This window comes from Cydia amplana, chromosome 12 (genome assembly GCF_948474715.1).
Source record: "Cydia amplana chromosome 12, ilCydAmpl1.1, whole genome shotgun sequence".
In the NCBI taxonomy this organism is placed as follows: domain Eukaryota; kingdom Metazoa; phylum Arthropoda; class Insecta; order Lepidoptera; family Tortricidae; genus Cydia; species Cydia amplana.
This window is the reverse complement of record NC_086080.1, coordinates 7,986,747-8,130,925: the sequence shown is the minus strand read 5'-3', so window position 1 is coordinate 8,130,925 and position 144,179 is coordinate 7,986,747. Positions and strand designations below refer to the sequence as shown.

Sequence of the window (144,179 nt, the reverse complement as noted above, 5' to 3'; positions counted from 1 at the left end):
TGATCAAAGTTTGATATTTCTTCGAGTGCTTATTTTGAGTCCCGTGCAAGCGAAAGATTCTATAATAGATTCACGAGCGTAGCGAGTGAATCTAATTTAGAATCTTGAGCGTAGTAAGGGACTGAAAAGCGCACGAGATGTAAATAACTTTGATCTCGTGTAGTACACAACATTTTTCACCTCAGCACAGTGAGAACATACCTATTAGACAACTTGAAAAATGTAATCCTTCTTCATCACTTAATACCTGCACTCATGTTTTCTTAAGATATACAAACAACTAGCTGTTGCCCGCGACTTCGTACGCGTGAATTTGTATATTGGTGGTTATATATTCTACATTAGCTTAGAACATTATGCAGCAAAAGATCGCAGTAGGATGGTTAATCATTTGTTAATTATTAATATTATACAACGCATGAGACTTGTCTTCAACAACCTACGAAGTTTCAAGCCCCTAACTGAATAAAATTGTTCTCGATATAATTCTCTCAACCTCTCTCAAGTTTCAAGTTTGTAGCTTTAAATAAAATGTGAACCCTTTACAAACTTTAAACCCCCTTTCGACCCTTTAAGTCTTAAGAGATGAATTTTAAAAACGCTGAATTTACTTTTCTCGTATTTTAGTAATATGCCATTTTACAAAGATTCAAGCCACAAAAATGTTTGATCTCCATACAAACTTTTTACCCTTTTTCACCACCTTGAGGGATGAATTTTCAAAAACGCTGAATTAAGTTTTCTTCTCTTTTAATAATATACCTTTTTACGAAGTCTCGAGTTCCTAGCTTAAAATAAAATTTGAACCCCATACAAACTTTCAACCCCTTTTTAACCCTTTTAAGATGAATTTTTAAAAACGCTGAAATTACTTTTCTTCTATTCTAATAATATGCCTTTGTACAAAAATTCTAGCCCCGCACTCACAAAAATGTTTGATCTCCATACAAACTTTCAACCCCCTTTTCACCACCTTGAGATATGAATTTTCAGAAACGCTGAAATTAGTGTTTTACCGTTTTAAAATAATACTTTTTGACGAAGTGTCAAGTTCCTAGCTTAAAATAAAATTTGAACCCCATACAAACTTTCAACCCCTTTTTTACCCTGTTAGAGGATGAATTTTACAAAACGCTAAAATTACTTTTCCTGTCTTCTAATAATATCCCCAAATCCAAAGATTCCAGTCCCGCGCTCGAAAAAAATGTTTGATATCCATACAAACTTTCAACCCCTTTTTCATCACCTTAGAGGAAGAATTTTCAAAAACACTGAAATTAATTTTCTTGTATTTGAATTTAATATCTTTTTACAAAGTTTCAAGTTCCTAGCTTAAAATAAAATTTGAGCCCTATACGAAGTTTCAACCCCTTTTTAACCCTGTAGGGGATGAATTTTACAAAACGCTGAAATTACTTTTCCTGTCTTCTAATAATATCCCCAAATACAAAGATTTTAGTCCCGCGCTCACAAAAATGTTTGATCTCCATACAAACTTTCAACCCCTTTTTCACCACCTTCTCAATTTTCAAAAACGCTGAAATTAGTGTTTTTCCGTTTTAAAATAATACTTTTTGACGAAGTGTCAAGTTCCTAGCTTAAAATAAAATTTGAACCCCATACAAATTTTCAACCCCTTTTTAACCCTGTTAGGGGATGAATTTTACAAAACGCTGAAATTACTTTTCCTGTCTTCTAATAATATCCCCAAATACAAAGATTCAAGTCCTGCGCTCGAAAAAATGTTTCATATCCATACAAACTTTCAACCCCTTTTTCACCACCTTAGGGGATAAATTTTCAAAACCGCTGAAATTAGTTTTCTTGTATTGTAATAATATGCTTCTGTACAAAAATTTAAGCCCCGTACTCACAAAAATGTTTGATCTCCATACAAACTTTCAACCCCCTTTTCACCACCTTGAGATATGAATTTTCAAAAACAGTTTTTTGTTGCTTTAAAATAATACCTTTATACGAAGTTTCAAGTTCCTAGCTTAAAATAAAATCGGAACCCCATACAAATTTTCAACCCCTTTTAAACCATGTTAGGGGATGAATTTTACAAAACGCTAAAATTACTTTTCCTGTCTTCTAATAATATCCCCAAATCCAAAGATTCAAGTCCCGCGCTCGTAAAAATGTTTGACATCCATACAAACTTTCAACCCCTTTTTCACCACCTTAGGGGTGAATTTTCAAAAACGCTGAAATTAGTTTTCTTGTATTTTAATTTAATATCTTTTTGCAAAGTTTCAAGTTCCTAGCTTAAAATAAAATTTGAACCCTATACGAACTTTCAACCCCTTTTTAACCCTGTTAGGGGATGAATTTTACAAAACGCTGAAATTACTTTTCCCGTCTTCTAATAATATCCTCAAATACAAAGTATCAAGTCTCGCGCTCGAAAAAAATGTTGGATATCCATACAAACTTACAACCCCTTTTTCACCACCTTAGGGGATGAATTTTCAAAAACGCTGAAATTAGTTTTCTTGTACTTTAATTTAATATCTTTTTGCAAAGTTTCAAGTTCCTAGCTTAAAATAAAATTTGAGCCCTATACGAAGTTTCAACCCCTTTTTAACCCTGTAGGGGATGAATTTTACAAAACGCTGAAATTACTTTTCCTGTCTTCTAATAATATCCCCAAATACAAAGATTTTAGTCCCGCGCTCGAAAAAAATGTTTGATATCCATACAAACTTTCAACCCCTTTTTCACCACCTTAGGGGATGAATATTCAAAAACGCTGAAATTAGTTTTCTTGTATTTTAATTTAATACCTTTTTGCAAAGTTTCAAGTTCCTAGATTAAAATAAAATTTGCACCCCGAGACGAACTTTCATCCCCTTTTTAACCCCCTTAGGGGTAGAATTTCTAAAAACTTTGCAATTACTTTTTTTTGTAATCGGCTATTATGCCTTTCTAAGAAGTTTCAAAGCATCTGTAATGGATTCAAACTTTCAACCCCTTTTAAAACCTGTTAGGGGATGAATTTTCAAAAACGCTGAAATTACTTTTCCTGTCTTATAATAATATCCTCGTGTACAAAGTTTCAAGTCCCACACTCGCAAAAATATTAGATCTCCATACAAACTTTCAACCCCTTTTTCACCACCTTGGGGGATGAATTTACAAAAACGCTGAAATTAGTTTTCTTGTTTTTTAATATAATACATTTTTACAAAGTTTCAAATTCCTAGCTTAAAATAAAACTTGTACCCCATACAACCTTTCATCCCCTTTTTAACCCCCTTAGGGGTTGAATTTTTCAAAATCGCTTCTTATCTCTTGTACACTTTATAAATTCAACCTAGTGTGCAAATTTCAACTTTCTATCTTTTGTAGTTTCGGCTCTGCGTTGATGAATCAGTCAGTCAGTCAGTCAGTCAGGACACTTGCATTTATATATATAGATTAAGTTTAATTACCGCAATGGAACACAAAAACAAAACGTAATAATAAATTCCAGTAAAATAATATAGAAATAACAAACATTAACTGACACTTCAATCGCCAACTTTGACAACAAAAAAAATCTTTGTAAGATACGGTCCGAATTGCGGATACGTACTATTTGTCAACTATGGTAAAAATTCTTAAAAGTAAAATAATTAATTTTGCGTGATGATCTGTGTATTTTTTGAGTTCGTTATTTTAATTGTACAATAAAATACCTAAAATATAGTATTTTATCAGTTTTTATGAAATCTTAAACTTTATTTTTATTTATTAATTATTAAGAATTCATACTCGTACGTGGTTTGGAACGATGCGGTCTGAAGTTTTTCGGGGGTCTATTATAAACCGTGAATATATACTGTTGAATGTCGTTTTAACTTTTTTTGTCTGTTTCTTTTTGCTAACAGTGTGAAAGGGACAGAGATAATAGAACCCAAGTATTTCGAACTTTTATTAGACCCCGCATGTTGAAATGACATTTGACTATAAAGGTCACTTGAATGTCATTTTGTCTCACTCAGTGAGCAAAATCGCATTTTGCTCACTGTTTTTAAGAATCAAAGTACCCTTGTTCGAGCTGCTGAGGTGAAAAATAAATCTTTAGGTAGGTAAATATGTTACGATAACATTAAGCCTGGAAACGTGTTTTCTTGAGACGCATATTTGGCAATACGGATTTACTCGCCTGTCTCCTTACTCTCCTTAGTTTTACTCTCCTTTTTATCTTCACCAAAACTCACCCACGACTTAGCAGACGAGCGCCGCGACAGTATCTCGCCCGCGAGATACTACCCATCCCTCTCTAGGAGTAAAGGGACGCTACGCACCTTTTTCCACGCCCGATTTCCAGCAACGCACCGATTGCAACACATTAAGGATTATCTTCGGCCAAAGGAATGCAGACGCCCATAATAGGATAAAAAAACGCATATGCACTCTCAACAAGTGCAGGCGTCTGCAACTCGTCGCCTATTTTATGGCGGTTGTTAATGCCGTTCCCATGAACCCCGGAGCGATCCTTCGTTATCTTAATGGCTTCGACAGCACAAACACTCCAGAAACTTCTCGTGGCCTACGTGACTCAAGACCACGCATCCCCATATCATTCCCACGCTTTCGGGATGAAGCAACCCAGACCGGCGGAATGCAGTTCTCATCCAACAACGATTCAGAGACACGGTTACACGTGAGCTCCGAATCGTTCGATCGTGTACTTTATAGACTATATTAAATCCCACCAAAAACATTTTCATGTAAAATGTTGCCAAGACGAAACCATAAGGCTCGCACTGACAAAAAGTTATCAGATATCTTGTAGAGCCAAGCTTCTAACTCTACAGGCCCTACCTTCACAGACTCTACACCTTAGTCAAAATATGTGGCTTGACCGCTTCGTCACATGAGCGTAAGGTGAAATATGTATTTACTATTCATTATTTTTTAGTATAAAATAGTTCTTGTAATAATAAAACGGCCAAGCCACATATTTTGACTAAGGTGTAGAGTCTGTGAAGGTAGGGCCTGTAGAGTTAGAAGCTTGGCTCTACAAGATATCTGATAACTTTTTGTCAGTGCGAGCCTTATGGTTTCGTCTTGGCAACATTTTACATGAAAATGTTTTTGGTGGTATTTCACATCTTTTTGTAAGTTGCTTATGATAATCTTCTGATTTAAAGGGTTGCGGGTGATTTACTATTAAAAATCCTGAAATACGTACTTGGGGGGCATCTTTTATATACAATCTGCTTTTTACTGATTCCCCATACAAACTTCAACCCCCTTTTTCCCCTAACGCCTTTTTCCACCCCTTTTCACCTTTTCTTTTGGGGTTGAAACTATTTTATATCCTTTCCCATAACAATAACTATCTTTATACCAAATTTCAACGAAATCGGTTCCGCGGTTATCGATTTCCCATACAAAATTCCACCCCCCTTTTCACCCCCTTAGGGGCTAATAATTTCAAGTTTTTGAATTGTTTTGTTGTTTGTGGACTAATACTATCTCACATACCAAATTTCAGCTTCCTAGGACTTCAGGAAGTACCCTAGAGGTTTTGATGATCAACAGTGAGTGAATGAGTCAGTGACGAAATCGGAGTTTTTTAGACATTAATAAAATCCAAAGTATAAGAGCTATGCAATTGAAATTTTTTATGCTTAATAAGTCCACTATTGACATCATATCCCGAGAGTTTTGTTTATCTGGTATAATCCAAACCCAAGTTAAGAGGGTTCAATAAATTCGGCCGAAACCCTCCTACAATTATACTTACAATAATTCTGGTCAACTTTACTGCCCCACCTGCGATAGAGTTTTTAAAAGTAAGTTCGGCTTTGCCAGCCATATCAGAGCTCACGCTCGTAATTAGCTAGGGTCGCCGTTGCCGATTACGGCATGGATAACTATATATATATAAGGGTCGTTCTACCGTTTCGTGCCGATTTGGCACTTTTTTGGAGATTTTTTTTATTTTGAAGTTACAGTGTAGAGTTTGATATTGTGAATGTGTATACGTATTGTGTATATTATTTTAAGAAAGGCACCTATGTACTAGTTATACTTTTGGAAAACAAATAAGGAATGTAATGAAGGCACAGATGGAAATGAAAAAGCAAGGGAAGGTAATGAAACACGAATAGAAGGAAATGAAATTAGATTAAATATAAATTAACTTTATTGCTCAAAATCAAAGTGATAATATTTTAAACGATGGAACCATAAATATCTTGGCTTTTTAAAAGTATATCTACCCTGTTGACCTGTTTAATATAATAACCTACTTTTTAACAATACTTTTTACGATATTTCAGTATTCGTTTTCGGTCTCATTATTTGTCAGAACTAGAAATATATAATAATGAGATTTGTAATGTAAAAAACTGCTTACATAAATGAAATTAAAAAAGCTTAAATTATCTACAATTTTTTATAAAAAACAATCGTTATTTATGATAAAATATATTATTCGGGAAAGAACTGAGGTATAATTTTAAAGTATCCAGTATCGATGTAGGTAATGTGACTTAGCCGTCTTTGTAAAGGGCAGATGCTGTTTTTTTTAAATAATGAAGTGGGCCAGAATATTATATTTCGGACACGACCATGATAAGCCGTTTCAAAGGGAACGGCGGGCCGAGGTAAAGCTGCAGGACAGCAGAGCTGGAGACCAACAAATAGTTGTGTATTAAAACTAGCGGACCGCAAACACGATGTTGAGCTCTAAAGCCATTGGAGGTCGAAGAGCGTACTCTACGAAACACAAAACCCTGTGTAAATAGAGGCCAAAGGCCGAGTACGCCCCAATAATCAAAATACTTATTATAAATAACAAACTCCATAGGGTTGTAGACTCAACAAGTCGCACTTTCGAGGAAAAATGCAAAGGTCAAGCCGCAGGAGGGTCCGAGATCACATTGGTTAAATTTCAAGCTCTCTTAGTTCTCAAGTTAGGTCTTCTATGGAAGCGCAACGTGATCAGACGGACTGGGCCTTCAGCGTTTATGCGGACCTCGGCCTTTGGCCTCACTTAGCAAAGTTCTGCTCTCTTGCAGATTGATATTTGGCCTTGCACGGAAATGTGCCCCTATCTGAAGCTCCCCCGGGCCTTCGGCCTTGCTTTTATTAAAATGTATTAACATTCGGCTATTCGTTCTTGTTTGAGGTCCATTGAAGCTCAGTCTTTGACCTCGCACGATTGTGCCCGCTGCTAATAGTTAAAAGAAATTTTTAACACCTTTTGCGGAGCCCGGCTTTCGGCATCGGTTGCATTTGGGCATTGAAACAATTTAAGGTCTACTCTCCTGCGAAAGCTCGGCTTTCAGCCTCGCAGGAAACACAATCGGACGCTCCGAGCTGCTTGCTCTTTCTTTGCGGAACTCGCAGAAAGGGGTGGGAATGGGACGCTCCTCTCCAGTTCTAGATGGTGTTGGACCATTGTTTCATGAACGTTCTAGATTTTTCTAAAGCTTGGCCTTTAGACGGTTACAAAGTTACAAGAAATTTCCCTGATACGGCCAACCTGTATTTTTAACTTAGCACAAAAAGAGGCTCCCGGGAGCAGATCTTTGTGAGACCCTCCTCATAAATATCTGGCGTCGGAGGACTCGCTCTTGAGCTTTATTCAAGAACTATCAAATTAGCATATTTTTTTCATTAATAGGCGTTAGATAAGTTTCAATCGGGTCATCTGTCCAAAATGTTCCGCATTTATAAAATGTTGGAAATATGATGTACGAGGGGTGTTCAAAATATTCTCGGTATGAGAATGAAAACAAACAAGTACGAAAAGTTTGATATTTTTATTTTTCAATATACTCCCCCCCTATGTTCATACACTTAAAAGATCGATCAATTATTTTTTTTAATCCTGCATAAAAATATTTTTTATCATTGGTGTAAAAATGCTCCTCCACTGCCGCCTTCAATGTTTCATCATCGGAAAATTTATTTCCACGCAGATCCTTTTTAAGATTGGGGAACAAAAAGAAGTCGCTGGGGGCTAAGTCCGGACTATACGGTGGGTGAGTAACAGTTTCAAACCCACATTCAACAATAGCTGCCTTGGCAATATGAGCAGTATGGACGGGGGCGTTGTCATGCAGAAGCATAACACCTTTGGTTAACTTTCCTTGCCTCTTTTCTTTGATTGCATCCTTTAATTGACGTAGAATGTTAGCGTAGTACTGTCCTGTGATATTTACACCTTTTTCTTTATAATCGATCAGTAATACTCCTTCACAATCCCAAAATATCGTGGCCATGACCTTGCCAGCTGAAGGGATGACCTTGAACTTCTTGGGATGAGCTGAACCCTTAATGTGCCACTGCATGGACTCTTGTTTACTCTCTGGGTCATAATGATGAACCCAGGTTTCATCTCCAGTAACTATTCTTTGCAGCACCTCATCAGGATTTTCACCGCACAGGTCAATAAAATCGGAACAACAAGCTACACGCATGTCTTTTTGAAGCCGAGTCAGCATTCGCGGAACCCATCTTGCACTTACTTTTGACATATTAAGATGGTCATGGATAATATCATGTACGGTACCAATAGAGAGATTGGTTACTTGTGCTATAGATTTTACCTTCACTCGACCATCTTCCAATATAAGTTTTTCCACTTTATCAATATTTTCTTGTGAAGTAGCTACTACAGGCCGGCCAGGTCTAGGGTCGTCTTCAACACTCTCCCTTCCACGTTTAAACTCGCTTGACCACTTTTGAATGGTAGATAAAGAAGGAGCAGACTCACGGTAAACACAATCCATTTCCTCTTTTATGGTTTTTTGATTTTTACCCTGTTTTGTCAAGAATTTTATCACGCATCGATGTTCTAATTTAGTTAACATTGTCAATTCCCACATGATGTTCATGTTTGTTCAGCAATTGCAGAAAAACAAAAGAACATCTCGGTTCGAATTATACTTTTTTTTAATGTCAATGAATAAACCTTAGCGGCCAGTAACGAAAGAAATTTTAGAAGAGGTTGTAAGATATCAATACCGAGAATATTTTGAACGCCCCTCGTATCTATCCGATATATTTACAATATTTGCCATGACAAAAAAACCTACTTACGCGCCTATCTGCTTATTTATATGCAATATCCACAACCAACAGGATTCCCATGACATACTGTCGGGTATAGATCAGGGATGTTGCGGATGCAGATTTTTTGACATCCGCGGATGCGGATGCGGATGCGGATGCGGATGCGGATATTTAAAGGCTCACATCCGCGGATGCGGATGCGGATGCGGATGTCAAGATTAGGTACTTAGAAAACGTCCAATATTACATTTTTATTAAAAAAAAACGAAACGTTTAGTATTTGAGCAAGAATATAGGTGCGTTATATTTAATAAACAGTAACTTCGCCGACTTTTCTGGATCTAGACGATTTCGTTATAGGTAATGACGAAATTACCTAGCACTTACGCCGCCGCTAAGACGTTCCTGTACCGACTTGTTCGACATCCGCATCCGCATAAGCTCCGCATCGATTTTATGCGGATGCGGATGCGGATGCGGATGTTGAAAATAATGCGGAAGTTCCGCGGTTGCGGATGCGGATGCGGATGTTCGCAACATCCCTGGTATAGATAAGAACCTATACCCTGAAACTCTGTCAAACGGTCTAACGAAGTCGAAAGAATTGGACATATATACGTTTCAAAACATGGGAGTTATGATTTAAGAGCGTATGTGTGTATATAACTCTTGGGCTGTGGGCTAAAAACATAAAAAGGTATCACATCTGTCATACAAAATTATTGTTCATTTCCTTCCAAACTGGTTCATTTCCTTCACCCGACAATATTGGAAGAAATGGAGAGGGATGAATTGGAGTGGAATGAACTTTCGACGGTTTTTTTAAATTTCTTTATAGTCTTTAAGGCTAGAATGTCATCAAGTAAAAGTAATGAAGATATACCAAAATGCTAACAGATTATTAACAAGGTGATTTTTTTGCAATATATATATAGCACCAAATTACTTAATGGATAAAAATGAGTAGTAACCGTGACAAAGTGCCTTTCCGGTGAGGAGAACCTAAATTATTCGTAAATCAAGAGCGCGAAACCTCCTTCGTTGACGTATTGCGGTAGACTAAGGTAGTAAAAACACGTAGCAATCACAGTTATTCGTGAATAAAGGCGCGTTTAGATTTGGCATGAGTGGCAATTTTTTAGAGTGAAAATGAAGTCTTTCGCGTGACAAAATTAAAAAGTGCGTTCTCTCTATGATAATTTAACTTTAAAAATACGTACCATGTACCATTATAATACTGATTATGTGCTTATTTATAAACAATAACGGAAAGTAGGGTTTATCTACAAATAATAGTGTTTTTTAATTTTCGAACCCAATGGTACGCCATTTTAGGTGCGAGGGAAATGAACTTTTCGCATGTTTTTAATTTTTATTTAATAGATCATTAGGTTTAGCTAAATTCCAAAACTGGCGCATTTTTCGTACCACATAAACATACCTTTTAAAAATAACCACAAGTAAAAAAATATAATTTTAACGCTTCATGTGGGCTCGGACACGAAATCGGCACGAAACGGTAGAACGACCCATAAGAGGGTTCAATAAAACGACGAAGCGCTTCGAGAAAAGGTAGGTAGTGCCCTTGCGCTTCGCTTTGCTCGTCTTGGCGGGGGCACTACCGTGCCCCCAGATTACGCACCTAAAGTCCTAAATCATTGTAAAGTCGAATAATATAATATCTTTTTAAAATATCTTTTTTAAAAAAAGGGAACCGCCTTCAAAAAACCAACCCACTGAAAAGTACAAAATAATTTTTATATGGCACCCCTTTACGTGTCCAGTTCCTATCCCGTCGTAAAGCAAATTTTTGCCAAAAAGTAATTAATACCTAGTAATAAGAAAATTAATAATCATCCGGGTAATTACTTAGTTTTTTAAGTCGGCGCCAAACCAAAATTTTTGAGAACCGATATTTTAGACAACGAAGAACTCTGCACTTACTTGCATTATAAAGACATACTTAGTTTACTCATTAATTTAGTTCTTGTAGGTACGTACTCGTATTTTTTTCTGATTGGTAGTAAAGAATGTTTTTGTTGGTTTGGCACCGCCTTCAAAAACTAAGTAATTACCCGGATGATTATTAATTTTCTTATTACTAGTTAAATTACTTTTTGACAAAAATTTGCTTTACGACGGGATAGGAACTGGACACGTAAAGGGGTGCCATATAAAAATTATTTTGTACTTTTCAGTGGGTTGGTTTTTTGAAGGCGGTTCCCTTTTTTTAAAAAAGATATTATATTAAGTTATTTTATTTTGGTTTTATTTTTGTTTATTTTTAATTTTTTTATTTATTTTATTTTATTTTTTACTTTTTAGTGATAGGTAGGTACTTCATTTATTTTAGGTTTTGGGCTAAAATACTAGTTTGTTAGGCTCTCCATTTAATATTGGGCTAGTAACTACCTACTAATGTTGGTGATGGCTTAACTCGACGATAATCACGACAATTTTTTATTTACACAACATAATATGACGTTTTGGTGCTAAACGATTTGTATGTATATTCCTCCCACTCCCACTCCCATTCCCAGTCCGAGTCCGAGTCCGCCTCCCACTCAGCAACTTAAATTTATTGGTAGGTATACGGATAGCATGGCCACCTACGGGGTCCAATTGGTTTTTCAAACCATCCATGTACTGTACACTAAAACCTTCTGCAGAATGTAACACTTCTGAAAACCGCATCAAAATCGGTTCAGCCAAACGCAAGATAATCACGAACAAACATACATACACACATACATACATACATACATACATACATACATACATACGGGTCAAACTGAGAACGTCCTTTTTTTTAAAGGCAGTTAGAAAAAAGTTCATCGACCCACCTAGTGGAACTCTGCAACATAGGCACACGACGACAAGTCGGTTAACCAAAACAAAGTGTGCCTATGATGCATCAAACCTGAGTTCCACTAGGTACAGCAAGGGTTCAGCGTCAGCTTTATCTTGAGTACTGCTCTCCCAAGTGCTCATCAAGATGTGACGGATGACCAAAATAGCGTGGGCCTATGTTGCACCAAACCTGAGTTTCACTAGGTACAGCCAGGGTTCAGCATCAGCTCTATTTCGGGTACTGCTCTCCCAAGTGCTCATCAAGATGTGACGGATGACCTAAATAGCGTGGGCCTATGTTGCACCAACCCTGAGTTCCATTAGGTACAGCCAGGGTTCAGCATCAGCTCTATCTTGGGTACTGCTCTCCCAAGTGCTCATCAAGATGTGACGGAGGACCAAAATAACGTGGGCCTATGTCGCATCAATCCTGAGTTCCACTAGATACAGCCAGGATTCAGCATCAGCTCTATTTCGTGTACTGCTCTCCCAAGTGCTCATCAAGATGTGACGGATGGCCAAAATAGCGTGGGCCTATGTTGAACCAAACCTGAGTTCCACTGGGTACAGCCAGGGTTCAGCATCAGCTCTATTTCGTGTACTGCTTTCCCAAGTGCTCATTAAGATGTGACGGATGGCCAAAATAGCGTGGGCCTATGGTGCACCAAACCTGAGTTCCACTGGGTACAGCCAGGGTTCAGCATCAGCTCTGTCTTGGGTACTGCTCTCTCAAGTGCTGATCAAGATGTGACGGATAACCAAAATCGCGTGGGCCTATGTTGCACCAAACCTGAATTCCACTAGGTACAGCCAGGGTTCAGCATCAGCTCTATCTTGGGTACTGCTCTCCCAAGTGCTCATCAAGGCGTGTCGGATGACCAAAACAGCGTGAGCCTATGTTGCACCAAACCTGAGTTCCACTAGGTACAGCCAGGGTTCAGCATCAGCTCAGATCTATGTATACTAAAACCTTCTCCAGGATGTAAGAAACACTTTTCTGAAAACCGCATCAAAATCGGTTCAGCCAAACGCGAGATAATCGCGAACAAATATACATACATACATACATACATACATACGGGTCAAACTGAGAACCTCCTTTTTTTTGAAGGCGGTTAAAAAAAGGGAACCGCCTTCAAAAAACCAACCCACTGAAAAGTACAAAATAATTTTTATATGGCACCCCTTTACGTGTCCAGTCCCTATCCCACGGCGTAAAGCAAATTTTTGCCAAAAAGTAATTAATACCTAATCATAAGAAAATTAATAATCATCCGGGTAATTACTTAGTTTTTGAAGTCGGTGCCAAACCAAAATTTTTGAGAACCGATATTTTAGACAACGAAGAACGCTGCACTTACGTGCATTATAAAGACATACTTAGTTTACTCATTAATTTAGTTCTTGTAGGTACTAGGTACTCGTATTGTTTTTCTGATTGGTAGTAAAGACTGTTTTTGTTGGTTTGGCACCGCCTTCAAAAACTAAGTAATTACCCGGATGATTATTAATTTTCTTATTATTAGGTATTAATTACTTTTTGGCAAAAATTTGCTTTACGCCGTGGGATAGGGACTGGACACGTAAAGGGGTGCCATATAAAAATTATTTTGTACTTTTCAGTGGGTTGGTTTTTTGAAGGCGGTTCCCTTTTTTTTTAAAAGATATTATATTAAGCTATTTTATTATGGTTTTATTTTTGTTTATTTTTATTTTTTTAATTATTTTTTATTTATTTTATTTTATTTTTTACTTTTTAGTGATAGGCAGGTACTTCATTTATTTTAGGTTTTGGGCTAAAATACTAGTTTGTTAGGCTCTCCATTTAGTTTTGGGCTAGTAACTACCTACTAATGTTGGTGATGGCCTAACTCGATGATAATCGCGACATAACATAATATGACGTTTTGGTGCCAAACGATTTGTATGTATATTGCTCCCACTTCCACTCCCATTCCCAGTCCCAGTCCGAGTCCGACTCCCACTCCCACTATTTTATCTAAATCGGTTTTAGCAACATAAATTTGTTGGTAGGTATACCGATAGCATGGCCACCTACCGGGTCCAATTGGTTTTTCAAACCATCCATGTACTGTACACTAAAACCTTCTCCAGAATGTAACAAACACTTTTCTGAAAACCGCATCAAAATCGGTTCAGCCAAACGCGAGATAATCACGAACAAACATACACACATACATAGGTACATACATACGGGTCAAACTGAGAACGTCCTTTTTTTAAAGGCAGTTAGAAAAAAGTTCATCGACCCACCTAGTGGAACTCTGCAACATAGGCTCACGACGACAAGTCGGTTAACCAAAACAAAGTGTGCCTATGTTGCACCAAAACTAAGTTCCACTAGGTCCAGCAAGGGTTCAGCATCAGCTCTATCTTGGGTACTGCTCTCCCAAGTGCTCATCAAGATGTGACAGATTACCAAAATAGCGTGGGCCTATGTTGCACCAAACCTGAGTTCCACTAGGTACAGCAAGGGTTCAGCATCAGCTCTATCTTGGGTACTGCTCTCCCAAGTGCTCATCAAGATGTGACGGATTACCAAAACGGCGTGTGTCTATGTTGCACCAAACCTGAGTTCCACTAGGTACAGCCAGGGTTCAGCATCAGCTCTATCTTGGGTACTGCTCTCCCAAGTGCTCATCAAGATGTCACGGATTACCAAAACGGCGTGTTTCTATGTTGCACCAAACCTGAGTTCCACTAGGTACAGCCAGGGTTCAGCATCAGCTCTATCTTGGGTACTGCTCTCCCAAGTGCTCATCAAGATGTGACGGATGACCAAAACAGCGTGGGCCTATGTTGCACCAAACCTGAGTTCCACTAGGTACATCCCGAGTTCCACTAGGTACATTCAGGGTTCAGCATCAGCTCTATCTTGGGTACTGCTCTCCCAAGTGCTCATCAAGGCGTGTCGGATGACCAAAACAGCGTGAGCCTATGTTGCACCAAACCTGAGTTCCACTAGGTACAGCCAGGGTTCAGCATCAGCTCAGATCTATGTATACTAAAACCTTCTTCAGAATGTAAGAAACACTTTTCTGAAAACCGCATCAAAATCGGTTCAGCCAAACGCGAGATAATCGCGAACAAATATACATACATACATACATACATACATACGGGTCAAACTGAGAACCTCCTTTTTTTTTTGAAGGCGGTTAAAAAAAGCGGCCAAGTGCGAGTCGGACTCGCCCATGAAGGGTTCCGTATTTAGGCGATTTATGACGTATAAAAAAAAACTACTTACTAGATCTCGTTCAAACTAAATTTAGGTGGAAGTTTACATGGTAATGAACATCATATATTTTTTTTAGTTTTATCATTCTCTTATTTTAGAAGTTACAGGGGGGGGGGGGCACACATTTTACCACTTTGGGAGTGTCTCTCGCGCATTATTCAGTTTAGAAAAAAATGATATTAGAAACCTCAATATCATTTTTGAAGACCTATATCCATAGATACCCCACACGTATGGGTTTGATGCAAAAAAAATGTTTGAGTTTCAGTTCGAAGTATGGGGAACCCCAAAAATTTTTTGTTTTTTTTTATTTTTGTGTGAAAATCTTAATGCGGTTCACAGAATACATCTACTTACCAAGTTTCAACAGTATAGTTCTTATAGTTTCGGAGAAAAGTGGCTGTGACATACGGACGGACAGACAGACGGAGAGACGGACAGACAGACAGACAGACATGACGAATCTATAAGGGTTCCGTTTTTTGCCATTTGGCTACGGAACCCTAAAAAAGACGGGTAGTCTATCTCGCGGGCGAGATACTGCCGCGGCACTCCTCTGAGTGGCTACCGCGAAAACCGAAATTTGCAAATTGCGAGGATCTTTCTCTTTTACTCTAATGAAGGCGTAATTATAGTGACAGAGAAAAATGCCCGCAATTTGCGAACTTCGATTTTCGCGGTTATAGCCCAGTTCATAGCTCAGCGTCTCACTACCGTGAAAAGCTCTTCTTAACTTCTGCATGCCTACGCACACGAATCCGGTGTGTGTGTACAGGCCTTAAGAGGATACACCGCGGCTTTTCATACAAACAAAGTCCTCATTTTCCTCTCTGGATTCTTAAAAATATTTTGACACAGTTTGTTGTAAGTATATTAACCACTGCTATGCCCGTATGTTTGATTTTTAAGTATTATAATAGTTAGACATTGATCGCTCCAGGGAGACTATTTAACACTTATACTAAGTTAGTTTTTATAAAAAATAATTTTTGTTAAAAATGTATTTTTATCTTAAGGAGGGAGGAGTTAAGGAACCCACTACTTCAATAGTGAACCCTAACATCAAAGCAAATATATTACATAGGTTACAACTAATTTGACTAATCCGGCATTCCTGCGTAACAGTCACGTTCTAGTAATAAAAATCTAATAAAACTATGATTTACAATGACTTGTTATGACAAGGTGGCGGATATGCTTATTAGTGATGAAATCCTTAACGCGTTGACGCATGTGCAACAAAGTAACATCAATGTATAAAAGAGGTGCTGCGACACCTGCGACACCTAAGCATATTTCCGGGCTTGCTCCTCTCTCAGTACACTTGTAGAAACTTACTAATATATAAAGTATAACTACTCCGAACTCACCACCACCACCTACTCACCTCATCACCTATAAACTTCTACCTGCGAGTCAACTCAGCGTATTGTGATCGGTTTTAAATTGCATTTTGTAAAATGAGAAATGTGGATTGTTGTAATGATTTGGTACGAGTTTAATTTTTGAATACTCACAGATTTATTTATGTGAGAGATTTTAATTTTATACATGATCTGGATGTAACTTGAAATTCTAATTTCTACTGGATTTGGAGAAAAACCAAGATATGGTAACCCTGATACTGACATGTGATTTATTAAACTGAAGACTTACTATTGGACTGGATTATTTATAAAAAGCCAATTATTGAAGACAAATATACTGAAGACATACTTATTAAATAAATAAATAAATAAATATTATAGGACATTATTACACAAATTGACTAAGCCCCACGGTAAGCTCAAGAAAGCTTGTGTTGTGGGTACTCAGACAACGATATATATAATATACAAATACTTAAATACATAGAAAACAACCATGACTCAGGAACAAATATCTGTGCTCACACAAATAAATGCCCTTACTGGGATTCGAACCCAGGACCGCGGCTTCACAGGCAGGGTCACTACCCACTAGGCCAGACCGGTCGTCGAACTTATTGGATTTGAGTTATGGATTTATAAAAAGGAAGACTATAACTAAAACCGACTTAAGAAATGTAATCTTACCGAAGACGAGGCAGGCCGCGTAGCCAAAGTACCAATCGCTAACGCTCCGTAGCGATCGAAACGCAACTGTCCCTGTCGCACTAATATGGAAGAGTGATAGAGACACACAAAGCGTTTCGTTATCGAAACGATAGCGATTGTAACCTTGGCTAGGCCGGCAGTATGGCCTATGGTCTTAGCCTGTCCAGAAGGACAAATAAAAAAAAAACAAAGTAGTATGTCACTGTCACTTGTCAATAATCTAATGAATACGTCAATTTCGTTTGTGTACACATACACAACAGAATAGCACTCCAGACAATTACGAGGCGTATAATTTATTATACAATAAATAAAACAAACATAGTTGACAGCAATGACGAATTTAGAGAGATCATTTAAATTTACTCATCACGTTCCATCGTGATTAGTCTTTAAAAATGGTAGTGCGCTCGCGAAGTGTCAACACAGTTTCTTGTTTCAAATCTCATTTAGAAGATTTAAGATGTGGTACGCGGCTTTAGTTAGGTTTATCCGAAGAAGGCTCGTCTTAGGCATAATATTTGCATCTTCGCTGACTTACTGCATCGTCAGTTTATGGAGAGAGGTTAGTTTTTGTCAGTAATTGCACATCAGCATATCATCATTTTCTTCACGTTTGTATAGTTGTTGTGTTATGAAGCTACTTTCGTTTTACCGTTATTTTTGTTAACCTCATGCCAGTTTCTTATAAACACTTTAAATTGTTAAGATTTTGTAATGAAGAAAAATACAATACATGATTAAATTGACAACATATTCAATAACCTACTTATAGTGCAATACACTCATGAATTAAGTATTTGAAACCACAATTAAATGGATCCTAATTATCTGCAGGGTGGAAGCAGGAACATGGCATACCAGGACATCATGATTGAGAGGAAGCCGTTTGTGTGGCGAACACTACAGGAGCACAATGATACACTAGATAATATTGTGTGCAGGAACTCCGTACAGGGGAAAACCTTCATAGTTGATGATCGAGGTAAGCATTATATGACAAAATTTACAGTAAACAAATAAGAAAACTTCAATTGTAATTTAAATCCATAAAAGCAAATTATTCTTGGTTGTAAAAAATGCTACCCAATTTTGTTTCTTAGAGATTAAATTTATTCAAATTATGTTGAATGTACAGCATACTTGCAAAATTGCATACCCACTTTATGAATGGAATTATTTTATAAAGTGGGTATGTTCTTTTGTAACTCACTGCACTATCACAATCATAGGAATTTAGATGGTATATTGAACTTTGATTTTACATTGGAAATATTTGGTGAATTCCAGGCTATGTATGCAAAAGGAACCACATGAACAAGAATGGCTGCTGTGACCCAGACGCAGAGTCGACCAGGAGATATGGCTGTGACAGCTGCAAAGAAAACCATTGCTGTGTTATCTACGAGTTCTGTGTCTCGTGTTGCTTAGACCCGGGCAAGGTAATGTGCCTACCAATTAATCCTTTACCAAAGAGATATTTATAATAGGGATGATGACACATGTTGAATTTCATAACAAAACTGTCTTAAATAGGTAGAAAATAAGCCATTTATCATAATAAATTGGACACAAAAATATACAAAAAATTTAGCTTCTAAAAACTAGTTTTTTTTTTAATATATTGACGGTAGGGGTCTTCAACAACCATTTTTGATAAAGTTAATATTTTTCAAAATAATCACTCATATCTTCCGTCGCAAGTTTCGCGGCGCAGCATTTGTTTTATTATCCTCTGATTTTCTGGCCGCCGTCTTAAGGTGATGTAGGTACACAGAGCGGAGTTTTTGCAAAATCGTACCTTTAGATAGTTTAGATTACAAATACAAAACTCTTTATTTCATAAAAAAGCTGTGCAATTTGAGGGATGGTGTTTCCCGGTAAGCAATATATTTGCCTGTGTCGGGAGGCACCACTCTTCCGTGATTATTGAAAACGAACTAATACTAAGCTACAAATTATGGAAAACAGAGCAAAATTGTTAGAAACTTCTCCTAAAACAGCAGAAATTAGAAGAGCCATTACTCAATTAAGTAAAGATTTAAGAACCAATATGCGAAAAGACAGGAAAGACCATAGACTACGGACTTTGGAGATCCTAATAGAAAAAACCGGAGGAACTAAAAAAGCCATGAAATTACTACAAGAAAAGGAGCAATGGATACCTAAACTAAAAAATCCTTCCGGCATAGACAAAACTAAAAGACCAGACATTATAAGTACTGCCACAGATTACTATAGAGACTTATACTCAAAAAGATCATCAACTGAACTAATTGAATTACCTGACTCCGACGAAGTACCATCTATTATGCAAAGCGAAGTCGAAAAAGCAATCAGCACTCAAAAGAGAGACAAAGCATTAGGCCCTGATAATATATCAAATGAAGCGATACTTGAAACAAAAGAGATCATTACACCACTCCTGACTAAAATCTTCAACATTATCCTGGAAACAGAAAAGATACCAAAATCATGGAAAGTATCCTCTATTAATCTATTACACAAAAAGGGCAACAGAGACGACATTGGAAATTATAGGCCTATAAGCCTAATGTCCAATATGTATAAAGTATTTTCGAAAATTATTTTAAACCGTATTACCAAAACTTTAGACGAAAATCAACCGAGAGAACAGGCAGGCTTTAGAAACAACTATTCTACAGTGGATCACATACACGTAGCTAGACAGATAGCAGAAAAATGCAAAGAATATAACATTCACTATCACTGTTGTTTCGTAGACTACTGCAAGGCGTTTGATTCACTCGACCACTCAAAAATCTGGAAAGCTTTGCTAAATCAAGGTGTCGAGCCCAAATACATAAGGATAATTAAGAACATCTACACAGAAACAACAGCAAAAATCAAATTGGAAAAGGAAGGTGGTGACATAAATATACAGAGAGGAGTAAGACAGGGCGACCCTTTATCACCCAAACTATTCACAGCAGTTTTAGAGGAAGTATTTCGGACATTTGATTGGTCGAGTAACGGCTTACATATAAACGGCGAGAAACTAACCCATTTGAGATTCGCGGACGACATAGTGGTCTTCGCCAATACAGCAGAAGAGTTACAGAAAATGCTCGTAGAACTGAATACAGCTAGTAAAGAAGTCGGACTCTCTATGAATCTCCAGAAAACTAAAGCAATGACTAATAGTATGGATGCCAAAGAGATAAAAATAGATGACAACACCATTGAGTATGTAACAGAATATAATATTTAGGTCAATTAATATCCAACCATGACTCAACAACAAAGGAAATAGACAGAAGAATTGGAAACGCGTGGAAGAGATACTGGTCGCTGAAAGAAGTCATGAAAAATAGCCAAATAAGTATGCACATCAAAAGAAAACTCTTCAACACATGTATTCTACCAATCTTCACATATGGCTGCCAGACGTGGGCACTCACCAAAGCACAATGTAAAAGGTTAAGCATAACTCAGAGAGCCATGGAAAGAAGCATCTTAAAGAAAAGAAGAATAGACAAAATAAGTTGCAAGAATTTAAGAGACAAAACAGGGTTTACTGATGTTACATACAAAACAAAACAACTAAAATGGAAGTGGGCTGGACATTAGTATGTCCAGCCCACTTCCATTTTAGTTGTTTTGTTTTTTTGTACAATTTTGCTCCATTTATCTCCTCCTCTAATAGTTTAGAGGAGGAGATAAATGGAGCAAAATTGTAACACTTTGGCACCCTAGAGGGCATAAAAGAAACAGAGGCGGGCAATTTAAAAGATGGTCCGATGAAATTAAAGACATGGCTGGAGGCACAAAAACAAAAACATGGACCAGATTAGTTCATAATAAGGAAGAGTGGAGAAGATTGGGGGAGGCCTTTGCCCGAAGGCACACAGAATCAGTTACCGTAGTAAATTAAGAAAAACTGTAGATATAAAAAAAAAAAAAAAAATGTATTCTGAAATAAGGCTATAAATAAATAAATAAATAAATAAAATACTAAGCTACACTATTTACAAGTCTCTCTCTTTCTCTCTCTCTTTAGCCCTTTTCTACCCTTCGGGTGTAGGCCTCCTTCATTTTACGCCATTCGTCACGGTTCTGTGCAGCCTGGAGCCACCTCATCCCCTCAGTCCTTTTGATGTCATCTTCCCAACGCATATTGGGTCTACTTGGAGGACGTTCTTCCCCCCATGGTCGGCACTCGAATATTCGTTTACTCCACGAGTCGGTCTTTCGTGCCATATGACCAGCCCATTCCCACTTCAAACTGGCTACGCGTTTTACAACATCCGTGACCTTGCTCTGCTGTCTCAGCTAGAGATGCCACGAATATTCGGCAACTATTCGGTATTCGGCCTATTCGGCCACTTTGCCGAATATTCGGTATTCGGACGAATGTTGCCTACTATTCGGCCGAATGTTGCCTACTATTCGGCCGAATACCGAATATCTGTTGCACCTACTTAAAAAGAAAAATTGCATAATAAAAATAACCAAAAACTATGTAGGTATATTTAGAATGTGTTCTTGGAAAGTTGTTAAATACGAAGACCCTTTTTTCAGCATTTGTTGATTAAAAAACATTTTATTTTTTCATGAGTCTGTTTTGTTTGACTCTAGTCATTAATGCTGTTCAACAAAAATATAATATCTTAGCTAACATCATCTAACGTTGAGCTTTGTTAGCGATCAGTTTTCATAATAATTGTGACTCAAAATGTTCGCATGTCATGCCGAATATTCGGTATTCGGCCGAGAGAGGGGCCGAATATTCGGTATTCGGCCAAAACCACTATTCGGGGCATCTCTAGTCTCGTCTCAGCCACTCATTCGTTTTACGGTCTCTCAATGTGATCCCCACCAGTTTTCTCTCCAGCGCCCGCTGGACAACGCTCAGTTTACATTTACAAGTCACAAAACATTCACTAGGTACCTACATTACATTTAGATTACATTTAGATCACAATACTTATGGTTGCTAAAAATTTAATTAGCAATCTTGAAGATTTTCTCTAGTTACTTCATCGATTCGAATCCTGATTTTTAGGGTTCCGTAGCCAAATGGCAAAAAACGGAACCCTTATAGATTCGTCATGTCTGTCTGTCTGTCTGTCCGTCTGTCCGTCTGTCTGTCCGTCCGTATGTCACAGCCACTTTTCTCCGAAACTATAAGAACTATACTGTTGAAACTTGGTAAGTAGATGTATTCTGTGAACCGCATTAAGATTTTCACACAAAAATAGAAAAAAACAATAAATTTTTGGGGTTCCCCATACTTCGAACTGAAACTCAAAAATTTTTTTTTCATCAAACCCATACGTGTGGGGTATCTATGGATAGGTCTTCAAAAATGATATTGAGGTTTCTAATATCATTTTTTTCTAAACTGAATAGTTTGCGCGAGACACTTCCAAAGTGGTAAAATGTGTGTGTCCCCCCCTGTAACTTCTAAAATAAGAGAATGATAAAACTAAAAAAAATATATGATGTACATTACCATGTAAACTTCCACCGAAAATTGGTTTGAACGAGATCTAGTAAGTAGTTTTTTTTTATACGTCTTAAATCGCCTAAATACGGAACCCTTCATGGGCGAGTCCGACTCGCACTTGGCCGCTTTTTGACTTTCGCTCAATACATATAAATCACGAACATAGGTCTAAAACGCACTTTAAAAATTTGTAACAATTTGTAACTAACCACACAAATTATGTTAAATCACATGACACCATTTGTTTGGGTAGTTCTTAGAAAATTATCGTAAAATCATATCTAGTTTTTATACTTATTCACCCCTGTTGACGCTTTGACATTTGACCTTTGATTATATAATGTTCTTTTTTTTTTCAGAGAGACATGTTAGAATTGGTGCTATCAAAACTATCAGCGGAGGAAAATGTACTATTCCGCTCACTCTCAGATGACTACGAGTTGTGCTTGACCAAATGCCGCACCAGCTCGCACAGCGTACAGCACGAGAACTCCTACAAGGACCCGACACACAAGCACTGCTTTGGGGACGAGCCTCCGGGAACTAGAAGCCCTGATTAACAGTTGGTTAGCTTTACAACAGTGGTTCATTTTGCTGTATTTTACTCATGAGGGTTTTTTGGCTGGGCTTTTAATGGCAGTATAAAAAGTTCAATAACACTAAAAGAAGTGTGAAATGAGCTTTGCGTTGTAAGGATGGGGATAAGTCGACCCTCAACCTAGGTGGCAGCACCGAGATGCCTGGTCCTGACATCTGTCAAAGCTGTCAAGTTCTTGAAAACCCTTAGGAGAGGCCTCATGTACTTAGAATCTGCATTTTTTCTTAGGTTCAGCAATATAATGAGCCACAATACTCATATTAGAGTATTTATAGTTACCATTCATCAGAATGTTCATGTCAAAATATGTTGTGTCAGCGCTCGAATTTAGCATAAGATATATTTGCGCTGAAACGTTATATGCATATATATATTTTTACCCATAAGTGGTGCCAATCCAATATACATATAACGACAACGCACATCGCTGCCGGCCGCGCGAACTTATTAGGCAGTACCTCTAAGATCTTTAAATTTTGACTGGACGTTATACCTAATGATACTTGTGCATATCTTTTTACTCAAATTGTAGAATGATACTGCTGCGTTCAGGGCGTAAATATAGGTTAACGCAATTTAATAATAATAATTTTAGTGTTAAGAAAGATAGTTAATAACATTTATCACTTAAATGTCCTTGCCAAAGTTGGACTGCGGGGTGGTTTTCACATGTGAACATGCAGTTTATAATATGAACACATAGTAAATAAGACTTTATTTAATTATTACAGTAAACTGAGACAATTTAACAATAAAGACATTACAATTCTGTACAAACTCGCGGTCTTTGCAATTGTTGTAGATGTTCATTGTTGGCACATGGTTGGCACTTGTAAAGTCGCAAGACAAATTCGTGCTTTGAATTTGACATATTCTAATGTAGATAGGGATAATAATACATATGTACATTACCCGGTACGGTAAAAGTTTACATTTGACATCTGAGGTACCACAGAACATATGGTGCCGTTGGCATAGCTCCACCTTCTTCAGCAGTCAAACCCGGAGACGATTTTTTTCTTAGACTACTCATAAAATCAATGAATCTTTGTATTAAGTGGAACTGAGACTGAGACATTGCTAAATGTCACATCTACGACAATTATAAAGAAAGAAGTTTTTGCATAGAACACATTTGTTTAGTCTTTATTATCAATTTGTCTCTGATGTGAGTATCTACGTAATGTCCATTAAATTATTAATTTTTTTATGCATGAAAATTAGTACGTCGTATATTATAAGCAAGAGCGCTAAACAACTTGACTAGTGGGAATAACGAGAATATACAAATGTGGCTTTCCATTACAGAAGGGTCCTTATGCTTCAAGTGTAATAAGGATGCTTCCATCTGAAATTCTGATAGAAACGTCCTTATTGCAAATGAAGCATAAGGACCCTTACCTGATGGAAAGCCACAAATATAGACAATACCTCAGCCAATACCTCTTTTAGATATTTGAGGTATTCTTTGCCTGATGTAATTTTTAAAAGGTGTAATATGTAGTTAGCGTCACAAAACAGATATTGACATACCTAACACTCCACCAGTGAAATACAATAATTAAAAAACTTAATATTAACTAGGTATTTCTTATATATATAACAAAATACAGTCTACTTTATCAAAGCTAGCAAAATTATGTTGAAGATATTCGGGTTATTTCGCAGTGAATTATGTATTAATCGTAAAAAAAACCGTTAGATTGTCCAAACTACTAAGTTACGAATTATAAAATTTAATAAGTGCCCTTCATTTAGTTATATTGCACTAATTGGTACCAAATGACTAAATAATCTAGGGATTATTTTTTGTTCGACAGGCTACACTGAATGTACATATTCCCACGCTAATAAAATGTTGAACACAAATAAATGACTAGGCCCATCACTTGTTAAGTTTTTCCTGATAATTTTATTATATTACTCTCGACTGTAGTGTGTTTAGCACAATTAGGGTCGGTTGCACCAAATTGCGCGCCGGGTGATGTTGATCAGTCTGTCAAGTGCGGATGGTGCAACTGGCACTTACGAAATGTTATTTGTTACGTTTACGTACGTAAAATTTTACACTAAATAGTACTATACACAGCACACAAACACTGTTGTTTTTAATGGACATTAATAATATTTTAGTAGCTTGGTTTGCTTTTGAGAAGACAAAGGATTTTATTGCAGAGAATAGATATACTTAATAGGAGAATAAAGGCCAAGAAAGTTTTATAAAATTAGCAGAAGCACATCCACATTAAGGGCGTTAAGGATATTACAATAAATGAGAACACCAAATTATTTTAGTACGTAAGTGTGAGATTACCTTTTTTTAAGCAAATTAAATATATTTACGAAAGCAATTGTAAATTGTATTTAAATAGAGAGTATACCAGGTGAATTGCAGAAATATGTACATTGTTCATACACATTTTAATTCATCATCATCATCATCCTCCTAGCGTTTGTCCCGTACTGTAACGGGGTCCGCTTTCCTACTTTTCTCCTTCCACTTCGCTCTATCCTGGACATCGGTTTCTGCCAACCCACAGGCGTTTAAATCTTTGGCGATGACATTACGCCACCGCTGCCTTGGTTTGCAAATTTTAATTGATTATATATTATATATATACAGGGTGCTTCCTGTAACAGGAGCAATAAATTAAACTAAACTGAACAAATGTTGGTCAGTTTGAGGAGTACAGCCTACAATTTAATTTATTGCTCCTGTTACAGGAAGCACCCTGTATCAATATACAGGGTGCTTCCTGCACCCTGATATGTTTCTGGTGCAGGGTGCATTGTACAATTACAATACTCTTTTACAATTCATCCTACCGACTTGCATATTATGCTACACAGTCTTACTGTAAAGTAAGTACCGTAAGGCCACCTAACTGCAATCCATTGTACTGCAACTATGGTACACATGTTTGTTACGTGATTTGATTAAGTATTAATAGCAAGGTTATTTGTTATTTAGTCCACTATTAAAAATACTTTACCATAGAACTACAATATTCAAAATTCAAATAATAGTCACACTTGAACGAAGATATTAGAAAAGATGCGAGATGTATAGAAAGTAAGTTACGCAGACGTTAGCGAATATGTCAGTGTCAAACTCGTGATAAGGCTACTAAAACTGAAGAGTGAACTGTAAATATAGCAGTAGCTGATCTAAATTATAGATTGTAAGATTGACCTAGCATGGTATTTTTTTACTATAAAATTTAGTTTAAGAAATTTATTTAAAGCACATCACAAATATTGAGCCAATCGTGCATAAGGTCAAGTGAGGTAAATGGAACTATGGGGTTATTGCGTCTCTCCGTTCTTTCTCGAATACGATTGGTCGAAACGCCCTCTACTATGCAACGTTTCATTTCCAAGTATCTCAGGCATGAAACGTTGCATAGTAGAGGGCGTTTCGACCATTCGTATTCGAGAAAGAACGGAGAGACGCAATAATCCCATAGTTGCATTTACCTCACTTGACCTTACCAATTTTGAATTTCTATACTTACTTTCTATGTAGGCAATGATGATCTTCAAATCAGAACGATGGTTGATGGACGTTCGAAGTGACATGTAAGTAATTTGAAAATAAATCATATTCAATTGTTAATCAATTTATTTTTATTTAGTAGTCCTAATATAACTCGGCTATTAAAATTACAATTTCGTTGTTAAAATATGAAGGCAGGCTCGATAACATTAACGATAGTAATGCATGTGGGAGACAAGTTCAAGTGGTTTAATTTTGTTAAGTACCTATGCTTTAATTCTTTAATTAACGCTTTTCCATGCCCCACCAATCTTCAAGGTTTCCCCACAAAAACCGCCCGCGAACATCATGCGCGTGAGTATTTTTTCAGACAGATACTTCATCTTCGAAATGTGTAGGTGTAGTACCTATAACTTGCTAGTTTATTTCAAAATAGGCAAGTCAACGCGAATCGAAATCAATGGACGAACCACTGATCAGACTAGGCGTCAAAAGTATCCAATAGTAATAGCTTATAGTTATTAACATAAAGAGGATATTAAATTTATGTAAAACAATTAGATCATGACAAATACTTTTGAACGCAAACTGTAGAGATATATATATATCTATTTGGAAAAGTATAAAAATATTATATTTAAGGGTGGCATAATATACTTTTGGTGAGTTGTTTCATCCGCTACTATTGATCTTGACTGTATTTTTTTTAAAATAACTACAACTATAATTAACCGCCTTCAAAAAAAAAAGGAGGTTCTCAGTTTGACCCGTATGTATGTATGTATGTATGTATGTATGTATGTATATTTGTTCGCGATTATCTCGCGTTTGGCTGAACCGATTTTGATGCGGTTTTCAGAAAAGTGTTTGTTACATTCTGGAGAAGGTTTTAGTATACATAGATCTGAGCTGATGCTGAACCCTGGATGTACCTAGTGGAACTCGGGTTTGGTGCAACATAGGTAGACGCTGTTTTGGTCATCCGACACGCCTTGATGAGCACTTGGGAGAGCAGTACCCAAGATAGAGCTGATGCTGTACCCTGGATGTACCTAGTGGAACTCAGGATGTGCCTAGTGGAACTCAGGTTTGGTGCAACATAGGCCCACGCTATTTTGGTCAGCCGTCACATCTTGATGAGCACTTGGGAGAGCAGTGCCCAAGATAGAGCTGATGCTCAACCCTGGCTGTACCTAGTGGAACTCAGGTTTGGTGCAACATAGGCCCACGCTATTTTGGTCATCCGTCACATCTTGATGAGCACTTGGGAGAGCAGTACCCAAGGTAGAGCTGATGCTGAACCCTGGCTGCACCTAGTGGAACTCAGGTTTGGTGCAACATAGGCCCACGCTATTTTGGTCATCCGTCACATCTTGATGAGCACTTGGGAGAGCAGTGCCCAAGATAGAGCTGATGCTGAACCCTGGCTGTACCTAGTGGAACTCAGGTTTGGTGCAACATATTCCCACGCTATTTTGGTCATCCGTCACATCTTGATGAGCACTTGGGAGAGCAGTGCCCAAGATAGAGCTGATGCTGAACCCTGGCTGTACCTAGTGGAACTCAGGTTTGGTGCAACATATTCCCACGCTATTTTGGTCATCCGTCACATCTTAATCAGCACTTGGGAGAGCAGTACCCAAGATAGAGCTGATGCTGAACCCTGGCTGTACCTAGTGGAACTCAGGTTTGGTGCAACATAGGCCCACGCTACTTTGGTCATCCGTCACATCTTGATGAGCACTTGGGAGAGCAGTACCCAAGTTAGAGCTGATGCTGAACCCTGGCTGTACCTAGTGGAACTCAGGTTTGGTGCAACATAGGCCCACGTTACTTCGGTCATCCGTCACATCTTGATGAGCACTTGGGAGAGCAGTACCCAAAATAGAGCTGATGCTGAACCCTGGCTCACCTAATGGAACTCAGGGTTGGTGCAACATAGGCCCACGCTATTTAGGTCATCCGTCACATCTAGAAAACCAAACCAAATTAACTTAATACTAAATTACACTAAAACTAAATAGAGAACCTAACAAACTAGTATATTTTAGCCCAAAACCTAAAATAAATGAAGTACCTACCTATCACTAAAAAGTAAAAAATAAAATAAATAAAAAAAGAATTAAAAAATTAAAAATAAACAAAAATAAAACCAAAATAAAATAACTTAATATAATATCTTTTTTAAAAAAAGGGAACCGCCTTCAAAAAACCAACCCACTGAAAAGCACAAAATAATTTTTATATGGCATCCCTATACGTCTCCAGTCCCTGTCCCGTCGTAAAGCAAATTTCTGCCAAAAAGTAATTAATACCTAATAATAAGAAAATTAATAATCATCCGGGTAATTACTTAGTTTTTGAAGGCGGTGCCAAACCAACAAAAACATTATTTACTACCAATCAGCAAAAAAATACGAGTAAGTACCTAGTACCTACAAGAACTAAATAAATTATATAATGAGTAAACTAAGTACCTATGTCTTTATAATGCAAGTAAGTGCAGTTCTTTGTTGTCTAAAATATCGGTTCTCAAAAATTTTGGTTTGGCACCGACTGCAAAAACTAAGTAATTACCCGGATGATTATTAATTTTCTTATTATTAGGTATTAATTACTTTTTGGCAGAAATTTGCTTTACGACGGGACAGGGACTGGAGACGTATAGGGATGCCATATAAAAATTATTTTGTGCTTTTCAGTGGGTTGGTTTTTTGAAGGCGGTTCCCTTTTTTTAAAAAAGATATTATATTAAGTTATTTAATTTTGGTTTTATTTTTGTTTATTTTTAATTTTTTAATTCTTTTTTTATTTATTTTATACCTATTACTAATACAACATTAGGTAATATCAATTATTGAATACCTAGGTATATATACTTAGTACTTTTCAAAATATAAATGGCACAGTTTCAAACGAACCATAATCGATTATCTCCCTTTATATATTTACATTATTATCTTTCTAATACCTTAGCGATAGTATTACATTGTAGAGATCTTGCTCAATTACAGTAGAGGTAGATATCCTTGTATCGCGATCTACCATTCAGTCGTCCGGCACGATCGCGGTACACCTGACGCATTATTTGCAAACAACCATGATTAGGTGAGATAACAATTTGTGTGTTTTCAATTTTCTGCGTGTGGAGTGTCAAGGAAAATTGTGAAACAGAGAAGTATTTATTGACAACATTGCTTTAATTTATCAATAAATAATGTTCAATGTTCGCGAGCGTTAAAATCTAATATTAATACTGTAATCGGTATTATTAAAGAGTGATTGGTTTCTTTAAAATCTCACTTTATGCAGATAAAATTTAATACCTAATAGAATTAAATGCATTCACGTGAGTATTAGAACTTCATAATTATTATTCAGCCATCATATAAATGCAATAAATGTACACTTTGTTTTATCGAATTTAATGAGAAAAATGCAGTTGACGAATTTCAAAATATTTATTTAACGGTATATATTCGCGCATGACACTTGCATGTGCCTTATAAATCTATGCTTGCATGCTAAAAAATAAATAATTTGATTATGGAACTATTTAAATAAAATAGTTCAGTGGGCACGTCTCCCGGACTCCCCCACCTGCCTATTACGGTTAGTTTAAAGAACGAGTCACGAATGCATTGTAACGAGCCCAGTTATTATGAGCAGTTAGGGTTTGCAATCCGGATGAAATTATCCGAAATGTATGAAATTATCCGGATCTGGATCCGGATCCGCGGATCTTCCCACACATTTCGGATCCGTCGTGCAAACCCTATGAGCAGTGTTATTGCCACTTTGAATTGAATTTATCGGCCACATAAAGTTAATCGGTGTCGTAATTTAATTTGTGACACCATCATTAGAGATACGTACCTACTTAAGAGCCCGCAGCAAGCTCGGTTCCCCATACAAACGTAGTTACGCACACTCATTTTTAAAAACAGTAGCTAGATTGCTTTGAAACTTTGTACTTACAATATATTAAGGTATATCTGGATTGATGCCTGCAATTAGTTTATACTTTATGTAGCTTCAGTTACCATAGTAAAAAAATAAAGAGATAAGCGATAATTAGTCGAATGAACCTCAGGCTCCTTTCGCAAGTCGTGGGGAAAAGCCGGAACTCACTGTAACGATAATGATCGTTTATTGTTCAATTTATTAATGTCAAAATTTAAAACTACCAGCGGTTCTAACCCTTTACCCTGACCCGCGAAGATCCCGGCGAAAGAAATATGGCGGTTTTTTATTCAAAACAGTGTACTACTTATAAGTAATTAAGTTGCACCGTAGATAATAAAGAGGGTGGCAAGTGCCCGGCAAAGGCAATCCTTCTATTACGAATATCCTAGCTAGGTTAGGGCGCCGAGATTAAATTGTAAACTTGCAAATGCGCGGTCTGAAAAAGATTGGGAACTCCTGCACTATATGGATTCAGACGTTACAAGAGGAAGTCGACATCTCAAATAATTCGTATTCCCATTTACTTCTATAGGGGAAACTGGGGAGGGTTGATCACCCCTTTTGTTTTTAGCATACATTTTCTTAACTATTTGTAGTATTGAAAAACTTTATAGACCATACGACTCAGAATTTATCTCTTCATTAATAGTTTGAATTAGAACAGATTTGTGCAATAAATTAGATCATTATTTAATGAAAACCGATACTGTTGACTTTTACCATGTGTCCCCTATGTAAGGGAGACTTGTTTACCCCTGGTCGGGAGCCTTGATCCTAGGGGGATCAAGTGACCCTGGTTCTTGGGACACATGGTAAACATATTTTTACCATGTCTCCCCATACCAGATTCTCATTGATTATATAACTCGGATCGCTATTAGCAATGCATCTATAATTTGTAAAATACACAGCAAACATATATATATTGCATCTTCCATGCTTTGAAGTTGTATTTCCGGTAATCAGATGTCTAAGCCGAAGGGATCAAGTCTTCCAGATTTGGGGACACTTGGTAAAAAGATTTTAAGTGGCAATGTCATATTTCGAGGGTAGTATCTACATTAATTTATTCACCTACAGAAAATTAATATATGAAGATATCAAACACATATTAATCCATAATCTTATACTTTAAAAAAACAATGTAATCGTATTATCCATAAAACAACATAAAATAGGGAATCAATTTTTGTACCAAAAAAAAAAAAATCTAAATTTCTTGTAACAAGCTAATTTTTTTAAAGTTCTTATGAAGGTATTTTTAGCGTCAGATCTACAGCAATTTTAATTTTTTTACCCATCACTGGTCGTTATTGTTTACTATAATAAATAAGTTTAGAAATTTACAGCTCACGTTTTGAGGACGGTGTTTAAGCTGCATAATCCTAAAATCCTTTCTATGGACCGTCGGTTCTATAGTACATAAGGTCGGAAAGCCATTGAAATAGCATTTCATCCATAAAAACAAATATCGCCGGTTGAAAACCAAATATCGTTAGAAGTGTTTTTTGTCGACCGAGTAACATCCCCTGTGTGTAAAACGTTTAACTTGATAAAAAAGACCAAGTACGGGTAGTTCGTAAAATGTTGATGTCAACTTTAGTCAGTCTTTTCAAAGGCCACGGGGTTAATTCCGTTTTCGGAGTCGGTTGTATAATTAAAAACTGAATTATACGCCATTAAATTCCGTTTTAATAAACAATAATGAGCCAAAAACCTTGAAAGTTTAAATCAGTGTTTCTCTGGTCGTACTTTCGCGGCATGATTTACTAAAGAAAAGAAAATATTTATGATAGCTCTATGAATCATTTTGTAAGTAAATTTATTACAATGTATACTTGATCGCTTTGGGGGTGACATGATCCCGGAATCATATCTCCCCTGAAGAAAAAGACAAAGTCTCCCCATACATAGTAAAATTATAAAACGTGCCGTACTCGAAACATGTGTTCGCGTATATCAATGTAATCCAAGTTAATCATCACTTCAATAAACAACAAATAAAATAAGCACACTCACTAACATCATTTCCATCTCATATTATACAATAAATCCAGTTAAAGCTTACCGAAAATTGAATATAGTACGCAGAAAATCTTTCACCGTCCGCCATTTTTGAACCACTGACTTTTCCGATACAGTGCCATGACAGAACGTGAAGTTAGGAACGAATGAATGAGTGTTACCAGCGCAAAAAATTGTATCTCGTTTGGTTTGATTAAAAATGAAGTTTACCAAGTGTCCCCTAGGGATCGACCCTCCCCACCCCCACCTAACGTAAGAACCGCTTACGTGGTAGCGGAAGGAAATACGGGACCTTTATTATGGTGTTGGTGCAAACTTAACCGTGACGATGGGCGCTGACTTTAGCCATAGTCACATCCTTGATGTTACTATTTCTTGTGACGTTTACCTGCGCGGTTCGCTGACATAGATATAGAAAATACCGAAAACTTCATGTTTCTTTTATGGGTACCCATTAGAAAAGAATTAGGCTTCGTAGATCATGGATAGAAACGGAATCGATTGGCACCAGCATTTGTTTTTGGCATAAAATAACAATTTTGTCTGACCGGTTTGCATTCCCTCGAGACGAGACGTTTTCGGGGTTGCGAGCGGAGGTGTCGCACGCTCGCTGGAGGAAGGAAGAGTGGAAACATTTTCCTGTCATTATAATTATGTCTATTGTCATAATGTTCTACGCTAATATTGCACTTTTTTATGAATTCCTGGATCATATAATAATCAAGACGTGATAACACTCATATCGCATAATTATAACGCAGACGTCATTTAGATAAAGTTTATACGCAATCAAACTTAAACTCGGTAACTCCTGAAATGATAAACCGTATTTGCTCCTTTTATAGACATGCAATACATAAGTAGGTACTTACTGTAAATGTAAATTTAGAAGACAAGGTAAGTAGCTACGAAGCTCTCTGAAAATAATATAGGTATACATACTTACTCGTATATATTAAGAGGACAGGGGACGGCCACTTCTCCATGCAAACGTAGTCCCCATTTTCCTCTCTGGATATTGACATTATGGAAAATATTTTTACAATAATTCAGATATATATTGTTCATAGCAAAAGTGAAACGCATAAAGCATAGCTGTGGTTGATATACAACGAATTGTGTCAAAATATATTCAATAATATATATATAATATTATTTAAATGTATTTCTGACGATCACAATATAGATTCTTATAAATTGACATTAATGTAATTTGTACTGTAATCATATATTGTGAAATAAATAAATCTAATCTAATCTAATGTTAATATCCAGAGAGGAAAATGAGGACTACATTTGTATGAAAAGGCGATTTCGCGCGGGTCCTCCACTTAATTTTGTCTTAAGTATGTGTGTATATCCCTCCTACCGCTATAGATAGAATCAATCCCACGCAGACGAAGTCGAGGGCGGAAGCTAATCTAATCTTTAACCATTTTTACTCGGAAACAATACAAAAAGGTAATCACGGTCCATATCCCGGTCGATAGAAATCTAATCCACTTAATCATTAACAAACTCCACTCGAGTTATGATATTAAGTAGATATTACCAGTTGATTATTTAATAGCATGAGACCTATACTTACAAATAATAAAGCCACGCCTCTCAGAGGGTAAAATGCCACTTACCCATTAAACGACACAATACAGTAAGTATAGCTGGTCAAGCAAATCTTGTCAGTAAAACAAGGCGCGAAAATCAAGTTTTCTATGGGACGATATCCCTTCGCGCCTACATTTTTCAAATTTGCCGCCTCTTTCTACTGACAAGATCTGCTTGACCAGCTATAACTAAGCTATCATAAGCTTTAAAGTAAAGTGGCACACGACCACGGCTATCCTCGGAATATCTCAAATTTGAAAGATTATAAAATATTTTCGTTACCTATGTTCGATATGATTTATTTTCTTGTTTTGTACTTTTTAGAGCGCAATTTTTCAGTAGTCGGGTTGTAAGGGTTGTAGTTTTTGAACTCATTTTTTACCCATACCTAAGCCTTCATTTACAAGTGCAATTATCAACTTATCTGTATCTGATTCTATTGAAACTTAGCATTCTTAAGTTATATATCTGGTGATGGAGATCGAAAGTAACCTTTGGAACTCTGTGATACCTAAATAAACGCAAACTGGTTTCATGTTTGAGCCGTTTGTGGTGGAGACCCTCGGGCCTTGTGGACCAGGAGCACACTCTATATTCAGGGAGCTAGCGAAGCGTCTCACTGATGTTACGGGTGGCCAGAGGGCTGGTTCCTTCCTGGCCCAGCGAATTGACTACTTCCTACTAGTCAAATCAGCTTCTTTTTTAGAACTGTCAAAACAATTTTCTAATATGGAATTTATATGAAAACGTGAGTATTATTCTGGTGCTTTATTTCGTGCACGGTGTGAAATAATTTACTTTAAGTAGAGGAAAGTACCCAATTGGCATCGCCATACAGCGCGGCGCCGAGCTAGCCCCCATTTTTTTTACTTGTAAATATCTGTATATAGATAGGTATATTTAGTTAATCGAGTATTAGTTCTGTTACTATATTTTTATGTTTGTTTTACAATAAATACGTCATAAACAAATGTAAACTTTAAATAAGTAACTATTAGCAAGCAGTAGACGATTGTTTAAAGAAAAGTACAGTCCGCGATAAAAGCTTGTTTCGGAAATAACATTTAAAAAATCTACGAAGACATTCGAAGGCTGCCGTCAGCCTCCAATCCAGAAGCAGCTACTCAGTTTTGTAGACCACAAAGAAATACGATCTCTAGAAATTGAGTAGAAATACGATCCATCTACTTGATTAGTGATTGTAAAGATTTCGTAATCGACTTATAGAAAGCGTCAGGGTTATTATATATTAGTTAATTGGGCTACATGATATTGCATATTATAAGTTTGAGAAACTCTGGGTTATGGATTACCATATAATCCATATATATTTAGATAGCCATATAGATTTGACGTTCATAAGCGCATTGTAATTATGCCTACTTGAATAGACTATCTTTTATCTTATCTTATCTTATCTTATCTTATAGATAGAATACTCTTTATTGGCACACCTCAGTAAAAAGATACAAAAGTAAAGAACAATTGATTTTTTAAATGTATATAGGCAGACAACAGGCGGTCTCTAAATACTATAGTTTTCAAATAAACTAATGTCGGCACTAAAATCTAGCTATATATTCAGTGTGTAAAGGGGCCCACTGATTACCAGTCCGCCGGACTGTATCGGCCTGTCAGTTGTTCGGAACTGTCAAATTTTTGTTCTAACTGACAGGCCGATACCGACCGGCGGACTGGTAAGTACCCAGCTGGTACCTAATCAGTGGGCCCCTTAAGAAATAGGAGCAAACTGATAATAAGTAAATAATGTCAACCTTCTGATAGTTTTGATCCGGGTGATACGCATCTAATTACAACGTCAATGAAATAATGAAATTGCTTATTTGTATGAAATTTATCCTAACTATTGCAAAAAATATTGGTGATAAGTAATATGAGATACGAGTACACTTGTCAATCTAAATTACAGCTATCACTCCTATCAGGCAATAGATACCATCAAAGATATGACCCATCCTCCTTTCTATTGAAAAACTTTAGTTCTGAAATTGCTGGTCAGTGAGCTTGTTTAAAATTCGAAATTCAAATTTGTAGCGTTAATTGTGGAAAATTCGAATAGAAATTGTAAAGTTACCTAGCAGACCTCGCATCTAAATATATTTGGCCATGATATTTTGAGTTTTATTCACCAGTACTAGAGTTCACTTTTATTAGCGATTTCATCAAGATGTAGCTTTATTGAATTATGTCATTGAGTTTTTCTTTATTCATTTAAATGCCATCTAAATGAGTGGCCATCTAAACCTTACGGTCACTACGCTGTCTCGAGACTCGAGTTTTTTTTTTCCCCACCTCAAAAAGTGCCCAGCGCCGCTAAAAAAGTTTTCTCTTCAAAAAACGTACCTACCTCGGAAAATTAAGAAAAAAATATGCTCGAATAGATGGCGCCATACCTTTGACCTATACTCGTGAAGGTGGCGACACCGTTTGATATTTAAAAATGTTAACACAGCAGTGAAAGAACATGGGTCAAAGTCATAATATACATATGGCGTTCTAAAAATAAAAAATAAAAATCATTTATCCTTTTTTTTTTATTGTAATTCATTTTCATTTTTAATTTTAATCCTGTGTCGAAAGATGGCAGTACATTTTATTTACTGTGAGTCTATGACTACAAAATTTACTATGACAATAACTCTAATATACCTATGTACTTTATTCTCTTTGATACCATGAAAAACATGAAGCGTCTGGGCGGTAAAAAATTAGTGTCCGACCGAAGGTTCGGTTTCGGTTTCGGTTTCGGCCAGTTTCGGCCAAAAAATCATGTTTCGGCCGTAGTTTCGGTTTCGGCCAAAAAACGGCCGAACCTTTCGGCCAGGCCGAAACATACGCAATGGTACTTCGTTCTATGAAACTAAACTAAGTGACAAAGACCAAAAGTTGTGGAACAAGTAGGACAACAATATTAATACATATATGTACTGATTTATGTATACAGAAATTAATCGGTTTATTATTAAACACAATTCCACTAATGATGGGCCCACTGAACGGTCGACGCAGTCTTAAGAGGCTGTCAATACCTAAAACGCGCACACTGTCTAATTGTATCGTAATAGTAAATGAGATAGCACTGTCGCATGTTACTGGGCCTGGGCAAGGGAATAATAAGAAAACTCATCATCTTCCTCGCGTTATCCCAGCATTTTGGCCACGGATCATGGGAGCATGGGGTCCACTTGACAACTAATCCCAAGAATTGGCGTCGGCACTAGTTTTTACGAAAGCGACTGACATCAGACTGACCTTCCAATCCAGAGGGTAAACTAAGCTTTATCGGGCTAGTCCGGCTTCCTCAATGGTAAATATCAAATGATATTTCGTACATAAGTTCCGAAAAACTCATTGGTACAAGCCGGGGTTTGTAGTGTTTGTACCTGCGACCTTTGGATTGAAAGTCGCACGCTCTTACTCACCGCTAGGCCACCAGCGCTCAAGGGAATAATAAGAAAACTATTTAAATAAAAATAAATGTGGATTATTTGTGTAATATTACTCGTTATTGGTTTAGGTATATAAAGTAAATGTTTTGACAAATTGATTTTAATTTCAGACACATAAGTCAAGAAATAAAGACATTAGAACCGTTTAATGGTGATTTTAAGACCAATCTTTGCAATTATTTTCTATCGAGCCGATGTCGTTCAATCATGTATCGAGTGCGGCCACGGTCTTAAAATATAATAAATATTAACATAGGTAGGTATTAAATATATTTTTTGCTTTACTAAATCAAATAGTTTTTCTAAAAAGGGGCTACCTGCGGTTTTCATCGATTTTTGACAAGTTTTGAATCGTATCTCCTACTTTTGCACTACAGATAGATTTTTATAAGACAAACGGCTATCGGTTCTTCAATATTTATCTCCATTATTGTCTACCGGATTTTGAAAGAAATTCATACTATTTTATAATATTTTTAAACATTGCCTAAAAGAAAACTTTTTTTGTATCTATAAGATTGTTGTGAAGGATATTACTTATACGAAATCTACATATTTGGATTCGTCTTTGACGTGTCGTAAAACGTGTCTAGGGTTTTAATTTTAAACGAATTAACACAAAAGTTATGGCCAGAAAAGCAGTTTTTTGGCCTTAAATTGTTCAACTTTGATGCCAAATATCTCGAAGACAATGAACTTTGAAGTAAATATGGAATACTATATTGCTTAAAGCCGTTGCTGTTAATATGATAAACTACAAAAAACATAAGAAAACTAAGGGATTCAGATCGAAGGTTATTAGCGTGGCGGAGCCCCTTAAGTAACATCAATTTCAAGGACATTGGGTGTTGACAGCCCCTTAATATGAGTTTAAAAGCGGTTTTATGACATTTTTTCAACGATTTTAAAAAGTCTTCAAAAGTTTCGGTTTCGGTTTCGGTTTCGGCCGAAACTAGAGCCAGAGCCGAACATTCGGTTTCGGTTTCGGTTTCGGCAAAAAAACATGTTTCGGTCGGACACTATAAAAAATGTAAAAATTGATTTAGCGATGTCGAGAACGAAAAAATAAAAGTTCGTACTTGTTTACCTACACTGTTGCATATAATAAGATATTCTGTCATAACAATAAAACGATAAAGTAACTAACAAATATCTTCAACCGACCTTCTTCTTGACGACCGGTCTGGCCTAGTGGGTAGTGACCCTGCCTGTGAAGCCGCGGTCCTGGGTTCGAATCCCAGTAAGGGCATTTATTTGTGTGATGAGCACAGATATTTGTTCCTGAGTCATGGTTGTTTTCTATGTATTTAAGTATTTATATATTATATATATCGTTGTCTGAGTACCCACAACACAAGCTTTCTTGAGCTTACCGTGGGGCTTAGTCAATTTGTGTAATAATGTCCTATAATATTTATTTATTTATTTATTCAACGTTGAGGTTGACAATTTGACAATACCTACTTAGTTTTACTGCTCTTACCACGTAATTTCAGCGATTACCATCCTTGTTTGGGGGCGGGGGGGGGGGGGTTTGCTTTATTGTGAGCTACTTATCTAAGGTATGAGAATTACGATAACGTACTTCAAGACATAGCACGTGCGAAACAATTAATATTCTCATTGTTCACTGTATTACTCATTCATCAATCGTTAAAATAGGAAAAGGGAGAATAAGCTACCTACTTTATTTTTACCGACTAATAAAAAGTGAATAGAGTTATATTACTTATGAGTTTATTGACTTTATTTAGATAATTAATTAGTTTTGCGGGCGTATTGAAGGATGCGGTTATGAACGTATTAACAGCGCAATAGAGCGAGCGTTACTTTTTAAGAGCCAACGGGAGTGGTCATTTCTCCATACAAACGTACTCGACTGTTTCCTCCGTGGGTTTTCAAGCTAGAGCAATGATTTTTTCAACACAGATTAATCTTGTTAATATCTGTGTGGGACCGTTTTGATTTTTTTGATATTTTGGTTTTTTAAGGCGCTATAGCCCTTCAAAAATGGCCAAAATGGCCTAATTGACTATGCCGCAATGAGAGGCGTGGTATTCAAAACTGATATCAATTAGCTAAAAAAGCAAAACGGTCCGACATAGGTAATTTCATAATCATTTAGATTTCCAAATTTGGTTACGATTGGTTAAGTTTTGGAGGAGGAAACAGTCGAGTACGAAACCTCAATTTTTGAGATTTTTACGCAGGATTTTTCGCCTTGTCCTTATCGCACTAGTTTTAGGAGCCGCTTCCGTTAGCGAGACGGGTATATTTACCTAAAATATTTAAATCTCAGCTCCTGTTTCGTCTTAACACCACTCGATTGAAATAGTCGGGAGTGAAGCCCGCTGGATCACTGTCATTGTACCTACTTGTTCACTTGGTAGAGGTGCATATCACTATAGACTGTAGAGTACCTAGTATTCGCATCAAATATTACTATGTACACTTACCCGAGTAGTGATTCTGATTTATTTATAGGTACCAACTTATATTACAATTTATTTATTTTGTAATACACTGGAACAAAGAAACTTATAAAGTTAGAGTATTAAAACATGCATTAAACAGTTGTAATTGTAGTTACATATTTATAGTTATATCACGTCTCCGACATTCTCAAATTGATATTAGTAAACACAAGGAAATCACGACAACACAAGAATACTGCACGTGCCTGAGTCTCACAGACTACCTTTACTACAACATACTACAAGGTATAAGCCTAGGACTATTATTTATTCTGTGGTATAAGACAACTCGCGGTCACCACACAATGTGTGGCACACATAGGCGCTAATTTAGAGTGGTATAATAGCACGACCGCTTACAACCTGAACACATAACTGTATTACGTAAAAAAATCTCATCTCATCTTCCTCGCGTTATCCCGGCATTTTTAGCCACGGCTCATGGGAGCCTGGGGTCCGCTTGGAAACTAATCTCAAGAACTGGCGTAGGCACTAAGTACGATAGCGACTGCCGTCTGACCTTCCAACCCAGAGGGGAAACTAGGCCTTATTTATTAGAATTAGTCCGGTTTCCTCACGATGTTTTCCTTTACCGACTGGTAAATATAATTTCGTACACAAGTTCCTAAAAACTAATTGGTATTGGTACTAACCGGGGTTTGAGTTTGAACCCGCAACCTCCGGATTGAAAGTCGCACGCTCTTACCGCTAAGCCACCAGCGCTTCTACGTAAAAAAATCCACTTAATTAAAAATATTATTATAGCTAAAACTAAAAATCTAATTCTAAACTTAGCCCCTGTATCCTGGTGCTCCTTTCCTAGACTATGAATAGGTAGAACTGGTAGAAGTATACAGGTACAAATACCTAGGGAATCCGTGCACTTTGAATGAGACAGGTAACAATTAACCTGAAGACCTTGCTATAGGCTTTGTAGAGGAGCAAAATAGGCACAGTGGATGTCGATTTGCGGAAAATGCCCAGCAAAACTAACTATATATAACTAACATGGTGCTGTACAGTAGATCGACCATCATTGATAGTTTTACTTTATATCAACATGGGACTTTATTATTACCTAGGTTCTCCCCCAACACAGGTACCAATACATATATTTTTATAGGTGGTGATAGTATAGATACACTAAGGTGGAAATCTCCCGCATCAATTCAGACGGACCAGAATATATTCATTATGTATGGGCATAGAGAAAAAAATACATAGAGTGCTCACTCCATACATCAGTTTTAGTATACCAAAAAGACTATTAGCATCTAGCATCGAGTAGCGGAACTATCAGTACTGCTACTTGACAATAGATGTAGCACCGACCGGAAAGTCTTATTATCTCAACAGCATAAGACTTTCCGGTCGGTGCTACATCTATTGTCAAGTAGCAGTACTGATAGTTCCGCTACTCGATGCTAGATGTAGACACTGAAATTAATAGTCTGAACTGATGTATGGAGTGAGCACTCTTGTCTTACTATATTTCTCTATGGTATGGGATAGGTAGTAAGAGACCTGGTCCAGGGTCTATAATTAGGCTAGGGCACAATTGTACTGAATAAAATGCCTGGGGTACAATGCAACCGCGAAAATCGAAGTTCGCAAATTGCGGGCATTTTTCTGTCCCCCAATTACGGCCAATAGGTACGGCTTCATTTGAGTAATGGAGTAAGATTCCCGCAATTTGCGATTTTCGGTTTTCGCGGTTACAAGGTATGGTGCAATCTTTTCAATATATGTAATTACAAATTAACACATATCAGTGAAAGAATAAGGATCAAAGTCAAATGGCGTTCTAACAGTTTTAATCTTCTGTCAAAAGATGGCGGTGAATTTACTGTGGCTACATAATTTACCATGACAGTAACTCTCTATAAAATCTATACTCTTTGGAGTCTTTGGTTACACTGTGGTTCAATGCTGTGGTTACTCTAATAGGGAGTATTACTCCAATGTTTTGCCGCCAGAGTGCACCACTAGTGACTTAAGTATACCATAGAGTAACTAATACATACTGTACCTTAAACTGTTTTTTGACAAGTTTCCACAGACAATCAAATATGACATTGATACATCAAGGCGGTTTGCTTACAAAGGGCCTACTGGGGAACGCGAAATCGAAACTCAGCTATCTGCCTCTTTATCGCTCGAATATGCAAGAGTGATAGAGAGGTTAGATAACAAAATGTCGACTCTCTCGTTTGCGGAAGACCCTTAGATTGTTTACTTGTTGTTGATGTGGCGCCCCCTACGCAGACTTTCGCGTAATATTCCCTATTCAGTCACAGGGTACGCCAACCCTCGGCTTGTCCGCTCGCTTGAACGCAGCTATGCGGTGGAATGACAACAAAATAAAGGCTTGGTTTGCCTTCTCTAGTTCATAACTACATGGTGTGTACCTGTATAGTAAGAACAATTGTAGTAGGTATACACCGTATACATACATCTACTTATGTGCCTAAGGAAACTTTCCAAAATTGCGAAATGTTTCGGAAATTTAACGTAGGAAAAATTCGGAAAATTACTTACATTTTTGTATGAGAATTGAAACATTCCAATTTTAAATTTAAATTCCCCATATTTCCTAGTGAAAGTTTCATGAAATTTCCGAGAATTTATAGAATTTTATGGAAACTTCCCGCAACTTGCACATCTGTACATACATCGTCTCTCTAATTCAAAATTGCAGCGGCAGCCTAATCAACAATGTTGGGAAATGACGTAGGTTACTTACCTGATTTAATTTTATGAATGATGATTAGATTAAATTACTTATCACGAGCAAATGCAAATCTTACATACGATGACTTATCGTGTATATAAAAATGTTATCTAAATAAACTATTTAATTCTCCCAACGCCAGAACGCTTATGGTGACGTCATACCGTGGGATTCGACAGGTTAAATATTGATTAAATAGAAATGCATAATACATACCTAGTTAAAGTTGACCAAATATAAAGTGAGCCGATTTTGTTCAACAAACTTGTTCGAGAGATCGGTTCACTTTAATATTTAATATTTCGTCAATCTTACAATCATTAGTTGCAAACTAAGTCATCCGATCATCGGCGGTTTTTAGTGTTCCGTACAAAACTTTGTTCACGGAACACTTATTTTATAGATGGTCAAACCAATTTGTCAGTAAATAGGAACAAAAAAAACTATACTCATCCTTTTCTTTTGGGTGCTAGTACTAGTGTAAGACAAAGATAATAGTATGACTCTCTCTGTCTATGATTGAAATAAGTCCTTTGACACACTATAGTTGGTGTGTCCGTGCTGTGTAGTAGTGAAACAGCATACAATGTCTGGCCCAAACTGGCCACTTGACGTCACGTTGTATATTATAACTTGATAAAAAAAAAAAACAACGGGTTGCACTCCGGGAGTGTCGACAGAAGTGAAAACTCAATGACTAGTCCAAAATGTCTGCAGCACTATGTATTTATAGCTGGTCAACCAAATCTTGTCAGTAAAAAAAGCCCCAAAATTCAAATTTTCTATGGGACGATATCCCTTCGCGCCTACATTTTTCAAATTTGCCGCCTTTTTCTACTGTCAAGATCTGGTTGACCAAGTATAATATATTATAATTGTCCCATCCTCCTTTCTATTGAAAAATTTTAGTTCCGAAATTGCTGGCCAGTGAGCTTAAATTTGTAGCGTTAATTGTTTAAAATTCGTATAGAAATTGTAAAGTTATACTTGGTCAAGCAGCTCTTGTCAGTAGAAAAAGGCGGCAAATTTGAAAACTGTAGGCGCGAAGGGATATAGTCTCATAGAAAATTTGAATTTCGCGCCTTTTTTTACTGACAAGATTTGCTTGACCAGCTATACCTTGCAGACCTCGCATCTTGAGTTTTATTCACCAGTACCTACTAGAGTTCACTTTTATTAGCGATTTCATCAAGATGTAGCTTTATTGAATTATGTCATTGAGTTTTTCTTTATTGATTTAAATGCCATCTAAATTAGTAGCCATCTAAACCTTACGGTCACGTGATCGCCTTACGGTCACGTGATCGCCTGACGCTGTCTCGAGTTTATCATTTTTTCCCCACCTCAAAAAGTGCCCAGCGCCGCTACAGAAGTTTTCACTTCAAAAATAAATATTTTCTTCTAGGACAGCCATTCTCAAAGTGTGTTCCGCGGAACCCTAGGGTTCCGCGACACCCCTGCAGGGGTTCCGCAAGAATTTAGAATAATTTAGAATAATAAATTAAGCATAATTATTATGCTTATTAATAAAAAAATACACTTCTAAAAACTATTGTTTTATTGTAGGGTCCCATCAAGTATTTCGCTTTCCAAAAGGGTTCCGTCAAAAAAAAGATTGAGAACCGCTGTTCTAGGAGGTGGGCATATCTCGCGCCAAAATTCCAATTTTCATTATTTTTTACATGTTTTTACACATGAGAGCCGGCTGGATGATATTAAAAGCGCAATACAACCTTTTTTAACAGAACTGTCATATATAGCCATTTCGTTTGACAGATATATTTTCGGTTATGTCAGTTGGATATAAATAAAATAGCTAGTTTATATTATCGATCCACCAGCAACACGAAATTGAAACCAAATTTGCTGTTAATAGTGTAAAGCCACGAGGCGATGCTGTCAATTTACTTGAACAGCTGACGCCACAATTACTTGCTAAACTACAATTTATAGTAAACGTAAGTACGATTATATCTATCATCTAGTTCTTTTGATGTAGGTATTCTCAAAATTATGTTGAATCGCGGATGTATGTACTATGTAGTCTCCGTACACCACTACCGAAGGTTTTTTAGGGTTCCGTACCCAAAGGGTAAAAAAGCGGCCAAGTGCGAGTCGGACTCGCCCATGAAGGGTTACAGGGGGGGGGACACACATTTTACCACTTTGGAAGTGTCTCTCGCGCAAACTATTCAGTTTAGAAAAAAATGATATTAGAAACCTCAATATCATTTTTGAAGACCTATCCATAGATACCCCACACGTATGGGTTTGATGAAAAAAAAAAATTTGAGTTTCAGTTCGAAGTATGGGGAACCCCAAAAATTTATTGTTTTTTTTTCTATTTTTGTGTGAAAATCTTAATGCGGTTCACAGAATACATCTACTTACCAAGTTTCAACAGTATAGTTCGTATAGTTTCGGAGAAAAGTGGCTGTGACATACGGACGGACAGACAGACGGACAGACAGACAGACATGACGAATCTATAAGGGTTCCGTTTTTTGCCATTTGGCTACGGAACCCTAAAAACGGGACCCTCTCTATTACTAAGACTTCGCTGTCCGCCGGTCCGTCCGTCCGTCCGTCTGTCACCAGGCTGTATCTCATGAACCGCGATAGCTAGACAGTTGAAATTTTCACAAATAATGTATCTCTGTTGCCGCTATAACAACAAATACTAAAAATAAAATAAATATTTAAGGGGGCCTCCCATACAACAAACACGATTTTTTTGCTCTATTTTTTGTTGATGGTGCGGAATCCTCCGTGCGCGAGTACGACTCGCACTTGGCCGGTTTTTATTTTATTTTACATTGCTTTAAGTAGTAGGTATATTATGTCTTCGACGGCGTCGTTACTCCAAAATATAAGTGCAAGAAAATCGTAATGTAAATTCAAATTATAAGCAAATTGCAAACGTTTGGAATTGGATGTCATATTAGCTTAATTTTTTACTCCAAAAATATCCTTCTATCAAACAATATTGGTGTTTTTTCGCTCTCCTTATTTTGCAGGTATATTAAAATTTTAGCAATTTGTAAATCAGTTTGTATATTAAGACACGTCACGGAACTAGTCATATTCGTATTAGCCATAGATTATTGGACAAAACCATTACGTTACTGCTGAAAACTACACGATATCGTCCCCTATGTGTATGACAAAGGCACAATAAAGTAGAAAAACCCTAGACTTGACGCATTTACCTTAGTCAGCTCCTAAGGTAGAGAAATACGCAGAGAATAAATTCAGCTACCTACAGTGCATACAACCAGTTTGATATCACGTTTTCGAGCGAACTCTCGTTTTTTGTACCTCAGCGTATTTCCCATACAATTATGTGTCTTATTAAGTTTTTAATTTGCGTTTAGCCGAATGCAACGCGGATTTTATTCTTTGCTTAGTGTTCTATTAGTCTATTGTTTGTGTAGTAATTAAGTGAAGACGATTTATCAGACAAAATGTTAATAAACAGGTAAACTTACACTTTAACACTGCGGCCTTGGCCTCCATCACTTTTTGTCCGGTGTTAAGTTACAAAGATCATACCTACTTAAAAAAGCTAATAAAGTAGGTACCTATTCGATGTATTGAATTCACTGCATTATTATTTAATCATTTTTGTTTTTAAATACATGTTATACCTATTAAAAGTTTGAAATTGTTTTTATTTTATTATGATTAGTTTATGTTCTTTTTTTACATTAAGTACCTAAGTATTTGACGATTTTGATGGCGAAGAAAACTTTTTTGATGTCTAAGTAGTCGGTAAAGTTCTGCTATTTCGAGTGAAGCTATGGTCTTTACGTTAGTTATGCATAGTGCAGGGTGCGTAGCCAACGTGCAATCCTTAACGCGAACGAGAAACGCGACTGTCACTGTCTCATTAGTGGGGAAGAGTGATAGAGAGAGATGACTACAATACGCTACGGAGCGTTAAGAGCCAACAGGAGTGGTCATTTCTCCATACAAACGTACTCGACTGTTTCCTCCGTGGGTTTTGAAGTTAGAGCAATGATTTTTTCAACACAGATTAATATTGTCAATATCTGTGTCGGACCGTTTTGCTTTTTTTAATATTTTTGTTTTTTAAGGCGCTAGAGCCCTACAAAAATGGCCAAAATGGCCTAATTGACTATGCCGCAATGAGAGGCGTGCTATTCAAAACTGACATCAATTAGTCAAAAAAGCAAAACGGTCCGACACAGATAATGTCATAATCATTTAGATTTCCAAATTTGGTTACGATTGGTTAAGTTTTGGAGGAGGAAACAGTCGAGTACGAAACCTTGATTTTTGATATTTTTACGCAGGATTTTTCGCCTTGTCCTTATCGCACTAGTTTTAGGAGCCGCTTCCGTTAGCGAGACGGGTATATTTACCTAAAATATTTAAATCTTAGCTCCTGTTGGCTCTTAACGATTGGCACGCTCGCGCTAGCTTCCTAGCGAAGATAAACGTCACAAATATACTTACGCAGGTCCATAAGAATCTAAACGCCTTTTTTGCCTACGTAAAATGCACAACCTGGCAAGTGTGCGTGCGTCTTAGTCAACGCAAAATTAATGGTTCTTAAAAAAAATGTCGTAATTGTTATAGTCTTAAATTATTGTGCATCCGTAATCATTTATTTGTTGCAAAGTTGTCGAAAGCCGCTCTGTTGGCTTGGCGTCGTGATCGCGGCGGTGGTCGTGGCCGCGCTGGTGGCCGTGCTGGTGGTGCAGCCGTGGGCAGACAACGGCAGCCACGCACGGTACGCGCGCGCCGCCGTCGCCGCTAATGGACACGAGTGCGCCGCTATCGGACGGTGAGTGCTTGTGGGCCTGTGTAGAGTTGTGCCCTTCTCGAGAACGTTATCCGTTTACTATGAGAAATATTCTCGAGCGTCAACTTTCCCCATAAAATACGGAGAACGTTCTTGGGAACGGCGCAACTCTAGGCCTGTCTGCTGGTGATGCAAGACGGCAGCGTCGCACGGTTCGCGCGCGCATCCGTCGGCAATGGACACGAGTGCGCCGCTATCGGATGGTGAGTTACTGCTTGTAAAAAATGGTGAACAACTATTGAGAGTGGCGTCGTGATCGCGGCCGCAAGAAGGCCGAGGGAGCATGGATCGAAAATCGTCATGGATATGCGGATAGAAACTTGTATGTCGGCGTAGGTATGTGGTTGCGGGCAACTCTTCAGCAATTTCTACTAACTGTACTAGTTAACACTGCAAACGAACGTTTTCATCGTCAGAAACAAAACACAGTTACTGCAGTTAGTGTAGTTGAGCGTTTTCCAAAAAAAAATTACATTTCATTAATGTCTTCAAAATATTGATTTCCTGGGCTCATTTTACTCAGAATCATTGGTACATTCACGCCTCAATCGCCTCATACATGAAAAAATGTGTCCCAACATTTTGTATGAAAAATATTTTTCCAGTGCGTCACGTTCATACAAATAAAAAAATTATTCATACAAAAATTGTGATGATCTGGAAAGGAAATCTTGGGACACATTTTTTCATGTATGAGGCGTGAATGTACAAATGATTCTGAGTAAAATGAGCCCAAGGAGTCAATATTTTGAAGACATGAATGAAATGTACAATTTTTTTGGAAAACGCTCAGTTACCTACTTTTTTTAATTTCATAATGCATTATATTAACTAACCGGTATCCACTCGATACGGTTTGCGAGCCATACATCATCACTCGTCGAAATATAAATATAAACCAAACAGTTACCGATACCCATTAATTTTCATTATATTAAACTGATTTGTAAACACAGCTAAACATACAATTAGGGCACCTCTGTTTATCTCATGGAGCATCTGATTTACGTAAAGTGGGCATGTACTCGTGTCTAGCCTTCGACCGTCTTCTCTAAAATTACAATGCCAGTAAACGCGATCGTATTTATGTCGGGTAAATAGCAATCATCGTCTGTACCAAGAGGTAAATATATGCCAGCAAATTACGACCGCTTTATGCCGGACATAAACTAAATGCAATCGTGCTTACTACTTAGAACCTTACCTACAACTCGCTAAGAGCCAGTCTGTTTAACCATTTTGGTTTTCCAGCTCGATACTTGAGAAGAACGGGAGCGCCGTCGACGCAGCAATCGCCACGCTCTTCTGCGAGGGTCTAGGCTGCGCACAATGTATGGGGTTGGGCGGTGGCTTCTTGGCCACGGTGTACGACGCGAGCACGGGACGGGTGCGGGTCATGAACGCGCGCGAGCGGGCGCCGCTCGCCACTACCCACAACATGTACGACAACGCGTCCTCCACAGTCGGCGGTCTCGCGATCGCCGTTCCGGGAGAGCTGCTAGGGTAAGCATAAGCTATGATCTGATACGTTAGTCACTGCATGGTGCTGGACAGCGGAGCGGACAGCTTTCTAGCGAAGATTAAAATCGCGAATATTATTAATTTATTATATTAATTATACAGTAGAAGGATGAACATTTTTGACAATACGCCTACAATTAGGCTGTTTCCAATTAATTCTACTTTGTAAAATAATTATTATAGTTGCTTTCCTCGCTATTATGTATAGTGGTCTTGCTTTTAACCCTTTAGTGCGTATCGGCAACATACATGCCATCATACCTACTTAAGAGCCAACAGGAGCTGAGATTTAAATATTTTAGGTAAATATACCCGTCTCGCTAACGGAAGCGGCTCCTAAAACTAGTGCGATAAGGACAAGGCGAAAAATCCTGCGTAAAAATCTCAAATATCGAGGTTTCGTACTCGACTGTTTCCTCCTCCAAAACTTAACCAATCGTAACCAAATTTGGAAATCTAAATGATTATGAAATTATCTGTGTTGGACCGTTTTGCTTTTTTGGCTAATTGATATCAGTTTTGAATACCACGCCTCTCATTGCGGCATAGTCAATTAGGCCATTTTGGCCATTTTTGAAGGGCTCTAGCGCCTTAAAAAACAAAAATATCAAAAAAAGCAAAACGGTCCGACACAGATATTGACAATATTAATCTGTGTTAAAAAAATCATTGCTCTAGCTTCAAAACCCACGGAGGAAACAGTCGAGTACGTTTGTATGGAGAAATGACCACTCCTGTTGGCTCTTAAAACAAAAACGCATACTTAAACTTAAAACTAAACTACACTAAACTACTATAAGAATTACGGTTCGAATTCGAATGACTAGAAAGGAATGTCAAATGGTTACAGGGTTAACGTGCAACGAACATAACAATAAATAAGTTCTATTATAGTGTACGTTTAGGTAGGTACCTATAAAGTGGTCAAACAATGTTGTGCAAGGTTACATCTTTTCATTGAGTGTCACACTCTGATTAAAGTACCTATATGAGAACAAACTATATCAATTATGTCATGTTGTCACATACACAAAAGGCACCTAGGCATTTTAGAATAGAATAGAATAGATTTTTTTATTGCGAAACCATGGTAGGTACATATCTTTTCCCGGTTGCATGAGCCCATGATCTATATAAGAATTTACGCAGGAACTAGTTTTTACGAACCCAGAAGGAAAACGAAAACTAATCCTTATGTGTAACTTATTTATTTTGTTTACTCGCAATGTTTACCGATTAAGTTCCAAGGATGTCATTGGTATGAGCCCAGGTTCGACACACGACCTCCGATTTGGAAGCCGTGCCACGAAAGGGTTCACTCACAGACCAACGGTTCACTTTACTGCTCAGCTAACATTCGATTACATTACGCCTTAGCTATACCTCGGAATAAACAATTATACATATACGTTTAGGTGTCTCGTGTCTCCGTAAAATCCGCTTGTATCCGCCGCGCAAGTTGATCCGAATTAGAATTAACGTCCACGTTAACACATTTAAAACGGCCTTGATCTGTCGAACGTCTTCATCTCATTTGGGATTTAGATTCCTACAAACATGTAGTTAAGTAAGTAGGTAACCGAAATTAAGATTAAATAGCCGTAATAATAAAGTACTGACACGCTAGATTTTCAGTTAATACCTGATGTCGTTCTCTCTTATGTAATTGTGGCTAAGCCTTGTAATAGATAATTTAATAGATACAACTGTTAAAGACCAGCCGTTAAATGAAGACGCGCTCACTGTAAATAGAGTTGAACTTTTAGTTACACAGTGTAATTTTTCAGTTACGGCGAATTATATCGGGAATATGGCCGCTTGCCCTGGGCGGAGCTGGTCCGTCCAACAGCCGAGCTTTGCCGGAAGGGCCACCGAGTGACCGAGTACATGGGGCGAGTGCTGGAGACCTACAGCGACAGGATCAAGGCGGAGCCATCCATGAGGTGAGACAAGTTGCATGCTGGTGCGTTCACAGCCGAGCTGTGACGGAAGGGTCATCGAGTGACCGAGTACATATATGGACCGAGTGCTGACCTACAGTGACAGGATCGAGGCGCAGTCATGCATCCATGAGGTGAGACAACTTGCGTGCTGGTGCGTTCACAGCCGAGCTGTGACGGAAGGGTCATCGAGTGACCGAGTACATATATGGACCGAGTGCTGACCTACAGTGACAGGATCGAGGCGCAGTCATGCATCCATGAGGTGAGACAACTTGCGTGCTGGTGCGCCCACGGCCGAGCTGTGACGGAAGGTAAATCGAGTGACCGAGTACATATATGGACCAAGTGCTGACCTACAGTGACAGGATCGAGGCGCAGTCATGCATCCATGAGGTGAAACAACTTGCGTGCTGGTGCGTTCACAGCCGAGCTGTGACGGAAGGGTCATCGAGTGACCGAGTACATATATGGACCGAGTTCTGACCTATACTGACAGGATCAAGGTGCAGCCATACATGTGTTGAGGCAATTGTATAGGCAATAAGTATACCGTCTACCTGAATCCCGAAGGTATCATACACTCTTTCTCGATCGTAATATCGCTAACGACAGTCAAAAACTTAAAAGAGCATGGCACTTTACGTACCTATAAGGGATATCTACCAATTATTTATTTTTGCATGTGTAATATGTACCTTAGTTTATATCCACTTACTTAATGGTCTCTGAACTAAAGAACAGAGAAACAAGCATAACGGAACTATAACGATTCCTTATTGACTAGAGAATTCAATTCAAAAAGTTGCCAATTTGTTGTGACCCAAATATTTTCCTCTCGCAGCGAGTTGTACGTGAATCCAGCGACGAACGAAGTGTACAAGGAGGGCGACATAATCGTGGAGCCGACGCTGGCGCGGACGCTGGACGTGATCGCGGAGGAGGGTCCGGGGGCGATGCACAACGGCTCGCTCACCGCCGCGCTCGTCCGCGACATCGAGCGCTTCGGCGGCATCATCACGGAGGAGGACATGAGGCAATACAGGTACCAGCTTCTAACTTGAATTCCTTAATCTCCCCCTGCCGGGCTAGCACGTACATGATTGGCGCGACAGTATCTCGTGGCGAGATAGACTACACGGTCTACACGTCCCTCTTTTATTAACATTGTTATAAAAAGACGGGTAGTTATCTCGCCGCGAGATATTGTCGCGCCAATCATGTGCTAGGGGTGCTGATGTTCTTACAATCGAAATTCTCTGATTACCGAAATACGAGTCCTTGTTTTATCTTGGTATGAAATTACTTTATTGAAATTGACGTACGAGATGTAGTGCTAGAGTTGTATGCTGCGGATACGATGACTCCCCAGGGAAATTTATTCAAAAAAGTAGCGTATAATTCTCATTGCAGGTCGTCATAAAGCATTGAAGAATAACGAGGAAGAAAATAACTGGCATTTAAATATAGCTGTTTAATGGTGGTATTTCAAGAACAACCAACCCTATCGTGTCGAACGATAATGCAATCCAATTTACATTAATTCAACGTTCAATTATAGTAATTACATATATCATCAACGCTCTGTCCATAGGGTGGAGTGGCAAGAGCCAATATCGGTGAAGCTGTCCGACCAGCACACATTGTACTCGGTGCCGCTGCCCGGCTCCGGCTCCGTGCTGGCTTTCATCCTCAACATGCTGGCCGGGTGGGTCGGCGGCGAGGCCGCGCCGCGGGCCTCCGGCCTCTACTACCACCGCGCCGTCGAGGCCTTCAAGTACGCGTACGCCAAGCGCACCGGCCTCGGGGACGCTTCACGATCCGACCTCACGTACTCCGTCACTGAGGTAAAATACAAAATAAATGTCTGATAGAGAGATGATAAACCTAGTAAGTAGTAGGTAGGTCTTTGTCTTCTATTTAACCATTTTGTGACGTTATCTATGAAAAGGGACCTTATTGTCGATGGCGGTTACGCCATTATTAACAATTCTCCGATATAAATACAATATGCCGCGCGACGCTGTGCGGCGTAAGCGCCATCGACAATAAGGTCCCATTTTCATAGATAATGCCCCATATGTATAGTATAGACTAGAGGAACGACTATTTAAACTACATATTTAGGTATTCACTGAGAAACACAAAACAAACTTTTGGATGTTTTGAATATGAGGTCAAATGAAGTACCTACCTATGTCTGGCGTAATATGTAATGTACCAAAGATATGTTCTTAGGTATTTGCTTCAAAGATGTTCATTCTGCATGCAGATAATGCAAAAAACGCCAGGGATCGTGTGAAACTTAAGTTGAATCCGAACGACAGAGATATACTTACATAACATGACGTATCTATTTCAGCTGGAGCGCAACCTATCCGACGCCGACTGGGCCCGCGCTTTCCGCGACCAAGTGAACGACGACCACACCTTCAACGACTGGCGGCATTACGGCGCGCTGTTCGAGGGCGCCGACGACCACGGCACGGCGCAGATCGTCGTTATAGCTCCTGACGGCAGCGCCGTCGCTGCCACGAGCACCATTAACTACATGTGAGTTATATGAGTGACACATACAAGACTAGAGGCACTACGGCGCGCTGTTCGAGGGCGCCGACGATCACGGCACGGCGCAGATCGTCGTTATAGCTCCTGACGGCAGCGCCGTCGCTGCCACGAGCACCATTAACTACATGTGAGTTATATGTGTGACACATAGAAAACTAGAGGCATTACGGCGCGCTGTTCGAGGGCGCCGACGACTACGGCGCTGCGCAGATTGTCATTAGAGTTAAAGCGCCTTATAAAAGTAACTTACAAATCAAAGACTGGAAACATTATGGAGCCTTCTTCGAGAGAGGGAACTCGGCATGGCTTAGATCTTCATACTGCCCGATGTTAAAGCAATGTATAGAATGGAATGAGTTTAGAAAATTTTTACATTTCGAAAAAAAGGTAGGTACACCACAAAATACTATTTCTGACTATGCCTATCAGACAAGCAGAAACAGAGTTGATTCCATAAGTATTCTTGTTCAAATAATTTACCGAAAAGTGATAAAACTGATAAAGTATCAAATAGTCCTAAGGAGCTATTCATAAATTACGTCATTTCAAATTAGGGGGGGCTCTGGACATCCGATGATGGTCGCAAGACGTAGGAGGAAACGGGGTCATTCGAAGCATGGTTTTTGGATGATTTTAGGGGGGGAGGGTCAAAAATCGTCAAAAATAGATGACATAATTTATGGACAGCCCCTAATAAGACATTTCTTCTGTGCAGTTGGGGCAGCCAGCGCCGTTCACCAAGCCTCGGCATAATGCTGAACAACGAGATGGACGACTTCGCGATCCCAAACCACGAGTCGGCATACGGCATGCCGCCGTCGCCCGCCAACATGCTAGCGCCGGGTCTGCAGCCCCTGAGTTCCATGGTGCCCACCATCGTGCTCAACCAGCGAGGGGAAGTTGATCTGGTGTTAGGAGCTGCCGGCGGGACCAAGATCACGACCCAAGTTGCTATGGTAAGTGACTATCCCTTTGCTGGTTAAAGTCAAAGAGTACACACATGATATGCCACCGTCGCCCGCTAATATGTTAGCGCCGGGTCTGCAGCCCCTGAGTTCCATGGTGCCCACCATCGTGCTCAACCAGCGAGGGGAAGTTGATCTGGTGTTAGGAGCTGCCGGCGGAACCAAGATCACGACCCAAGTTGCTTTGGTAAGTGACTATCCCTTTGCGGGTTAAAGTCAAAGAGTACACTTATGATATGTCACCGTCGCCCGCTAACATGGTAGCGCCGAGTCTGCAGCCCCTGAGTTCCATGGTGCCCACCATCGTGCTCAACCAGCGAGGGGAAGTTGATCTGGTGTTAGGAGCTGCCGGCGCGGGACCAAGATCACGACCCAAGTTGCTATGGTAAGTGACTATCCCTTTGCGGGTTATTTAGTCAAAGAGTACACATATGATACGTCATCGTCGCCGGCTAATATGTTAGCGCCGGGTCTGCAGCCCCTGAGTTCCATGGTGCCCACCATCGTGCACAACCAGCGAGGGGAAGTTGATCTGGTGTTAGGAGCTGCCGGCGGAACCAAGATCACGACCCAAGTTGCTTTGGTAAGTGACTATCCCTTTGCGGGTTAAAGTCAAAGAGTACACTTATGATATGTCACCGTCGCCCGCTAACATGGTAGCGCCGAGTCTGCAGCCCCTGAGTTCCATGGTGCCCACCATCGTGCTCAACCAGCGAGGGGAAGTTGATCTGGTGTTAGGAGCTGCCGGCGGAACCAAGATCACGACCCAAGTTGCTTTGGTAAGTGACTATCCCTTTGCGGGTTAAAGTCAAAGAGTACACTTATGATATGTCACCGTCGCCCGCTAACATGGTAGCGCCGAGTCTGCAGCCCCTGAGTTCCATGGTGCCCACCATCGTGCTCAACCAGCGAGGGGAAGTTGATCTGGTGTTAGGAGCTGCCGGCGCGGGACCAAGATCACGACCCAAGTTGCTATGGTAAGTGACTATCCCTTTGCGGGTTATTTAGTCAAAGAGTACACATATGATACGTCATCGTCGCCGGCTAATATGTTAGCGCCGGGTCTGCAGCCCCTGAGTTCCATGGTGCCCACCATCGTGCACAACCAGCGAGGGGAAGTTGATCTGGTGTTAGGAGCTGCCGGCGGGACCAAGTTGCTTTGGTAAGTGACTATCCCTTTGCAGGTTAAAGTCAAAGAGTACACATATGATATGTCACCGTCGCCCGCTTATACTTATGTTAGTACCGGAGCTGCACCCCTAAGAGTGGTTTCGCACTACGTCCGATCCGAATCCGATCCGAATCCGTGAAAATATGGTCCGAAGTAGCCGTAGAACTATGGTAATTTACGCACTAGATCCGATCTCCGTCATCCGATTTCGGAAAGAAATCGGACGGGCTCTAAGTTCTACACTGCCGGGGCTACAAACTTAATATATGCCCCTGAGTTCCATTGTGCCCAGCGTCATGCTGAAGCAGCGAGATGAAGTCAATCTGGTGCTGGGAGCCGCTGGCGGGTCCAAGATCACTACGCAAGTTGCTATGGTGAATGACTAGCACATCCCGGGCTAAAAGCCAAACAGTACGTATCCGGCAGGACCAAGACCAAGCCACAAGTTGCGATGGTAATTCGCATAAAACGATTTACATTAAACCGCTAGAGTCCTTCACCGTTACCATCTCTCTCACTCTCTCATCTTAGCGTTTGTACGGTGCATCTTGACATTTGAATAACTTTCATTCCATATTGATTAACCAAAGGACATATTTAGCACGCACCAAGGTTATTCACCTACTTACAATACAATCAATACCATTGCATGAATGGAAATCTCACCATGAAATTAGAAAATAAAGCGTGGAGCAAAATGTATTCTAGATTATATTCGGTAACACCAGGTACGACGTTAAAGAAATAATATTGGAATGGTCCAAATTAACTTATTTGTTTATATTATGAATTTCATAATTCATGCTGCCATTGTGATTTGTGTATCTATTAAGTATTATTATGTATTACACAGTGATATTGTTCCTAATTTACGACGTATTATTCTTGACGGAAAATATAGGTATAAACTAGTCAACGAAAGGTACAAAAAAGTACCACTCATTTTGTCTATTTATCTTGCCAAAATTGTTTTTACACAGAGATTTGTCAATTCTCGCCATACAAAAAAAAACCCTATATAAAAACGTAGCCGATGGTATGTCGCTTATTCTTATTGGTTACTGCACCCCTAGCACATGATTGGCGCGACAGTATCTCGCGGCGAGATAGACTAGCCGTCTTTTTCTAACTATGTTTAGTAAAAGAAGGACGGGTAGTCTATCTTGCCACGGGATACTGTCGCGCCAATCATGTGCTAGCCCGGCAGGGACAATGTCCCAAATCTGCCCATAAAATAATGGGAACTATAATATCTAATGTTTCCACTTTATCCTACTGTTTCAGACGGTGATAAACACCATCCTCGAGGGCAGCTCGCTCATTGAAGTCATGAACCGGCCGCGCCTCCATCATCAGCTCATGCCCATGGAAGTAGAACATGAATATGATTTCAATGCGGTAAGTAACTATCAAATTTTTTAATCACCTTGTCCGACTAACAATACTATCCTCCTAAAGCCCTGCCATACAAACGAAACATCTAAAATTTGCCACTGAAATTTGAACCTAAATTGTAGGAAATAGAGTTGATTTTTTTGTATGTATCTTCCACTTTTAAATTTATTCCAAGCTTAGTAGCATCGGTCGCAGACGTTTCTGCTTGTAAAAAAATTAAATTAGTTTGGGTAGCACAACGTAACTGGCGAATTTCCAATAACACTTGGAACTCCGGTAGCCGTTTAAGAAGTGTAACGCTCTTACGGTAAATGTCGCTAGGGTCCCCTAGACCCATAATATGGTGGAAAGATTTGCTGGCTTTGGATGAGGTCTTGGTGGCTCAGATGGCAGAGCGCTAGAATATCGATCCAGAGGCCGTGAGTTCAAGTCTCACCCAAGACAGTATTTTTTCCACTTAAAAAAAATTATTCCAAGCTTAATCTATGCTGTCATGTAAGTAAATAACATTCTTTATTGTAAAGCTACTACAAAACAAAAGCATCCGAGCAAAACAACGTAGCTGATCTTACCTAAGATCGCAATCGAGTCTATGTCAACGATCAAGGTGGCCGTTGTGACATTAATTCTTTATTTTAAAGTAGGCCTAGGTCGGGTCGGGACCTTTTAAACAGACACGATTCACTTATGATTCACGCGCCGTCCCCATTGCAACAATAACAGTCATCTACATGTGTAATATGTGCCTGAGACGTCAGAAAAGAGGGATTAGGTAGCTACATACGTTAGTTTGACCTGCTCTGACCCCTTAGCAACATAAATAATACGCCGTATTGCTTTGTAATAAAGGCGAAAAATCCACATATTATGTCACTTATTGTAGTGTCATGTGGGACTGATACAGTAAGGTATAGTTATAGTTGGTGTTGTCAGAGACGAAGTGAGTAAATAGACGGCACCACAAAAGGAAAAGTAGCAACAGGCGGTCTTATCGCTGTAAGCAATCTCTTCCAGAAAACCTTAGGATAGGATGTGGGAATAACGATTATAACATACCAACAACTTATTTTAATATACTTATAATGTTGAGTGACTGAGCTAATCTCTAACTAGAGATGTCTAGGTTTGAATGGTACCTACAAAGCTCTAATACAAAGGTATTGAGATTTAATTACAGTAAAGTAACTCTTTATTTTGATGCTAGTCGAGGCACCCAACACACATTAGATATTAGCAGTCTTTATTTAACTCATCTCTAAAATAACCGATAGCACTACATGCAAGTGGATAATAGTGTACCTATTCGCATGTGTTACGACTATTGCGGTGACCAACAATAAGGCATTGTTAAAATATGAATAGGAAAATCGCATTGTAATTGCTGCTTAACAATGAGTGATAAAATGTTCATGTTATGACACCTCTTTTCACCGAGGATAATGGTGCATGAAAATGAGAAGGTTATTACACGATCGAGTATAATTTATCATCTATTTCTTTCACAATAATTCTTATTAAATCTATTTATTTCGTAAACAATAATATGTAAAAAAATATAACATTATTGATGTCCACGCAGGAGAGTAGGTACCTAACTAATTTTTTTTTATAAATTAGTTTATCAAATTCTTTAATATAGTGCTCTAGCCTAGATGATTAAGTAGGTAAATGTAATGTATGTAAAAAAGCACCCCGCGACTGTACTTTCAACGATCATACGGCGGTTGTGATAGACGGGAATACCCTATATCTACGAAAATGCAATAAAATCCTGCATAAGGAAGCACGCAAACATAATTATGTACCTATCGTTTATATATGACTTTACATCCACAAATAAGATTTTGTCCCATATTTTTTCTTCTTCTTCCAGGTGTACATACTTCTTTGTCAGAGATTGAACGTACCTTATAAATTGTTTTTCGCAGGACGTAATAAAAGCGCTCCGAGCGAAGAACCACTCGACGACAGAGCTAGGCCCGACCGCCGGCTTCGCCGCCATGGTGGGCGCCCAGCGGGACGGAGACGGCTACTTCGTGCCCAACACCGACAGGCGGAGAGTTGGCAGCATCGACGGTTTCTAATACCCATTCTTAGGGCTCATTTACGTAGACGGGGCGAGAATTCGCATGCGAGTTTCATTACATTGCGTCGTTTTATCGGTCGGCTGAATTGATGTAACCTCAATGGTCCGCAATGTAACTAAAATCGTATACGAGTTCGCGCGCTGTCTAAATGAGCCCTTAATCTTAATAAATCTAGTGGCTCTGTGAGCTGTAGACCTCGCGAACCCCCATGGCTCACCACTTAAAATCATTCTCAAAAACAGAATCGACAAAAATCCATATATAATCATCGAACTTGGTTACAAAATTTCGTGAAAATCGGTTGAGAAGCGTTAAGGAAAGCCGGACAGACATACAAAAGCAATAAAAGCATGTTTGCCTATTTATAAGCTGAAATCGAGCGCTTGTTCGCTCAAAAATGAATACCTTTATACAGAGGTGAGATCTCTAGACCAAATGCTCGGTTGTTGTAACTGGTGTAAAGGCTTTCCTTTGGGGCTATGGCGGTGACATTGAATAGAACACTAAACGTTCCAATTTACGAGCGCAAAGTATTTTTACTCGTTAGAAAAAGATTTTTTAAATTAAAAGCTACAAGCTTTCAGTCCCTGGCGTCACCAAACTGCAATAGAAGTAACTTTTTTAGTATATCATATATTATTAATTGAATACCTATAGGTAAAAAAGTATTAGAAAACGTTAATTTTAGAACAAAGCCCGCAAATATGTAGTTCTGGTATCCACTTAAGAATTTAGGTAGTTTACCTTTCACAGAAATATGCATAATATCTCAAATTTATAGAAACCTAAACGGTATATTTCTATAAATATTTGCATATAGTTCATAAATAGCCCATGTATATAATATTAGAAAATAATAAGATATTTGTGGTTGTAAATAAAACCTCTATAAAACTGAATCATATAGCTTGTAAACTTTTGTAATCTGCCTACGTACTTACACGTACAGTCAAAAAACGTATAACATCCAAAAATGTAGGTAGGTACTCATAAATGCTAAGATAATCGTTTTGCAGTAAGGAATAATAAAACGTACAGTGGTGCATTATATTGTAGGCGGAATTTGGTCTGCTGAACTAGATGGCGCTACGTGGCGCCAACAACGTATTGTGGTAACTATTCGCTAGGTGCACGACTGGTGCTGCCCTCATTTTGGCAGACTTTCTACGTTAAATCTTATGGAGTAAAATTAGTTCAAGCGGCTGCCGCTAGTACTAATGACGGACATTCCATAAGATTACCTGTGTTTGTGACGATCAGCGACACTTCCCCCTCCACCGACTTCGCACCTGGCGAATATAGATTGTCAATTCTTAGAACTTGAACGTATTATGAATGCATTTTTTGTTTAACTGTCTAAGTACTTAGGTACGTGTAGCTATAATATTTTGCACCACTTTGTTCGACTCTTATTATTTATCTTTTGTATAGTTACTGTATAAATTATGAAGTTTATTGTCTGTCTACTCTGCATAGGTATTGTTTCGTTATTATGTTGTATATTTATTAGCACTAACCATAATGTCCATAACTTTATTATTGTGTTTGTATTGCATAGACAGAATGGTTTGCCAATGAGGTGCATTTATACTTAGACCTAGTCAAATAAGGGGTTGTCCTTACAGATAGAAATGAGGGCTTATATTATCATTAAAATATATCCTTACGTAATGGTCCCAATATTTGAGGAAATTTATGTATATAATACTCGCTTTATGTAAGTATTATCAAAGTTGGTTGATTATGCCAACTTTCTATGCAAAGTGTTGTAGATATTTTCTTTGGTAGCCTAAAATTCTTGTTATAATAATGAGACGTTCACTATAACGTAAACGCTAGCTTCTACTGTAACATACTTAATAACCTTTTCTAAAGTCAGTCACCGTCCATAATATTAGTCAAGTTACTTGGTTTACTTCCACAGATTTTGTGGTGACCGAATTTGGGGTAGTTTACCCTACAAATACTACCGCACATCATTCCAACTTTCGTTCGTTTTGCGCGGGAACCATATGATGTGATGTTAATTTAGTTACCTAGATACCTATGTAACATGCTGTGATGTGAATTGTTGCTTATAAAATAATAATGCAATTATTTGTTTTGTTAATAAAAATAATTATAAATAAACCTAAAACTTTTTATTTCCTCCAATATTTCCTTTCGCTCTATAAGGAGTAGAAAGAATAGAGAGTCAGTCATATAAAAAATTATATTATAATTATTTTATATGTGTAACTCTTTCTACTCCTTATAGAGCGAAAGAGCGATTACTTGTATAGTTTGTCAAAGGACTGTCTCATTTCAATCGTAGACAGAGCGAATCATACTATCTTTGTCTTACACGAGTACTAGCACCCGAAAGAAAAGAATGAGTATAGTTTTTAGGGTTCCGTAGCCAAATGGCAAAAAACGGAACCCTTATAGATTCGTCATGTCTGTCTGTCTGTCCGTCTGTCCGTCTGTCTGTCCGTCCGTATGTCACAGCCACTTTTCTCCGAAACTATAAGAACTATACTGTTGAAACTTGGTAAGTAGATGTATTCTGTGAACCGCATTAAGGTTTTCACACAAAAATAGAAAAAAAACGATAAATTTTTGGGGTTCCCCATACTTGGAACTGAAACTCAAAAATTTTTTTTTCATCAGACCCATACGCGTGGGGTATCTATGGATAGGTCTTTAAAAATGATATTGAGGTTTCTAATATAATTTTTTTCTAAACTGAATAGTTTGCGCGAGAGACACTTCCAAAGTGGTAAAATGTGTGTCCCCCCCCCTGTAACTTCTAAAATAACAGAATGATAAAACTAAAAAAAATATATGATGTACATTACCATGTAAACTTCCACCGAAAATTGGTTTGAACGAGATCTAGTAAGTAGTTTTTTTTTAATACGTCATAAATCGCCTAAATACGGAACCCTTCATGGGCGACTCCGACTCGCACTTGGCCGCTTTTTTGTTCTTATTTACTGACAATTTGGTTATGATTTGGTTAGACCCACTAAAGTCTATTTTTTATTCGGTAGACTAAAATGACATTTCATAGTATGAACATAAAATGTCATTTCATACTATAAAATGTCATTTTAGTCTACCGAATTAAAAAATAGACTTTATATTATTTTCATCACCGGACTCGACACTAGCGTTCGCGGCTTCGCGATGCGATTTGTGCACGAGTGTGGAAGGGGCTTATAAAATTCCTGAACGAAGCACGACGAACAAAGGCATGCGGTGACATTGACAGCTGTCAAATTTATCAAAATCGCGCGAAGTGTCGTAGAATACCCGAAGCGGCGGTGAATGTTCTTCGATTAAAATCATTATTACGCCTTCTTTTGTACTATTCTTGTACTAAGTTCTTTCAAAATTGATCAATGATTGGTGATATCTCTACCAGACTTTAACTTTATTGTGCAACATTGTTGGAGTGATTACAATTGTTCAAAAATGAGTAACCAACTGTCGCAAGGATCCCTTGAGGTATTTATCATAGAATCACGATTTTGCTACTACATTCCTTAAGTTCAATAGTTTAATCATATATTTATTGTTTTTGTAGGTTATTATGAATGGCGGTCACTATGACAAGCCGATAATGCAAGTGCTAGGTAGCAAGAAGATTCAAGGCAGTGGTGCGAACGAGAGGTTCCGGCTGCTGGTGTCGGACGGCAAGCACTCGCACAGCTTCGCCATGCTGGCGACGCAGCTTAACGACAAGCTGATCACTGGGGAACTGTCTGACTATTCCGTTGTGCAGATTGACCGGTTTGTCACGTCTTTGCTGAAGAATACGGGGAAGGGAGAGAAGTAAGTTCATTCCTTGGTTTTACAGTACTGTTTTGGTGCCTAAACTGTTTGTACACAATTTTGTTTATATTACGATCATGTGACCGATTATGACCATAATATAAACAGACTAACCTATTTATACTTTACTTTACAATATTTTGCATGCAGAATTAACTCTATCACCCCTAAGTCCTATGGACATTAGCCCCTTTATTGTATAAAATGCTTCCATTTTACTAAGGGTAAAAGGTACAGATAAAATCCCACATCTACAAAGATGGAGCTGGTGGCATAAAAATTACAATTTACATTTCCTTGTTTGTGTAAATTGTAATTTTTATGCCACCAGCTCCATCTTTGTAGATGTGGGATTTTATCTGTACCTTTTACCCTTAGTAAAATGGAAGCATTTTATACAATAAAGGGGCTAATGTCCATAGGACTTAGGGGTGATAGAGTTAATTCAGCATGCAAAATATTGTAAAGTTTTATCAGAAGAGATAATTGAAGTTACTTTTTGGATGTAAAACCGTGTATGATAACTACTATTCCTCATCCTTTATTTATTTTATCTGATACTTTACAATGCCAGTTTGGTTCCTCAACTTTCGCCGTTTTAATTTCAGGAGGGTCATGATTATCCTAGACTTGACTATACTGACCCCAGGCTCAGAAGTAGGCAAGAAGCTTGGCAACCCTCAGACCTGGACGGAAGACAGCGCAGTATCTGCCCCACAGCCGGCAATGCAGCCTGTGCCTCGACCAGTGCCGGCCCCAGCTCCCATGACGGTGTCTAAGCCAATGGCGGCACCGTCTATGGACTCCAGCATGTTGGCTTCACAGATGACACATCCTATTTCAAGTCTCAGCCCTTATCAGAACAAGTAAATATTACATTCCATGATATTTCAGAGTAAAACTATTGGCATAAATGAGGAGTGTCTTTTCAAAAGGGTTTATTTTTTCTGGGAATCTATTTCTAAATTGGACCTTAATTTTTCTTGAGCAAGGTTCTCTCTAGAAGTACCGCTAAGAAAAAAATAAACCCTTTTGAAAAGACACTCCTCAAATAATATGGCCATGCCTAAGTGAACCTGCATTGATGCTGCTTTGAGCAAAATAAATATGAATGCTAACTAAATCCTAACTTGACATTATTATGTATATTAATATCCTTAAGACAAATATTTCATTACAAATTATCGTCTTTCAACAATATTTTTGCACAATGTAATTTTAGATGGGTGATAAAAGCGCGTGTGATGAGCAAATCCCCGATCCGCACATGGAGCAACGCTAAAGGCGAAGGCAAACTCTTCAGCATGGACCTGTGCGACGAGAGTGGCGAGATTCGCGCCACCGCCTTCCGGAATGAGGTCGATCGGTTCTATGACATGCTGCAGGTAATATCACCATACAAGTAGGTATTATACAAAGTATAAAGATGTAGATGTATACCAGTATGGTCAAGCCAACATTCAGTAGAAAGAGAGGTGACTGGTGAAATATTTTATTATATGTAATAAATTTCTCGCGTTTACAGTTTTCGAAATTGCGGCCTTGTTTTGTTGAAAACGGTGGGCCAGACAGACTATTCCTACTTTCAACAGTAAAATACTTCAACCGAGTTTGTCGATGATCTCATTACGATTATACCACGGCCCTAAATATTTTCTCGTGACACGTCTTTAAGCGTATCAAATGGCGCCGTACGCACGCTGTACGTACGTAAAGCAATACAAAAGTTACAAATGGTGGTCAAAGTCTGGCACTCGCACTTTACTGACGAAACGCTTCATAGATGGCAATACATCGTGACGTCACCATGTAAAAGCCGTTTCGATGTATGGAAAACAAGGAAATTGCGATTTTGTCGGTGAAATATTGCGTTTATGTATATGGTTGCTGTACAATATTTCATAAGTATTTTTTTAAGTTAAAAAAAATGAAGTTTTTTTTTTTCTTTTTCAGTTTAAGGTCTTGTATTTTTTTATATTCGCATTATATTTTTTAAATTTCCAATGTATTGTGATAAATTGCTCCTTTTCTATCTATTTAACTAGATTTACTTATAAAATTCAACATGTGTCAAATACCCTATTGTTTCAGGTTGACAAAGTATACTACATAAGTCGCTGCCAGCTTAAGACTGCCAACAAGCAATTCACGAGCCTGAAGAACGACTATGAGATGACGTTCTCCGCTGACACAGTCGTCTCCGAGTGCATGGAGGACGCGTCTTCAGTGCCAACCATCAAATACGACTTTGTGCCCATCAATGAGATTGGAAACAAGACTACGGATTCCTTACTCGGTAAGTTAAGTAAATAAATAACACATAAATTTATCCATTTTTAGGGTTCCGTAGCCAAATGGCAAAAAACGGAACCCTTATAGATTCGTCATGTCTGTCTGTCTGTCTGTCTGTCTGTCCGTCTGTCCGTCTGTCTGTCCGTCCGTATGTCACAGCCACTTTTCTCCGAAACTATAAGAACTATACTGTTGAAACTTGGTAAGTAGATTCGCATTAAGATTTTCACACAAAAATAGAAAAAAAACAATAATTTTTTGGGGTTCCCCATACTTCGAACTGAAACTCAAAAATTTTTTTTTCATCAAACCCATACGTGTGGGGTATCTATGGATAGGTCTTCAAAAATGATATTGAGGTTTCTAATATCATTTTTTTCTAAACTGAATAGTTTGCGCGAGAGACACTTCCAAAGTGGTAAAATGTGTGTCCCCCCCCCCCTGTAACTTCTAAAATAAGAGAATGATAAAAATAAAAAAAATATATGATGTACATTACCATGTAAACTTCCACCGAAAATTGGTTTGAACGAGATCTAGTAAGTAGTTTTTTTTTATACGTCTTAAATCGCCTAAATACGGAACCCTTCATGGGCGAGTCCGACTCGCACTTGGCCGCTTTTTATACTTTATGTCGGTGCAATAAGGCCTAAAGAACTACAAGATGACGTTCTCTGTCGACACAGTAATCTCCGAATGTATGGAGACCGCGTCAGCCATCAAATACAACTTCGTACCCAGTAATGAGACCGGAAACAAGAATACGGATTACACACTTGGTTGGTAGTAAAACAACACACTTATCTGACCATGGATGGATCTTGTGATATTGGAATAAGGTTTACAAATGGTCCTTTTCATAAACAATTAGTTGTATGAGGTAATAACACTGATGCGAATCCGCAAGTGTGTAAGTGAGGTAGTACTATCTATACGCATCGTACATAGCTCTGCCTCGCTTACACTACGCATATAGCGGTGTCCTGAGGGGATACCGCGAAAACCGAAATACGCAAATTGCGGGGATCTTTCTCTTTTACTCCAATGAAGGCGTAATTAGAGTGACAGAGAAAAATGCCCGCAATTTGCGAATTTCGATTTGTGCGGTAGGGCCCCTGCTCGCGACTGGCTAGAGACTGCCTTAAAGCCTGTATTTTTTTTAGGTTTCGCAACAGTTATTGATGCATGTCATCCATTATAATGTTGCAGATGTGATCGGAGTATGCCGCTCTGCGTCAGATGTGCAGGAACTCACCGCTAGAAGCACGGGCAAGCTTCTCAAGAAAAGAGAAGTCACTCTTGTTGATTCTACCGGTGGCGCAGTGAGTACAACGCTAGCATAAAATAACTTACATAAATATAGAATTACAAAAAACACATTCATTTATGCCATTGATATAGTATAAAGAACTGGATACCCAATCAGCCGCCAAAAATGGCCCCACAAAAGTGATGTCAAAACAGATCATGCATTACTTTTTCGTTTAGTCTTGTTTGAAACGCTCAAATGTGAAGTTGTCAACAATTACGAAATGTGCCGTTAAAATATGTAAAAATAACAATGATAAAGCAAGGAAAAAGGATGGAATGTATTTCTTTCGGTTAGTTCTTTGGATAGCATTACATAATTTATGTAATCTGGTGGTAATTTTATGGTTTTGAATAAATTAATTTGTTAGTACCAAAGAAGGGATGTCAAGGAACAAAATTCTAATGAGTCGATGTGAGGTCAATATTTTTTTTTTATTTTTATATGGAATTCATAAGAAATAATATTATGTTTAAATTGAAGATTTCCAAGAAAACCTATGCGACGTGCTAAGTGGACTGCTATTTAATTATAGCAAGAGATAGGGGTGATGCAGTTTTAAACAAGGCAAAACGGCACTTGTGTGTTCGGCCCATTTCCCTGTTTCCGACATATACACCACCAATAAGGGCTTATATCGACTAACTGTAAATGCTAAACCTGTCGGAACACAGTGACAACCACAGGATTTTTTTTATAAAGTATAGGTAGACTTTATAAAAAAAATCCAATCAGTATCTAAATTTCCCCGTGCACCCGTGCTATGAGTAAATGTAGATCTTAAATACACAGTTATTTAATAAGTAGAATTTATTTCAAGGAAATTAGTATTTAAAGACGTATACTTACGAATTAAAAATTTAATTTGTTTGAATTTGAACCACGAATTAATTTTATTTGAGCTCCCGATTAAATTAAATTTGTTTTATTTATTACTTCAATTGGTTTTCCTGTACAGTAATACATATTAAAGTTTACCAAAGTGACTCCATTCATTCATTAGTCTCGTTTGACGTAAATACGTTACGTTTAGTGCCATCGGACTAAATTTTTTAACAGTGTTGGTACTTATGTTTGCAAATTTGACACTTAATGCTTACGACATTAAGCTCTTTTCTGTACGAAACATTTATCTTGACTCAAAATTTACGTAAGCGTTTTTATCATCAATGCAAATGGTGCGAAACGTCATTGGGATCCACATTTCTTGACGTTTTTGTTCTGCTTTGTGTGTCTATTATTTTATATTAAGTCAGTGATTTATGCTCTAATTTTCGGTGTAATATTTACGTCTTTAAAAAACACAATACAGAAGACACTTGAAATGAGACCTGCCTGATTTGTTGTCTACTTATGGTTTATTTTTTGAGCATATCTTAATTGGTTGATAAATCATATTGAAACCTTGTATTCAAAGAAGGGAGTTCAGCGGACAGGGCCTATTCAATCGCAACGACATCTCATTTCATTTATTTTATGCAAAAACCATGGTTATAATTATAATAGGTGTTATATAAACATCTGCATGAAGCTTTTCGTGTTTAACTTCATTGTATGGTTTTAATGATTGTTGCTACTGTATTTGTAGTTACTAAACGCATAATTTATTTACTGTTTCAGGTGGTGCTTACACTGTGGGGCGGTGAAGCAGAAAGCTTTGATGGCAGCTCAAACCCTGTTGTGTCTGCTAAGGTAAACCATTGTTGTTCATGTTATTTTTCATCACACTTGCTCGTAAAGATTGTTATTCCGTAAAGGCACAATGAAAAACAATAGGTATGATAACACATGTTGAATTTTATAACAAAATCTATGGGAGCTCAGTGACCTTGACGTCACGTTCCCTTATCCTGCAGCCTAAATCACTAATTATGATGATTATAGATGAATTTTTTTTTAGATATTAGTATTACTTGGAGGGACTAGGCTGCCACAGTCAAGTATCCATCTCATGTCCAGCAAGTTCTTCAAGTTCTGATATAAATACCAGCAAGTAAAATTTTAAAATGTCGCAGGGGGCGCGTTTGGCAGAATTCAACGGCAGCAAATCCTTATCCTGCCTGGCGAGTACCATGATCCGGCTCAACCCGGATTTGCCGGAGGCGCATAAGCTGCGCGGCTGGTACGACAACGGCGGCGCTAACATGGAGATTGTCAACATCTCAGCCAGGTACGGAACCTTATCACAACGGCAGCAAATCCTTATCCTGCCTGGCGAGTACCATGATCCGGCTCAACCCGGATTTTCCGGAGGCGCATAAGCTGCGCGGCTGGTACGACAACGGCGGCGCTAACATGGAGATTGTCAACATCTCAGCCAGGTACGGAACCTTATCACAACGGCAGCAAGTCCTTATCCTGCCTGGCGAGTACCACGATCCGGCTGAACCCGGATTTGCCGGAGGCGCATAAGCTGCGCGGCTGGTACGACAACGGCGGCGCTAACATGGAGATCGTCAACATCTCAGCCAGGTATGGAACCTTATCACAACGGCAGCAAGTCCTTATCCTGCCTGGCGAGTACCACGATCCGGCTGAACCCGGATTTGCCGGAGGCGCATAAGCTGCGCGGCTGGTACGACAACGGCGGCGCTAACATGGAGATTGTCAACATCTCAGCCAGGTACGGAACCTTATCACAACGGCAGCAAATCCTTATCCTGCCTGGCGAGTACCATGATCCGGCTCAACCCGGATTTTCCGGAGGCGCATAAGCTGCGCGGCTGGTACGACAACGGCGGCGCTAACATGGAGATTGTCAACATCTCAGCCAGGTACGGAACCTTGTCACAACGGCAGCAAGTCCTTATCCTGCCTGGCGAGTACCATTATCCGGCTCAACCCGGATTTTCCGGAGGCGCATAAGCTGCGAGGCTAGTACGATAACGGCGGCGCTAACATGGACATCGTGAACATCTCCGCCAGGATGTAGTGCGATAATTGTTTTCCATCGTATTTTCTCGGAAACTTTCGTATTTGTCATGCTACTTCAGTCAACCTCAGTACTTTTTCTACCAAGACTAACTGAAATAGCAAGACACGTCCGTACGTTTCTGTGAAAATACGATGGAAAATAATTATGCACATCTGTTTGACATTAGCAGGAAGTGCCACTGTCTTAATGTATAGTTAGGATCCGCAGATGGGTTTCTGGAGAAATCGTCAAATATTTACCACCATTACTTTATTTTTTTATAGTAAAGGGAAGCATCATTTCGTTTAGTGGAACTACTGATGAAGACCATACAATGATAGCATTTTAAACTTTTTCGTGAAATCGGCTCTTCGGCAACCAGGTTTTAACCAGCATCTTCAAAGCTGTGCCTGCAGTTGATATACATTCTTAACACACTTCTATTTGTCGCAGATCCGGCGCTTACGGCGGCGGCAGCGGCGAATGGATCACGTTCTCAGAAGCCGAGGCGAAGCAGCTGGGCTCGGGCGACAAGGGCGATTACTACAGGTATAGTGAGTCGATTTCTAACAGACCCCGAGGCTTATCCTTTGTCTATTGTTAAGTAAAACCGCATGTGCTTCTACCTGCCTAAAAAAATGGTTGGGCCGTTTTTACCGGTTATTGAATTACCACTCTATGGAGATTGCAATAAGGTTCAAAATGAACTAATGGAAAAATATTTTTCTAGGCTGTGTGTGGTCCATTTGACTCGCCGGCACTCAGGTACTACGGCTACTGAGTACCGGCGAGTCGAACGCTACAGAACCAGTCTAAAATGTGTCATCGAGATGCGTAACAAAGGCGCGTTATCGGGGAGCGCACCTACACTGGTTTTTTCAGCGTTGGACTAGCCCGCGCTCAGGTGCCAATTAGAATAAATAAGACCCTTTTTTGCAGGTAAGCAGCACGTGCGGTTTTACTTAACAATAGACAAAGGATCTATCGCCTTCGGGGTCTGTTAGAAATCGACAAACTATACCTATGACTCAAGCGTAATGCCCCTTCTACATTATCGGCGTTGATCGTTGATAGTATCATCGGCAAGATCATCGTGCATCCACATGAATCATGATCGCCTGTACAAGTGTGCAACGCAACCACCCGGCGATTCCCTTTGATGCATGCCCAAAAAACCGACAACTCACGGGTCGCAGGCGATGACAGACGATGAGTGACGGGGACTGCCGAGTGTGCCTACACGATCGTGTCCGCAAGTCATCGTCTATCATCGCCGATAGTGTAGAGGAGCCATTAACCTTTTCGACGCCGTGTCAAACACAATGCTGTCACTCAGACGCCACATCATTGAAGTGTCGAAACTGAAGTTGAACTTTATGTATATGCACGTAGGTCGATGTTCCTCTGTGGTCTGTGACCGATTAATCGGTCTTTGGCGTTGAACCTACGCTGCGGATATATCGGTCATTGGCGTCCAAAAGGTTAAGCGCACTTGCCAACCTAGTTACTACATGAAGTGCATGACATACAGAGCTATCTACTACAGCTTTAATAAGCTGATGATAGATTTGCCAATAACACAGAAGGTTTCACATGTTCTATAGCCTTCTCTTTTTTTTATAGCCTTCTCGGCGTGCTAACGTTCACGTTCACCGACAACGCCGTGTACAAGGCCTGTCCTCAGGAGCAGTGCAACAAGAAGTTGGTGGACCAAGAAAATGGACTGTTCAGATGCGAAAAGTGTAACAGAGAATATCCTAACTACAAGTACCGGCTGCTTTTAGGGGTAAGTTACATTTAGATTATGGGTGTTCAACTATATCTATATTTAGCAGACATAATGTCATCTTGTAACCATCGGAAGTCTACCAACCTAGTCACCTTAAGTTCGGATTAACCCCTCGTATGCTGCCTGTCAAATTTGATCATTGAAAAAGTGACCTTGGCATTTACAACAATATATTAAAATTCCCACGCACGGATCCGTGTCTAAGCATACGAGGGGTTAAGTTGTATGCTAAAGCAAGTATTCCCATGGTTTTTTCATACCAATTGTTTTTAGTGTTCCGTACAAAACTTTGTTCACGGAACACTTATGGGATCACTTCGGTCTTGCAAATCGGTTAAATGTGTTTTTCTCAGAGACCGTTTGACGTAGATAGCTAAAATTTGGAACAGTTATAGTACCACCACTAACATTATTAAGGCCCACTTGCACCATCTCGCTAACCTCGGGTTAAGCGGTTAAACCGTAAACCCAGTGTCAAATTGTACTGGTAACCATGGTAACTCTCTTGTTTAACCGGTTAACCCCAGGTTACTGATTGGTGCAAATGGCCCTAATACGTCTAAACTGCTTATTTCATATGACCTCAACCAATATATGTAAAATTCATGGGAGAAGTCATCTGTGTCCCAGCAAAGTTTTGTAACGATATACAAAACGTTAGAAATTTAAAAATCCAAAGTTCTTAGGAAATTGTACACTTCATAGGCCAACGTATCTGACCCGACCGGCGACCAGCGCATCACGGCCTTCAACGAGGCGGCGGAGGCCATGATAGGCAAGAGCGCCGCGGACGTCGGACGCATGTCCGAGTACGACAAGGCTGGATATACTGCTGTGTTTGAGGACATCAAGTTTAGGACCTTTGTCTTCAAGTTCAGGACCAAGATGGAGACTTATAGCGTAAGTATACATAATAGGTTATATGATAGACAAGAGCGCCGCCGACGTCGGACGCATGTCCGAGTACGACAAGGCTGGATATACTGCTGTGTTTGAGGACATCAAGTTTAGGACGTTCGTCTTCAAGTTCAGGACCAAGATGGAGACTTATAGCGTAAGTATACATAATAGGTTATATGATAGGCAAGAGCGCCGCCGACGTCGGACGCATGTCCGAGTACGACAAGGCTGGATATACTGCTGTGTTTGAGGACATCAAGTTTAGGACCTTCGTCTTCAAGTTCAGGACCAAGATGGAGACTTATAGCGTAAGTATACATAATAGGTTATATGATAGGCAAGAGCGCCGCCGACGTCGGACGCATGTCCGAGTACGACAAGGCTGGATATACGGCTGTTTTTGAGGACATCAAATTTAGGACCTTCGTCTTCAAGTTCAGGACCAAGATGGAGACTTATAGCGTAAGTATACATAATAGGTTATATGATAGGCAAGAGCGCCGCCGACGTCGGACGCATGTCCGAGTACGACAAGGCTGGATATTCTGCTGTGTTTGAGGACATCAAGTTTAGGACCTTCGTCTTCAAGTTCAGGACTAAGATGGAGACTTATAGCGTAAGTATAATAGGGGTCTCTATTGTTTCCCAAATAGTTTTAAGCCATAATGTATTGTTTGCCCGCATTTTCGTTAGGCATAATTCATTTGGTTCAGAAACGCGTCCCTTTTCAGGATTGCCATAAAACAAACCTAACCTAACCTATCTATAGGATAACCTGACGGCAATCCTGAAATGTTAACGGTTCCAGTTTTATACAGTTTACGGTTACAGTTTTTACTAATGATAATATGACAAACAATACATTATGACTTAAAACTTTATGGGAAACAACGGGACCCCGTAATAGGTCATATGATAAGCAGGTGTGGATAACCTTGTTGGGCTTCACAAAGCTTGATATTGGGTTTAAGCCGCGCGCGTCAGTTTAATATGTATACGCAAGTACGTACCTACGTATACCTATAAAGGGTTAACGATGCCCAAGGGACCGTTTAGTACGTCTATCAGTTCGTTTAGTACGTCTCCCGGTTAGCACGAACGATATTACGTCGTCATCGGTCCCTTGGGTGTCGTTATAACCGGATTCTACTTTGAATTGTCTGAGTATCACACGTAGACTAGGAATCCTCTAGACGGAGTTTAGAGCAATTATTTCATGAAACCGATGCTGCCAAAAATACTGGGGTGCGGGGGACGAGGTGAGCGAGTCCCGTGCCGTGATTGGTCCGTTCAAAGACACGGACGTCACACAAAGACACTTTGACTCGAAAATGGAGTAAAACTACCGTATATTTGTGGCAGAGGGGGTAGCGCTACTATGCTCAGTCTGGAGGATGTCTTGTCTGTGAGTGTGGTCTCACAACAGTTTTGTTGTTAAGAGCCAACAGGAGTGGTCATTTCTCCATACAAACGTACTCGACTGTTTCCTCCGTGGGTTTTGAAGCTAGAGCAATGATTTTTTCAACACAGATTAATATTGTCAATATCTGTGTCGGACCGTTTTGCTTTTTTTAATATTTTTGTTTTTTAAGGCGCTAGAGCCCTTCAAAAATGGCCAAAATGGCCTAATTGACTATGCCGCAATGAGAGGCGTGCTATTCAAAACTGACATCAATAGTCAAAAAAGCAAAACGGTCCGACACAGATAATGTCATAATCATTTAGATTTCCAAATTTGGTTACGATTGGTTAAGTTTTGGAGGAGGAAACAGTCGAGTACGAAACTTCGATTTTTGATATTTTTACGCAGGATTTTTCGCCTTGTCCTTATCGCACTAGTTTTAGGAGCCGCTTCCGTTAGCGAGACGGGTATATTTACCTAAAATATTTAAATCTTAGCTCCTGTTGGCTCTTAAATCATACTTGACCAATTAACATGACCTCCACAGGACGAAGCCCGCCTCAAGACCACGGTGATGAACGCCGCGCCCGTGGACTATAAGGACGCCAACGCCAGACTCATCAAAAGCATTAAGGCCGTTACGGGCGTCGAAGTTTAGGGCTCCTAGTTTAACCTAGTTTTTAAACTAATTTTAAAGGTATTATAATTACTTTTTGATCGACATGACCTTGGCTAACATAAGTTCTGTATGGTATGTATTTTAACTTTATTTTTTTGATACAATGTAAAATATAGATTCAAAAAAATATGTAAGTATATACTATTAAATTTGGATGTTATTCTAAAAGATGTACGATTCTTAGTTCTTGAGAAAATGTTCATAAATATATTTTGTACCATGTTTATACAGGATGTCCCAAGAACCTAGAGACCTAGAGGGCTATCTGAATCACCCCCATGTATGTTCCGCGATTTTTCGTATTTTCGGAGTTATGATTTTTTAGCCCTCTAGGTCCTCTACCTCCCAGCTTCAGTATATCACTACTTCTTGGGACACCCTGTATATGTATGGATGAAGGACTCATTTTGTGTTGTATGCCAAATGTATGTTGAACGGAAAGTATAAACTCTTGCAAATCCTCAATGATACGCCTTTAACAAGACTAAAAATCCTACTTATCAAGTTTGAAATACAAACATTGAAATTAAAAATGTCATTAGGTCCCAAATTCATAATGTTACTGATTCGTTTTGTTTTAATGTGTGTAAAGCTTTGGTTTCCTCCGATAGCGGTGCCGTCATATAGCGGCCGTCTCCATACTAAATAATACGGCTAAATATGGGTGTCGTAGTATTTGTATGGAGACGGCCGCTATATGACGGCACCGCTATCGGAGGAAACCAAAGCATAACACGAAAGACTGTGGTATTAAATAATGTTACAACTGTTACAAGTATTTTTAAACCAATGCTGGCATTGTTATTGTAATAAAATTATGCGATTCCAATCTTACAATTCCACTAAGTGTACCTAATTAAACTATTTTGATAATCAATTTTGTTTCATTTCTTTATGTGCAGTTAAACCTCTAAACAGTTTTAGTTTATTGAAAAATACGCTACAGCCAAAGCATTTTTAGGGTTCCGTAGGCAAATGGCAAAAAACGGAACCGTTATAGATTCGTCATGTCTGTCTGTCTGTCTGTCTGTCCGTCCGTATGTCACAGCCACTTTTCTCCGAAACTATAAGAACTATACTGTTGAAACTTGGTAAGTAGATGTATTCTGTGAACCGCATTAAGATTTTCACACAAAAATAGAAAAAAAACAATAAATTTTTGGGGTTCCCCATACTTCGAACTGAAACTCAAAAAATTTCTTTTCATCAAACCCATACGTGTGGGGTATCTATGGATAGGTCTTCAAAAATGATATTGAGGTTTCTAATATCATTTTTTTCTAAACTGAATAGTTTGCGCGAGAGACACTTCCAAAGTGGTAAAATGTGTGTCCCCCCCCCTGTAACTTCTAAAATAAGAGAATGATAAAACTAAAAAAAATATATGATGTACATTACCATGTAAACTTCCACCGAAAATTGGTTTGAACGAGATCTAGTAAGTAGTTTTTTTTTATACGTCTTAAATCGCCTAAATACGGAACCCTTCATGGGCGAGTCCGACTCGCACTTGGCCGCTTTTTTTATTTGTGTGCGGTCTAGGGCATATCATTATTAGCTGAACTGTAAGTAGGTAAAATAAAACATTTCATTCTTCACTAGGTACTTTATTCAATCTCATTGATATGACTTGTAATTTGGCTAAGAAAATGGACATTGTAATATGATCATACATGGGCAACTTCGTAGAGTAGGTACAATATATTATGTACCGAAAACACGTCAAGAAATCTGTAAAAGAACAACAAAATACTAGTTCATCTTATTATTGACTTTCCCTCCACCTGTATCACTTTCTATAATTCAGTACCTACCTACATTTTTGCGTGTTCTTTTACAAAGTTATTTGAATTGAAATGAGTCTACATTGTTGTACAGGTCGATTCACAAGATCTGGCATATATGGAATGAATGAGTGAATGAAAATATCGATGTGTGACTAACCAATAAAATGGTGGCTCTGACTGTACACCGATAAAGATGTCACTCATACAATGAAAGTTTCGTTCATTCCATTCGTGCCAGCAACGGTATCATGGTCGTATTTTTATCACCTATCGTGCCATGCGTCACTTTCGCACTTACATATTTGTTAGAACGTGACAGGCATGGTGACAAATGATAAAGAGCCGACCATCTTAGCCTTACTGTACTCATAAGCCAGGAATTCACTTGGGGACAATGGCAAATAGGGAAACATCGCCAGAAGTAAGTAGAATGTTTGTAAGATATCACCTGTGCGACTTGCCTCGGAACGTTTTGTTTGTCTCCTTGTGAATAATTGTCTTTAGCACTGGATAAAACAAGTTAAATTACATATTAGAGATTACAAAGACTTAGGTAATATGTACCAAGATTTGCGTACGAGTATCATAAAGTTAACATACTTAGATATCCATTTTTTCCGCATTTTGAGTTGCAGTTACCAGCTTTTGACTCATGTGCCTGCCAAGTTTCATATGCACACTTTTAGGTTTTGAAACAAACCACTGTAATGGTATAATGAATAAACTTTTTAAAGAACAGGCAAAATGAAACCCTGTGGCAATATATAAAATTCATTGATGCGTCAAAATGTTTTGTCTTCATTTGTTACATATTATTTGTATGTATCTGCATTGTGCGAATATGTATAGCCAGGCAAGCATGGGCAGTTGAAGAGAACTGCTCTAACAAATTGCCCAAGTACAAGTTACGAAAATAACTGGTTAGTTACTTGACGTTAAAAGGGATTAGGGATACCATATTATGTAAAATGTACACTTACAGTAAATACAATAATTTATCACACTAATATAATTAAAATGACTCGGGAAAGAAAAATAATTTAAGTTAAATGGCAGTGTGGATATAAAACATTTCGATAGTATCGAGTGAGTGTTAGAACAGACCTTATTTAATCTAAGTTAAAAAATATGATTAAATTTAATTGGCCTTATACAAAATAGAAGATCATCCTACAAAACTACTTAAATAAAATTGTAAATTGACAAGTTTTCAGCGGGCCATCTGTTACGTCACGTGTTCCGTTAAGGCCTCAAGAAAAGCTACCAAATTATCACAAAATAAATGTTATTTTATGGAATTAAAGCCACAACCAAGGACTACAAATCAGTGTAGAGGGCGACACGGTCGCCTGTAACTAGTAAATTCATCGTCAGACCGAACGATAGCACTGAGTAAATGCTCTAACAATGCTCTTACAATATCTTAATCTTAAACAACTAGATTACACTTATACGTGACCGTTATACTAATTACAACACTTTAATAAGATGTATTTGATAATTATTTCGTTAAACATTCCTTTTATATAAACGTTAATAAAAAAATATTATGATTTTTAAAATAATACTCAATTCCAAAAAAGTTTTAGTTAATATTGCAATTTCAGATCAAAAGTAATCGAATGAGATTCTAAATTTTATAAGGTCGAAACTGATTCGAGAGGAAAAAATAGTTTTCGGGACAATTATTAAATTGTATAAACATTAATAAAATAGATTTTACACAACAGCGAGTATATCGTACTAAAAGGTAACTATAATCAAAACATACATTTAATTCCTTTAGATATCTCAGTAGTATCATGGCCGGTCACCGGATCCCGTCCAGGGAAGTTAACAGCCACGCACGCTGTATATTACGTCCGTTAAAAATACACTAACATATACGAATGTCAGAAGAACCGAGGCTCGCTACTTTACGGCGTAGCTCGCCGTCATCGTCACTAGTGAACGTCACTACACTATCGTGCACTAGCACTAGGTTTGTCCGTGTCCGTCCACACGCGCAGGTGTCGCGTACTCGTGGCGCTCGTGTCGTGCTCGCGCCAGTCGTCGGTCGCCTGTCGGCGCCTGCCCTGTCGCCGCCCCGCGCACGCCAGCGATGAGACATACTCGAGCGCGCGTCTAACTAAACCTAACTCAACGTCTACCAACGTAGGGCGAATAAATTAAAGCCAATAAATAAGGGAACGCTCTTTGGAACGGATTACGTTCTAGGTACGGCGTCCGCCCGGCGCGCTGGCGCGGGACTTAGTAACGAAACTTACAACTAAAAAACTTACGAGTAAAGTATGGCTAAAATAAAACGCGTTATTAACACGTAGCGAATCACAAAGTAAAAAAAGTTGATAAATTTGATCGTTTGTCAAAAATGTTATATGTAACATAGCTTACATCTTAGCTTGAGATTTATCAAAAAATATACTTTAAAAACAAATAAACACAAATGATTAAAAAATAAGTATAATATAGCACTCACACTGACTATGGTCCAAAACAGCCTAAGCTAACATTTGAGGTTTTTTTGTAATATCATTATTTCAATAATTGAGATTCAATACAGATCCTAATCTTAAATATAATTTAGTATCAGCGCAAGTACTACAAAATGAGCCTAAGAAAACATGACGCGAGTCATCGAGGGCTATCAATGCTAAGTAGACCTTGTCACCACACTGTAGGGTCTACATCTGCATGACAGATTTATTTAGGTAAACACTTCCGTACCGATTAAATACATATATTGTAGCACATCAACTCATAATTTCTTAAAATGTCATTATCAAAGAACTTTACATAAATTAGACCAATAAGAGATTCCAACACGTATTTCGCAACAGACGTTTTAATCACCAAATATTATGATTTTAATGTGCTCAATATGTTTAACACCTTTTCCGTATAGATAAAAATAGATTGCGTAAATTACGTCTGCACAGTTTTTATTTAGAAAATCATATACATATATTGCGTTTCTTACGCAATAAATCTTTTCTCTATAAATACAGAATTGACAATGCGATATAACAATTGAAGAAACTGCACGACATATTCAAAATAAAATTGAGAACATTATTGTGATTAAGTATATAAATATTATAAGTATTTATAACGTCTCTTTTAATAAATTCATTTTATGCAAATGAGGAATAGATAGACTGAGGGCGGGATAATTTAGGTTTACTGGTTTCTACTGTTTAAAATACATATATTAATTGCTCTACTGTAGGTAGTAAAGTGGTAAGTGGTCAGTACCAAAGTGGCACTGGTAGTAAAACTCCAGTAAGTCTCCAGTATTTTAAAAATGCTACAAATTTTTAATAAAATTGAGTCTCGAAACTGGAAGAAGTGTGAACTTAACAAATCTTTTTTTTTATTTATGGAAGATGTTCAATTTCGGAGGACATGCTGTCAAAACTCACATTTCCCATTAACCTTTCGTGTTCTACCGTAAAATTATGGCTATTCAAAACATGAACTTAATGTTGACGTGCTTATGTTGAATGTACGGATGCACTCATCAGTGCTAAAGCATATCAAAAGTTAAACAAAACTTGCCAAATAAAGCGAAAATCTTTGTAACAGGTTACTGTCAATAAATGTTTGTGACACATACAGTATAACTTTTACTCATTTGCTTTTCTATCAAGTACTTCTCGAAACCTCGATGTGTTTGTGTTTTTTCATTGAGGAATTCCTATGGTTACCTTCAGACCGCATCATCAGATCAGCTCCATGTTAGCATATTATTGCATTGTCATCGGAAATACAGAAGTACTCTAAATTTCAATCGTGTCTGACACCGGAAAGAGGTTCAAGTTGACGCACACATAAATGGGCTTTTTCTAAAATAAATATCGAAAACCCGATTCTTTCAAATCTGGACGTTCTTGGGCTCATTCTACTCAGAATCGACAGCACTCTCCATCCTACCATTAAAAAAAGATGTCCCAAAATGTCCATTCCATTACGTCACGTTTTTAGTATGAGAAAAATTTTCACTTGTATGTAACGTGACGTAGTGGAATATACAATTTTCATACAAAATTTTGGGACATATTTTTTTAATGGTAGGTTGGAGAGTGCTGTCGATTCTGAGTATAATGAGCCCAAGAACGTCCAGATGTGAAAGAATCGGGTTTTCGATATTTATTTTAGAAAAAGCCCAAATACGGAGCGAAGCTAAATAAAAGTGTGTAAAAATAGAATATGTCGTGTCTCGTTATGTTACAATCGCACAGTCAGGTGTGTGTGTGTGTGTCGGTACGCAACGTTACCTCGGTCTCACACCCAGCGGGCGTGCGCGTCGGTGCTAGCGAGGCGGTGCTCACGGCACCAGGTCGGGCAGGCGCGGGCGGCCCTAGGGGCGCCCCGTGCGCTCCGTGTGGACCACCTGCGCCGGGGAAAACGGGTTAATTGTTGCTTAAATCACTAGGGGGACAACATCTCAGGAATCGATCAAATCTGATAGAAGACCCTGAGAAAGAGGGGGCCCCATGATCTAGCCGATTGAATTTTTAATCAATAGCAAAGAGAATACATAGTATAGAGGGGTCCTGTCATAGTAAATTTTGTAGTCACAGTAAATTTACTGCCATCCACAGACAAGACATCCTCTAGACTGAGCATAGTAACGCTACCCCCTCTGCCACTTATACGGTAGTTTTACTCCATCTTCGAGTCGATCCCGGCACGGGATTCGCTCACCTCGTCCCCCCGCACCCCCGTATTTTTGGCAGCATCGGTTTCATGAAATAATTGCTCTAAACTCAGTCTAGAGGATTCCTAGTCTATGCTGCCATCTATCGACACATGATTAAAACTCAAAATGAAAATGTATAAAACGATCAAAAATTTTATATATATGAATAAATTATTTTATTATTTTTATATCATTTCGATCCATGTTCTTTCACTGATACCTATGTGTTAAAATTGTTAAATATGAAAAGATGTCGTCATCGCCATCTAGCCAAGCATAGGCCAAAGGTGTGTGCGTCTCTCCGAGATCTATCCGAGATTGACTTTTTCTTGATTTCAGAGTCACGTTTTTTCCTTAGACTGTATTCATCTTATATGTACGGAGTTACATGTCTTTGTGAATAGTGTTATAAATGTGGTTGAATCTCTTTTGTCTTGAAATCGAACGAAACAAAAGAAATGCAACTCTGCTGCAATTTGATAATGGCTTAAATTACATTGGAGTAATTATTTATTAGATACCTAAACCGACGCTTTAGACCCAGCCCAAGACTTAAGGCTAATATTGCACCAACAAATACTTTTGGTTCCTTTGTAGTAGAGCTCCGCACTCGCCTTTTCACACCAGCCCTGCCGGTCGGTGCGAAAGGCAATTCTACAGTCCAAGTAGGGTTTGCAATCCGGATCCGAAATGTATGAAATTATCCGGATCTGGATCCGGATCCGCGGATATTCCCATACATTACGGATCCGTCGTGCAAACCCTAAGTCCAAGTCATAAAGCTCATATTGCATCGACACGTACTTTTCGTTCCTTGTAGTAGAGCTCCTCGCTCTCCTTGTCGCACAGCAGGAGAACGACGGCGCCGAACAGGAAAATGGCGGCGCCCCAGCCGACGCCATAGGCCCAGCCGAACTCCCAAACCGATCGGTTTCCTGCAAGTTACCAAAATGTCAGTCTAAGTCTAAGGCCTGAATGGACGCTCGAAGCGGAGCGTTCGACGGGGCGTGCAGCGTGGCGTCGGGCTCACAAGTGATTTGAGCAGCGTGCACTAAGGCCGCTACTATACGTTTGCATGTTTAACATGCACGCCGCACGTCCCGCCCCGCTGCACGCCCAATTCGAGCGTCCACTCAGGCCTTACACATATACGGAAGAAAAAGTGACCAAGGCCTCCAGTGCCCAGGGCTGGAATCGAACCAGTGTCCTCTACATTCGCGACAGATGCCTAAAACCACTCGGGTCACGGCGGCACGGGTCGATTTTTCTCAAGTATATGCAATTCCTTAAGTGCTTCCGGCGCATTCTGGTATATCCATGTCGTAGAAAAACGTTTCATAGAATGTTTCCGAAAATATACATTTCGTAGAAAACGTTTATTCCTAGAAAAATAAATGATTTTTTGTGTTGGAAATATTATTGGATTATGGTACAATATATTGGTTTTACAGCAGTTAAACTGATTTGAATTTGATAAATGTTACTGGTATTTTCGACAATTGTTAGGTACTATTATCGAACATACTGTTGTCAGTTATTTTATTGGCCAATTAGTTTAATTATGGGTGGATCAATTGACTATTTCCAGTCATTATTCTGTAGAAAACTAGCAGTTTGTTAGAAGAAATGTAATGCTTCGTAGTTGACCCATTATCGAAAGGGTTTATAACTGTCACAAACAATTTTTGGCTAATTAAAAAAGCAGGTTTTTAATAGTGGCCCAAGGGAACATAACCATGGCAACGAGTGACAAGAAAAAGTTGATTGACTTATTATAATATCTCACCTAAATTCAGTTCTGCGGCGAAGCACACCGGGTAGATGACTAGCGCTATTAAGATGCACATCACTGCAAAGAAATAAAAATATTAAGTACAAAGTTATTACAGAGATAAAAACTTCCAACTTCTAAAGTCTGTGCGGAAAGAGAAGAGTCGTGGAATGAATGGGGCCCAATACATTCCACGACTCTTCTGTTTCCGCACAGACTCTATCACCAACTACGTAGCAACTACTTCGGTTGAAGTGTCGTTAAAATTGAAAGTAGGATAGTCTGGGGAATTCTGGTGGCGAAGTTAGGTCACCTTCTTAAGTATTAAGTACGAGATTATTAAATTTTGAAAAGTTTTACATAATAGAGCAGTTAGTGACTGAAAATGCCCTGTTATGTAGGATGGTATTGTTATGGGGATTCAATTCGGAAACGTTCAAATATTTTTTAGAAGATGTTCGCAATTTTCTGACGTCTATACATCAAGCCGCTTTACTTACTACTTTGTGCCCTATTATTTGTAAGAAACCGACGTCAGTATGTCACATTTTCCAACGGACATTAAAACAAACAAAGTACCTAACAAAAAGCAGACAGTAGTAATTTACATAGTTAATCGGGTATACAATATGAATGTAAATCATACCCAAAAATACAAGTCAATAGAGTAATTGGACGTAATTATGAGTTGAGGGGCAGTTAATTCTAGATGTACTTGTTTTAATTGCTTGCGACCTTAAAACAAAATGTTTAATGTTTCCCGATTTAGATCACCCACGTAGGCGGTACAATTTCATCAGATTGATATTCCATGAATTATTAAAATGATTGTTTCAGCTGATAGCTACTGCCTACTTACTCGTTTTGCTTCTAAACCAATAGGTCAAACAGTTCTATTTTTATATTATCGACAAGTATATTTTTGTGACATTATGTAGCCAAGTTCCACCTTGATTGTAAAATAAATTATAAATGTGATGATAATAATACCTATTCGCAACGCATATGTCAGATCTTTAGAAGGCATTTGTGTCAGTAACGATTTTTGGCTGAATGATGAAGCGTCCGTCGCCTGCATCGTCGCGCACAGTCCCGCCGAGGAGACCTTTGTGAGTTGTGACTTTTGCCTTAGGGCTCATTTAGACTATGTGAGAACTCGCATGCGAGTTTCATTACATTGCGGGTTTTGATCGGTTGGTTGAATTGGACGCAACCAACAGCCCGCAATGTAACTAAAATCGTATACGAGTACGCGCGCCGTCTAAATCAGCCCTTATAGATGAAATGTAAAGCGCGGGTACATACGTGCGAGCGACATGGCGAGCACCGCGAACCGGTAGTAGCGGAACTTGGTGCGGTGGTCGGCGGCGCGCAGCCCCAGCCCCGTGAGCAGCGCGCCGCACACGTCCGCCGCCAGCGTCGCCACGCACAGCCCCGCCGACGCCCTGCGAATACAATTTACACGCTTAATACCTCTTCAATCACAGTTCTTACGAGTATAATGTCTTTTTAGAACGACAAATGAAGTCAAGACGGCCCTCGAGGTTCAATATAAAACAATCATCCGTCAGCTTACTAGTAGTTAGGTAGTTAGGCAGTGGTTCCTAACCTGGGGGTAATTACCCATGTGGGGGTAAAACTGGTATTTTACGGGGGTAAATAAGCTAACCTAATATAACAATACAACAAACGTACACGTTTTATATTTTATTACCATTGGGAGGAGGGGTAAAATCAGGTTCTCTAGTTAGACATAGGGGTGACCGGACGGAAAAGGTTAGGAACCACTGAGGTAGAGTCTGCTCGTGCGCTCTTAGGTACTTATACTCGCTGCAAATCAGCACTCCTCCGAGATAATTTATAATTATATGTGGTATCAGCACATCGTTGTTGCTTCAAGAAAAAGTTGTTATTTACTGAGACTGACATTTGAGGTACCCATACTCAGCACAATACACTGGCACTTTGAACTTTCGCGTTACTGCGAATTGAGATTATGTCAATCGACTGTCAGTCAGTCTGCTGCCCCGGGGTTAGATTCAATTCGGAGCAGGGTGGAGCGTGTCCGTTCTGTTTGTGTTTGATAATACAATTACATATATATTGGAAGATATTACATACGTTCGCCTTTGTTGTATATAATTAACTGTGTGTGTGTGTGTGTGTGTGTGTGTGTGTGTGTGTGTGTGTGTGTGTGTAATTGCGTTTACCGTGTTTTTATTTTCTATGTACAAGAAAGCATACGTACCTACACATACTATTACTTATTCTGTGGTGTCAGTCTGGCCCCAGCGTGAGGCGTCTGATTATAAGTCGTGCATCTGCGTGTGAACTGTATGCACCGATTACGATCGATCCTCGACCTCGAGGTTAACTCGTTCGATGACACGAGAGCCTTATTAATTTTAGTAATAAGCAGACGTCTGCAAGCTATATTACAAAATTTATAATAAAAGTGAAAATATTTAAAAAAGCATACAGATTGAACTAGCTTCCGTACCTAGCTCAGTTGGACTGATATTCCCCGAGGTCGCAAGTTCGAATCTTATCCAAAGCCGTATTTTCATTTCTTTTTTCAAAAAAACCTGGCCCCGGCCTGACACCACCTCTATTTAAAGATCACGTGAGATGGTATTGGGGTTGATTAAATATACCAGTCTAAATTGTTGGATCATAAGGAGAGAACCTAGATGTAATTACTGTCCTATGAAAGGGGTCTGAGCTACTTTGGGGTGTCTGTAGAGAAAATGCGCATGGCGATTTATATACTTGAATTTATTATCGCAAATTTGTTGGGTATTGTGCGTTCCTATGAAAAATTCCACAAGGCATTAGTTTCCTAGAAGTCAATTATTCGTGCTTCGATATAAACTCAATAAGTAATCTTTGCACTGTGGTAATACAAATATGAAGTGCAACCTATGCCTTTTATTGCTCGAACCATTACCAGAATTTGATGAAGTCTTTATACAATAACAATAACCAACGCACATACCCCCCTGGGAAACATCTTGGTGATCTCCTACTCGTAAAAGCTAGGCGAATTTATGGAACATTTCGAAGGTCCAAAAAACAGGTTGGTCCCTACGAACCTACGAACCAGTTGAAAACAAAACCTAGACAGAGTAGTGTAAAACTTTCCATTAAATAAAATTTTAGCAAGCGTAAAACCGGAATGCAATTATCTGTGATAGAACCTAACAACTATTTCATTGCTATCTTCGGCAAATGCAATAAAATGATCGAACACAGAGTCCGTTTGAGCCATGAGAAGAATTCTTGAAGAAAGTAATGCCAATGCTATAATGTAGCTTTAAATAATGTTTTTGTAATGTCATATTAGCTAAATAATTGATTGCACTTCAATGTACGATGTACGAATAGGCTATTTAAGTGAATGCTTCTCACATAGTTTTAAGGCATGGAAGAGACCACTAAGTACATAGGTACTGGAAAACGTAGTTGTATTAATTCGGCTTGGAGAATGTGAGTGGCCGTTGGACGGCAACAAATCAACCGCTGTAGAGCTCTTGAAACAGCCAACCACAATATACTGCACTATGTTAGTGAACGTGGACCTTTGCTGAAGTTAAACTCCATTTTATGTAGGTACCTATACACAAGATAAGTGTGACCATTAGAATGGAGCATGGTAGACGGTGGCATTTGTTCAACTGTTTACCTTTAGCTACCATCAGTGTCGCCAGTAGGTATACATTACAAATATTATCAATTTTCTTTTAATGAAATGTCACTAAAATTATGCTATCATCATTTGCTACGATAGTAACAGAAGAGTTTGCAACACAGCTGTTATCCAATAGAGAATTACATAGTTAACTTTGTTATACAATGAAACTTTAGCGAACCGACAGTTGGTGCCCCGATCATATTATAATAGTTATTGAATGGATGGACAAACTTTTGACAAAACTAATCTCGATAGATTTAAGATTTCCCCTGAGGGCTTCCCATCTGGCACCCTCGCCAAGGCCGTTCAATTTAATTTTCGAAGTACGGCGCCCCTCCGTACCGTTTATGGGGTTACACGCTTATACGCCTTGAACCCACAAAGGTCGTGTATGCGCACGTATCCTTAAAATGAAAACACTGAATATGAAAGGCGCCACGGGGGTCTCGTCGACTGCGTAGTAATTACTATTCTGTTACGCTTGAATTTATTTCCCTAAAGTGCGTCAAAGTATTATCAAATAATTATGAACCAAACCAGTATCGCCGTAAGCTGAAGCTTAATGAGAAATGCACTCACTTAATATAAGAGGTAGGCCTGGCAGCGTAGCAGCCGGGCTGCGCCGTGATGTCGAAGGGCAGCGGCGTGGGAGCCTCGGGGTCTATGCAGTGCATGAAGAGCCCCTGCCGCCAGCCCGCCGCCATCAGCCAGTCCGCCGACGCCAGCCCCAGCACCATCAGGATCACCACCAGCAGGCCGCATATCAAGGCGATCACCTGCAAACAGAGAATACGCTACATTACTAATTTTCATTTATGGTATCAATCGATCGGGTTTGTTTTTAGGATCACATGTCTATATGATACCCATTGCATTAAAGCAACACAAAAGTCAGAAATTATAGTCAAAGTCCGACAGTCGCACTTCACTCGCGAAACGCCCCTCACAAAAGGATAAGTGAACGTGACGTCAAGGCCACTGAGATCCCATCTTGTAGTATGGACAGAACAAGAAAATTGCGTTTTTGCCCGTGAAATATTGCGTTTATGTATATATGTAGTTGCTATACAATATATTTTTGGATAAAATTAAGGAATCGAATGATACCCTTACTTTTATCGTTTTTGGAAGTAAAAAAAAACTTAAATATTGAAACTTTCAGGTCCTGTATTTTTGTAAAATTTCCGTATTTTATTCTAATATCCACATTATTGTGATAAATTGCTCATTTGCTACAGGGATGTTGCGAATATCCGCATCCGCATCCGCAACCGCGGAACTTCCGCATTATTTTCAACATCCGCATCCGCATCCGCATAAAATCGATGCGGATTTAATGCGGATGCGGATGTGGAACAGGTCGGCACAGGAACGTCTTAGCATCGGCGTAAGCGCTAGACTGCTAGTTATTTAGTCATTAACCAAAAAAACCTAATTAAAAATGAGCAGTCAAGCGTGAGTGGGACTTAATGTACGGAACCCTTGGAACGCGAGTCCGACTCGCACTTGGCCGTTTTTTTAAATAAAAATTACTAAAATGTAATATTTGACGTTTTTTATGGTACTATCTTGACATCCGCATCCGCATCCGCGGATGTGAGCCTTTAAAAATCCGCATCCGCATCCGCATTCGCGGATGTCAAAAAATCGGCATCCGCAACATCCCTGATTTGCTATCTATTTTTCTCGATTTTGTTATAAAATTCAACATGTGTCATCATCCCTATTAAACTCAATTTTGTGGGAACAATGTTAACAGATGACGACGATTCAGGCGCTATTAGGCAGTATGCTAAAATTCTTACTTAATTCATAAACCTCTAGAATGATTTAGGAGGAGCTGTTAGAGAGGTACAATATGTCCCTATCTTTGTAAGACTTATCAGCTGATAGATAGGACTGCGCAGCCGAGAAAATATTACATAGATTTATAAACTTAAATACTTTGATGTCATATACTAAAGAAAATGTAACCAAACCATCTAGCTGCCTAGGATGGATCAAACCGGCGTGCTAAAATAATTAGTTTACTATGTACTTAAAACAACACAAAAATATTCAATAAAATAATTTGATTTGTTTCTTAGTTGCATAGACAAGATATTATTGTTACACACAAATGACAAATGCACCCGGTAGTGCTATGGTGAATAGCACTTTTTGAGGTTGCATCCAAAAGAAGATTCTCATCTGAACTTCCAATTTAGAGCAATAACTAGAACCCATAGACTAGGAATCCTCTAGACTGAGTTTAGAGCAATTATTTCATGAAACCGATGCTGCCAAAAAACCGGGGGTGCGGGGGGACGAGGTGAGCGAATCCCGTGCCGTGATTGGTCCGTTCAAAAACACGGACCAATCACGGCACGGGATTGACTCGAAGATGGAGTAAAACTACCGTATGAGTGGCAGAGGGGGTAGCGTTACTATGCTCAGTCTAGAGGATGTCTTGTCTGTGCTAGAACGCCTAGAACCTGATAGAAATTCAGTAGTGGGTATCTATACTATATTATTTGGATTGGTATACCGGCTGTAACTATTGGCATGTGTTATTCTGGGAACACAATATCAAACAGCGAGCTTTGAAGTCGATAACAGGATTCTGATTGTTCCAGTGAAGCAGATTGATGTGACGTACCTATTGTTTTCATCAAACAGAAGTGCGGAAGAGATTATGGGCCAAGCAGACAGATTTTTAAAATGTTTCATCAGTTCGAAACTCAGATTTCATTTGTTTTGTTTCGTTCAATTTTCAAAGAAAACAAAATCAAATGTATTTCCTAAGTATACTAACGGTTCGAATTTCACTGATAAATAATGAAATTTTATGTTATATGGCTTAGGAGGATATAGATAACATTTCAAACATTTGTGGTTTGTAACGTTCGTATAGCAAATTCTTAAAACTTAGACTAAGGCAAATATGTACAGTAATTTGATTCATAAAATAAATCTAATCGAATTCTTTAGTCTTGCTTGGTCGACACTTATTGAAAATTCTTGGAAGGGACGACTTCAATACAAGTAATAAGAGGACAAGAATGTTTGAACAATCGGTGAAATTGAAACGAACATAAATTAAAAAATACTCGAAATGAATTCAATTAAGTACCTACTCCTACTACCTCCTTACTACGGATTCCTTTAAAACGAGGTTTAATACTCGATTCCATCTCTATATCATTTGTCAGGTCAACTGTCATCATATGAAATTACATACGCACGAGAAGATATCTAATTTTATCTGACCAGAAAATGCTATAAGATATAGAAACAAACCAGGATTAAAAGCTTATAATTAGCTTCTTACTAAGATTAGATTTAATTTAATATTTTGGTGAGCATTCGATATACTTAGCTATGTAGCTAGGTATATCGAATGCTCGCCAAGTGATCCAGAATGATCCAGATATTGGATCTCCAATAACAGAGTATCTGTAGACAAAGTATCTGCTTGATAACGAAATACCCACCCAATGTTTAATTCGTAAAAAAAATTGTTCGCTACAAAACTTTACAGAAAATATACCTAGTCTTAATTATAGTTATTTGGTCTCAATTGCCTAACTTTAACCTTATTTAGTCCAGTGCTTTCTAATCCTCAGGCTGCCTCGTAGCGTGACGTCCGTACAATCGATTGATGACCGTTCAAAGTTCTACGTTAAACGGCGTTCTATGCAAGATAGGGAAACATGTAACTAAAAACATGTAACAACTCATTTACGTTGTCAAGTAGAGCTCCACTGTGACGTTTTATTATTAAGCTAAGCTTCCGCTTTCTGTCTGTGAGCTGGCTGTATATTTTGAATAGTAATTAATAGATAAAAGTTATAATGTTCAGTGTGTATTTCCACTGCCCAAATGGCATAATGCTCGTATATTCCTAATCATATACGCTTCGACAAGTGTCATCACTCGTGTGTGATGCCACGTGCCAGTGGGCTTCATATAATATCCAATATCAACCCTAAACGCTTTACGAAAGCTCGTAATTGAATTCATTATGTTATTGGAAAAGCAGCCTTTTGGCGTAGCAAATACGATTGAAAACGATGATGCTGACTATATTTAACGATGGCAATTTCCACCTATAATAGCATTCCCATTGTAATCAGTTTGTGTTTGGTATCCATCCAGTCAGTGCCACCCCTGTTTGGATAGGAACTAACAACTCCCTTTTAGGTGTAACTTAACTGAAGCGTACAAAACCTCATTACGACCATGATTTAGCTGAACAAAACGTTTTGCCTGGGATTGGTAATACCTATTCGTAATTTCCACAGTACATACGTATTTGGAGACTCTTTTAACAGTTCCATGGTAATCGTTAGTTGCAAATATTTTAACGACCTAACCTAAATGTATTTAAAAAAAACGGCATTTTTTGCGCGACGCCAATTGCATAAATGGATGTTTTATACTATCGTTGACAAAATTTCGTCAATAGGGCGGATATGTTCATAATTCATACGAGTAAATCTTAATTTAAAACTGTGTTGCTATTAGTAGACAGCGGGTACCTAATATGAATGGTCGTAAATGAATTGACCAACGTCCAAAACCAACAATAACGACAATTTTTGCGTGCTATTTAAAAGCTCATATTACATAAATGCAATAAAGCCTGTAACAGCCTTTTTTTATTGTTATTTAATTTTTACGGCCACGCGTGCCTTCGGCCTAGAACGTTAAACAGAAAATATGAAATAATTTAATTATAGCTCGGACACACACACACCACACCCACATAAGGGTCATAACCAAGGTCATAACATAATAACATCGTACGAGTTCCTCTTCTTCGCCTGTAAACTACTTACACCACTACTTTGTAACATGTAGAATTTAACAATTGAATGTCTTTGTCGTATTAAACACTTAGGAGTAACGTTTGACGTAATTGCATGCGGATTTTATACTATACTCGCATTATACACCTAAAAGGGACGTAGTAATAACGGATAACTGTATTATTAATACGCATATGCGGTTAACGGCTTCTGTTACAATTATAAACAATAAACTCGAGTACAATTGGACATATTTCATACTGGCAGTATATATATAATGGCGCTTTGTAACGCCCGTATTAAACTAGGAGTAGTGGGACGCTCGGATAACGCTCCGGCTCCATTTATAACAATTATAACAATGCTTTGACGTGAAATGGGAGCTGTTATCGAGTAATGATGCATATTCTGCTCTCGTGCACCAAAACTTATAGGGTTAGACAGGGCAGAATAAAAATACTCGTATAGCTAACGTAAAAGTTACATTTAGAATTACTCTCTATAAAAGTTTTTACTATGTAGGTAATGCCGAGTGTAGGGTTTTTGGTATTTAGCATACCTATTTAATTCGTTTTTAAAGTTACGGGTAGTTTGAAATAAGACCTAGCATACCTACTTAATAAGTTTTTAAAGTTAAGGGTAGTTTGAAATTGAAGACTGTTATTGGTTGGGTATAAAAAGAAAGACACTTGGCGGACAGCTCTCTTTGGTTGTTGAGTCCTGCTAGCGAACGGTTGTCATAAGACGAGATTATTGTGAATTGGAATAAGACAAGAAAATAAATGGATAAATATCTTCAAGGTGTTGTTATTTTTACACTTCAGAAGTGTGCAGAACGTAAGTACACGCCTACTGCTATTACTTATTGATTTAGTGAGATAACTGATAACATGACCCTTATTCTGAGCTTGGAGATAATTAATTAACTATACGAAATTCTAATGGATTACGTAAGAAATATGGTACTGGTAACATTTTTATTTAATTTAAATGAGTACCTGCATCATTTATTAATAATATTATGATGATTATGATTATAGGCTATCTAATTGCATATCAGTTAAACTTAGGTTAGTTTGACCCATAAATGTAATTAAATGGACATAATATCAATGTGTAATCATAAGAATATATGCGTCAGTTTGTCGAGAATTCAAAGTATTTAACCACCATGCCACCGACAGCTAGGCATAATAATGTTCAGTTAACAAAATCAAGTACACGTGTTCTTCTTAATAAATAGATACGTGACTGTAGTTATTAACTTCTTTGCTACTTACTTACCCACACACATGTGGGAATTAGGCAGAATATGTCAACACGTGGGTCTTGATATGTGTTGGTTGGAGTATTCAAGGGTGCCTTAATTTTCATTATTTCTTCACTACGGCGCATAGTTTCAGAGATAAATTGATATTTATGATTTATAACCAGGTCTCGCAATTTAATTGAAGATTTTGAGTTTTGATTTTGATCCTTAATGTTAAAATTTGTGGAATATAAGTAGATGGCTTACTATGCAAACGGGGCATTGAATTTTCAGTCATTTTTTTTTGCTACGACGCATAGATTAAACATTATTTTGTCATATAATTCCTTTATAGTTTATAAGGTATTATGATATAGTATATAGGTATATGTAACACCGGATACTTTTACGTTTCATGCCGAGTTCTTGGAGAATATGGCTGACGATGACTCATGATGATCAACGGCGCTTGCGAACACCAGAAGCCTCGGTCTTCGCAAAAGGGAATGTAGCTGGAATAACAGCGGCAGTGAAAAAGGAATCCAGACCGAAGCAGAGTCCTGTTGTGAAAGTCAGGAGTAACCCCGCTTCGACAGCCTTAGCGAGAGGCACGCGCCACTGGACATCAGGTCATGTACACCTACTTTTACTATTATATTATGAATGAATTGATATGGTAATGTGTGTTAGATACCGTGAATTGCTTGACTTCATCTCGTTCATCGACATCTAGCACATATAACATAAGTATAAGATGAATATATTGCCAGAGGATAAGTTGAGAAAAATAAATTTGATGAACCGATAGAAACTATTACTTGTGTACCAATTATGAGAAATTTTTGCCTAAATATGTCAATGCGATATAATAACGCGTATATATCTTATCTTACGAAATAATAGATACGATCTATGAGTGGTTCTCAGCCGGTCAGGCCTTTGACCAACTTTTGTAATTTCTATTTGAACTGCAAGGAAGCTCCACATTTATAATGCCATCTGATTATAAACAAAATTGGACAATAATTAGCTCATTAACGGCACATTTTCTGTGAATTGATTGATTTGTTGCTTTGTTTATTTATTGGTCGAGTATCGAGTAGGTATCGAGTATCGAGTATCGAGTATCGAGTATCTAGTATCGAGTATCTAGTATCGAGTATCTAGTATCGAGTATCGAGTATCTAGTATCGAGTATCTAGTATCGAGTATCTAGTATCGAGTATCTAGTATCGAGTATCTAGTATCGAGTATCTAGTATCGAGTATCTAGTATCGAGTATCTAGTATCGAGTATCTAGTATCGAGTATCTAGTATCGAGTATCTAGTATCGAGTTGATAGTCATTTGGTTTATTGAATTATAGAGTCATTTGGTTTATTGAATTATAGAGTCATTTAGTTTATTGAATTATAGAGTCATTTGGTTTATTGAATTATAGAGTCATTTGGTTTATTGAATTATAGAGTCATTTGGTTTATTGAATTAAGAGTCATTTGGTTGATTGAATTGTAGAATCGTTGGTTGATTGAATTGTAGAATCGTTGGTTGATTGAATTGTAGAATCGTTAGTTGATTGAATTGTAGAATCGTTGGTTGATTGAATTGTAGAATCGTTGGTTGATTGAATTGTAGAATCGTTAGTTGATTGAATTGTAGAATCGTTGGTTGATTGAATTGTAGAATCATTGGTTGATTGAATTGTAGAATCGTTGGTCGATTGAATTGTAGAATCGTTGGTCGATTGAATTGTAGAATCGTTGGTCGATTGAATTGTAGAATCGTTGGTTGATTGAATTGTAGAATCGTTGGTTGATTGAATTGTAGAATCGTTGGTTGATTGAATTGTAGAATCGTTGGTTGATTGAATTGTAGAAGAATCGTTGGTTGATTGAATTGTAGAATCGTTGGTTGATTGAATTGTAAAATCGTTGAATTATTGAATTGTAGAATCGTTGAATTATTGAATTGTAGAATCGTTGAATTATTGAATTGTAGAATCGTTGAATTATTGAATTGTAGAATCGTTGAATTATTGAATTGTAGAATCGTTGAATTATTGAATTGTAGAATCGTTGAATTAATGAATTGTAGAATCGTTGAATTATTGAATTGTAGAATCGTTGAATTATTGAATTGTAGAATCGTTGAATTATTGAATTATTGAATTATTGAATCATATTTTTAATTCATAGGTTACTGCAGTTAATGTTGCAGCATTACATTGAAATTATTTTAATATGATGATTTTAATATAAGCGATAATGAAGAGTGCATGGTTGAACCTGTAGAACTCACCACAATTAAACCGAGATCGAGGAGGATTGATGGCCTCTTATTGGTTATATTATTATGTTTAAATTAAGACTTGATAAAAATAGATGTACAATAATAAACATTATCTCATTACTAGATAAGCTGATATATTAAATAATGCATGAACTATAAAAAACTCGTCAAATAATAGTAGATTACCATTGAGGCAGTTTTTAAAAGAGATAATTTAATAATAAGAGATAACGTATTGCGGTAAAGAATTCACTTTTATACTTTTACTTATTGCCGAACTTGAAATTTGATAATTATATTTATACTAGTGCGCAAATCGTAATTAAAAGATTTATTCTTAATATTTTATGTTTACAAAAAGGCGAAGCTCCAGTATGTAGATCTCAATTAACGCAAGTATTTCCTTGAAGAAATCTCTTAGTGGATATTGGTGATACATATTGCGTGGGCAGTTTTCTTACAACCTAAACATAATTACAACGTCGTCGTAATCACCCCAGTAGTTAAATGATACCATATTTCAGTTACAAAATATGCGATTCCATGGTATACATTTTTGATTGTATTCTAGAACAAGTCGGAAGGTACGGATAGGTAAAACATCAGGTTTTTGCAGTTCTATCGTTTATGTCTGCCATGTAACATTTGAAACGTATAATTTATTTAATTCAACGTGTAGAGAAAATATTACTGGTCCTTTTTCTGCGGAAACACGCCTATTTAGGTGCTATGTTTATTCCCGAACTGCGGGATTTGGTATGCTATAAAGACGTTTACTGAATTAATATACTGTGTCTTTCATAAAACAATATGCATATTATAAAAAAATCTAATAGTCTGAAAATCCCAACGCGTCTTGCAATTGATGGACTAAGTACTTTGTCAGCTTGGATAAATCCTAACAAGCTAGAATATACGACCTTCTCTGAAAACATTGGGAGGGGAGCTATTAGGTATAGGTTTTTAGTACCAGATGATTAATGCATTGATAATGGGAACATAATAGGTCAAGTTGTACACAATAATTACTTAATTATCGCTGTTATTCATCATAGTAATATTTTATAAATTATAGTCAGGGTTAAAGTTACTGAAAGGTTCTCGGGAAATATTCCTGTCTCAAGAGTGAGGTTCATAATTGAAGATTTCTTGACATGATAATGGAAAATGATGTTGAAGCCACGAGAATTTGATTTGATTCGTGTGCTGACACAGCTAAGTACTACCATTTTAGAAAAGATTTGAACTGGTTCATATTATATATGGCAGGAAGATTGATAGTGCTTCAGTCACGAGAATTGAATTGGTTCGTGTACTCTGTTGTTTCAGTCACGAGAATTGAATTGGTTCGTGTACTATCTACCTGCAGATAGAGATGATCATTACTCATGAAAATCGAATAATAAATGGCAATTAATGATCTGTTACCCTGAATTACTAGTCAAGGTGTACACTGTTGTGATTATTAACCCAATGTTGGATATTTTTAGCAAGTTGAGCGCCGCACCTCTACCGGCGTCCCCCGCCTCGCGCCGCCTGAGTCCGATGCGAGCCGTCTCCAGCAGCCGCCCCCCTCGCGCCGCCAGAGTCCGGTGCGAGTCCGGTGCGAGCCGTCTCCAGCAGGAGCCCGCCTCGCGCCGCCAGAGTCCGGTGCGAGCCGTCTCCAGCAGGATGTCTCCGGCAGAAGAGTAACAATTTTAACCCTTCGTATGCTTTAGTCAAAATTTACCACTGAATTAATAACCTTGAAACTGTAAATTCTAGTCCAAATTGTGTGGCAGACATACGAAAGGTTATTTAGATGATGTTTTTGAGATTTTGACTTGCTGATGCCTGATTGAAACTGTTTCGTATCCTATGCGATTAGTGTATCCACTGTTAAGTAGTATACGTAGTCTGTCGGCCAAGTGTAGGGTTTCCACCTGGCACGTGTATGAGGACATACACGGAGTCAGGATGGACGAGTGTAGGGTTTTTGGTATTTAGCATACCTATTTAATTCGTTTTTAAAGTTACGGGTAGTTTGAAATAAGACCTAGCATACCTACTTAATAAGTTTTTAAAGTTAAGGGTAGTTTGAAATTGAAGACTGTTATTGGTTGGGTATAAAAAGAAAGACACTTGGCGGACAGCTCTCTTTGGTTGTTGAGTCCTGCTAGCGAACGGTTGTCATAAGACGAGATTATTGTGAATTGGAATAAGACAAGAAAATAAATGGATAAATATCTTCAAGGTGTTGTTATTTTTACACGAGATGGATCAAAAACGTTCATGAGGGTATCTTTCCTGTGGAATAGAAGAACATTTTACTAAGGCTTTAATCATACAGCTTATAAGAAATAGAAGGTTTGACATGCCTATAAGGGCGCAGCAAAATAATTGCCTTTGAAGTCCATTAATTTTATGATCCAATTTTTCATATGAAAGTCCTTAAAAAAAATTAGAACCAGATACCGAATTTCAGACATGTCTATATATATTTACGTCATATGCCGTATTGATAGTAGGAACATTATTAATATCATATTGTAATTTGTTGTAGGTATGTTTAACAAATAATGCCAACATACAGTACAGTTTTTCACAAACAAAGCACATGGCAGCGCAAAACAAATGATGACAGATATCTGATATATTCGTCAAAAATTTTTTTTCTGTGACTACTTTTGGCTAGGCCACCTAAATCGCTAAAATACCCGCAGTGACGCAGCGCACGGACGTACCGGCATCGGCAAGCCGTTCGTTTTGTAATTGGAAAGGTAGACAGATATTACAGAATCCAATTTTAAAGCTCGATTAGGCGATAGGCGCGTGTTGAGGGTTGAGGTAGGTCATGCAGAGCACCGACAAAACTGGGGGACCGTTCCGAATACTCAACTTATAATTATGAAGATAATGGCGCAAAATATGTCAAATAAGACTAGCTTCAGCTATTTGTCACAAGCTGAAAATATGATAACATCAAATACTTATAAACAACATTCCAAGTATTCCAACCAACTACATATAGAGAAATAAACAATGAACTTAAAACAGATACAACCATTAATTAATATTAATAATCGTTATATATGATAAATCACTGATGATAAACGGATACGTCTTAGTTAGTATCATCACTACAAACATCAATAGATACATATTATACTTAGATGTCATGTCAACTTGTCAAATGTGACCAAAACAAACTTATCACCAACTTGCGTCGTACACCAATACGTCATGTGTTTATTTCAGCTCGTAAAGTTTTAGTTTTTCAAACGGCTTTACATACATATGCATTAAAATCCAACCTGTTTTCAGGCAATAAATAAGTAAACCGTATTTCTACAAAACCCGTCTAAAACATTTTCTAGAACGGATAAACATTTACTTAATAAATTTAATGTCGTCGTTTTCTGTTTTTTTTTTTTAACTACGCTTTAGTGGTGCAAATTATTGTGCAGCGCAGCGCTTTCCATTCCATGCAATCTAGAAAAGTAATGAAATTCCGAATAGTATACCAGTGCACAAACCGTAAGATAGTAAGATGTCTACAGCTATCACAGTTTAATCCACTAGTTTTAAGTAAACGACTCAGGATTTGCCTTTACCTTTTCTGCAGACTCCTTTGATGGCTGTTTCTTTTTAAAATCTGGGTAACGTCCACAGATCCGGCAGATCAGAGGGCCTACCGCGAACCACGTTCGACGTGTTACCTCCCTGTCACACTTACGTACGAATTTACAAGTGCGACAAAGAGGCAACACTTCGAACGTGGTTCGCGGTAGGCGCTCAGGATCGCAATTAAATTGCAAAGATGTTTTCCTCTGTCTACTGTAGTCTGTAGGTAATGCGGCTGGGTATTCACTATTCAGAATCAGAATCAAATACTTTTATTCGTGATAAACTTAAAACATAAATAACATACAAACGTACCGCTATAAATTACAAAAGTGTACATGAAATAAGTTAAAAGTTTAACACGAAATGGTCTCACCTCAGCATATTAAGACCCGAAAGTCAGCAAAGTACACACGGTATGGTAAGGTAACTTAGGTTACTTAGCGCCACTTGCACCATCCAACTAACCCGGGGTTAACCGACTAAACCGTTAACCAAGTGTCAAATTGTACTGGTAACCGTGTTAACTCCAGGTTTAACCGGTTAACCCCGGGTTAGTGAATGGTGCAAGTGGCCCTTAATTTAATTACATATAGTTTTTTTTATACCCCAAGATCAAGGAAGTTGTTACAACACAATGTAATGTAAGCCGATCAAATTTGCCTACGTATCAATCATACGTCTAAACTAAAACTTATCTGGGTACGCAATAAAAAAGTAGCTTAATCCTAAATACGGATTGTAGATACCTACTCTACGAATTATAAAAATAGTACCTATCTACTATTATATTTTCCGACCGACCGAAAACAGAAAAAAACTGTGCCGAATAAAAATTAAAATTACACCGACGAAAAAATTTTTCCTTTGGCTTTGTTCTTGAAAGATTGGAAAAGCTCACTAACTTCAAAAGCGTTAATTTTAATTACTTATCTTTTACGGCAATTTAGCAATTTACACTCACTGGTCAATTTCATTTGGAGGCTTTTCTAATCTTTTCAGTCTGCCCTTCTCCTCTGATAAAAAAATGGTTTTAGGTGTCAGTAGGTAGGACAAGGGCAGCTTTATTGAATAAGGCGCTACGCAAAAATAGTGCTGATCCGCGATGAATGATTACAGAAACATGAAAAGGAGACGGAGACAAAAGGAAACCTCCATCGCAAAGTAATGAACGTCCTCAAAGAGAAAGGAGTAGTGTTTCTGTGACGTCGCATAAGACTCGTCATCCATCACTGCTAGGGTGCAAATAAGAAGTAAGTACAAATCCGAACACGAGGCCGTGTATTACCATTTCTTTAAGAATCCAACACAGGCAAACCAGTGTAACTGTGCTCCTTAACAACTTTGCATAAAGGGAGAACACGTTCCGGTTCGTGTCAAATGTCTCACTCGGTAAGCCTTGGAGGATATAATCAAACGGAGACGCCATGTCTGTAATTTTCTGTACAAAACAGTCTGCCGATTTTTGCGGGGGAGGGGAACGTCAAATGTATGCGTAACGTAAAAATAGCCATGTCAGATAAACGTCAGTCCATACATTGTGTATGACCGTTGGCCGCCTATTTTCGACAGAGGGGAAAGCCTGTTAATGGCTACTCCGTTTAGTTGTATCCTCCAAGCGGTAAGCGGTTGAAGTAATTCCCCAGCACGTACTGAGGGAAAGAAAGCGGGAAAGTGAGGTGGGTGTCTCGGGGTGAGGGGAGCGGTCATCGATCGAGCGTCGGGCCGGGAGTCGCGGCATCAGCTGTTAGCGCCCGCCGCTCTTGAGCCCGACGTCTCTGAAAAGGGTGTCTGTCTCACGTAAATTGATCCTCATTTAACACTTCAACAAAGTTTACAATTATGTGATAACTGCATTTGCGTTCACTCGAGCTTGCTGCAGCTTCCCTAAGTCTTATTTATTTAATTTTATAGCACTTTGTTTCAGAACAGATGGTTCATTGGAAGGGTGATACATTGGTCTGTTAATAAAGAGCAATCACAATATAGAATCGACCGGAAACGTGTGTCAGCGAGAGGAATTTCATTCATTGGATTATAAAGGAACCGTCCACGTGCAGGCTTCCCGGCAAATGGGAAGGGTCACTCGGAGCGAAAAATAAAGTCTGGATTAGGTACGTTATGATTTATGAAACTAATATTGGGTTAGATGAAGGTATATCTCCAGTTTATTTCAATTGAGGATATGTTCTCGTAGACATATATGTATCCTCAATTGACGGGTATAGATTTGTCACGGTTGAATGTATCGTGTGAACATTTAGAAAGTGATCGTGATAAATGGGTAACCTGAAGAAGCATTATTGTTGTAACTTCCAAGAAAAACATGAACAATGGATATCGCGACATGATGATAATGGAGTAAATACGTATATAAGTACCTACATATGTAAACTTATGTAGGTACCAAGTTTATTCGAAATATCTTCAAGAAATTCAATTCAGTTGGTAACTCCGTGCTTTGAATGCAAGGCTCGATTCAATTCAAATTGAATTATTATTTTTTTGTTCGGTCAGATATGTTCCTATAAAATTGTCTACCTTTATTCTATCATATATTATTAGGCGGTATATTAATGTTAGTATTAAGTACATCGATTATTTTTTGGCACAAAATTAAATGTACTAAAACCATCTGTCATCTCAAACTATAAGTATCACTGTTGAAGCTTTGTCTACTGGTAAACTTAAGTACACTTTGATTAAGGTATAATATATAGTAACCGATACATTTTCATAATCATTACCTACCATTTCTTCTATTTCCCGCTTTCTCATTACCATGCTGCTCACGTGCTAGGTGAACTTGTATGAAACGTATATTTAGTCCGCGCCTAATGGAGCGCTATGGATATTAAAAGAACATACAGCAACTTAGAAACATGCTTATTAAGTCATATACCGTGTTTACATATTTTCTCATTACCATCACAGCTTGTTAGTTACCACGTCTAATTACCATGCTGCTTACACGCTAGCTGAACGTCCATGTTCCAAGTTACGTATTAGCAGTTCGTAAATCCGAGCGGAATGAAGCGCTTTTGAATTTTATGAGAATACATTAACCTAGAAAAATGGGGCTCGGCCCGCCAACCTGCAGAATTTGCATCAATAATGGAACAAAGCACGGAATATTCAACGCTTGATTTGAACTTCAAATGAAGTCGCACTTTTGGTTGTGCCCCTCATTTACATTGATAATGGAAACAAATTGGCCGTTTAAAGAGTGATGTTTTGATTGTGTAGGTATTTAAATTCAGTAAAATATTTGGTGAATCATTTTACAAAATATGAGGCGTTCGAAACGCGATGTGTAAAAAACGATATTTCTTTATGTCAATATCCAAATGGATAATTAATAGGTACCTATACTATAGGTTGGTTCTATCGATGTAGGTACGTGTTTATTTACAGCCTTTAACATCAATAAAACGTATTACAACATCAAAAGATTCAGAAGCCTGCCTAATATCCGCTTTGTTATAGGACCTGCGAAATAAATTGGATCATGTGTGCCAAAACGTAGAGGGCAGAAACAAAGTAAAATTATACGCAATAGGACCTCTCTCCCACTCTCTTTCATGTAGCGTTTATCCTAGTCCTACGTCCTGAGCTTTTGACAATTGGAAAAATAAACTGATTTAACGTGCCAAGGAAATAGACATAAGTACATATTGCAAATACACAATAGAAGTACTAAAGAATAGAGATCACAATAGATAAAACAACACAAAGCCAGAAATAAACAGAAATTCTTCATGAAGCTTGGAAAAATCCAATTTCGCCTCAGCCATAGCCGCAGTTGCTTGAAACAGTTGAAACAATGTCAGGAGTTATACTACAATCGCTGGAGTGAAGGAAGGACGAGAGTCGAACCCCAAACACAGTGTTGGTTGTGTGGGAGACTTTGGTTGCTATGGAACACATGAAACATTAGAGTGATTATAAACGTCATATTGGCATAGATATTTGACATTAATGATGACTTTGCAAATGTCATGCAGAGTTAGCATAGTCCGTCTAAATTAGTGTGTTGACAGATATACAGTATGAGAATTTGACCCCACGAATGTTGTTTTTTCTACGCCAAGCGCGATCATCGCTTCTAACTAGAAACTTCCCCTACCCGCACTTTTCATAGCTAATAAGACCGTTTTCCGTTTGTGTATGGTTAATACTTATTGGAGTTGGCAAAGACTAAAGCATTTAAAAAACTCAAATCAGTTTTACGATGTGCACTTCAAATTTAAAACTCTTGCCAAATATGCTGAGTTGGAAATATTTTTCAAATCTTAACTAAATCATTTCAATCTAAACATAAGCAGTGTTTTCACGGTTGGTATTCAGGCTTCTTAAATTTCGTGATATATTTACGCACCATGAACTTTACCAACATAAAACTTGTAAAGTCAGCCAGCTTCAGAGGCCTTTATCAAGTTTCAAAGCTACGATGTATTAACATGAACAAGTCGATTGCGTCCTAATTGGTTCTATGGTTCTATGCTTCTAACACCCGCTTCCAACAAATTTCGTTGTCCCAGGTTTCGAGGTCACACCTACTCAAACTCGAATGACCATTCGACTCAAGCTCAGTGCGCAATGGGAATACTCAGCCTGCACTTCTCTAAGGCGGCAACCGCAGCATTAAATTCAACTTAGTGCGCTCTAAATCTCAGTAAATAATAGCGAGTACATTTAGGTCACACTACCCAGGAACACAAAGGTAAGTCGGAATAGGCACAAACTCCAACGGTAAGCTACCCTCGGCAAACTTTCGTGTATTGCAACTTCCTACAATGACATATTCATGCTCGACGCCGTTACCACAGACATGTGGATTGATAGATGTCGCAAACGTACCTGCCCGTAAGAGAACATGATCATTGGTTGAATAGTAACATTTTCCGAACCTTAAATAAAAAAAATAATGTTAGAGCCTACTGAACTGACTGACTGTTTATACAATTCTCCAGTCATCAATTAATTATATATTAAATTTATGAACATGTATACATATAGGGCCTCTACAAGTCTTACCTATAATTGCATGAAGTATTTGAACGATCGATTGAATTTATTGCACCTTCGTAGCCGGCTATTATGTATCTAAAATCACATGCAATATGTTACAATATGAATAAAATTACAAGGTTTAGTAGGGTACACGTAACGTATTCTTTAAAGCTTGCCTGTACCCGCTGAACATTCGATATAACAATGTCATTATTTCTCCGCTTCACCTACTTTACAGACTGACTGTATTTTCCTTTGTGAAAATCACAAAAACCGATTCAAGGCGCATGTGTTTTAACGAAGAGGTAGAATGCTATTTCTCGCTTGTAGCATGCAATTTATAAGATACTAGCGACCCGCCCCGGCTTCGCACGGGTAGTTCAACGAATGTACACAAAACCTTTACAAATTATACACCAAATCCTTCCTCAAGAATCATTCTATTAATAGGTGAAAACCGCATGAAAATCCGTAGAGTAGTTTTTGAGTTTATGGCGAACATACAGACAGACAGACGCGGCAGGGGACTTTGTTTTATAATATTGTATTGATGATTGATAACTTACCATAGAACACCTATATCCATTGTATGTTGTTTACATATATACTATTCTGTGTGACAATTATTAATAAGTGTTGTCGTATGGTTTTAGTATGGGTGTGATTATTAAATGAGAGAAAGTTTTGTATTCGTGCGTATTTTTTATTTCTTATATAGTTCCTCTCCTAAAATTGTAGTTCCTTTTATTTAGAAAGATATATTAGTGATTAATGATGTATGTATTACTTCCTAAGAGTGTGCAGAACATCAAACAAGTTTTTCGGTGGAAAGATTATCCGCGGATTATTCTTTGTAACCTCATTCTGTCTAAACAAATCAAATAATAATAAGAGTGCTAAAATCCCGGGTGGTTTAGTTACGAGAACTTCCGTTCATCCGTACCTTGTAGAATTAATTACACGACCATTTTAGATCTGAGTCCATACTTGAAGTCGCGCTTGATGTATGAAGTCGCGCGCGAGGACGCAAATCATGCTAGACCGCCTGATGGCGACTATACACTAATTTTACTGTACTCAAGTACATTGTGGTTTATGGTCAAGCCATTTCCCGTTAACAATGAAAACATTTCAGACGGAAGAAACGCGGTATGCCAATTGAAACCCTCGTTGACTTACTTAATATTATAAAAGAAAACCCATTAAGTGGCTGTTAACGGAACTCAGTCAAGTGGCCCGGCTATAATGCTCGGAGTGCCACAAGGTATAATTTTGGAGCCTTTTGTCTTCCATGAGTACCTTAACGACCTGTTAAACCAATGTGAGATAGATTTATTGCTGATGTTAATACCTTATTATCTTTCTAATTTTAAAAATAGGAAACAGAATGACAACAGTCACAGCAATGTGTCATATCAATTACCAATGACACATTGAAGGAAGTGCTAGAATGTTTCGCAGCAAAAAATCTAAGCAGAAATAGTAATTGCTACGAATGATCAGTTCAGGGTGGCACCTGGGCTATCTGGTTGGCCGGCATCGCTTCCTGGTCGGTCGCGAATTGGGGCGGCGGCGGCAGCACCGGCGGGAGGGCGCGCGGGTTGGAGCGGAGCCCGCCCGGGCCTGCGGCCGCGCGCCCCTGCATGTAGCGCTACCGACCCGCCACTCCGCTACACCCAGCCGGCACTCAGCTCAACACATTACACAACCACTTGCTAATCACAACACTTTGGAGACAACTGTTCGGAGTTTATCAATCACAGAAATCAATCTGATAAAGGGATCTATAAATAAGTGGATTGTTACAGTAGGTATGGTCTACGCGGCGCCCAGCAACGCTTCTGATCAAACACTAAATTGCGGTGATAGTTAAATTAATTTCAAGGATCAGGATGGAAAGGTCGGATATAGCAATGCGATTGAACAATTTGTAATCGATTAAGCTTAGAAGAAATTTAAAAGTGGAGTGGAGTGGTGTTTGTAATCGATTATCTGACAAAGGAAGAAATGGAGACGAGGAAAAAGGCGTGCCTAATAAAACTCAATCTTACAGACCTGTCTAACTAAGGCGGCGCATAGTAATTTGGTGATGCCTCTATGTAAGGTAATGTTATTTATGTTTGACAAATACGTAATTTGTCCCTTCGGGCTTCGGGTACGGAATACGGATCTCGGAATAGCGAGGGATAGCCTGTGTTTCACGCTACGCCACCCCATGTCTAGCGATTACAGTTAATCACATATTGGTTCTAAGCTAGTCGCCTTACGCCGTCTGTAATTGCGAGCTTGTGTACAGTTTGCGTTTGCACTAACAATATTGAGCAAAGCGATCATCGTTAAACAGCATCTGCAACTGCCATCCAATACAAATAGCTACGTCTAAGTTCCCATATTTACAATTGGACGTAACAATAAGATTGCTGCGGGTTTGAAACAACCCGCCCCAAAACAAGAACAACTCGTGTCCAATATATCAAAGCAAAGTTTAGTCTTCTGATCGAATACCCAATAAATGTATTTACTTCTAAATTCAAAGCCATAATTCAGGATTATGCAAAGCGAAAGGGACAATAAAGTCCATTAGTATCTTCCGTATCACAGCCGAAGTGGCCCACAAAAGCCGTTGAGCGATAGAACTTAATTTGTCACTGTCGATTGAGCCGGGCACAACAGAAAAATGCGGCCTGGGTTAAGTAAATCACTGATTGAAAGGTGATTGATGATACCAATAAAAAGAAAGCCCAGGAAGCTTTGAAAACATTGCTAATAGATGTTGACACCGATGCAGTCAGTTTTATGTCGACAACCCTTATTTATTGAAGTCTAATGGTTTGACATTTTTTTACCAAAACATTTGATTTCGATCCTTAATTCTTTTGATATAGATGCGATTTTTTTAAACATATTTTTTGTACAAGCAGAGACAGTACAAGTTACCACTTTGTTCACACGAGCTATTAATCATCGCGCATAATTTACTTCAATTATACTAAGACGGTTATAGTACATTTTCTATCTTCATTTTCCAAATATATATGTGAAACCTGTACTCGTTACACGCATTAAAATAAGATACTGTAATGCATATATCTGTTAGAATGAAAATGTTTGCCATGCTAAATATTCTTTATAAGTTATAACGCAATAATTCAGTCCTACATTAAGTGGCATTTCTTTGCTGGTTAGGCGTAAATAGGTGTATGGTAGAGCAGAGGTACTGTGATAAACACGTGTACCATATTTTCACCTTATTCCAAAGCCACAGAGTAAAAAAGTGTGTGAGTTGGACCGTAACTGTACACAGGTTAAATTACTGGCAGCTTAGCCACCCTTTCCGCACGACTTTCCTAGAAATTTAGGTCACAGAAAGGAGCACACGTGTTGTGGGGGAAGGCTGGCCACCGAATGAGGTCGCCCGTGGCGTCACAGCGCCGCAGCGCTGGACAAAAATTACTCTGGCGATACCAATATTGGAATAAAACACGAACACGCGATGAAAAAATACGAATGTCGTGACAAAAAGACTTAACGTTGATAGAGTTGCGTTGCCAAAATGTTGTAGGAGCAATATAGGCGTTTTTGTAAGTTTAATTACTCAGTCAGTATTTCAGTTGCGACGAATTGTGTCGTGCTAATGTTTTGCTATGTTTTTTATTTCTTTGTTTTTTTGTATGTCTGTTAAGCACGCTAGCTTATCACTATGTAAGGTTAACTAGAAGTGATCCCTTATAAAATATGTTTCGATCTGCTTCGTTTGTATGTGTAGATATTTCAATAAAAGAACCATCCGCTCGGTAGCCAGCTCAGCTAAGTAAACAAACGATTTGTCTATTCTAAGCATTCATTTGTTTAAACTGATACAATTAAACGATTTCTTTAAGCAAACTGTTTACATAGCAGCGTTTATGTATGCAGCGCGCTTCCGGACATCCGGACGATGCTCGTACCAATATATACAGCATAAAGGTTTGCGTTTCTATGTTATGTTACTTTCTTATATTCGACTAACAAGTCTACGTCGTGTACCTATTTCTAGCAAAGAATACAGTGTTCACGTAAAAATTTGTTCGATCGTTTTCGTGGTCGATTCGAGCCTTTTGCAGTATCTAACTATCTACCGTTGATAATCCTAATCGTTAAAAATGTTATAGGATAGGATAGTCGGTTTTTATTATTCCGCGAGTGTGTCAAGATAGACCACCAAACCGCGGCCCGCAAGCCGCACGCGGCTCATTCGGGTTACATTAGCCTTGCGGCTCTCTTAATATCCTGAAAATTACAACTTAAATAGATCAATTAGTAGTCGTAATCACTTTATTGTACATAACAGCCTTAAGGCATTAAGTCGGCCATTTGTACTCATTTAATTGTGCAAAAATAAAAAAATAAATAAACACAGTTTCATATACAATTTACAAAAATATACTTATCGGGATCTCTTCCAGCTAATCTAATTCCAATGAGGCTCTTTGAATCTTTACTTATTTCTCCTGTGGCTGGTTCTTTTTTTATAAACGTTTGCTGACCCATGAGATAGAGTATCTTAGACTATGTTAGTGACTGCATCGAGAATGCATCACTGAATCGAACAAAATGTCTAAGAGGTACCTAAGCTCGTACTTGGCGACTTTCTTAGACTTATTTGTGTTGATAGAAAATCTTCACGTAGGCAACTGTCTAGCCTAGCATATACAGATTGATTCACAAAAGCTGACACTCATTTTATATGCACGTTATTGAACGTACTGAATCTACCGGCAGCTCGTAGACATGTACGTGGGAAAGTAATAAAACATATAAGGAGCACATGAGAAGAAAGCTTCAGACAGTGTGAATGACGCGTAGCATGACTGCCGGCCATTATATTTTTGTACGTATAAGCACTGTCTCGGAACGTCCGTCGATGAAAGTGAAACGATGCCGTCTCACGTGTATCAGCCGTTTCGCTTTCTTTGCTTATGAACGCTATCAGGTAACTGTATTAACAGTTCTTTATTGAGGTATCCTCGTAACCTCTGGGCTTATTTGCAAATTTAGTAGGTACATCTATATTCAAACTTTAAAACCGATTATTTCAAACCGCTACAATAGTTGGAATAAAAAGTTTTGAGGCAGTTATATTATAGAACCTGTGTGCCAACTATTGTGCCATAATTTTCAGAGTCAAATTCTGTGGGTATATGCAGCCCCAGTGATTGTTCATAGGCTCACGTGACGGAAAAGTTACCATTGTCAATGTTTATTAAGAAAGAGAGGGTAAATAATAATATGAAATTATCATATTATCTACAGATATGTCTTTCCCATGCCGTTATAGTTTTTTTTTCTTTCTTTTACCTAACAAACTACAAGGTATCCATCGACGAGTACCTTGCCTTAAAAATTTAGACAAAGAAATAGAGAGCTTTATTAGAATCGTAATATGACTTCTTGCAATGCAGATGTTAAAGTTTCAGTTACATTCAAGTTATAACTACATAACTGTTTACCAAGTCTAAAACCAGGTCACGCCTTGAATTAATTAGCGATTAATTTTAGTAAAACGATTAGTGATTGGTATGACGATCTGTTTTTATATCAAAACTACGTGATTAACGTAAATGATCCTAAAGGATTAATAATTTGATTAGGTGTATTCAATTTAATGTCATGAATGTATGTCGCTACAGTATTTGTTTCAGGTTGATTTTGAATTTCAACAAACAAGCCAATCAGCATGTAATTTTTACGACTTGTATTCTATCGTGAAAATGAAATATTTTAGAGCCATGTCTCTCTTGTTTCACAAAATAACGAAGTCCAATCTGATAAAAACATCGAACATATTATTGTAGATGAAAAAATCCACCAGAAAATTCCGAGTTCCGTCAGATTTGCGCATTGGATCGCGTCGGTACAGTGATTCTACACTCAAATCACCTTTACCACAAAAGAGAACTTAACAATAACGCTACCGTGCAGTTTTCTATGCAGTATGTTTATGACGGGACAGATAAGGAAGGGGTGTCTGGATCTCGGCTTTGTGTGGGTACGCAGGGCGGGCCTCGGCGCTGGGCGGGCGGACCGGGCGACTCGACGCCTGACACGAGACTGCCGCCCGCCCTCGCCGCCGCAGCCCGCGCCCCGTCCGCCCCGAGCCCCACCCGCGCCAACAAAACACAGATTACCGAGACACATTTATTAGCCAAACGCTACTAAACTTCAATCATGCTACAACACAAACATTGTTTAGCCATAAGCAATAAGCTATGGTGACAAGTAGTAGCAGGAACTTTTACTGCACACTTTACTGGAAAGCTCCAAGACGATTTCTATCTTCTGCTCATCAGACCTGGGTAATCTGTAGCCGAGGTGGATGCGACTGTCTTCGTGGCGGTCGGCGCGGTCGGCGGGAGCACCAGTCTCCTATAGTACGGAGTCGCCGCCGACACTCAGCTCCCGAAGGCAGCTTGCACCAACTCCTTGACTCTCTAGCTCCAAAGGTCGTTGTCATTCTATCCCCCGGTTTCGGCATCTCATATGATATCTTAGGGCTGTCTACAGTCTCCGATCCGGGAGATATTTTGTACTTTGCACCGGAGAGTGCCTTTTTGAGACCGTTGAACGCTTTTCTAGCTGGATTTTCTTCATCTTTTCCGTCTATAGCGGTTTCTCGGACGGCGGTGAGGCGGCCAGTTTGAGCGACAACGACATCATCCTGTTTACGTTTGAGCAAAATTCTCATCCTGTCGAATAAATTCGGTGCGGGTTCGGTATTAGTTCCCACAGTGCATACTCGAGGTCCGTAATCGTACTCAACGGGGATTGTGGTAGGTACGTATGGTTGTGGGGGGAGTGTCGAAGTCCGTCTCGCGTAGGGTTCATCTTGGAGATAAGCGACATGTAGAGTGCTAATGCTGATGGGCTGCTGCGGCGGAGGCCAGAGCTCTCTTGTCGGAGGAACGGGGGAAGGCCGCTCGCCGAGCACCCGCCTGGCGAACTCCCCCGGTTGCCACAAATAGTTCGCAGTCAAGTTGCCGTGTGTCTGCATCACGCCTCCTGGCTCCACTAACGTCGTTCCCGCGTTACTAATCCAATACTCGGCTTCGCACTTGACGGTTTTCTCGCAGATTGCACACGTAAAAGGCTTTTTAAATTGGATCAAGGAGAGGCAATATTAAATAAATAAGCCCTCGCAACTAATCCATTTGTTATCTAAGTACCTGCTCGCTGCAGTAGCTACTTTAGTGCGCTATGAATAATTCTACAACGCGTGTGAGACGTGACATAATAACCTGATAAGGGGAGTAATAAAATACAAAGCGTAGGTAGTTAAATTCACTCAAGTAATATTATTCAGAATAATGTCTCTGTTCTGCGTTGGTTCTACTCCATAATATAATTAGCTCCTCATCTGGTTAGGCACCTCTGTATCTAACTCAACTGGTAACCATTGATTTTAGTTCATCAGTAATCAAAGTAAACTGGGATAGTTAAAAAAGAAAAGTTGACATAATCAATTTTATCATATTATTTTGCCAAATGGATATTAAATGAGTAAAAATGATCAAAAAACATAACTAAGGAGAAAATAAAACATTGATCCAACATCAACAGTAGGTACCATTCCCCTGATTTAAACTTTCACGATTTTTACACATTATTGAATTGTACAAGATTAAGTCCCGTAGTACAATTCAATAGTACCATTCGCAACATTATAATGAAAAATAAATAGTCTAAGGAAATGGATATAAGTAACTAAAATACCTAATTTAATTTTGCCGGTAAGGGCTCTTTCTCACTGTACATCCCGTTTTTTGCGGGTACGGTTTTCTGCGAGATCCCATTTCAGTAGTAGGTATTTACATGCTAATATAGTAACTCACACAATACAAGCATTCTCTTTGCATTATCCTACAAAACATGACAATGTAATTGCAGGTATTAGACATAAATGTGATATTATTTATCACTTACCTTGAGCGGTCTTGTGATAGTCACAGTCTCGATCATTGTAGTCGACGCCATGTTCGTATCCTGTACAAAATATAAAAATTCGTTATTTTGCAAAAAAAATACCAGGCTGAATAATAGCAAAATCCAGATTATTTTTTTGATACATTTATAAACTAATCACCTCAAATGTTTTAAATGACTGATTGCATTTTAACGATGAGGTTTCTATTTCTTCCTATCATACTCAAAATAGTGGTTGTTCAAACAAAAACAATGACTTATGAAAAATAATGAATGTACAATGTGTAGTGGGACTTGTGGAGTATCACCAAATAAGTTTTTAAAAATATGAATTTACTTTCATCATTCTAGAAGTCCTACACTTTGTTTAGAATTTAATCAAAACAAAATATAATACATATTACCAATCCAATAACATATTCAGGGTCAATAATTGTACTTATTTACTCATAGACCCTACATAATGATAGCAATTTTATCATAGATAAATAAGGCAATCAGCAATTTTATCATAGATAAATAAGGCAATCTAAATTCTGCATCTAATATCTTATGAAGTCAAAAAAAATACTGTCAAATAATATGCCCATTACTTTCATAATAAAAGACTAAAATATTACTCAAATGGTAAATTAACATTTTTTTATACAAACTACCCATTTATTGCATATTAAGGTTAACACTGTGACACAGAATTGAAGGTTTCAGTGACCATGACAATGTTTGTTGTGGTAACTGAATAATGGAAATGCATACATAATGTTGTAAACAACGCAATGTTAGTAACAATGCTGTGGATTATACAATGTCGATCAATGATGCACACTAATAATTGATGTTTTGTATGCAACAAATGTATTGCAAAAGTACATACACACATTATGAATCACTTAGCTTGCCTTGGCAGATGATGCAAAGAAACAGAATGCAGTATATCCTATATATGGTATAATAATGGAACTGAGGTGTAATTAATAACAACGGAATGCTACATATAAATCAAGAGATAAAAATATAGGTCGCTTACAACTTACATAAAATAATACGGTTAGGGCATCGCAAAAGTAATTACTTATTACCAAACAAACACTTTAGATCATAGCAAAAAATAAACTCACATCGATTTGTTATTTTAAAACTAGCAATGTAGAACTAACAATATTTGTTCCTCGAAAAAATGTATCAATACACAAACAAATCTCTCGCGAGATGCAGCATCCATCCAATCCGTCCAATCCGAAATCACTTCACTGTCAATCATTAGAGCACAGACAATATAAACAATGCAGTTTCGCCAACCTTCCGAAACATATCGTATAGTCCAAAATGAGTCCAAATCAAGGGCAAGCTGCAAGCGTCAAAAATTCCGTCTCAACTGCCTTGCACTTATGGTCCGAACCATACAAAAGGACCCCATTCTAGAAAATTAAATAGGAAAATACTGCTCGTGTTGACATTATATTTTCTACATTGTCTATAATCAAACATTTGAAAAAAAAATTGTTCATTTGGATTTGTTGTCTGTCGGTGCTATTTCATTTAATTTCGGTCTTGGTGGCGCGAAAACAATCTTCATTTGTATCCACCTCGTGTAGATTATACTTTATTTTTCTTCTATTCATGGCAGGAATCAAATCGTTAGCTGTTCGAGGCATACGAAGTTTTGGGCCGGATGATGCTGATGAACAACGGATATCATTCGATAAACCGTTGACTCTTATCCTTGGACAAAATGGTTGTGGAAAAACTACGATCATTGAAAGCATTCGATATGCCATCACGGGTCAGATGCCACCAGGCAGCCGAAACGAATGTTTTGTCCACGACACGAAAGTTAACAGAACGACTGAAGTTCAGGGTCAAGTAAAACTTAAGGTAAGGTTAGAATTGTATTCGTTTAATACCGGCACGAAATCCATAAAATAAAATATATGTTGTCAAGATTGCATAATAGTACATTACATAGGTGAATTCGTGAATGCTCCAGATTGCAGGTGTAAATATGCGATCTGGGGCTTTACGAATTACCGCCCGTGGTTTGTCTAAAGTTATACGTCTTGTCTTGGCCAGGAAGTGATATTTTCTCCTCGCGTAGCGGGGAGAAAATCCCACTTACGGGCCTAGGGTGATGTAAAGTCCTTTAGAATTACTCCAGATATCTGCCAGCACCGCCACCACTTGTATGTACTTGTTTAGTTTGGTACCTGATTACTCATATTATGATATTTATGATTTTTTCAGATAGTAAATGCCAATGATAAAATATTAGAGGTATGTAGAAGCATGAAAGTGACATGCATGGCTAAAAAGAAACCAGTATTTAAAACGTTGGATTCATTTCTCTCAGTCATAGATGAACAGGGACGAGTAAAAGATATATCATCCAGATGCGCTGACTTGGATTCTGTTATGCATGTAGAACTTGGTAAGCTTTGCACATACAGATGCACTTATATGTTATGTTAAGATTATGCTTGTGTGTAGGTGAAGCATAGCAAACACAACCTTTTTAGGGTTCCGTAGCCAAATGGCAAAAAACGGAACCCTTATAGATTCGTCATGTCTGTCTGTCTGTCCGTGTGTCTGTCCGTCCGTATGTCACAGCCACTTTTCTCCGAAACTATAAGAACTAGACTGTTGAAACTTGGTAAGTAGATGTATTCTGTGAACCGCATTAAGATTTTCACACAAAAATAGAAAAAAAACAATAAATTTTTGGGGTTCCCCATACTTCGAACTGAAACTCAAAATTTTTTTTTTCATCAAACCCATACGTGTGGGGTATCTATGGATAGGTCTTCAAAAATGATAATGAGGTTTCTAATATAATTTTTTTCTAAACTGAATAGTTTGCGCGAGAGACACTTCCAAAGTGGTAAAATGTGTGTCCCCCCCCCTAACTTCTAAAATAAGAGAATGATAAAACTAAAAAAAATATATGATGTACATTACCATGTAAACTTCCACTGAAAATTGGTTTGAACGAGATCTAGCAAGTAGTTTTTTTTTAATACGTCATAAATCGCCTAAATACGGAACCCTTCATGGGCGAGTCCGACTCGCACTTGTTTTATGGTTAAAATTCTGAAGAACTTAGAACATAAATTTTCCCTTGTGTTGCCTGTGTCCTGCCCTGCCATATATTTATTTTCAAGTTTTGCAACAATCCATTTATGTTAGAAACTAAGAATGAATTGTACACCATTGGTGAAGACACACTATCTATATTATTACACCATTCGGCCACTGAGCTGGTCACAAAGTTTTATTTGTTTACAATATTTTTGATACTTAAAAGAACAGACTATAGTGTTGTCTATAATGATGAAAAAAACAATTAACCTCAGGTTAGTTTATATGGTAGACAATTCCTCTTCATACATTTTATATATGAGTTCTGTATCCTTATGCTTACCTTGTTTTAGAATAGAGTAGAATATAATTTATTCGTAACCAACAAACAAGACAATACATAATATAAAAGAAAACACAAGATAAGATTAAAGTGCCACAAAATGGCCTCGGGCCTTTTAGTTGTGCTAAAACAGTGAACAAATAATTATCTACATTATTTTTAATACTAATTCCAGGCGTCTCTAAAGCAATTCTAAATTCAGTAATATTCTGCCACCAAGAAGATGCCAGCTGGCCTCTGGATGAAGGCAAGAAAGTCAAGGAAAGATTTGATGAAATATTTGATGCTGATAAATACAGCACTTGCTTTGATCGGCTGAGAAAGATCCGGAAGGAGTATGCCACATCTATTAAGTTACTAGGTGGGTAAAATTCTAAATAAAAATTGTAATGTTAATAATATTAAGTAAGAAGAAAAAAGTAATATTAGGTCTATAGATATTCTATATAAACTATTTAACAGATTCAGTGCCGAAAACCTGACTATCGGGTATTTTATGATTTCATTCCCAGGCCGGACAACCAAATAATCGGGATTGTGGTACTACAGCTTTATATGATGAAATTTTTGTGGGCTGACGCAGATTTCTTGTTTGGCTGGGTGGCAGTGAATGTGTTAAATTCTAGTTTGTTAAGATTTGTAGTAGCAGAGACAAGTAAATAATACAAACTGCCAAAATGTTAGGAATACATAATATGGTTAATTAATTAATTATGTAGATATATAAGTTGCATTCTTCCTAAATAGTATTTCACTAAAAAATGTATCAAATTTTGATTTGAAGATTGCATCTGCACCTTATTTCTATCTGCCATTAATAACATTAATGTATTTTAACTTTTAGAACAAAGTGTAGCCCACCTGACTGAACAAAAGGAGGAATTAGACAAGAAGAAACTAAATGTTGTCAATGATGAGAGCCGTATCTCTGATGCAGAGCTAAAAGTGTCCAAAATAACTCAGGAGCTTAACCCAATCACGGAGAAACTAAAAGCAATAGAGACACTACAGAAGAATTTGGTTGCTTTTGAATCTAAGAGAGAAAAAATTAAAGCAAGGTACACAATACATTTTTTTCTAGCATATTCTAGGCTCCCCGTGTGAGTTATGGCTAAGAATGTTGGGATAACACTCTGTGATTGGTTGAATTATGCATTGTGACTAAATTATCAATTAATTTATGATTTTTTTTATCTTGGTATCTATTTGTTTATATTTTATTTCGTCAGGTGACAAGCAAAACTCACTAAGTACCAGTGGCGGCGCGTCCATAAAAGCCGATTCCCACCGGCTTGCCTGTTTTTGGACGTTTGAGCTGAGTTCTAAAGGAAATATGTAAGCCAAATTAGCCCCGGCTTGCCTATGGATATGTTTGACGCGCCGCCACTGCTAAGTACCACTAGTTCATAGCCATAGTGAACCATATTAGTACGAAAAGAAGGTTGATTTTTGTTTAAATATTTTTTAGTAATTAGTGACTTTTGCTTGTCACCTGACGATTTATTTATTACTAGCGACCCGCCCCGGCTTGCACGGGTTAACAAATTATACATAAACCTTCCTCTTGAATCACTCTATCTATTTAAAAAAACCGCATCAAAATCCGTTACGTAGTTTTAAAGATCTAAGCATACAGACAGACAGCAGGAAGCGACTTTGTTTTATACTATGTAGTGATTATAAACCTATACAGTGCCCCACTGCTGGGCAAAGGCCTATATAAAAACTAAAAACAGTTAATATTTGTTTGCAGATTGGAACATTGCCAAACACAAGAACAGGAGCTGAAAAAATCTATAAAGAATATTTTTGAAGGATCAATCACAGAGTTACAGGAAAATATAAGTATGGTTTCACTGTCTCTTAAATTTATTTTCTTTTATATTCAGCTCATGAAAATGCTAATCACTTTAGTACAGTCAGCATCTAAAAGATAGTAATCCTTATTTCTATAGCAACAGATACGATATATTCGGCCACTTTTGACGCTGACCGGGGCCGTTTTCCTTTCAAAATGCCATTTACTAAGTGTCCTCCAATGTTATCATGGAAAAATCTAGATGTTATTCAAATTTTGTTTTGTCCTATTGGCAGATAGTTATGGCACCACAGCCAAAGCAAAGGAAAAGGAACTTGAAGAGTCCTACAAAAAGAACTTCTCATTCAATAAGGACGAGGAGAAGATCGCCAATGAAAAAACGTCCAATGAGGTCAAGTTTAACAAGCTCATTTTATTGGAAAGCCAAAACCAGGATCGGATTGATAGAAAGAACAACATGATTGTGGAAACTGCAAAATTGGCCGGTGAGTCTCTCTTATCTTAACATTTGGAAGTTTATCCTGCTGCGCCCAGAGACATAAAAAGCGGCCAAGTGCGAGTCGGACTCGCCCATGAAGGGTTCCGTATTTAGGCGATTTATGACGTATTAAAAAAAACTACTTACTAGATCTCGTTCAAACCAATTTTCGGTGGAAGTTTGCATGGTAATGTACATCATATTTTTTTTTTTAGTTTTATCATTCTCTTATTTTAGAAGTTACATTTTACCACTTTGGAAGTGTCTCTCGCGCAAACTATTCAGTTTAGAAAAAAATGATATTAGAAACCTCAATATCATTTTTGAAGACCTATCCATGGATACCCCACACGTATGGGTTTGATGAAAAAAAATGTTTTGAGATTCAGTTCTAAGTATGGGGAACCCCCAAAATTTATTGTTTTTTTTTTCTATTTTTGTGTGAAAATCTTAATGCGGTTCACATAATACATCTACTTACCAAGTTTCAACAGTATAGTTATTTTATAGTTTCGGAGAAAAGTGGCTGTGACATACGGACGGACAGACAGACATGACGAATCTTGAAGGTTTTTGATGTCTGGCGGTCTAGCATGAGTTGCGCTCTCGCGCGCGACTCCATACATCTTGCGCGAATTCAATTAAGTATATTCATGCTAGACCGCCAGATGGCTAGTTGATAAACTGACAATGACGTACTTTTTTTGGGTTTGGTTTGATTTCTGATACCCTAATGCAGGGGTTCCTAACCTGGGGGTAATTACCCCCGTGGGGGTAAAACTGGTATTTTACGGGGGTAATAAGCTAACCTAATATAACAATACAACAAACGTACACGTTTCATTTTTTATTACCATTGGGAGGAGGGGTAAAATCTGGTTCCCTAGTTAGTCATAGGGGTGACGGGACTGAAAAGGTTAGGAACCACTGCCCTAATGCCATCTTATATGAAACAACACATTTATATCTCAATTGCAGACATTGAAATCCAACCTATAGAATCAAATGAGGAAGCAGACGCAGCCATCAACACAGTAACAGATAAAATCAAATCTCTGCAGAAAGATCTTGAGGACTTGAAATCTATGGCTGATGCAGAAGAGAACAAACTACAGTCACTAGTCAATGCTAGTATAGATGCCCTTGTAAGTAATTTTTATATCTATTATGTGATAATTAAGTACATGTGCTGAAATTTTAGTCTGCATTTGTAGACTATGCCCAAACCGACAGAGGATCATGGCCAAGCCAAAATGACTCATTACCATATCTTAAAAAGGCTTAAAATCTATTGAATACAATCAATACAGATGACTTTAAAATGGAGCGCCCAAGTGATTCTTTTTTTCTGTCTGTACTTAGACTAAGGATTAAATATTGTAACGATGTTAACTAAATTTAATATTAAATGAATTAATGATTTATTTGCTTATGAATATTGGGTAACATACGTAGGTGTTGGGTACAATATTTTGGATTTGTTTCACCAAGATTCTACCTATACATACAGGCACTGTATGTGTATATGGGCTTGATTCTCTACTAACAGTAGTAGAATTTCGCCACATTGCAGAAAAAGAAAACATTAGATTATGTATTTTAATTTAGCATCTTTTTTAGTCCCGCCATGAACAAAAAATATCAAATAAAGAATCAGAAATCAAGACTGTAAGAAATAACATTGTCAAGATTGAAAGAGAGATAATGGACGCCAATGAATCAAAGCTACGATTGGAGACGGTGGAACGAAAAGTTAAAACTGCAGAAGAGTAAGTAAACATTTACTTTTTAGTATCTTTCAAACATTTCTTGTATTTCCATCAGTAGCCGCCCAAATGCAGGCGGGTATTTACCCTAGGGTCATCCGGACCATGGTCCGGGGCGCCAATCCGCAAAGAGCGGCGTATGCCGATTTTGTTTTTCTTTCTCGACTTCTGGGGCGGCAAAACTTGATGGCCCGGGGCGCCAGTTATCAAAATACGTCCCTGCCCAAATGCCTACAAAAGGCCTTGCAATTGCAATTTGAATTTTGTTTCCAGACATTTTAAAGTTGCATTTGTCTTGGCAGGTTTTCGTTGGGTGACTAGAGGATATAATATAATATCATGGTTATCTTTTCTTACAAAGTAATTTACAAATGTTGCAAATTTAATGTAACGTATAAAAAAATATTATAGCACAAAAAAGTAAAAGTCCTCTAAAGTGCCTCTATTCCTGGCCTTGTTTGCCAGAAAACTTTCACAATTGTAATAGTAGTCCAATTAATTATTTATATTTGTAGAGAATATGAATCGGCAGTACGAGAATTAAACACAGAAGAATGCCAAAGAGAAATTAATGATGACGAAAAAGTTATAGAGCAACATGAACATGAATTAGAACAACTTAACGAAAAGGTATGTCACTGATGCAGTGTATTTTGAGCATGCATGCATTGAAAATAAAGTTCGTATTAAAAAATTACTACAAATATTTCAGGTAACGAAGCTTCAAAAACAAAGCGCAAAATTAAAAGAACGAGATTTAATCGAAGAGTCGTTGAAACAGAAGGAAAAACAGCTGATTCTTTTAAAGAATAAACACAGAACTGCGATCACAGAACTGTTGGGGCGAATGCCGGAGAATGGTTTCACTATGGCCATACAAAAATTTGATTTGGATATATCAGCCGAGGTGGAATCTATGAAAAAGAAGTTGAAGGAAAAACATATTGAGGTGAGTCCACTAAAACATGTTTTATTAAATTATTGATGGCAAGTATAACTTTTTGATTTATGCATTAGATGGCAGACCCTGCAACGCGCAATGCGTGCGCGAACAGTAGAGGATAGCACCTGCTTAGAAACGTTAAGCGTAAATGTTAGGATTTAGGTCACGAGGCGGCAGATTCTCCATCGCACAGAATCCCTACCCTACTCAATTATTAAAAAAAACCAGCCAAGTGCGAGACGGACTCGCGCACGAAGGGTTCCGTACCATTACGCAACAAAATCACGTTTATTTTTTTTAGTATTTGTTATAGCGGCAACAGAAATACATCAACTGTGAAAATTTCAACTTTCTAGCTATCACGGTTCATGAGTTACAGCCTGGTAACAGTCAGACAGACGGACGGACAGCGGAATCTAAGTAATAGGGTCTCGTTTTTACCCTTTGGGTACGGAACCCTAAAAAAACATTATAGGTATTGGAGACGGAAGTGTATTTTGTTTCGCGCCAAAAACTTACCACTCCGCCAGGTCTTGGGCCAATGGGCGATACTTATTCAGTATTGTTTGCATTATCAGGTGACTAGCCAAGAAGCCGAGCGCAAGCACGTCCGAGAGATGCTGAACGACCGCCGCAGCGAGTTGACGAAAGCGGAAGACCAGATGTATAAAGCTTGCGGTACCCAGTCCTATGAAGCAACACTGGCTAAATTAAATAGCACTGTGGAGAAATTGCAGGTACGTGATGGAATTTTGTAGATAACCCAGCAGGCGTATGATGGACGGAGTTATCCACGGGATAAAGCAACCGTCACTTTTTAACGACGTGAAATTCAAGCAACAGACAGTCATCACGTTGTCACGAAGCAACTCATCATCTTCCTCGCGTTGTCCCGGCATTTTGCCACGGCTCATGGGAGCCTGGGGTCCGCTTGGCAACTAATCCCAGGAATTGGCGTGGGCACTAGATTTTACGAATGCGACTGCCATCTGACCTTCCAACCCATAGGGTAAACTAGACCCTTAATGGGATTAGTCCGGTTTCCTCACGATGTTTTCCTTCACCGAAAAGCGACTGGTAAATATCAAATGATATTTCGTACATAAGTTCCGAAAAACTCATTGGTACGAGCCGGGGTTAGAACCCGCGTCCTCCGGATTGTAAGTCGCACGTTTTTACCGCTAGGCCACCAGCGCTTCACGAAGCAACTGCGACCATGATATCTGTTGGGTCGAGGTATCGTTGTCGCCAAAGTATGAAATTTGGCGCCCAACGTGGTACACGTAAACGAGTCATGAATGCGAGTTCAAGAGATGTTGTCACAGCTAATTAAGGTGACGGTAGAGGTGGGTAAATTTTCAGATTCTGTCAATTTACCCCATTTCACACACAAGCGCACTTCACGCACACCACCTCACTTTACTGGGACAGGTCACTGACCCATCAAGTTTTTTTTAAGATAGCGTTTTGAGTTTAGTGGCCTCCTTTTAGGAAAAGCGTTCCATTGAAAGAAGAAAGAGAAACAATACATTTAATCTTGCTTTCCTTGTCTGTTCATGTTACACGTGACGTATTTAAATTCTAATAATTCATTTGGTTGTTGACAATTTTCTACATTATGGCTTTGTCGAGATACGCGTTTTCTAAAGTTAAACCGAATAAAACCAGATGTCATTAAGTCAGATGTAAAATTTTATTTACTACTCTATACGACTTTTCATAAGGCTCAAAATCAATTAAATGAGAATTTAAATAAATAAAGTTCCGGCAGGGTGCAAAATTTAATTAAGGCGGACAAAATAAAATTTGAAAATATATGGAAACAGTGTTGGCTAATGTACCCCTAATATCTTTACCGATTTACTTTTATGTGGTATATTCGCCTTTTGTTTCACTATTAAATTAATACAATTAAAATAAAAAATATTATACCGGTATTCCACCGGTATTATTTCAGTGCTGAAGCGATTATCTTCGATCGTAGCCTTGATAATGTAGGTGTTGATAGTTACTTACGGCGGTAGGAGCGGCAATGAACCCCGTGCAGAGTAGAACGTGAGGTGCGTTGGGATAAGTGCATATATCTACTTATAATTCTTTGGCTGGTTGGTAACCCTCTATATTTTATTTTTTGTTTTACTGTTATTAGGTTAAGGGAGTTTTAGGGAGTGAAAAAAAAAATGATTTTCGTTTTATGCGCTCGCGTGATTGCCGATGGATTATAATTAGACAAAAGAACTTGTTTTCCACGCATCGAATGTAGATCCCTATGACACTTCCTCCAAGTCTTCTCCAATAATGTTTATACCGTATTTTAATTACCTACCTTAAATGTCTTTTTTTTGTGCTATACATACTTCAAAAAAATCGCTGGAGGCCTAGCGGTAAGAGCGTGCGAATTGCAATTCCGGCTCGTACCAATGAGTTTTTCGGAACTTACTGTACGAAATATCATTTGATATTTACCAGTCGCTTTTCGGTGAAGGAAAACATCGTGAGAAAACCGGACTAATCCCAATAAGAGCCTAGTTTACCCCCTATGGGTTGGAAGGTCAGATGGCAGTCGCTTTCATAAAAATTAGTGCCCACGCCAATTTATGGGATTAATTACCAAGCGGACCCCAGGCTCCCATGAGCCGTGTCAAAATGCCGGGACAACGCGAGGAAGATGATGATGATGTGACACATACTTCCAAAAAAATCTACAAATATTTTACGTGACAACTGCTTATAAGTAAATATTATGTAGGTACACTTATAAAGTATAAAGTAGAAAATATCTTATAGGTACATAATATAAAAACCGATCATGTACGAGTAGGATTCACTATGGGTTCCACAGTTACACATTTTTATTTCATATTTTTTGTTTAAGACCAACTCACCTATTATAGGACATAGGTCTTCCATTAATCTTTTGGCGTTGAACTATTTTTTAACCGACTTCCAAATCTAAAAGGAGGAGGTTATCAATTCGGTTTTTTTTTTTTTATATTTGTTTTTTTTTTTTTTTTTAATTTTTTTTTTATGTTTGTTACTCCATATCTCCGTCATTACTGGACCGATTTTGAAAATTTTTTTTTGATTGTATGTATATGCATACAGATTGGTCCCGTTTTTGTCAAAACCCGGTTCTGATGATGGGATCCATGAGGAATCGAGGGAACTCCTCAAATTTTAAAGGCATATGTATAGAATTTTATATATTTTCATCAGAAAATCAAGCATTTACATTAAAAACTGTGGGATTTGATGAAGTGGAACTGCTGATGATGATCAGAACAGAACTCTTCAACGACGCATAGTACCTACACGTTTAGTGATTTTGAATTTCGATTTTGACTTGGACTGGGCCCCGGACTTCGGACTCGGACCCGTACTCGGACTCGGAGCCGGACTCGGATCCGGACCCGGACCCGGATCTTGATCCGGAAAACCACTATGATACTTAAACTAAAAAAACACTATGATTACCATAAAATGTATAGGTACATATTACCAAATAAAGTATAAGCGCCGTTAAGTGGGTTAGGCTAGTAGTTAGAGAAGTCGGTTTTTTTCTATTAAAGATTATTGTATATGTATTTATGTGATACAATTCTGAGTTAGGTTATGGTACATTTTTGCTCACCTACTTATAATTATGTATTATATCTGATATGTCACATGATACCAAAAATCGCCGCAAAGTTAAAAGTTCATTTATTTACGTTACTCATCTTCGGATCACCGACTTACTACTTCCTTACTTGACATATGTGTACTAAATTTCAATTGAACTAGTCCAGTAGTTACGGTGAAAATTGGCTTTAACAAAATGGCAGACACACGAGTGATCTTATAAGGGAGATTATTTTCCTTGAGTGAATGGTATGCATTTACCCCAATGCACCTCACGTTCCACGCGGCGCGGCGTAATCTGGCCCCTATTTCACCACGGTGACAGGTACGACAAAAACATCACTGTTATTGACGCCATAGGCATCCATGGACTACAGTTACCGCTAACTCTGATTTAAACTTTCACGATTTTTACACATTATTAAATTGTACAACGGAACCGCAAAACGTTCAAGCGGATAAACAAGACCAAGTGCGGGTAGTTCGAAAAACTCGCGCGGTTAGAAGATGCTGATGTCAACTTAAGCCAGTCTTCTCCGAGACCACGGGGACAACGCCGTCCTCGAAACGTCGGAGGTAAATCTTAAAACTTAGATACGCGATTAAGTCCCGTTGTACAATTTAATAATACAGTTACCGCTTACCATCGGGCGGGCCGTATTCGTGTTTGCCACCGTCATTGTACCTATTATTAAAAAAAAAACTTTATTATATCGGATAAAACAGACATTTCTCTCGCGAAAAAATCTTGTGACAATTGTCACAAGATTTTTCAAAGAATTTTCGGTAAGTCTTGACAGGAAATGAGTTCTGTGTCGCAATTTCGATACAGTTGCCGTGTTTCTTGTGACAATTGTCATTAGCTTCGCAAAATAAGAATTTTTTAGTGGCAATATAATGGAGTTTATTTATTTATTTATTAAAATGTTGGTGGCAAACAAGCACATCGCCCGTCCGATGGTAAGCGGTTACCGTAGCCTATGGAGGCCTGTGACGTCAGCAACAGTGATGTCGACAACTGTCGCACCTGTCACCGTGGTCGTGGTGAAATAGGGGCCAGTAAGTACCTAATAATCGCAGTGGTCTTAAGTGTCACAGACCCTACTGGCGCTTAAGTCCTTTATGACAATTTCTGCCTATTTTAAATTGTTCAAAAAAAAAAAGAATAATTATATCGGACAGTTGAGAAATGTGATATGCAAAGGAGAAGAATTCGGACATACGAAAGCATTTTTGCCCAAGTTGAAACGGAGACCTTCGCCAACGCTCGGTCAATGATGGTTTAGGTACAGCTAGCTGCAGAGAAAAGGTACCACCCCTGCATACAATTATCTATCTGGTCGTACCTTTTCTCTGCAGCTGACTGTACACCTATAAAAATGGTTGTCCCTGCTGTAATTTTATACCGGTACCGTACTTTGTATTTCAACCGGTATAGTTTTACCTTCAAAACGAACCGGTATTGATAAATAATAACGGTACCATACCGCTTATACCGTAAAGAAAGCATGATGCAGTCTCTGCTTTGCACAATTATTGTGTGGACAAAATTCTTATAATCACCGAAACATACATACCTACGCACATAATGTCATTGAAATAAAACATTGTTATTTTATAGTAAATTTATATAATACTCGATATATACACATAACAATAACCAGACCGCAGCGGTATTAGCCTGTAAGCTTCATCTCTTGTCTCCAAATCCGCAAAAACTAGTTAGTACTAAATGCTGGTCTTGCTGTTATTTTATTCTTGAAGATTATGGCTTGTTTCTTGATTATTGAGAACAGCACGTAATCGCACACATATAGACGGAACGAACGGCAACAAAGTAGGTGTAGACACTAAGACTTTCAGGTATTAAACGAATTACGCTTCGTATTAATAGGTAAGTAATATTTAAATGAATATATAATATTCTCTAACGTAAATACAAGATTACAATTGACATCAAATGTCATTGACGTACAGAAGTCATATACTTTTTTTTAATGACGCAAAATTGATACCAGCATAATGAAAATCAATCCCAATCAGTAAAACGAGTCTTTAAACTTTTTTCATTTTAAGCGGGTTTTGAAGGAACAAGTTACTTAAATTCAATTGTAATCGTATTGTTTTAGGATAGTTTACTGCTGTTTTCGATCGTTACGACCTGTAAATAACAACAAATCAAATTTTAAATAAATTTATTTACCCTATTTTTTGAAATACAATTTATCTACTGGTATACATTTTCGTATGCGTATATGATGAAATGTCTAAATAATGTCAAAAACGAGCTACGACGAAGTACACGTCTGCTTCGATCCAAGGCCAGCGGCCATCTGACTCGAAGAAGAATTTTGAGTGATGTCGTCAATGTATGGAAATTGTACGAAAGTTTACATTTGGGATTGAATTTCTGTGTTGTATTTGTGAGTAAAAATATAAGTAGATAATAATTTGCTAGTTTAGTTATTTAGCTTTCAAAATCACACAACAACTCAATTACTGTTAAAGGCAAAACTGTAATGCGTGTTGCTCAAACGGAACTCCATATTTTGATTTTTGGATACTTTTAGTGTCGATTTGTAGAGAATTACAGCAAATAAAAAATATTATGCCGTAAAGAGCCGGTACACGGCTTCTTCGTGAACAAATTTACGTATAATTTAATGCAGTTATTAAACATTTCTTGAACAAATTGATTGCACAAAGTGAGCTCTAAATCGAAAACGTCATATACCGTCCCCTTAAGGGCACAGTGGTCCGTTTCTCATAAGTTCGTATCTTGAAAAACAAGCAAAAGTCGCTATTTTTGCCCTATTAGGTTGGTATAATAAATCAGTGTAGTAAAGTGGATTTTTGTTACAGGAAGATCAAAATTTGGCGCAATCGTCAATGTACATCATCACTAAATACAAAGGACAGCTCAAGGATAATAAGTGTTGTCCCTTGTGTAACCGTGGATTTGATGCGGAATCTGAAGTAAGCTTCATTTAAATTAAAACTTTAATAAAATATTATTTAAATTTAATGTTCAATCAACCTAACTTCTCGTAACTTTCTTACCAGGTGACCGACTTAATATCCCAACTGACAACTCAAGTAATGAATGTTCCGGCAAAATTGGATAAAATAACCGAAGAGTTGCAAAGAGCCTCTGCCAAGAAAGATGAACTGCTAAGTATGAGATCCTTGAACGAAAAAATACAGTCGTTAAAAGAGAAAGAAATACCACAACTGGAGAAAAGACTTAGTGATGTGGATAAGGTATGTATTGTAATATTTAATTCTTACTAGCGACCCGCCCGGCTTCGCACGGGTTAACAAATTATACCTACACCTAAAACTTCCTTAAGAATCACTCTATTGATAGGTGAAAGCCGCATGAAAATCCGTTCAGTAGTTTTTGACTTTATCGCGAACATACAAACACACAAACGGACAGACGTGGCGGGGCACTTTGTTTTATTAGGTGTATTGATTTATTTTATTCTTGTTTATAATTCATTTTTTTTTTTTTCAAATGTGTTGATATCATAATTATTGTGTTTAGAAAATTTTGTAGATTGATTTAACATTTAGTCCGTTCCGTCATTAATGAAATTCGGTACAAAACCAATTTATTTTATATGGCAGTCTTACATATCAGCCTATAAATGATATATCTGTCCACTAGGCAAGGAACTGTCTTTTGGTAGTTAGCTCTAAACCTATATTTTTCAGAACATTTCAACAATATCGGAGTCTGTCGAAGAGATATCGATGTCGCTGATGGAACCAGAGCAGAAGTTACAGACAGCCAAGCAGGTCGCGGGCCACATGCCGCTCATGGACCAGATGATTACTGAAGTCAACAGTATCACTAAAAACGTAATGTATCCTTTTTTTGTTAAATACATTTTCTATACCTATGCCAGTCATGGACAAAGTGTAGGCTCCGCTCGCCAGCTGGAAGTGAATGCAGCGCGAAACAAGCGATGTGAAGCTGAATACGTAATAAAAATATATAGACTTGACATTTTTCAGTGGACACTTCCAGTTAACACTTATCTACATCACGGCGTGCCTGCATCAGTATACTAAGGGTCGGTTGCACCAAACTGTTCGTATCGTTAAAGAGTTCGCAAAATTTTTATGTATGGAAAGTTTCATAATAAAGCGCCGGGGCGCGCCGGCTGACGTTGATCAGTCTGTCAAATGTGGTTGGTGCAACTGGCCCTAAGCCACACAAAACGAATAAATTCCATTTATAAAGTATTATTCGACTGAGAATTACTCTATGCGAATCACTGATACTATCAAAACTTAATTATGCTGACACAGTTGTAGGTCCCTGCCTCTTATCGTACACAAAGAAAGTGATTCAGCGTCCAAAATGCTTGTGCACGTTATTGTTTTATAATACCACCAAGAACTCACGTAACTCCATATCTTAACAGAAGCGACCTAATGAACATGGAATCTAGGCGCTCTCTTCACTTTGCTTGCCTACTGTTCGGGATTGTCAAGTCTCAAGCACCTCGATACCTGCATGAGAAGCTCCGGTTTTTGCAGCGCCAAAGATTATTATCCACTCTACTCATGTGTCCAAAACACAAAACTGCAGCATTTCGTGGCAGTTTTAAGTATACCGCCACAAAATGCTGGAACAACCTGCCACCACCTTTTAAGCAACTAACTTCTTTACAGTCTTTTAAAGTTAAACTAAAAAGTTATCTTCTGTCAAAGCAAAAAGTAGTGTCCGAGCCATTTCAATAAGCAAAAAATAGAGTCATTTCGAATTTTTACCTACTGTAACTGTTTAGACTATTTATTTATTTTATGTATTGTATTTATATATATAGTCAGCCAGACACACTTTCGCATTTATAATATTAAGTATGGATGTTACATTTTCCAGACCATGCTAGTCATACTATCATTTGATGTCAACTGCTTCATTGCCGCTTCGTTGTGTATTATCGTAATTAATACAATTAATATATTTATCTTAGTAACTCTACTGTATTTAGCTGGTAGCTGCGCGCAACTACGCTCCCTACAGGTGTTCACGGAAGACCAGCGTCAGGTACTACTCCAGTAGGACCCGGCATCATGCTGAGTGTTCACCTTTTTCAGTGTAGTGACAGTGTACAAGTTAGTTATAAGTTTTTTCTTTCTTCCTGTGTATGTATTGTATAACTGTGTACCTATGCTGAAATAAATCATATTCTATTCTATTAAGTCTGCGTACATTCTACTAAGACACTCTTATAAATCGAATAGGTATTATAGTATAAGCAAAGCAATTATAAAAGTGTCTTAAATTCTACTTGAACCTTTTATTTTTGTTTCCAGTTGGAAGCCATAAAAGCTCAATGTAGCGGCATAGAATCCGATATGACGCTTGACGAAGGTACAGCAAAGCAAACTGACTTGAGACAAAAGATCAGCACGCTCCGAGCGCGAGTGAAGAGTGCACAGGTGAAGCTGAACGCGCACGCCAAGAAACTGCAGGCCAAGGCCGAGGCCAAGAATAAGTTGAAGGAGGAATATCTCAACATACAGAAAAAGGTAGGCTGTGAATTCCGTTGTTTTGAAATAAAGTTAGTAAGGAGCATTGCCCATTGGGATAAATAACTTCGAAAGCGGGGGAATTTTGAAAATCTACTTGCTTGAAGCACTTTATACTGTACCTACCTTACTTACCGTACTTTTCTACTGCAACAGTAAGAAAGATACCTTGTTAAGCGTTGCAGGCGTAGCCAAGGTGACAATCGCATGCGCTTCGCCATTGAATCGCTTTGTCTCTCTATCACTCTTCCATATTAATGTGACAGTGACAGTTGCGTTTCGATCGCTACGGAGCGTTAGCGATTGGCATGTTGTCTACGGGGCCAGTAGCGTAAGAGTTGCTAAAGTATGAAGTGCTTCTTGTTTTATAGATTTTTTGCCATTCGCAAGTTAACCCAATGCATTATGCACCTCACTACAAAACAAAATGTTGAAGTCTGAGAATGTTATTTTTATGTTTCTGTATTACTTTAGGTTCAAGAGTTACATAATTTGCAAGAAACCCTAAAGCAATTGCAAGCAAACAGCGAGAAGTATGCCCTAGAACTTAAGCAGCTACAAGACGCCACCGGAGCGCTTAAAGCAGAACTGAAAGAGAAGGAACATGCCAAGACTGAGACAGTAAAGAAGAATAGGTTAGTTCAAGCTAGTACATATTTTTGTACTATATTGAATCTTGTTCCCTGGTTATAAGATCTAAAAACATTTAAACGTTTATACGGTATTTTTACTACTAAATGCTTTGTATAAGGTCAACCGAGGTAAATGCGTCTTTTAAAAATTTCTTCTAAACGGAACATTTTAGAACTATTGCAACCCTCTCTGTTTAAAGTGTGGTCACTGAACTTTTAATGCAGACGGCTATAATATTTATATGTTGCGCTTCGAAGATATATTCAAATGACGCATTTACCACAAGAGACGCATTTACCTCGGTGTCCTCGGTTGATCCTCTACCCGCAGAGACCTATAAAAAAGTCTTCCAATCCACTATAATTTTATTTTTTACTGTCAAATTAAAATTGCATTTGTCTTAGCAGAATTTTCATTCGTGAGCGGCTTAAACAAGTTATAAATGAAAGTAACTTTCGGTGTATTATTTATTTTAAGAGAATTTAATTTCGAAGAGAGGCCTATGCTCAGCAGCGGGCGATAAAAGGCTGATATGATTTATTTTAATAAACATTAATCATTCTCGTTTACAGAACCGCAATCGACACTAAGCGAAGCTTTATCACGAAAATCTTAAACTCATTCGATAAAGTGAAGACCATTATAATAGAAATAAAACAACACGAAGAGAAGAACGTTCAACGCGAAATGGATAAAATTAAAGAGGCAAACGACCGGCTGATGGAACGGCAGAAACAGATTATGACAGACAGAAACACTCTTACTAAAAGAATAGACTCGTTGAAGGATGAATTGGCCAAACAAGAGGTAACCATCGCGACTTTTAGACTGTAAATTGTAATCTTGGGATATTAGGAGTAATGTAGTAGCACCAGTGACCGATAGGGAACCAGTAATCCGACACTTAAATTTCTATCCAAAGGGTAGGAAGCCGATTTCTTCATGTGGTTTTAAAGAGTGAATTATGACGTTTATGTCAACGACATGAAACAGTTGATGCACCCGTAATCTACCCATAGACATTTTAAAGTTTTATTTATTACATATTCGCACGGATTAACAAATTATACATAAACATTCCTCTTGAATCACTCTATCTATTAAAAAAAACCGCATCAATATCTGTTGCGTAGTTTTAAAGATCTTAAGCATACAAAGGGACAGACAGACAGCGGGAAGCGACTTTGTTTTATACTATGTAGTGATATCTTTCTTTATACATTTCTTATTATACGAATTTGTCATATTTTCAGACTTACAAACGTGATTTAGACGATAATCTCAAGCTGAGGAAAGCCCAAATGGAAATTACTAGCTGTGATAAAGAATTAGCGGAAATCAATGAGAAGATGAGCGGCGTCAATGTGGACATGATCTCGGAAAAGGGACCTTTAATTAATAAACATACACAGTTGCTGAGAGAAAAAGCTGTTACTGAAGGAGAATTAAATGAAATTAAGGTATGTATAACAATGTGACGTTCCACGGGTAAAGGTACCTTATGGCGCATACGTCACATAGCGCTGCATTAGGCGACATTAAGAACAGCTTAAGCGCCCACCGCCATAAGGTATCTTTTCCCGTGGAACGTCGACTTGTATGAGATAATATGACTACATCATTGTAATTGGCTAATTCAAAGTGTGCTCCGCGGACCCCTAAGGACCCACAAAGCCTCTGTGGGCTCCGCGAGAAAAAGCGAAATCAAATCAATAACCAGCGCTCCTATATCTTTGATCCACACTTAATTTGACGAACGATTTTCGTCGTTCGGCTCCGTCAAATATTTTGCTTCCCAAAAGGGTTCCGTCGCCAAAAAAGTTTGAGAACCGCTGCCCTAATAAAAGCCAAAAAAGCGGCCAAGTGCGAGTCGGACTCGCCCATGAAGGGTTCCGTATTTAAGCGATTTATGACGTATAAAAAAAAAAACTACTTACTAGATCTCGTTCAAACCAATTTTCGGTGGAAGTTTACATGGTAATGTACATCATATATTTTTTTTAGTTTTATCATTCTCTTATTTTAGAAGTTACAGGGGGGGGGACACACATTTTACCACTTTGGAAGTGTCTCTCGCGCAAACTATTCAGTTTAGAAAAAAATTATATTAGAAACCTCAATATCATTTTTGAAGACCTATCCATAGATACCCCACACGTATGGGTTTGATGAAAAAAAAAATTTAGTTTCAGTTCGAAGTATGGGGAACCCCAAAAATTTTTTTTTTTTTTTCTATTTTTGTGTGAAAATCTTAATGCGGTTCACAGAATACATCTACTTACCAAGTTTCAACAGTATAATTCTTATAGTTTCGGAGAAAAGTGGCTGTGACATACGGACGGACAGACAGACGGACAGACAGACAGACATGACGAATCTATAAGGGTTCCGTTTTTTGCCATTTAGCTACGGAACCCTAAAAACGTGTAGTGTTATAAATTGCATTATTCTTTTGATTTCTACAGAAAAGACTGCAACAAAATAGGCTAGAACTGAAGAAGGCGCAAAATAAGGACGTCGAGAAGAAATACAGGGAAAAGTTCTACGAGATGAAAGTGACTCAAGCGTTAGACAAAGACATTAAGGAGTATTCTGTGGCTTTAGAAAAGTGCCTCATGGAGTTTCACAGAGAAAAAATGGAGAACATCAATCTTATCATAAGGTATGGAAACCATCTGTATAACTTGTTTTCATACTTATAAAAATGGCAATCAGATTGCCCCGATTTGTCCAAAAAAGATATGTCATGTTAGTAGTCGCGCACTGTGCGGTTTAAGAATGTCCTCCCGCGGAAGCTCCGGCTGTGGAATGAGCCCCCTGCCAAGGTTTTCCCGAGAGGCTACGCTACAGGTTTTTAAAGGGTCGGTGACACGCATTTAACACTCTAATTGTAGTTGCAGGCGTCCATAGGCCACGGTGAACGCTTACCACCTACACAGAGATGCTTACTTACCATCACCGACGCGGTATTAAAAAAAGTACGAAATTGGAACGATGAACTGGGCGTTTTTTTTTTGTTGTCCCAAACACTTTTTTTTCAAATTTGGGATTTTTTATTTTATGTTATTTCTACTCTACTCAGAATAACGAGCTCTTTCTATCCTAATAGGAGAAAAAAAGTGTCCCAAAATTTCCATACATTTTTCGATCTTTCCATTTCGCGACCACCATACAAAGTCTATGAAAAATGGTGACGGAATGGAAATAAAAACCTTAGGACACTTTTTTTCTCCTATTAGGATAGAAAGAGCTCGTGATTCTGAGTAGAAATAACATAAAAAAACCCAAATTTTTAAAAAGTGTTTGGGACAACAAAAAAAAACGCCCAACTACGAAGTTGGAAGTTGGGTAGTAAATTAGCCAATCCAACGGTCATTTTAGTATTTAGAATATAAAACACAGCTTAAACTAGACCTTAACGTCATTGCAATGAGGTTCACAATTTACTCGTAACACTCAAGGTTTTATCATCGGTAATAAAACGACAGTTAATTTTCAGAGAAATGTGGCGGAAGATATACAGAGGAAACGATATTGACTATATAGAGATAAAGACTGAATCAAGCATGTCCGCTGACATGGAAAGGCGTAAATACGATTATAGGTAAGCAATAAGAATAACTTTTTGCTAATTGTTTAATATCGAATACTAAGATGATTAAAGAATGTAAATTTGACAGTTCAAGTGGACGACGTAGTCTGGCACCATACATTTTGTGGAAACTAGACTGTCAAACAACAGAATATTTAGACATGTAATGCAAAATATTACAGCCGCAATTCTGGCAGCTGAAGTAAATGGCGCTGCTCGGCTGTCTTTTGTGTTAACTGGATCAAGGGCGGATTCAGCTTCAGGCAATCCGTCTGTAATTTTTTCGCAAATAAAACTATGCGAATTATATTCTCAAAACTTTAGCACAACATTATGTTACTGGTCCGGTTGCGCCATCTACTTCTTCAGCTGTCAAATTCGAATTAACGAATCTGTATTTTACTTTAAAAAAAAATTTATTTAGCATTATATCTTTGATATAATCTAATTCGTTTATGAATTACTGTTTCAGAGTTGTACAAAGTAAGAACAATGTTGAGATCGATATGAGGGGGCGCTGCAGTGCCGGACAAAAAGTATTAGCCTGCCTCATTATAAGATTGGCTCTTGCTGAAACGTTTAGTTCTAGGTGAGTCAACTTTTAGGCCATCAAGTCCTAGACCCCTAGAGTAAGGGCTCATTTAGACGGCGCGCGAACTCGTATACGATTTAAGATACATTGCGGACCATTGAGGTTACATCAATTCAGCCGACCGATCAAAAGACGCAATGTAATCAAACTCGCATGCGAGTTCTCGCAGTCTAAATGAGCCTTAACGAAAGTGAACACGGACTCGAAAGCGCTGCGTAACAAGGTGGACGGATAACGCCATAGAGTCTGTGCGGAAAGAGATGAGTCGTGGAATGTATTGGGCCCCATACATTCCACGACTCTTCTCTTTCCGAACAGACTAGCTGATGAAAATTTGGAAGACCTAGTTACGATATAAAGAACTTTTCTTTCGACAATCATCTTCTTACATATCAAGACGAGTGTGACAAGGTCAAAATCAATTAAGTTGTAATTTAGGTACCTACATATATTGTAATTTCTATGGCCACCTTTGGACTCCATCACCAGGTGTGGTGACTGATACTCATCTTCCTCGCGTTGTCCCGGCACAAACTAACAAATAACTCAATATGTATACCTAACACTTTTCCAGGTTGTACCAATCTAAGGGCCACCCCACATCTGGCGTCTTTCAGGCGTCGGCGTCGGTCAGCGCTATGGAAAATGACGTCGCTGCGCAGTTGCGTCGACGTTGCGTCGAGCAGGGCCATAGAGTTGTAGACGCCGACGAGACGCCGACGCTCGAAAGACGCTAGATGTGGGGTGGCCCTAAAAGGGTTTCCCAACAAATCCAAATATATTCCAAATCCGTCTTTAAATGAATCACCAAAACGTTTTCCGAATGACCAATCTAATTTGAACCTTAAATCGGAATGCTAAGGTTGAAATTAAAACATTAACTGCCAGCGACTCGCTAGGGAAGTTCACTGTTTAGGCGCTTTTCGCTACATACCGGTTTTCCCGTGTTATCGGCTACGCTCGTAGCGCGTAGCTCGAGCTGGCACTGAATGTGTTAAATGGACACCTATTAAAAACACCTAATATTCTTTCAGGTTCGGCATCCTAGCCCTAGATGAACCCACAACGAACCTGGACCACGAAAACGTGCGCAGCCTATGCTCCGCTCTCGGCGAGATAGTCCAAGAACGCATGAGACAAAAGAACTTCATGTTCATCATCATCACCCACGACAAGGAGTTCATAGAGTCCCTCGGTAATGTGGACAAGGTCACGCATTACTACGAGGTCTCCAGGAACGATGAAGGGAAATCGCGAGTCAAAAAGATTAGGTTCAGTTAAGCTTAGGTTTGTTATACCATTCCATTTATTAACCTATTGTTGAAGGCAGTGCCTTGCAAGCATTTATTTAATGTTTATAAGTGTAACTTTATGTTATCTTTTTTTCAATAAAAAGTTTTTGTATTATTTTTTTAATGTTTTATTTGCTTAGTTGAGGACGCCACGCCGAAGTATATATTGTTTAGCTTAAATCAGTTTCGGCGAGGTCGATTTATAGTAATTAAGATTATAAATACATTATAATACAATACGTTGTGTACACATAAAATTCATATTTCAATTTATACTAAGCCCAGTAATACTATTCAAAGGCTCGCAAATACCAACTTGGTCAATATGCAGAAGCTTGCTTTCTTGCAAAACCGTCAAAGTCACACCAAGCAGCTCCGCAATCTGTGTGGACGGGAACGACAGCGCCAGGCACTTCGATATATACGGCACGAAATCTTCAGTAAAACAAATGCACAACGAAACAAAATTTTGCCTCTCGATATCTGTAAAAGCTTGTTGTTCTCTGTGGTAAAAAGCCGTTAAAACTTGAACAGCCTGGCTCAAAGAGTTCCTATATGCATTGTAAACTTCTTTCACTATATTCAACGGAGCCGTGTTTCTTAACATGTTCAGTACTATCAACATTCCATTGCAGTATTCAGCCAACGGGTAATAGTCTAAAAGACTTTCTGGCGGCCCTCCAGAAGCATTTTCATTCACTGGTCGCGGTACATTCTTTATAGTAGGCACTTTGTATGACTTCATCTGATTCTCGAAGTGGTTTTCCGCTTTTTCTAATCCTTTATAGAATAGTGCCAAAAGATTTTTTCTAAAGAGCGGGGTCAGAGTGCATCTCATGTCCGCGCCGACTCTTCCAAATGAGAGACAGAGATACATGCACTGGTTAAATAGGGATTCAAAGTTGGATTCGTCTTCGTTTTGCAAGTCTCGGTTTAGGATTTGTGCCAAAACTTCTACCTGCAAAGATTACAAGATAATTATAATGCAGATCATTGTATTTTAGATCTAAAGTAAGGACACGAGACTCGTAAGGATATGCTGTTGATAGTCCTTAACTGTTCCCAAGATCAAAATAATCCTCTTAAAAGAGCTAAAAAAATAAAACTCGTCACAGCCAATGCTTAAGGCTGTGTCACACTGCGGGGCCGTGAGCAGAGAACTATGAAAACGCAGTACGCAGTCGCCGCCCACGCGTCCCGCTACTGTGACGAAATCTTTATTGCTGACTAGAAAGAAGTATCCCTTTGACGGCCAAAGACGACTACTGACGCGCGCGGCTACAGCCCAATATCAATCTTCGTGCATTCCAACAAGGTTCACGATGACGCGCCGCACACGATAGAGGATTCAAAGTAAAGCATGTGCCAGACGGCAGACAACCACAGTTTCTGCAACATGACCTTGGTTGAAGCAGAAGTTTATAACAAGCGGCTAGACGATTTTAAACCACTGCTTCTGCCAATGGTTGGCAGAGCACGCCTGTCTACCAAGGGCGTTTAAAGGTCATGCAGAATTTAGTTTCAATCACATGGCTTAAAACCACTGTTTTTCTACCAAGGTCACGTTGCAGAAACTGTGGTTGTCAGCCGTTTGGGACATGCTTAAGGTGTAGGTACTAAGTACCTTTTGCTTCAACCAACAGGACAAGGCACTAGTTCCGTTCAGTTCGTCCTCTCTCGCCCTGGACTCGTGGGCGTCGGGCAGAAATATCGATTTGTGCTGCGTCAGAACGTTGAACAGGTGAATTCGGTGCAACTCCACTATTCTCCTCAGCAGTCTTTCGCTGGCTGCAATGATAACAAAATTCAGGTTTAAACTATATGGTACTTGCCTAATAATTTAGCTGGAGGATTTAGCTGTTCCTTTCATGAATATGTAAAATTTAAAAGTAAGTAGGTATGTCATGTATTACGTAAAATTTCATGGGACAGTCGCCATTAGATACATCGGAGCGGCCAAGGCGTTCACAATATCTGAATTCGCACTCTAACGCCCTGACAATAGAGGCGTGTTCAGATAATTGTGAGCGCCTTAGCCGCTCCGATATATCGATGGCGACTGTACCACGTAATTTTTATTTTTATTTATTTATGACTATAAATAAAATACAGACGAATACAATACCCTTTGTTTTTTTTAGCTATAAATACATACATTCGGTATTATTGGCATCCTCCAAAGCTTTTTCGAACCAGGCGTTTCTGGCTTTCAAAAACTGCAAATGTAGACCATCGGATGTGTTAGTTTTGCTTCCTGTGTATTGAGTGCTGCCATCGTCATCCGTCGACCGGTATACGGTGTTAGCTCTCCGGAGATATCCTAGTATCTAAAAATATATATAATTAAATCGATCAATCTGTATCCTATTTTGAACTTTAATAGCATAGCAATAGAAACTACCATTAAAGAAATAATTGTGCCTGTCCTGTTCCTATCTCTATCGCACTTGTTTAATTATATTGCTGTCCCACCTATGATGCCGGCGGTCAATGCCACTGTGCGAGCGGGGCAGCAATATAATTATGTGCGTGCGATAGAGATAGCAATAGACGAGTCGATGTACGAAAATACTTGTGGTAAGCGTCCTTTCTTTTTTAGTATCCTATTTTGAACTTTAAAATCATAGCAATAAGAACTACCTGAAGGCATTGCGGCAGCGGCAAATCATATCGGAGCTGATTGAACAAATGATATAGTGTCTCAAACCAGAGTGTCATGATCTCGGATGTTGTGTTCTGCAAGTAAGGTTAATTAGATTAAATCAAGATAAAAAGAAAAAATTAGATTAAAAGGCATAATTTAGGTAACGTAAGGTGTGTAGGATGCAGAAACTGTTTCTAGAAATGCAGGAACTTCACACTTTTTGAAAGGGACAGGAGTTAAAATTAAAACAATAGGTAGTTATTTACTTGGAGGATATAATCAAACGGAGACGCCATGTCTGTAATTTTCTGTACAAAACAGTCTGCCGATTTTTGCGGGGGAGGGGAACGTCAAATGTATGCGTAACGTAAAAATAGCCATGTCAGATAAACGTCAGTCCATACATTGTGTATGACCGTTGGCCGCCTATTTTCGACAGAGGGGAAAGCCTGTTAATGGCTACTCCGTTTAGTTGTATCCTCCAAGGTTATTTTCTCAAACATGCAATGAAATGTAGTCGCTCCGGGCGTTATATCAGGCTTCGAAGTATCACGTTTAGGGCGGAGCAACTCCAGAGAACTGTAAAGGAATTTCATACGAAATTGAAGGCCTAGGCCGGGAAGTAATTTTTTTTTTTAATTCTAATGTAAACATGGGGTCTGTGTCCATGAACAGACTAAACAGCCGAATTATATATTTTTTAAATATTTTTGGTGAATGAATGGTTATCGGAACAAAATATCCGCGTTAACGCCTGTTATACACGAACGTACTGATATTAAGAATACGAATCTGTATGATTCAATGTGTTGATGAATAAATTTAAAATTTTGTCTATACGTAAGTCACCAGAAACCATAGACAATATTTAAAATCCTCTGCATTTATTTTATTTATAGAAATTTAGATTCTTATTATCAGATTGTGTATAATGGCCCTAATAAGGTTTATTCGAACACTACACTCGCGAAATACGGACGACTTCCGTAAAAAAAAAACAATTATGACGGGATTGGAAGGAAAATTAAAAAACTTTTGTTGTGAAGTTGGATTTTTATTATAAAGATTATAAATTTGTTTTTTTGAGTGGTGTATTTTTTTATTTCATTGCATGTTTGAGAAAAGCACTATACATGCCTAGCCGTGAAAAGGTCTTGCCGGCTTCGTATCACTATCCGGCCTCCCTACGGTCGGCCGGCTATACCTACTCACCCGGCAAGCCCTTCTTTCCCGGCGTCTGCAGTAATGTACTATTACGATACAAGTGCGGAAAAGAGAAAATTCGATACGAGTGGCGATAAATTAAAACACGACCGAAGGGAGTGTTTTAAATCGACACGAGTTGCGAATTACCTATTCGCACGTGTATCGTACAACGTTTTACAGTAGGTACATATGGCCCTTTAAACTTTTGACATACACACGAAAAGTGCATTTTACGCACTAGTGCGGGAAAATAGGGCCATATGTACTGTAAAATTAAAAATGTATGTGTGTTATTGGTTGCCCTGAAAACCAGCGCCATGGCTAAGGACATTAGTCATCGGCATAAGCTGAGTGGCATCCATTTTGGTGTCTTGTACTAGAATAAGATGTATTATAGGTTAAGCATGTATTTCAACACCAAATAAACCATTTCTATTCTATTCTATTCTAAAATAGTTTTTCATTGAGTACAAACCTGAACTAAGGGTATCTCAGAATACCGCTTAGATAAGTTCCGGATGAATGTGAAGATATCCAAAGCGCTCTCATAGTCCTCGGCGGAGAGGGCTTCACGCATCAACGCAGGCAACTCTAACAGTTCCAGCAACTTCTCACTCTGGTTGCGAATGGAACTGTAGCGACTGGAATTTAAAACAACTAATTTAAAAAAATTGTGTTATTTGTACTGGAGTACAACAGCAACACTCTTAACTATCCATCGGTGGACCTTATGCCTTTTGTAATACAAACTGTCAGTTAACTGTGTGGGTGATGGTACTGTACTAAAAAGTTTTTGGCAAAAATTTCATTTTTGGTACAAGCTTTCATCGCTGCCTGTACTTTTTTTTCCACAGACAACTAATACTCATCGAGTCAATTCTAGAAACCCCAAACACAATTAGGTTCCGTTGTTTTATCACAGAGTTCCTATGACTACCTCCTGTCTCCATCATCAGATCAGCTCCATGGTACTATAATACATATTGCTTTGTCACCAGACTTACACACATATGCAAATTTTCAGCTTCATCGGAAACCACCGGGAAGTGGGTCAAATTTAACTTGCAAGATTTGATTACAGACAATGGGACAGGTGAAACTAAATAAAAGCTTGTCAAAAAAAAATAGTAATATTATAGCTGAAAGGCCCTAATATCAAATATTTTGTAACAGGAAATGGTTTGGTTTAAATCATTCTTGTCTGAGATGGAGAAATCTTTCTGTGGTTGGCAAGTTAGTGGGTTATGTACTGATATGAACGAAATTTTGTTAAATCAGTGTTTAACACATTAACTGCCAAGCTATGGTTATAGTGCTACCACAGAATAAATAATAGTACTAGGTACAGAAGACTCACTCTCTAACAAAACGCGTCTGTTACGATCAGCACAGGTATGACCGCTAGGTGGCGACTAGGGCTCCCGGTATCCGTGTTACACGCCGAAACGAATACCCGTGTTCTTAAGCCCGGCGGTGCTAAGAACACGGTTTACACGGAACCGCCGGGATCCGGATACGTCTCCAATAAACGTTCCCAAGACACGTTTCTCAGATACGTATCTCCGTTTACACGGGTACCTACTTAACACCGGCCCGAACGGATCCGAAACAGGTTGACCCAATCAATGCTCTAGGTCTGGGTATGTAAGGTCTAATATTGAATGTTGACTTCAGATGAACTTGTTTGGCGTACGGAATTTTTTTTTTAATTATTTGTGACGTTCCACGGCAAAAGGTACCTTATGGCAGTTGGCGCTTACGTCGCATAGCGCTGCAATAATAATAGCGCGCGGCGGCGGAGCGGCGTTAATAATAGCGTAAGCGCCAACGGCCATAAGGTACCTTTACCCGTGGGACGTCACATTTATAACTGTGTTGATATAATATATTTAGCCAACTATACAATATATTAATCGAAGTAGGTGTCCCTATCCTATATTGTCTACTATTTTTAATTTTAAACCTACTCGTCCCTAGTTTAAAATAAAACCTTCATTTACTATTATTGCTTTTAAGCTAACATATTCATAATTAATTGCATAATTAATATAATTCTATTTCAATCAAAGAAATACATTTTATACATGTATAATTGTGTAAGTAATTAAGTAATATAGTTTCGTGAAGAATAGATGTGCAGACAAATACTACCTATATTAGTTAAAAATAACAGATAATAACAGGTAATAAGTATGGATTACTTCGTGGTTATTTCTTATTATTATCAATTTACTGCTGAGCGAAAACAGCAAATCTGCCAACGACGCAAAAAAAAGTACACACAAGCGGCATTCGAAACGAAGGATTTCAGACGAGAACCTTAAAAAAATAAAAACCCATGCTACTTTGGTTACCTAGCGATTATATTGTTAAGAACATTAAGATAGATCTCAAAATTGGTAATCATTCATGTTCACTTGGGTCACTTTCACACGAGTGTTCAGGTAATAAATGCCGGCCGCTGGTGTTCCATTCATTAGAACGTGTTGTTTTCCAATACCCTTTTGTCTGATATCGCCGAAAACAAGTAGGTTCCCAAACCATTATCAGAACTGCCACAACCAATTATAAGCTTTATGTCGGTGTAATAAGGTGAACACGTCTACACAAGAAATTGTAACAAATGCAGTGGCACATGGTTTACTATAATACTTAATACCTAGATGCCTGGCTTACGTAAGTTAAAGAATAATACGATAAAAAAATATACATTTCTTATTGACAGAATATTTATTCGATAAAATATACCTGTTCGAGAAAACTCACACATAAATTGTAGGTAATATCAGTAATATGATTGATAATTGATTGAATTTTAATTATAATTATACTTATAAGACTTATATCTACAGATTATTAAAAATATAAGAACTGTTTAATAATGTGCAATTGGTAAGAATATTGTATATATACCTACCAGATCATGCATGGCCAGTTTTTATCGTACAGTCTTCTTTTTTACTCTTTATTGCTTTTATTTTTTATTACTAGCACTTTATATTTATTGCTATCAAATTATATAATAAACCATAAAGTATTAGTATTTGAAGTCTTATACAAAATACTATTTTGATAGTAGCATGTAGGTATACCTACTGTATTTCTAATTTTCTACTCGTATTGCAACATTGCAAGCAAAAACTACCTGCTCAGAAAAGGGTTTTGTAAACCGTTTATTGAATTTCGACTCTATGAACCACGAAATAAGGTTAAATATGACAGAAACTCCTCATGAATCTTTTGTCTATTCATTTGTAGCTCTTAAGTACCTACGCCGGTTCGTTCCTTCGCTACTCGTCAAGGACGTCTCCGGAGCCACGGGTAAATAAGATCCGTTTCTTCGAATACCCGTTTATCCGTGGGAACGGATCTTAATTACACGTTTCTTAATTACACGTGCGGAACGGGCCAGAAAACCGTGTACGTGTTATTCGGAAACGGGTATTCGAAACGTGTAAACGAAACACGGACTCGACCGCGAGCCCTAGTGGCGACAGCGCCACGCGTGGCTTATGGCTAGCCACCAAAATTGGTGTGGAACGGATGTACTTTTAGCTACCTGTAGCAAAGCGATATAATCGCGGAGTGAGCCACGCCTGGTGCTACATAATAGCCTTTAGCATAGTCAACTCACAATGTAATTAGGTACTATTATTTTTTTAGAGATGTAATAACAATGTATTGTGATTAGCGTTGGATGGGTTAAGCTTTCACAACCACAAGTTAACCTTTTCGACACCGTGTCAAACACAAAAGCTGTCACGCTGACGCCACATCGCCGAAGTATCAAAACTGAAATTGAACTTTATGCATATGCACGTAGGTCTATGTTGCTCTGTGATATGTGACCGATTAATCGGTCTTTGGCATTGAACCTACGGTGCGGATATATCGGTCATTGGCATCCAAAAGGTTAAAGTACTGTTGCCCATGCTGTTCAACTGATACAAGATTAAATTTTTCTGTATAAAAAATACTTCACGAGTTGCCATACTCTATTAAAATATACTTTTACCTTTTCTCCTTAACAATATTTCCAGCCATTTGAGAGAAATTCTCACATTCCTGTATAAAGTCAGGCGTAGCCTCAAGGAATTTTGATAGTGATTCTTTAGAATTCCCAAGGTCCTTCATGATGGTCCGCGAGATCTCTGCCGTCTCCACAAATGTCTTGTAATTTGTAAATGCCAGGTCTTGCGTTTGCTCCGTCAGTTGGTTCATTTCTTCAGTCAATCTTTCTGGCTCTTTGCTTATGTGATCCCAATTTTGTGACCCCAGTTTTTTGATGTATTCATTGATTTCACTGAAGTATTCTGCATTTTCTGAAATTAATATATTTTTTTAGGATATGATTTTGTAAATAATAATGCATGGAAAATGGTACTAAAATGGTATAGGTAAGGGTGGTATTCCACCTGCCCTATTTTTTTGTCTTTGAGAGAGTGAGACGCAATACACATTGGACCACGAAATTGGACAGGCAGAATACCAACCTATGTATGCTTTGGTGCCTTTGGTTTGTATTATAATCAATGGAGTAATTGTCAAGTCACAAAGGTATTGTAGCATCGCCGTACTAAATGAAATTATACCATAATAGTGGCTAGTGGCAAACAATTCGTTGGAATAGTAGATGTAGAATAGATTCTTACCGCTGCTCGAATCTGGGAACAACAACTGGCACAGTTCGGTTAGTTCTTGAGCCATGGTTGAATGGAAAATCGATTAATAGGAAATAAACGAGCCCAGTTCAAGATTACACTACTGAGTGTGTGTAGAAGATTTTATGAGCATAATTATTTTTTATCCGCTCAATCAGTTATAAGTAATTCCTCATCACAGTACATAACGTTGACATAAAGTATAGTCAGATGATAGTCAGTCACCAAAGAGATGGTCCACGCAGTGCAAGTGTCATTTTAAACGTCAAACTTCTATGAATTTATGACGTGTCAATAACACTTGCACTGCGTAGGCTATCAAAATCGCTGCAGACTTTTCTTCGTCTAAAGTGGACATTATAGTCTAAGATCCCACATATAGTGTGTCAAAGGGCTGTCTTATTTCAAACATAGACAGAGAGAGTCATACTATCTTTGTCTTACACTAGTACTAGTACCCAAAAGAAAAGGATAAGTATAGTTTTTTTGTTCCTATTTACT

General features: G+C 38.2%; 7 protein-coding genes across 10 annotated transcripts; 4 read left to right on the top strand and 3 right to left on the bottom strand.

The window, feature by feature from the left end:
- Positions 1-17,496: 17,496 nt before the first annotated feature.
- On the top strand, positions 17,497-23,310 carry LOC134652914 (SREBP regulating gene protein). The gene is made up of 4 exons (XM_063508149.1): positions 17,497-17,770; positions 18,043-18,190; positions 18,496-18,647; positions 23,035-23,310. Exons 1-4 carry the CDS (start codon positions 17,669-17,671, stop codon positions 23,233-23,235), a joined length of 603 nt encoding a protein of 200 aa, XP_063364219.1. The 5' UTR covers positions 17,497-17,668; the 3' UTR covers positions 23,236-23,310.
- Positions 23,311-29,802: 6,492 nt separating this feature from the next.
- LOC134652967 (glutathione hydrolase 1 proenzyme-like) lies at positions 29,803-59,514 on the top strand. Of its 3 annotated transcripts, none has more exons than XM_063508219.1 (10): positions 29,803-29,877; positions 47,686-47,850; positions 49,120-49,371; positions 51,177-51,332; positions 52,174-52,374; positions 52,924-53,176; positions 53,692-53,882; positions 54,613-54,853; positions 57,318-57,431; positions 59,357-59,514. In XM_063508219.1, exons 1-10 carry the CDS (start codon positions 29,870-29,872, stop codon positions 59,510-59,512), a joined length of 1,737 nt encoding a protein of 578 aa, XP_063364289.1. In that variant the 5' UTR covers positions 29,803-29,869; the 3' UTR covers positions 59,513-59,514. The 3 variants fall into 3 exon arrangements, with proteins under 3 accessions (XP_063364289.1, XP_063364290.1, XP_063364291.1); XM_063508220.1 differs by lacking the exon at positions 29,803-29,877 and adding an exon at positions 44,818-44,998; XM_063508221.1 differs by lacking the exons at positions 29,803-29,877; positions 47,686-47,850 and adding an exon at positions 48,010-48,071.
- Positions 59,515-62,779: 3,265 nt separating this feature from the next.
- On the top strand, positions 62,780-74,626 carry LOC134652913 (replication protein A 70 kDa DNA-binding subunit). Its single transcript, XM_063508148.1, has 12 exons — positions 62,780-63,004; positions 63,084-63,331; positions 63,940-64,197; positions 64,554-64,716; positions 65,423-65,627; positions 66,833-66,945; positions 68,553-68,624; positions 68,948-69,102; positions 70,300-70,395; positions 71,470-71,632; positions 72,341-72,535; positions 74,485-74,626. The coding sequence occupies exons 1-12, from the start codon at positions 62,972-62,974 to the stop codon at positions 74,593-74,595; spliced, it is 1,812 nt and encodes a 603-aa protein (XP_063364218.1). The 5' UTR covers positions 62,780-62,971; the 3' UTR covers positions 74,596-74,626.
- A 6,000-nt stretch (positions 74,627-80,626) lies between these two features.
- LOC134652593 (transmembrane protein 47) lies at positions 80,627-111,525 on the bottom strand. 2 transcript variants are annotated; one of them, XM_063507754.1, is made up of 6 exons: positions 111,470-111,525; positions 87,147-87,343; positions 84,182-84,321; positions 82,892-82,954; positions 81,910-82,040; positions 80,627-80,796 (listed from the first exon to the last, which is right to left on the bottom strand). In XM_063507754.1, the coding sequence occupies exons 1-6, from the start codon at positions 111,518-111,520 to the stop codon at positions 80,764-80,766; spliced, it is 615 nt and encodes a 204-aa protein (XP_063363824.1). In that variant the 5' UTR covers positions 111,521-111,525; the 3' UTR covers positions 80,627-80,763. The 2 variants fall into 2 exon arrangements, with proteins under 2 accessions (XP_063363824.1, XP_063363822.1); XM_063507752.1 differs by lacking the exon at positions 111,470-111,525 and adding an exon at positions 105,027-105,270.
- LOC134652912 (uncharacterized) lies at positions 109,674-110,575 on the bottom strand. The gene has a single exon (XM_063508147.1). The coding sequence runs from the start codon at positions 110,538-110,540 to the stop codon at positions 109,836-109,838; it is 705 nt and encodes a 234-aa protein (XP_063364217.1). The 5' UTR covers positions 110,541-110,575; the 3' UTR covers positions 109,674-109,835.
- A 1,482-nt stretch (positions 111,526-113,007) lies between the features above and the next one.
- On the top strand, positions 113,008-135,247 carry LOC134652959 (DNA repair protein RAD50-like). The gene is made up of 22 exons (XM_063508202.1): positions 113,008-113,344; positions 113,711-113,894; positions 115,060-115,245; positions 115,729-115,942; positions 116,638-116,729; positions 116,979-117,188; positions 118,160-118,326; positions 118,802-118,950; positions 119,463-119,577; positions 119,660-119,896; positions 120,469-120,627; positions 126,374-126,487; positions 126,575-126,772; positions 127,229-127,375; positions 128,843-129,058; positions 129,533-129,693; positions 130,264-130,498; positions 130,945-131,151; positions 132,157-132,353; positions 133,191-133,295; positions 133,756-133,872; positions 134,910-135,247. The coding sequence occupies exons 1-22, from the start codon at positions 113,090-113,092 to the stop codon at positions 135,154-135,156; spliced, it is 3,912 nt and encodes a 1,303-aa protein (XP_063364272.1). The 5' UTR covers positions 113,008-113,089; the 3' UTR covers positions 135,157-135,247.
- A 132-nt stretch (positions 135,248-135,379) lies between these two features.
- On the bottom strand, positions 135,380-143,799 carry LOC134652911 (conserved oligomeric Golgi complex subunit 8). The gene is made up of 7 exons (XM_063508145.1): positions 143,670-143,799; positions 143,033-143,339; positions 139,493-139,658; positions 137,808-137,903; positions 137,323-137,494; positions 136,792-136,955; positions 135,380-136,125 (listed from the first exon to the last, which is right to left on the bottom strand). Exons 1-7 carry the CDS (start codon positions 143,722-143,724, stop codon positions 135,433-135,435), a joined length of 1,653 nt encoding a protein of 550 aa, XP_063364215.1. The 5' UTR covers positions 143,725-143,799; the 3' UTR covers positions 135,380-135,432.
- Between the last annotated feature and the right edge of the window lie 380 nt (positions 143,800-144,179).

Coding starts and splice junctions, on each gene's coding strand:
- LOC134652914 (XM_063508149.1), top strand. CDS start 17,669: ATGTGGTACGCGGCTTTAGTTAGGTTTATCCGAAGAAGGCTCGTCTTA. Junction 17,771..18,042: donor TCGTCAGTTTATGGAGAGAG/GTTAGTTTTTGT, acceptor AATTATCTGCAG/GGTGGAAGCAGGAACATGGC. Junction 18,191..18,495: donor CTTCATAGTTGATGATCGAG/GTAAGCATTATA, acceptor GGTGAATTCCAG/GCTATGTATGCAAAAGGAAC.
- LOC134652967 (XM_063508219.1), top strand. Junction 54,854..57,317: donor TCACGACCCAAGTTGCTATG/GTAAGTGACTAT, acceptor CTACTGTTTCAG/ACGGTGATAAACACCATCCT. Junction 57,432..59,356: donor ATGAATATGATTTCAATGCG/GTAAGTAACTAT, acceptor TGTTTTTCGCAG/GACGTAATAAAAGCGCTCCG.
- LOC134652913 (XM_063508148.1), top strand. CDS start 62,972: ATGAGTAACCAACTGTCGCAAGGATCCCTTGAG. Junction 65,628..66,832: donor GACTACGGATTCCTTACTCG/GTAAGTTAAGTA, acceptor ATAATGTTGCAG/ATGTGATCGGAGTATGCCGC. Junction 66,946..68,552: donor TTGATTCTACCGGTGGCGCA/GTGAGTACAACG, acceptor TTACTGTTTCAG/GTGGTGCTTACACTGTGGGG.
- LOC134652593 (XM_063507752.1), bottom strand. CDS start 105,155: ATGCAGGGGCGCGCGGCCGCAGGCCCGGGCGGGCTCCGCTCCAACCCG. Junction 87,344..105,026: donor CGGCCAACCAGATAGCCCAG/GTGCCACCCTGA, acceptor CTCTGTTTGCAG/GTGATCGCCTTGATATGCGG. Junction 82,041..82,891: donor CGCCGCAGAACTGAATTTAG/GTGAGATATTAT, acceptor GGTAACTTGCAG/GAAACCGATCGGTTTGGGAG.
- LOC134652912 (XM_063508147.1), bottom strand. CDS start 110,540: ATGCAGACACACGGCAACTTGACTGCGAACTATTTGTGGCAACCGGGG.
- LOC134652959 (XM_063508202.1), top strand. CDS start 113,090: ATGGCAGGAATCAAATCGTTAGCTGTTCGAGGCATACGAAGTTTTGGG. Junction 127,376..128,842: donor TCAACAGTATCACTAAAAAC/GTAATGTATCCT, acceptor TTTTGTTTCCAG/TTGGAAGCCATAAAAGCTCA. Junction 132,354..133,190: donor AACATCAATCTTATCATAAG/GTATGGAAACCA, acceptor GTTAATTTTCAG/AGAAATGTGGCGGAAGATAT.
- LOC134652911 (XM_063508145.1), bottom strand. CDS start 143,724: ATGGCTCAAGAACTAACCGAACTGTGCCAGTTGTTGTTCCCAGATTCG. Junction 143,340..143,669: donor GTTCCCAGATTCGAGCAGCG/GTAAGAATCTAT, acceptor TATTAATTTCAG/AAAATGCAGAATACTTCAGT. Junction 137,495..137,807: donor CGCTGCCGCAATGCCTTCAG/GTAGTTCTTATT, acceptor ATATATTTTTAG/ATACTAGGATATCTCCGGAG.